The sequence below is a fragment of the Pinus tabuliformis genome, chromosome 4_1 (assembly GCF_031772625.1).
Source record: "Pinus tabuliformis cultivar Carrire ecotype Pingquan chromosome 4_1, CPIR1, whole genome shotgun sequence".
Classification (NCBI taxonomy): Eukaryota; Viridiplantae; Streptophyta; class Pinopsida; order Pinales; family Pinaceae; genus Pinus; species Pinus tabuliformis.
Genome location: NC_142303.1, coordinates 295958198 through 296102376, shown reverse-complemented (window position 1 = coordinate 296102376; position 144179 = coordinate 295958198). Strand labels below are relative to the sequence as shown.

General features: G+C 36.9%; 1 protein-coding gene and 1 pseudogene across 1 annotated transcript; one reads left to right on the top strand and one right to left on the bottom strand.

The window, feature by feature from the left end:
- Window positions 1-74815: 74815 nt before the first annotated feature.
- Window positions 74816-141380, bottom strand: LOC149175447 (uncharacterized). Its single transcript, XM_089422838.1, has 3 exons — window positions 141229-141380; window positions 74959-75070; window positions 74816-74924 (listed from the first exon to the last, which is right to left on the bottom strand). The coding sequence occupies exons 1-3, from the start codon at window positions 141296-141298 to the stop codon at window positions 74816-74818; spliced, it is 291 nt and encodes a 96-aa protein (XP_089278964.1). The 5' UTR covers window positions 141299-141380.
- On the top strand, window positions 87638-88204 carry LOC149175448 (phosphoglucan phosphatase LSF1, chloroplastic-like; annotated as a pseudogene).
- Window positions 141381-144179: the final 2799 nt, after the last annotated feature.

The following is a 144179-nucleotide window of genomic DNA, read 5'->3' as shown; positions in this document are numbered from 1 at the left end:
AATCTCAGCTAATGAAAGCCGAAAGGGAAACTTCTAGAGCCAGAGCTACAATGAATGTTGTAATCGAATTAGTAAATAACAGTTTATATATGTCTAATTTGATTTCCGATTGCTCTCCAGGAAAACTCCTAAAAGCAAAGGAACTGGAACATCAATGGAGACAAGAGCTGGCAAGCAGAGAAAAATAGATCGGAGAAGTTCAAAACTTGACATGGGATGCATTCAGGTTTCTTCTAGTCAAGCCTCATAACCAACAAATGGCCATCAAAAGCCTATCTGACGCGGTCAACTGCATGGTTATCAAACTCTCTGATGCCACCTACACAACCTAGTTACATTCTAGGATGAGCTAGCCTCCAGAAATCTAGCCAATGCTAGCAATCTGTGAGCTGCAAGCACAAAAGAGGTTGATTCAATGAATGAGGTCAACCGCCATCGCACTGCTGATTTTACACCAAATCCCTGATTTTCATGTCATAGTTTGAACACCTTATATTGATTTTTGTTAATAGTAGTTTTTATCTTTATTATTTAAGACCCTTTCATGTATTTAAAAAGGGTTCTCAATTTGTATAACATTTTGACTTGGGAAGTTGCACTACTATACTTCTAAATATATTTTTTTATCAAAAACTGCATCAAGGTTTCACATTTTTATCAAGAAGCTTTTTCAAGACTTGCACTTTTGCATCTTCTAGAGGTTTTTCTCAAATAGCAAAGTGGAATCGAAGTGTTGTTCACACTGGAAGGATTCAAATGCATGTGCTACTTCTATCACTGTTTTTGTCTTATTCCCTTATGTGAATGAACACTTGTTTAAAAATTGCTATTGTTGATATATGTATTTTTTCTCAAATAATTCTTTATCATATCATTTCTGAAGATTGAGAATTGTTATATTTCAGAGGATATATGTCAGTGATATATATATATTTTGATGAATGCGACAATGTTTTTATAACTACTTTGTTTAATTTCTTAAACAAAGTAACCATTATATGAATGCATCTTTCTATTTGATAAGTAAGCCATCTATATGCTTTACTTCTAAATAATTTTTTTATCAAAAAGTGCATCAAGGTTTCACATTTTTTATCAAGAAGCTTTTTCAAGACTTGCACTTTTGCATCTTCTGGAGGTTTTTCTCAAATAGCAAAGTGGAATCGAAGTGTTGTTCACACCAGAAGGATTCAAATGCACGCGGTACTTCTATCACTGTTTTTGTCTTATTTCCTTATGTGAATGAACACTTGTTTAAAAATTGTTATTGTTGATATATGTATTTTTCCTCAAATAATTCTTTATCATATTATTTCTGAAGATTGAGAATTGTTATACTTCAAAGGATATATGTGAGCGATATATATATATATATATATATATATATATATATATATAGATATATATATATATATATATATATATATATCTATATATATTGATGAATGTGATAATGTTTTTATAACTACTTTGTTTAATTTCTTAAATAAAGTAACAATTATATGAATGCATCTGTCTATTTGATAAGTAAGCCATCTATGCTTATTTCTCTTTTAGGAATAATCAAAGATTGCATTGTTTATAAATCACCTGGCTTAGATAAGAATATTTATATATTTTTCAGTTGTAGGATAAAGACATTGTCATAGACCCATTCCACATGCTTCAAATTTGCGAAGTGAATCTCATGTTCTTGAAAATGAACTAAATGTTACTCTGTTGTTTAAGATGCTTGTGCCAATATTAATATTTCGTACAGAAGAGTCAGAATATATTAGTTTGATAGTGATCTAAACCAAAACCAATATAAGAACCACATTGCAAACCAAGAAGCCTTTTCAAGACTTGCACTTTTGCATCTTCTGGAGGTTTTCTCAAATAGGAAAGTGGAATCGAAGTGTTGTCCACATCGGAAGGATTCAAATGCATGTGGTAATTCTATCATTTTTTTTGTCTTATTTCCTTATGTGAATGAACACTTCTTTAAGAATTGCTATTGTTGATATATGTATTTTTTCTCAAATAATTCTTTATCATATCATTTCTGAACATTCAAAATTGTTATATTTCAAACGATATATGTCAGCGATATATATATTTTTATGAATGCGATAATGATAAACCATGACTACACTAATAATAACACATTTATATCACTACATTGTAAACATTAAATAGAATTTAGGCCATAAATACATTGATATCAATACATGAATGTATTAATACTGTAAATGTCAAGAATATTGATATAAACACCTAGAACATGAAATTGCAACAACAATATTATAAATGTAAACAATATTTTCATTTATGGATCCTGGTGAACAAAATGAAGGGATCCACACAGAAGACCACAACAATCAGAAGTGCTAGAGAAAGATATAAAATAGTAACACTCCCATTGGAGCAAAGCAACATAAATGGAAAAAACACATCTAAATTGGACCCATTGGATTTAAAGAACAACAGCATAATAGGACACTCTAAGACCAGAGATATACAATTTTGCACATAAAAACAACACTAGTGTTTAAAATAATCACAATTTAATCAACATTGCAACCACAGAAACAACATTGAGTCTTAATATATATTTTTTGTTTTGTCTACATCAAATAATCCACTACAAAATTGAAGTTCATGTTGGCATTATGACACATATTTGGCACTATGACACAGGTGTTGTCCTTGATGGCAACTCTCTCAGATGACAGATCACAGTTTAGACTCTCAGAATGAAGAAAGAGAGGTATACACAGGTTCCTCATTGACCAAGGCATGTGTACACGCGGTTTAGCAAACCAAAATGTGCGTATGGCGTACACACACAGTTTCAGGAAGGAAAGGCGCGTACATGTTGGAAAACTTAGTTTTGGTCCGTGGTATTTGGTCCATGGTATTTTGATCCATGGTATTGGTCCAAGGTATCCTGTCTGAAGTGTTGACCCCAGGTATTTGGTCCAAGGTATTGGTTCTAAGTGGTTTTGGTCCATGGTATTGAGTAAGGCCTAAGACTATAAAAGGAGGAGAAGATCATTAGGCAAAGGCACTCATGTATTGAATATCTAATGAAGAGAAAGATCTAGAATATAGGTTATTGGGTTATGTTGCACAGCTGGATCTGAATCAAGGATGAACCTTAGCGCTTGAGGAAGGATAAGATCTAATGATGGGTCAAGATCTTAAAGCTTGAAGTGAAGTATCTTTGTGTGTTTTGATCTTTTATTTGAATAACTGGCACATGTTGTAGACTATAAATATGATGATCTGGGTATAACTGAAGTCTAGAATTGTTGTAAAGATTAAATCATCATTTATAGATCTGTATGTAGGTTCACCTTAGCAAAGGCACGTATACACGCTGGTTCTGCATATCAAAACAACATATACATCTTAAAGTTGATTTGCAGATCTGTACACAAGTTCGCCTTGAGAAAAGTGCGTATGCACACAAGTTCGACACATTGAAGTAGTGTATACCTCATAAAATATGCTTTAGCTACTTCTAGTTGTTGTTATAGTGTTCTAGATTCTGGTTACTGTTTTTGGTTAATGTATTCTGGTTACAACATTCTGAAAAGTGATTGAATGATTTAGTTGTGGTTGGTGCAAAGGATATTGATTGATGCAGATGTATTTGATGTCTGAATGATGTTATTGATGGATCTAGTTTGAAAATTTATGAAACATGGTCCCTGGAATAAAATAGAAGGTTTTAGCCTTCTGCAGGTAGAAGCCTACGTACTGGTATAAGATTGCACCAGTACAAAAATTGTAAAAATAAGTTTCTTATTAAAAGAAGATAGAGACAATTGCAGCAGGTGGTTTTCACCCACATTGGGTTTCCGACTTATATCTTGTGTTCATGTGTGTGTGATTGCCTGTTCTATTTTATTGCACCTGGTTACTGTTTATATGGTTTTGACACACTGAGTAAAGATCAGCATATGATAAATTAACTGAATCATAAGTTTGCAGGATATACGCTAGTTGCCTTAAATACAGTTGCGTATATGAATTTGATTATGGAAATGAAATATTATTGACTTGCTAATACTGATTCACCCCCCCTCACCAAGTATTATTTCCAACAATTGGTATCATAGCAGGTCCTTCAGAGGAAGCTTGATCGCTTGAAGGAAGATCTATCATCATGAGTAGTTACGAAAGAGAGGGATCCATTAGACCACCAATCTTTGATGGGAGCAACTTCATTTATTGGAAGGTAAGGACTATAGCCTATCTTCAATCTCTTGGAACAGATGTCTAGGAAATCGTGGAAGGAGGATATACTTTTCCATCAGCAATTCCTATAGATACGGCAAGTAAGAAGCAATATGAAACCAATTCCAAGGCTGTCAATACATTATTAGGGAGTCTATCACATCAGAATTTGTCAAAGTTATGCAGATCAAAACCGCCAAAGAAAGATGGGACAAGATCGTTCTAAGCTATGAAGAAGACAATCAGATGAGGTTGTTAATTGCATGAAGAACTTGGGTGAACAGATAAAAGAAGTTACTTTAGTTGAAAAGGTTTTAAGGTCCTTGTCTACTAAGTTTGAATCAAAAGTATCTACCATAGAAGAAAAGTAGGATCATGACATAAAAGGAGGTCCATCAGATATGAGAGAAGCCACATTCAAAGCTTCAAGAAGAGAATAATTCCATGAATCAGGACATATTTCAGAAGGAGAAGAAGAAGTAAACTTTGTGAAGAACCTTCAATGGGGTTCCAGAAGATTCAGAGGTAAACTACCTTTCAAATGTTTTGCTTGTGGAAGAGTCAGTCATTATGCTGCCAAATGTCCTCATAAAGATAAGATTGTTAAAGGTAAGGAATTAGCAAAATGGAATAGAAAACAATGTGTAAGTAAGAAGAGCTACTATACTTATGAAGATAGTGATGGTTTATCAAATAGTGATGAAGATGAAAATAGTAATGACTATATACTTCTAATGGCTTTTGAAGATGATGATTTCTTAGATGCTTTAGATGAAGATGACCTTTATGAAGAAATCTCTAAACTCAAAGTTTGTTTAGAAGAAAAGAATATGATTATAGATACTCTGACATTCCAACTTGCTGAAAGAGAAAAACACAATGAAAAACTAGAATGTGAAATTATGGGTCTAAGAAAGGATATTGAGAAAAGAAAAGCTCTCAATCTTAGATTTACTAAAGGATCAAAAACCTTGAATGAAATTATCTAAGTGTAGCATTATTCTCTGATAAAGACAGGTCTTGGATATACTAAAGAAGAATCCTAAGCACAGAAGCCGTCAACCTCCACTAAAAGCTATCTTAATGCAACAAAGAGCAGTGAACAGTTTGACAATCGAAAACAAAGGCATAAAGTAGATCACCAGGTAAATCAGGCTCAATTTACTTCAAGGATGAACAAAAGCTACAAACCTCAAATAAATCATACTCAATCTACTTCAAGAATGAATATCAATCGCAACTACAATCACCAGGTCAATAGATTTGATGATCGTGAGAACTTATTTAATGGCCAATGTTTTTCATGTCATAACTTTGGACACAAAGCTACTCAATGTGTTGCTTACAAGACCATCATGACTAGAGAAGCACGAAATCAAAGGAATGTGACAGGGATCATGAAATGGACCTACAATAACTTTTCTCTTCTTGAAAATGAAATAGAATGCCCTATCTGCAACAAATTTGGTCACGAAGAATCTGAATGCAGGAGTAAATTTTGGCAAACATCTCAGAAGGAGCAAACTGCATTAAATCCCAAAATATGGAGAAAGAAGGAACCACAAACAAAAAGATGTGATATCTAGCCCTGTATGCAGAAATACACGAAAATTAGTGGTACATCGATAGTGGATGCTTGAAACACATGATAGGTGATAAAGAAAAACTTCAGTCATATAATGCCTTAGAAAAGGAAAAGAAGGTCTCATTGGAAATGACACTCCTTCTATCATAAAAGGTAAAGGCTTTGTTCTTCTAAAAGAACAAGTTAAAGTTGGGAATGTTATGTATGTTGATGGTCTAAAGCGTAACATGTTGAGTGTCAGTCAAATGTGTGATCAAGGAAATGAAGTAGTATTTCGATCAAATGGATGTGTTGTTCGTGAGCTTGATATAGGAGAAACCGTGATTAAAGGTATAAGAACACCAAACAACTTATATATACTCAAGGGAGGACAACAACAATGCTATCTAAGCAAAAATGACGAACACTGGCTATGGCATAGAAGATTGGGGCATCTAAGCTTCTCTCAAATAAGAAAAGCAAGCAAATTCCAAGCTATTCGAGATCTTCCTGATATCAGCATTCCAGAAAATACAATATGCAAATCATGTCAATTTGATAAGCAAACCAAGTTGCAATTCCCTGAAAAGGAAGGATCAACTAGTAAGCCTCTTGAACTTGTTCATACTGATTTATGTGGTCCATCAAGGAAAAAGTCACCTCGTGGAGAGGAATACTTTATATTGTTCATTGATGATTTTTCCAAAATGTGTTGGATAGGGCTTCTAAAGCATAAAGATGAAGCACTTGAAAAATTCAAAGCCTTCAAAGCCCTGGTTGAAAATGAATCATATCGCAAAATAAAATGTCTCAGATTTGATTGAGGAGGGGAATTTACCTTGGATGAATTTTTTGATTTTTGTGAAGAAGATGGAATAAAAAGGCAATTCTCCACTGCAAGGACTCCTCAACAAAATGGAGTGGTAGAAAGGATGAACAGAACTATTCAACAAATGGCTTGTGCTATGCTAGATGAGTTTGGAACTCCTGCAACCTTCGGGGGTGAAGTTGCATTTGTTGCCATCACTATTCTCAACAAAGCAAATGTTTAGGTAAACAACACTCAAAATCCACATGAACTTTGGTATGGTAAGACTCCTACCGTAAAATAATTCAAAGATTTTGGAAGAAAATGTTACATCAAAAGGAATGATGAAAAACTTGGCAAGTTTGAACCCAGAGCAGATGAAGGCATTCTCCTTGGTTACTCTTCTCGAAGTAAAGGATATAAGTGTTATAATAAAAGACTTAGGAAAATTATTGAAAGTATTGATGTTGTGGTTGATGAAGCATGCAAAAATCCAAAGCAGGTAAAAACCGAAGATTGTGGAGAAGATGAGGATTATCCTTCCACATCAAATCAGACTAATTCTGAAGAAGAAACCAATGAAGCACCAGAAGAACAGATAATGGCAGAAGAAAAGACTCCATCCAAGTATGTTCAGAAAAATCATCCAGAGACTCAAATTTTGGGACAGAAAGAGGTAGGTGTGCAGACAAGAAGAACTATTACAGAAGCTTCAAGCTATCTAGCATTTCTTTCCTCCATCGAACCTAAAAATGTAAATGAAGCATGCAAAGATGAATGTTGGGTCAAGGCCATGAATGAAGAGCTTGAGAAGATTGAAAAGAATAATACTTGGGAATTAGTTCCTAGACCTCATGATAAGAATATCATAGGAACCAAATGGATATTCAAAAACAAGCTGAATGAAAATGGAGAAGTTATTAGAAACAAGGCCAGACTTGTTTGTAAAGGGTATTCTCAACAAGAAGGTATAGATTTTGAAGAAACTTTTGCACCTGTTGCAAGACTTGAAGCCATAAGAATGTTCCTTTCTCTTTCTAGTTTTCAGAAATTCAAAGTATACCAAATGGATGTAAAATCTGCTTTTCTTAATGGGGACTTAGAAGAAGAAGTATATATTGAGCAACCAAATGGATTCATTCTTGGAAATTATCCAAAACTTGTATGCAGACTTAGAAAGGCTCTCTACGGTTAAAACAAGCTCCAAGGTCCTGGTATTACCGTCTTGACAAATATCTCCATCAAAAAGGTTTTTCAAAAGGATCGGCCGATAGCAATCTATATACAAAGATTGACAATAATAAATTGCTAATACTTATTGTGTATGTTGATGATATCATTTTTGGTAGCAATGAAGAAGCCATGAGTAAAAAATTTGCTTTGGTAATGCAGCAAGAATTTGAAATGTCCCTGCTTGGTGAGCTCACATATTTTCTTGGTCTACAAGTTCAACAAAAGAAAGATTTTATTTTTCTATCACAAACCAAGTATCTCAAGTAGATCTTGAAAAAATACGGCATGGAAGATTCTAAACCAGTATGTACCCCTATGGTAACAGGATGCAGTCTCAGCTCAAATAATGAATCAGCACCAGTACATCAACCAACCTACAGATCCATGATTGGCAGTCTTCTTTATCTAACAGGTACCTGACTAGACATCATGCATGCAGTGGGAATAGTTGGAAGATTCCAAGCGATTTTCAAATATCTTCAAGGAACACAGAATTTTGGTTTATGGTATCCTACAAATACAGATCTTACACTTCATGCATATACAGATGCAGATTGGGCAGGAAGCGTTGATAACAAAAAAAGCACTAGTGGTGGTGCATTCTATATGGGTTCCAGATTAGTATCTTGGTTCAGCAAGAAGCAAAGTTCAATTGCATTATCTACAGCTAAAGCAGAATATGTGGCTGCTACATCTTGTTGCACACAACTCCTTTGGATGATGCAAACATTGCAAGACATTCAGATCACATGTACTCCACCCATCTCCATTCTATGTGATAATATAAGTGCAATCAGTATTTCAAAGAATCCAGTCATTCCAAGACCAAGCATATACCCATAAAGTATCATTTTCTACATGAACAAGTGCTTGAACAAACAGTTAAATTGGAGTATGTTCCCTCCAAAGAACATGTCACTGATATATCCACCAAACCACTGCCTAGAGACATTGGAATATCTCAGACAAAAGCTGGGAATAGTTGATGCATCATCTTACAGTTAAAACTTATCTGTTTCAGAGAAAAGTGGTTATACGCAAATTCCATGAAGCGTATCCGCGTACATACGCCGTTTTCTGTGGATATAGTCTTGTATATGTTGGTTTGAAGAAAAATAGTGGGCTAGACTCGAGATGAAAGGAGTCTGATATGGGTATGATAGTGATCATCTAGCACAAAAGGAGCATATACTTCTAATAATGCATTGTTGGCATTATCTTAGAAGATCTTGGTACAAATTCACAATTGTTTTTTGATGCAGGTGGAAAATGTTCAAGGGGAGATCATGGTTGTTGGTCTGGATGGTGATTAACAGATGCTGCTGATGATAGTTGTTGATAACTATCATGGTCTTGTTTAAGATATTTGGTCTCTATGTCATGTATATCTTTTAATGTCAAGGTCGTGACCTTGAAACGACCTATTTTGGTTCCCCACTATGCATGGGATGGATGATGTAATGTTCTTGTTTGGACATGTATAAACATTTGGTATATCCCCACTTAGTTGGGTGCATGAGTCAAAATTGGTATATCCCCACTTTGTTGGGAGATGGATGTATGTATGAGTCATTGGTGATAGGAAGGTCATTTATGATGTATAGAGTCATGTTCTTCTTTTAGAACATATTTTTGCAAACCTTGCTTATTTTCATGGGGAGCATGGACTCGAGCATGGAGCTCAATCAACACTCTTCAACATATCAGAGCATTCAACATGTACTCAGGGGGAGCATAACCCTTTTCCCTTGATGACAAAGGGGGAGAGTGACTTGGGGTTGCCATCAAGTCCAAAGGGGGAGTTGTTGGTATTATGACATAGATTTGGCACAATGACACAAGTGTTGTCCTTGATGGCAACTCTCTCAGATGACAAATCACAGTTTAGACTCTCAAAATGAAGAAAGAGAGGTATACGTAGGTTCCTCATTGACCAAGGCACGTGTACACGTGGGTTAGTAGAACAAAAGGCACATATGGCATACACACGCACTTTCACGGAAGGAAAGGCGCATACATGTTGGAAAACTTAGTTTTGGTCCGTGGTATTTGGTACATGGTATTCTGATCCATGGTATTGGTCCAATGTATCCTGTCCGAAGTGTTGACCCCAGGTATGTGGTCCAAGGTATTGGTTCTAAGTGGTTTTTGTCCATGGTATTGAGTAAGGCCTAAGACTATAAAAGGAGGAGAAGATCATTAGGCAAAGGCACTCATGTATTGAATATCTAATGAAGAGCAAGATCTAGAATACAGATTATTGGGTTATGTTGCACAACTGGATCTGAATCAAGGATGAACCTTAGCGCTGGAGGAAGGATAAGATCTAATGATGGGTCAAGATCTTAAAGCTTGAAGTGAAGTATCTTTGTGTGTTTTGATCTTTTGTCTAAATAACTGGGGCATGCTATAGACTATAAATATGATGATCTGGGTATAAATGAAGTCTGGAATAATTAAATCATCATTTATATATCTGTACGCAGGTTCACCTTAGCAAAGGTGTGTATACACGCTGGTTCTGCATATCAAAACATCATATACATCTTAAAGTTGGTTTGCAGATCTGTACGCAAGTTCGCCTTGAGAAAAGTGTGTATGCACGCAGTTTCGACACATTGAAGTAGTGTATACCTCATAAAATATGCTTTAGCTACTTCTGGTTGTTGTTACAGTGTTCTGGGTTCTGGTTACTGTATTCTGGTTACAACATTCTGAAAAGTGATTGATTGATTTAGTTGTGGTTGGTGCAAAGAAGATTGATTTATGAAGATGTATTTGATGTTTGAATGATGTTATTGATGGATCCAGTCTGAAAATTTATGAAACGTGGTCCCTGGAAGAAAATAGAAGGTTGTAGCCTTCTGTAGGCTGGCACCTACGTACTAGTAAACATATTAGCTAGTACAAGAGCTAGGGGGTTGTAGCTCCTGTTGAGCCTCGAACCTGCACCTTCCTATACACCCTCTCAGCCTTCTTTTTCCACTCATTTCATCCACCAAGTTGATTAAATCATTGTATTTTAGTTCGAAAAAGAGCTTTTGACATGGTTTTCTAACTACGCTGATGACTGTTGTTTGGTTTAGAATTTTGTTCAGACAGCTGCGGAAGCTTCTCAGTTTCCGCAGCCGACACAGGTTTCCGTAGCCGACCTAGGTTTCTATAGCCAGCACAGGATTCTACAGCCGTTTTGTCAAACACCATGCTACAGGTGTCCTCTGAAGAAACGAGCCACATGGGCAAGTTACAGGAGTCAAGGACATGGAACGTGTCCCTCCAGATCATCTAGCATGCCCATAAAAGCCCGCGGTCAAACAAGGGGCAAAGGATAGTCAACGGAAGTGTTCAGCGGTGGCACGGCTTTGCGTAGCTCTGTTTTTGAGCACGTGAAGCTACGTGGCACAGTCCTTAGCCACGAAGACATCCTGGTAGCGTGAATCCAACAGCCATACCTCTCAGATTTAATAAACATGATGACAGTTACCTAGATCCGGGCTGAAGAGGATTTACGTGTCTCTGGCAGCGTGGTTAATAGCGTAGATTTAGTTAATTTGTTTAGCTTTCCTTCCTTATAATTAACGCGTCCATGAACGCTGTAAAAGTTAATCTCTGGTAATGTAATTCGAAGTTGTTGTATTTCCCCACTGCACTTTTACATTGCTGTTTAATATATGAGAAGACTGGTTTAAACTTAAGCTTGTAGCTGTTCGTTGAATCGGCTGAAGTGGCAGAGGGCCCCTGCTCACTAAAGCCTTGTACAGTTGTCCTTTAACTCTTGCATTACTTTTTTTCCTGTTCATGTATATTAGCTGTACAGTTGTCATTTAAATGCTGCGTTTTATTTCATCATGTATATTAGCTGTACATAACAAAGCTTTTTGATTTCTATTGATTTACATTTTCATTGCTGCTCTTTTATGGTTACAACTGATCAGTGTTTTCTGCAGGTTTTCTTAGGCAGCCCGGGGCAATTTTTCACCTTTTCTTTTTTATAACTATTGGCATACAAGATCATCTTGTCTTTGTCGCTGACTCTTGTTTTCTAAAGTTTGATTTCTAGTACTGTCATTTCCTTAAGTTGTACATTTATTTTCTACTCTTAGATATCATGCTATTCATCTGTTAACGATTTCTTTCTATAATCGAATAACTTTATTAGGAACCAGAATATCACTCATTATAGCTTGATTTAGTTTGCTTTAGATCTCACATTGCTTGACTTGTTCATGATTGTTTCTCACAGGGTAAATTAAGCTGAAAGGCAAAAGGTCAAGAGAGTTAAAGTAGTGTGATTAGTTTCTTTTATGCAGTTTAACTTCTTTTAGATTTCACATTGCTTAACATTTCATGATATCTTTTCACAAGGAAGATTGAGTTGAAGAGTTGAAATAGTGTGGATTAGTTGTTCTTACTTTTAATTGAATTTAGTATAGATTTCACTTTTATTTTCATTCAGCAACAAAGATACTGGGCCGATGTCATTAGTTCATTGTTTGATGTCTTTATTTCTTTTTAAGAATTGATTTCATTGCAGTTATTTTAAAGCTTTATTTCTTTTAAGTTTTGAAAAACCACTTAGAGATCACCATAATCATCCATATTTCACTTGCTTTATCACCTTTTCATCATCTCACATTAGGGAAAGATAAATCCAAAAACAAACTTAGAAAACTAAAAACGACAAAAGACTAAGGAAATGGTTATCTAGTACATATAGTACACTTCCCTTCGTCAGTTTACGAACCCCGGGTTGACATTTTAAAGTAGCAATTTAGAACTCACTAAATTGACCAAACAGCTCCCTTCCAGAAGAAGCTCGAGAATGAGAGAAGGTTGTAGCCTTCTGTAGGTAGAAGCCTTCATAGTGGTAGAAGACTGCACCAGTACAAAGATTGTGAAAAGAAGTTTCTTATTAAAAGAAGATAGAGACGATTGCAGCAGGTGGTTTTCACCCACATTGAGTTTCCACTTTATATCTTGTGTTCATGTGTGTGATTGTCTATTCTATTTTACTGCACTTGGTTACTATTTATATGGTTCTGATGCACTGAGTAAAGATCAACATATGATAAATTAACTGAATCATAAGTTTGTAGGATATATGCTAGTTTCCTTAAATACAGTTGTGTATACGAATTTAATTATGGAAATGAAATATTATTGACTTGCTAACACTGATTCACCCCCCTCCCCCCACTCTTAGTATTATTTCCAACAGTTCAAAACTATAAAGAAGGCCATAATGTTATTAGTTGTATTTCACAGTGATATGGACTTCAATCGCTCCTCTTCCTTCTTCCTAATTGTAACATATGCACTATCTTTCATCTTGGCATAACGTTGGAATGTAAAAGGTAGTGCAATGCGTAAACCATCTATTGATTTCACTCTTGATATGGTTGTGAAGGTAAGGCCTTGCTACTCTTTATTCCCAATATCAATTGACACTTGTTCTAAAGTCAATCCATGTGACTTGTGGATTGTAAGAACCCATGCCATCTTTAAAGGATATTGTTTTTGATTTCCTCTCATCACTGGGGTGATAGGGACAATGTTTGGATTACTTGCATCAAATGGAACACCAACATACTTATAAAAAACAACAGTTGTGAACATTGGAAGTGCAGGTGGCTTAGAGGTAGGCGCATAGAATATATCCTTAACAAAACCAAGTGCACCATTCACCAAGCCAACTTCAACCCATAAATTACATGTCAACATAACATGCTGACCACGACACAACAAAACTTCATGGTCCAATTGATCATCATCAACACCACCGATTTCTGAATGCCTTGAATATTTAGCAACACATCGTGCAATTGGAGAATTTAATGATTTTAACATATGCCTATTATGCAAGGACACCAAATTATTTGTTGGAAACATGTGAACTGCTGCATTAAATAAATCTCTTTTTGTAGGATGCAACCTCATATCAGCCCGAGACATAAGAAAGTCCCAATCTTCAAGAACAGGTTCTACATTTCTTATATTATTGAGGACTCTTTCTGATTATTCCCTTGTTGGCGAAAGATTGTGTCAAGAGTGACAACAATGTTGAATTTGTTCCACAAGAATTTCCCTGCTGTATTACCTGCATACAAAGGCTTATCTCTCACAGGAGGTAGTTGGCCAAGGTCACCCACAAGGATGATGGATCTCCCACCAAAAGGACAATTATTTTTCTCTAGAAACGTTTCTTGTAGCCGAGCATCTATCTGCATAAACAACCTTGATTCCAGAAATCTCATTTCATCAATCAATATATATCTAACATGTCACATTTCTTCTTGGAATACTGCAAGTGACTGCCCCTGTAGTGGCTGCATATCTTTAATTGGGATTTTTAGAGCCGAGTGTATTGTTTTTGCATGTATATTAAAAGCAGCTATTCCTATTGGCACAAGAAGAAGCAAAGGGCTTCTTCCATCACTTGACGAATTAGAAAGAGCTTCAAAAATACAATGGATAAGGAAATACTTCCCAGTGCCCGCAGTGCCTTGAATAATCATAAGAAGAGCTTCACGAATTTCATATTCAGCAAAGTGCCTTAACACAATCTCAAAAGCAAGTCGTTGTTTTTCCGACAAAGAACCTGGAGATGCAAATGTTCTGTTTGAAAGGTCAACAATATCACCCGCTAATTTTGCAATCCTTATAAAATTAGTAGCTTCCTCTGCAACATCATCAGAAATAGTTGTACTTTCCCAATCAAAGGATATATCAAAGTCCCTTCGACCAAGGGTGTGAAGATCAAAAACATTCACACCATTTGGTGGAACCAAATGACAGAAAATCTGCCATTCTTGAAAATCATCTTCAATATTCATTTCGTGGTTAGAAAAATCACCATGTTCTTCATCTTCAATATTGTCTATAATTGATGGCTGTTGATCAACATGCCATGCTCGATATTGAAAATTCCTCCAACATTCAATAATAACTTCAGCTGAAAGGAAAATTTCTACATAAATGTCACGAAATGGCTTGTATAATAGCAATTTTGACCAACAAAAGGTTTCAAATTCCTCTGAAGCCTCACTGGGAATAGAATAAAACCATGGCCAAACCTGAACAATATCATGAACATATCTAGCCTTCCATTGATCTTGTTTACGCTTGCTATCAAATGTCCAAGATCTTGTTGTTTCTATCAAAGATAGATCTTAAAGGAAAAAAGGTCTCTTCTAATCATGTTGAACGAAAGTATTCTCAGATGAACATTGCAAGTCATCCCTTGATATTTTCCTAAAAACTTTTCTTCCAACATTTAACGAAACAGATTTCCGACTAAAAACAACAAGAGGCAGCTTAAGCAACATATGGCATGTTTCTTGTGCTCCAATGTCATGGTCAACAATATTTTCTGCAAGAAACTTTCTATATGCACATAAAGTAGGATCCTCAGGGCCAATAGAATTTGAAATTCTAGTTAACATATGATGATAATTTTCAGAACTTTTTTCTTCTTTTGATGCATACTTAGCAAGGTATTTCAGCACAGCATAGTGAGAAAGCACTGGCTAGCAACCAACATTTGCACACCACATTGTTAGAAGGTCAATTTTATGTACATTAAGCCTGTCATCATTCATTGTTGGCTCATATTTTTTTCTTCCCTGATCATCTATGAACAATCTTGATTCACCACAAAGATCCCATGGAGCATTGTATCGACATGTTAGAATAGCACCCTTTTTGGGAAAACAAGAACCCACAATACACTTTGTGTGCCTTTGGACACAGTTTAAAAATTCTTTGTAATCATTATGGGGATCACAATAGAAAACCTAACCAGTATTCAACAGGCCTTGTGGAACCATTATGTTGCGACGATAGATGTCACACAGATTCCATGTAGTTACATATTTGTTGAAGAACATCTTTGGAAGCTGTACATCGAAACTATTTGACCAATCAAGTATTTCCATGTTAGGAGCATCTTTTAACCATAGGAAACCGTGGATATGTGTTGACCCTCTGTGTTGCCACTCATATTTGAATAAATGAACATATAGTTACTTCAAACAACATAAATAGAACCACAATAAAAGTTGAAAATGTATAGAAGAAAAATTCAACAGAAGCTTGTACCAAAAGTCTTTACCTTTAAGGTATTTTTGGATAACTTCCTCTCATAAAATATTGAATTTGTGGTGCATAAATTCCACAACAATATGAGGGTACTAGATAACATTCTCAATTTCCATATGATGCTCATTTGAAGAACGAGAATGTGAATGCATGGGCATGAGGTTATGCAATTCTGCCCACTTTGTGTCAGCTGCACTCAAAGTAAAAAATAAAGATGGACATCCTAACTGAGTAATCATGTCGTCAATTCAGATCAACAGTTAGTCCAATATGCCCTTGTACCTCTCAAAGAAGAACCAAACCACATAAGATGCTCAACCAACTTATTATCTGGTAAATCAGATAATTGGTGATGAAAATCCTCAACTATTGTAGGTGAGTTACCATGTAAATGTTTCTTTGCAAAAACTGCAGCAGTTGCTTGGCTTCGATGCCGCATTATCATGTTTAATAGGTAATATTGAAACCAAGGATGGATTCCAAATCTCTGATCATAGTACCTAAGAAGATCCAATGCATACTCATGAAATTCAACACTACAAACACATGGTTGCAACCAATTAGCATCACCAGTTGGGAACAATGTTGGGAATGCCATATCGAACATCCCCTCTATATTATATTCATTCACAGGATAGGTTCCAATAGTGGGCCAATCCATGTCTTGAACATGTGAAGAATGAACATTATCAAGAAATGCTCTAATTTCTTCCACTTTTCTGTGTTCATTTAGTAGGTGAGCAACAAAGGAAGAAGGATGAGAGGGAAAATGTTCAGCATGAAACTCTTCATTATTAGTTTCATTGACCTCAGATTCTTCAATATGACAATCAACAAATTTAAGCCTGGAGGAGACATCTGTTGAACTTTCGGGCAGAGCATTCAATGAATCATAATCAATTACAACATCTTGATAGTATTGATCACGCTGGATTTTGAAAAGAAATGCATCCATCACTCGAGATCTTTTGACATAACATTCATAATATTTAGACTCAGCACCATGTCTCCTCATAATTAGAAAGTCAATATCTTCAACACGTCAGGGAAGGCTTCGTACCATTGTAGAAATATCTTTAGGAAGGCTAATTGTATGACCACTATACTTATATTTCCCACCTCGAGCATGTGTCACTTGCAAAATGGGATTCACACGTACTATTAACATTTCTTCAATTTGAGTAAGAATTCTTAAAATATGAGGTTGTTCACTAGGATCCATGTTATTATACCGACAAAAACCATGGGCTCCTCTTTCACTCTTACATCATCTGCAAAGAGGTCCTTCAGAGTGTATGACAGCAAGGATTCCAGGATATGATTCTTGGCAAATGTGGCACATCTAGACAACTAACAAGCTATCTCTCTTTGATCGAAACCTTTTATGCACTACAATCATGTTTTCATCAAAATGAATATGATCTCTACTCGCCGAACCATGTTGAAAACCATTTTGATGAGTAAAATCTCTTCTAACATTTACTTCATCTTCAAGAACATGAGATTCCCTTCGCAAATTTGAACCACGTGGAATGCATCTATGAGAATGTGTTTCCAAATTTATGGTGTGCATTTCATGAATCTGAGAGGATGTAAAGGTCTCTCTGTCATAAAAGACTTTAAAATTTAATTTGCAACTAACTATAAATGAAGAAAATGAAAAAGAATCAAATGCATTCAAAATTTACATTTCTGTCTTCACGTGGATGAGGGTTATCAGATGGTTGCTCTTGGATTCTAAGAACAGTGGACGAAACATTTTTGCATGTAGTTTCTTTGCCTCTATTCAAATGAGTTGTTTCCTGTTTCAAAGAAATAAAATACGTTATAAAACTAAATGTCCAAAAAATAAAGATTCAAAAATTGAAAATAAATCAAATACATCTACAATAGTTTTACAATTTGATCTTTTGGATTCCAATTGGCCAACCTAATGAGATGACATCATGGTTTCTCCATGAAATGTTAGAAAACACAATTTCAAGGCAATTGTAAATGAGAAAATGAGAAAAATATCAAATCCACTCAACATTTACATTTGTTTGGTGATGTGGATGAACACTATGAGATAGTTCCTCTTCACTTCTAACATCAATAGATGTAACATCTACGAAGTTAATTTCTATGCCTCTATTGGAATGACTTCTGTCCTGTTCAAAGAAAATAAAATTCATTGTCTAAGCAATTAGAAATATAAAAAATGAAAAGCAAATCAAAAAACACTGAAAATTTACATCAGTCTAGAATGTAGCTGAACAACCACTATTGCAGTGAAAACCAAAATATAATTGTGTTACCTCCATTGTGCCACGTGAAATGCTATTAGGGATGACTGATTCTCTTGGTGGGACCACATTATTTTGAGAAGTGGGATTTGAATGTATTTTGTTTCGAGCAGCTGAATCCAAATTATCAAACAAATGGCCAAGTAAACTATCATTCAAATCATCACAGAAAATGTCATCATTACCTCGACCATCACTTATTTGCAACCTTTGGCCATCAAAACATGCAATTAGACACACAAAAGGGTTAGGGTGGAAATTTGCATGCACAATATTGATATGGCATTCTTCTCGATTGCAAGATGTTTCCCCAATGTTATGAACATTTTTAGATGAGCATTGAACAACAAGGCTATGCTAAGGAGGAGCATATCCTGATAATGAACTATCAACAAGAAATGTTCTTTCCATTATATCATCCATACTATGATACTTACAAGGAACTATAGAATCATTTTGAAGAGTGGCTTCACTCGTTTTTCTCTTATATGCAACTCTCCTATGCTCATTTATCACATCCTTATTTTGTTGATACCACAAACGATGACTTTCATTAGACCTCTCACGTGACTGTGATGACAAAGTTCTTTTTCTTGCATGCATGCTTGTGCCTTCAGATGACATGTCTACAATGAATAATAAGTATTCATTATGCAATCATAAACATCAAACATAAAAAGTGTATATCTTTTTTTTTTTCCAAGCATATAAACTTATGAAAATGTATAAGGCTTTTTCCAAATGCCTAAAAACAAAAACAAATAATTTCAAAATGGCAAAAAAAACAAATGAATTCTTCCAAATGGCCCAAACAAAAAAAGAAGCCTAAATTTCCATGTATCATATTATAATCAAAATGGAACCCACACTATTGCGACACAAGAATCTAAAAATTTGGAACTATATATACTATCAAAATATAAATATAAATATTAAAATGAACATAAACATATAAAACTATTTGAGAATCAATGACAAAAACCATTACAAATATAATGTATAACATAAATCATAGAAATTATCATTATACAAACAAAGAAAAAAGCATAACATCGACAAACATCTACATGTAAATAAGAAAACTTTAGCGGAAACAATATTAAATATTTTACATCACAAAGATCGATACAAACATAATTTTAAAGTATTACCATAAAGACACATAGTATGTATAGAGGCAAAAATGGAAATATTTTCCACAACCATAGAGAGTATATAAAATGGAAATATTTATAAGAACCCCTAAGAATACTAATATCCTAAGAATCCATCACCATATCCAATGGTGGAATCTCATCAACAGAATCCATATGGGCAAAATTTGCAAAAACATCTCCATAGTCAATCAGATCATTGCAGTCCTCTTGTGTTGGGTACCAAAACCAAGACATCTACCCATTAGTTGAACTATCAATACCTGTTGGAAAACAGAGGTGAGTCACCATGTCATATAATAGGAAAGGAACTTCACTACTGTTGCACATAAGAACTAGACCATGGACTGTTCAGAACGAAAGATAGCCAGGACATTTGCTATTTATATGTGTAGAAATTTCTTCCAACAACTTCCATCTAAAACCCCAATCATCTTCAAAGTAGTCAATTCTTCGTTCAAAACACGGTTGACCAAATTGGAAATGATCTAATTCTTCAATTGACCATACAGAAGTGGACCCATCATTGACAAGGCATATCAACTGATTCATGTATATTTCTAATGACATACAATGTATGTCAGTGATTGCAACAAATGAAAAACCCCACTCATTGTTTATTACGTCAAACCAGTAGATTGTATACATGTACTGAGGATAATCTTCATACTCCTTGTCGAGATACAACCAAAACATTTTACTTTTATAAAACACTACATTCTTGGGGGGTGAAGTGCCACCAATTGGAACACCAGCCCTTTGCCATACCCTATCAAGACTACTACAAACATGAAATTTAGACTGTATTCCATCATAGATATGTTTTAGAACAACCCAATCATATTTTCTACTGCTTATGTTTTCCAATAATGAAAAGAACCCCGGGTCTCCAATTTGTACTGGCCCTATGTTTTTAAATGCCTTTGTAAATGGATTCTCTTCGAAATAGTTGTGTGTTTGGGAGCATTCTGTTGGTAAGGATAAAACCACCGTTGGTCCAACAACACACTCTACTATTTATCTTGAATCTATGAATCCCAAATGAAATTGATATATGTGGCCATTCTGATTAAGGTATTGCGCAGCAAAACAATTGTCTTCACTATTGAGAAAATGAACAAGAAATCCAAATTGGTTCGTGGAGACATTCTTGCAACGTAAAAAGAAAGAAGGGTCCTGCAAAGCATTCTTCCATTTTTTACACACAGTGCCAAACTTTATCACAACCGATAAAGGGAGCCACAACAACACAAGTTCAAGAACTTTGAATGGAAGAGAACTCCAAATAGCTGGATCCATGATGAAACAGTGAAACCACCTAACAGTAAAAAAAAAAGGCATTTGATATCAACAAAACAATTTAATGTTGAATAAAATTAAAAGTAACATAAATACATAATTTACCACACACAATTTTCCATTTTGCAAAGCAATTTTCCATTTTCTACTGAAAGATCTTAAGAAGGAAGGAACCTATGCAGACGATTTAACCTTGGGAGAACAAACACTAACAGAGGATGACCAATCTTTCGAAGCTGTCAAAAGTATGCAAAAGTATCTTTCAGAAGATAAAAAAACTCTGAAGTAAAGGAGGATGGAGAATGTATGTTAAATGAGACAAGCAGTGATTTATTGCAGTGAAAAAAATTTGATAATACATTGATATTTGAAAGTATAACAACACAGGAACAACGGGATGAAACCTTTAAAGAAGAGCAAAAATGAAGACTTTGCATAAATTCTAGGTTAAAGGAATGAGCGTAGGAGCGAAGATAGATGCTCAGGAACCCTTAGATCTGGGAAGATCAATGACTGAGATCGAATCGGGAAGGTGAAATATCACATTGGCAAGGCCATTATACAGTTTAACTCCCCCAAGCGAAAACCCAATTACACTAAGAAACGGTGAAAAACACAGTCGGAACCAAGTGTCGGACTTGAAATATTATAGGGAATGGTTTATGTCCCTATGGGGTCCATAAAGATATCGGATTGGCGTATGGAAGCGGAAGGAGTCTAGCATTGAGGTTAAGCGATATGCGATCGTGCAAGTTAATTTGAACCGTCGAATCGCAGATCGAATCGGGAAGGTGAAATATTGCATCGGCGGGCTCATTATATAGTTTAACTCTCGCAAGTGGAAAACCCAATTACACAAACAAACGATGAAAAACATAGTAGGAATCAACTGTCAGACTTGAAATATTATAGGGAATGGTTTATATCCCTATCGGGTCCATAAAGATATCAGATAAGCGTACGGAAGCAGAAGGAGTCTGTCACTAAGCTTGAGTGATATGCCATCGCGCGACTTAATCTCAAGCGTCGGATTGCGGATCAGATCGACGGTAAAGATCTGATCGCAAATCGCAATCGTAGGAAGCACAGATTGCAGTGCGCAATGCAAAGGCTTGGAGACCCAGAACCAATGAGCTTATAGTGGTGAATCTATGAAATTTGAGATCCGCTATATATATGATTCGTAGCGGGTTTCCTGTGTAATCCATATATTTCCATTAAAGTGGTTTAATGTTAAACATATGTTAACACTCTGATATCACATATCGGAGTAGAAGGGGAGATGAACACACATATATATACATATCATCGTGGAAGGACCGATGACCGATTGCGATGAGGTTAAACCTCAGGAAACATGACAAGGATGTACGGAAGGGCGGAAAGCTATGTTTATGCAGGCATTTTTCATTGTGAATCGTTTATAAGGAAATATATGCCGATAAGAGATTTATCTGTTAAAAACATATGTAACCAAAGGTTTTGTAAGGGGAAGCTTATATATTTGTGATTTAAGGTTTTATAAATGTTGTGAAGTGGTTTTAAGTCCCGATCTTTCGGGAGAAGATCAACGCCAGAGAAGTAATAAATTTTCGGAGAACGTTAAAAAAACAAAACCAAAACCTTGTTTTTTCTATGGGCCAGGATATCACGAAGGCATTGAAGTTGAGTGATATGCGATTTCACGAGTTAATCTGAACCGTCAGATTGCAGATCGAATCGGGAAGGCGAAATATCGCATCGGTGGGCTCATTATACAGTTTAACTCCCACAAGTGGAAAACCAAATTACACAAACAAATAGCGAAAAACATAGTAGGAATCAACTGCCAGACTTGAAATATTATAGGGAATGGTTTATATCCCTATCGGGTCTGTAAAGATATCGCATCAGCGTATGGAAGCGGAAGGAGTCTGGCATTGAGCTTGAGCGATATGCGATCACACGACTTAATCTCAATTGTCGGATCACGGATCAGATCGACAGTCAAGATCTGATCACAAATCGCAATCGGAGGAAGCGCAGATCGCAGTGCATAATGCAAAGCCTTGGAGACCCGAAACCGATGGGTGTATAGTGGCGAATCTATAAAATTTGATATCCGCTATATATATGATTCAGAGTGGGTTTCCTGTGTAATCCATATATTTTCATTAAAGTGGTTTAATGTTAAAACATACGTTAACGCTCCAATATCGCATATCAGAGCGGAAGGGGCGATGAAGATACATATATATACGTATGACTGTGGTAGGACCGATGGTCAATTGCGATGAGGTTAAACCTCGGGAAACGTGACAAGGTTGTACGGAAGGGTGGAAAGGTATGTTTATGCGGGCATTTTCCTTTGTAAATGGTTTATACACAATCGATTCCCTTCTTTTTTTGCATAGGCTAGTCATCTCATTTGAATTAAACTGGAAAAATATCACGGAAAGAAAAACTGTACATACCTGTAAGATCAATTTCTGAACGCCTTTGAAACCTGAAAAAATAGTAATTCCAACAACCTTAAGTGCTAAGAAAGAAATGCATGCATCCATGGAGCGTTTGAAAATCACTAAGAAAGTGTTTCTCCAATGCTAAAACCTAAAAAAATAGTAGGGAATAATTCAATCAGACACGAACTACACCAAATTATCAGAGACAACCGCGAGAGCTTGGAAACAATTAAAAATGCAATGAGATTTGCCACCTTTTTTACTAGATAGAAGCTGAGAGAAGCCAACATTCCAGTTATCCTTCAACAATTCCAACAACCTTAAGCGCTAACAAAGAAATGCATACATCCACGGAGTGTATGATTATAATATATCAAATGGGCCATAATATGAGGTTCGAACTTTTGTAATGTAACTAAAAACTCAAAATGCCTGGTCGAGGAGAACACGAATAGGCAGAACGTTTCACATTTTGACTGTACTTAACTGAATTAAAGAAATGTTTCATCGATTGATGCCTACGTACCTCATTGTCATGGTTATTGATGATTGTTGGGCATAAATGGTTCAACCCTGATTGTAATGCATGAAACGTCTCCTTATTACTCGAAGTCATGCCTACATATCTCATCTTAATGGTCTGGTTATAATATAACTAGATAACCTAGTAGTGGTCATGTTTAACTACCTCAACTCTTAAGCATAGTTATAATATAGACTCTTCTAGAGTCTTCTTCATTATAACCATGTGGCTAGCCCCTTTTTCATGAATAATGGGGGTTGATATGTTATCCTCTTAAATTACCGTGGTGAAACCAAGGCGGTCAATTTTTGAGGGACATAACTTTGACATGCAAACTCTTATTGATGCAATTCTTGCACTGTTGGAAAGGTATATGTTTTTAGGATATGAGAAAAAGGTATTATGAAGAAACAAATTTTACCCCCAAAAAATCATCATTTGATGCCTCAAAATGCTCTTGGAAGGTTTCATACCCCTATTGCCAAACTAGGTCCAATCCATAAAAACAGTCATGTGAACCGATTCCTCCACTTTTTCCACTCTAAAAGCATCGATATTGAAGACAATCAATATAATGATCCAATCTATCTTATCTCTGGATCTGCTAAGCTTTGAGAAGAAACAAATCTATTGAGGTGCAAACCTTCCCTCAAGTTTTGCATTCAAAAAAATGTTTACATCTTAAAATATTTGATGCTCTAGGTACTTCGTATCTGGAGTTAAGATGGATCTACGCTGGTATATAAGTTAAATATATATACATTTAAAAAAACATGGAACAAAATTATTTATGTGCACTTTACCATGGAGATTTTTAATCTATAAATACATTTTGTTACAATAGTATGAGCCAATACAATGGCTTATCAATACCACATGCCTAAGAAAACATAACTCACTTCATATAACACTTTTCCATATGACATATTTTTAATTAATCAATTTAATTAAAAGAGTTTAAAGAGAATAACTAATTTTGCAGATAAATCTCAACCATTGGTTTGTGCATACTACTATGAATATTACATGGAGTTAAATCCCTATGATCCACTAAAAAATTATAGATAATTTAAATTAAAATTATAGGTTCAAAATAGTCATACATATAAGCATAATTATTAATAATTAAATTAAAATTCTAGAAATCCTATACCAAACTAGTTATGCCTATTTTAAATTATTACTAATAATATTTATTATAATAAGAATTAAGCTATGGCTATAAATTATTATTAATAATATTTATTTGTTATCCTAATTAATAATATTTATTATAAATAAAACATTAGGAAAACCATGATTTTTTTAAATATAATATTAATAGATAATAATAAAAAAATCAAGTATAATATTAATAAATTACGATAACAAAATATATTTATAAATTAAAATTCATGATTAAGAAATATTTATTATAATAAGAACATATTTTTTAATCATGAATTTTAATTGCCTAACTCTAGTCAAAACCTCCACCTTCGACTCGTTAGGTTGGCATGAGGATGTCAAGTCTTGGCTTGATCATTGGGGGGTAATGGAGGAGACTGTCTTGGAGAATAAGGATAATATTAAAAGCACCATTACTTCTAAATTTAAGTATAAGTTGTGGAGTGATAAGGAGTTAGACGGGAAAAGGAAGCTAAAGTATTACAAGGAAGTGATCAACCCCACTCTTGCTAACCATAATTACTTTTCTGTTTTGACTAGTGCTAAGAAGAAAATGAACATTGCAAAGATAGGAACTAATTCTCATGAGTTTTGAAGTGAAACATGACGACCTCTACGACACTAAGAGATTCAAAGATGAAAAGCACTTTCTATTGGATTTCCTGGCCCTTACTCACATTCATTCTCCTTTTCAAAACAATTGCCACACTACCAACCTTCTTGACTTGTTAATTTAGCAAAACTATAGTGACCTCAGAACACTTTTCTCCCTTCTTTTTTATTACGGAAATAAAATATTAAATAATCTCAATTAATCGCTTCTTTCTTGAGGTCTAGTAGACCATATTGAGCTTAGTCATCATCATCATCAATCTATAAATAGATTTTGTTATCATAATTTATCAATATTATATTTCAAAAAAATCATCATTCATATATATATATATATATATATATATATATATAATTATAATTTAATTTTACAAGTCTTTTTAATTAAATTGAAAAGTTAGAAAAACACGAAATATTTTTTAGATAAATCTCTATGGCTTATTTTAATAGCTACTTAAATTATAACTTTATTTTAAAGTATTATTAGTTATAAAAATAATTAATACATAAGTTAAACCTATATACATTAAAAAAAATAAACAAGATTCTTAACCATGGAGATTTACACTCACACTTTAACAAGAAGATTAGAATACTATGGACCAATATCATACCTTATCAATATCATATGACCAAAAAGCCGTAACTCACTTCATAGACTTGTTCATGTGGTTTTTTAAAATCAATTTAATTAAAAAAATTGAAGGAAATAACTACTTTAGAGATGAATCTCAGCGATTGATTTGTGTATACTATTTTGAAACATTTTATAGAGATTAAATCTTTGTCATTCACCTAATAGTTATTGATAATTAAATTAAAATTCTAAAAACTTATTCGAAAAAAAAAATAAATTCTAAGAATATTATTTCAAAATAAATATGCTTATTAATGTAAATATTAAAAAAAATAGACAATAAACACATACACAAAAAAATGTTAAATGTCAAAGGGTATTTTTAATAGGAATTTTTTTTTGGTTAACCTTTGGAGTTGATTGGATTGAGACAACGGCTGACATCTAAATGCATAGAGTTAGAAAGAGATATTCTTCGTGGTGTTGCTTATTTTATGCACTTGAAAATTCAAACGTGTTAGGCACCATTGCTGGTAGACTTGAAGATGTGTTAGATATTGTAGATAGCATAGTTGAAGCGAGTGAGGAAATGAAAGATTTTATTTTTTTTGAACTTTTGGTGTCTAAGTACCGTGGGGGCAGACTGAGTATAGACATTGTTGGATGTAGAGACATTTTAGATCGAACTGTTTGTATAAGTTTTTAAGGGACATTTAATATTTTGCATACCTCAAAATAAACAGCTTAGCTACCTCTGCAGCTTAGTCAGTACAGTCAAATCGATGAAAAAATAAAGGCATTTCTATTGGAACTTTTAATAGTAAAGTAAAAATTATTGCATATTTTGAAATTTTTATTGTTATTAATAATTGAATTTTACTCTATATTTTATTAAATAAAAACAATCTGACATTAAAAATGCCATCGACACTTTTTCCATAACAAAAATTAAAAGCCTTTAAATTAGAGTATGACCATGTAACACCCTCGGTTACTTTAGTTTTAATTTTCATATTTTGCACATTGTTAAATAAATTTTTTTGATGAAGGTTAACATGTTATTTTGTTAGTTAAGAATCTAAGTGAGTTAGAAATTACTTTTAATTTTTATTTAAAAGAAATGATTAAGAATTTACCAGAATATGTGTTATTTGAGGAAAGTTGAGGGGGGCCACAAGAGTGGCTAACTCCCAAGAAACGTTTGGAGGAAATAGTTACTCCCTACTCCAAGGGAGTTTCTTTAAAGAAAGGATCCAAGGAAGAGGAGGGGGTTGGTGTTTTTCTTTACAGAAGGTTAAGTATGGAGAATTGGATTGAGGTTGTATGCTGCTCAAGAGCTCGGTTGTTGATCTGGTAAAGACCAAGGGAAAATCTCATACTCTACAAGAATATTAAGGTTGAGTCCAGGAAGACTCAACTGCCTAGATTAAGCTCGAAAGGAAGCTCTCGACTGTAACCATTGTTTTGGGAGTTGAGAGAGCTCGGGTGGGGCAAAGGGAAAACAGTGAACAAACCATTCTCGTTGGTAGGGAGTTGTGGCTGTAGCCCAGGAGTTTTCTTCAATAAAATTCAGATAAGTACTCTGAGAACACATTACAATTTTGTTGATTGATAATTTTAGAATAATGGAATCTGAGAAAAGGGAAAATCGCTATTGTAGAAAGTATTGGAAAAAGAGTTCTGAAGAGTTAAGAGATTAAGTAGTCTTTTTTTAGAGTTATCAGGTATGGTATAGGGAGATAATTGTCTAGGAATAATGTATGAGAACTCCTTATAATAAAATAGAATCTATCTTCTACTATGTGTACAGGGTTAATATTTTATGTGCAGATCAATGATTATGCAATATTATCTCTCTCTTGTGATAATTTATTTATTATATAACAAGATTGAATCTATTTCCTTGAAGTCGTGGCTAGTACTGGAAACAAGTAAACTAAACTCTGACAGTCTTTTTAATAAACATTGTAATTATGAAATGCCTTAAACAAGACTAATGGGTTTAGAAAACACATGCTTTACACCAATGAATAAAGAGTTACTTGTACAATATAGACAATATACAACAATATAATATAAATGTAATAATGACTTCTTACAGGAGGAAATATAACATAACTTTAGTAATTGTAAAATGCTAAGCAAAAGCGATAAACAGTAAGCATACCGTGTTAGAAAACAGGATAATGCATCCTCGATGGAATGAATAAATTAAAAACAAACATAGAAAACCTTAAGCAAACCTTAAGAAATAAATCTTAATAATAACGTTGTCATACATTGAACAGTCAGTCTATAAAAATGGAAATAAGATAACCATAGGGTTGTCCCGCTGAATTGCAGATGTGTTGCTTCACTATCAAAGATACAAAACAAGGAATGACATTGAAACAGACGGTCCCAACGTCATGAAGAAAATCAAGCGAATGCTTACGATTTTTAACAGAAGTTTAAACAGTACGCAAACCCTAGTTGACAGGAAGCCATAAAAACAGGGCTACATTTTAATTACTACCCAATTTGGGGAAAATTATAAATTCAATGACTTAAACATTTAAACCCATCCTCGACAAGCCATTAAGGGCTAAGCAGTGTAAACACAGAGATTGGAAGCAAGACCACCATTAACGGACCCTAGACTATAAACCACTATCACCCGAGTGTGTATATATACATAGATACATAAATTAATTTAACATCTGTCTCTAAGTGACCAGAACCAGAAACAATAGATAGAGTAACAAAACAATATAGTGTCGAGACACATACATGTCTATCATCAACCCTGAGGGTTATCATAACCAGCAATTAAGTGGAAAACAACAGTTTATACAAGGACCCTGTCTAGGGAAAAATATCTGAATGGGTAGGATTAAACCCTTAAGGGTTTCAGCCAACAAACTACCAAAATTCTCAGAAACTAAAAAGAGATTCGGCCAACCTGTGTAGTGGTGCGAAGACGAAGGTTGATACCCTGGAGGTTGCCCTCCAGAGAGCCGCATGGGAACCCGAATCCTCCCCTGCATCAAGCTATTTATTCTTAGACAATTTATATATATTCATAACAGATAAATAAATGTTAACCCAAGCTAAAAACTCTTTAGGAAAGAGCCTACCTGAACCAACCGCCTACGATGGTTGGTCCTTCCGCTGGGTATAACTTCTCCAGGGGAACCTTCAATAGGAATAAGGCCCAGACCCGGAGAACCATTCAAATGGCGGGAGAGGTATCTGGTTAGTGATGTGAGTTGCCTATGAGAAGAATAAAGAGTGGAAGTGGTGGCCATCATCGTTTGCAACAACAAAATCAGGCTATGAAGGAGAAATGAACCCGCACTGCAAAGAGAATACCCTTCACCTACGAACCTATGCAATCTATGATAGCTAAAATACTCCATTTTACCTTAGCATGACCGTAACAATGATATGGTAAGAATTGTAATGGATGGGTGAGCGGAGCCAGCCTCTCGGCAGAAGCAATGGATCAAATGACAACAAAAATCAAATACCTGGTGGGTAGGTACACTTATCTAGATTAAACAAATCCAAGTCGTTGAGAACCCCTTCCCCATATCGACGGTGGCAGGACTTCCAAGTGGACCGCCGAGATCTTGGATAGCTGGAAGTTGGTATCTCGGGACCGAGAACCATCCAAAAGCATAAGCGTGGGTTAGAACCATGGGGTAATAAAACTATAACTAGTGCAATTATGAACCTAACCTTCAAGTTGTAAACAAATTTTGAGGGAATCTTTGAATATAAAGATCATTAACATTAAGTGTGACGAGGAGGTAAGATTTGGTACGTAACAATTAATAACTCGTTAAATTGAATAAACAATATCCATAATAAAAAAAAAATATTTTGTTAATGCGGGTAGATGTGTTACAAGTGGTATGAGAGACCAAGTTTCAACTTTGTGGCCTTAAGGAAAATATCGTTAACAAAACATTTGTGTTTCACAGAGGTGAGCAGAGCATGCACAGAGGAGCATCATCTACACCGTCATGAAGAGTGGCCACCGGAATAGAATTTACATCACATGTGGGAACTAATCTAGAGGTATGGGTGCATTTAGGAGAAGGAACCTGCAATAATATAGATGCAATGCTACTAGAAACTGTGAAACAACTTTGAGCTAAAATGGGAAATATGAGGGAAGATAATGAAAGATTAATACTCGAACAAGAAATAATATTGAAGAGTCTTTCTGACAAACAAACCAAAGGAATCCAACTCCTAATCGAGAGGAGGAGAATAGAAACGAAGAACACCAATAACGAGCAAAATATTTCTGGTTAGAGAATGAAGAAGGGTCAGAAAATATATCATGTGGTAAAGGTAATAAGAGATAGAAGACTGAATTATTGGGAGAATTTAAAAATATCAAACCCTTGATGTATGAAGGAGAAAAAGAAGAAATTGTTGAAGCCTGGCTAATTAACATGAACAAGTACTTTCAGATCTATGAATACAAAGATAATCTGAAAGCCAGAGTCACCATTTTCCAGCTGTAAGGAAAAGCTACCTTGTGGTGGGAGGAAGTCAAAATGGTATGGGGAGTGGATGAACAAGAAGTCACATGGGAAAAATTTCAAAAGTATTTTAATGAAAGATACCTTACTGAATAATTTTATGACAACAAAGCCAAAGAATTCCTTGATCTTAGATTGGGGCAGCAAATTATGGATGCGTTTGTGACTAAATTCACATCACTATTAAGGTATGTACCTTAAATATGTCAGGAAAAAGATAAAGTGCAATGATTTGTTAGCAGTTTTCCAGCTTTTATGAAGGAGAGAATACAATTTGACATTCCAATAACCATGGATGAAGCTATATGAAAGGCCAGAATATGCTATCAGCAAATGAAGCAAAAAGGAGAAGGTAACAAAGTCTGGATGACAAAAAAGGGACAAAAGAATGCATTCAGTCCTACAAATGCAAAACCTAGAAATCCCAAAAATATTTGGAACATCGAGAAAAAATTAGGTGAAACCAAGACAACTGGTGGAGAGTCAAGCTACAGAAGCCTCCAGCAAACTTGAGGGCAGCCAACAGCAGAGGCCATCACTGTAATGGTAGGGTTATGGGGAACCCCATTATTACAAACACTGCCCCCATCGTACCAGAGCGAGACAAGTGGAAAACGTTCAGGAAGCTTCCATAGTTGGATATTTGGCCCACAACATTCCTCGAATAAACGCAGCCTTGGAGGATAACTAAGCCGAGTATCAACCTTCTATGGTGGAGTTTGAAGGTAAAATTATTAATCATCCTGTATCCATTCTAATTTACCCAGGAACAAGTTTGAGCTATGCTAGTCCTAAGATAGTTGAATTATGTCACTTAAACTCTACCAAGTTTAAAACCCCTTGGTTGGTCTAGCTAGCCACTGGGGCCAAGCGTAAGGCTTCTGTTAAAGTAGAAAATTGTCTGTTAGAAATAGCTGGGCAGCCAGTAAGGGTAAATTTAAATATGTTACCCTTAGGGTCCTATGATGTACTGATAGGAATGGACTGGTTAGAAAAACATTGGTCAGCTGTTAACTATAAGGATAAGTCGATAAACTACCTCTTCGAGGGAGGGGTTAGACAAGAAATTCAGGGAATTTGAAAAAATGTTAAATTACGTCCTATCACTGCGAACCAGTTAAGTAAATGTATTCGAAAATACTGTCAAGTGTATGTTGTACAAGTTGGTTACACCAATCCCAAAGTAAAAACAACCACCTTGAGAGATATTCCTGTTATTCAAGAATGCACAAACATTTTTCCTGAGGAGATACTAGGTATACCGCCAAAAAGAGATATTGACTTTACCATAGAATTGATACCAGGGGCTGCTCCAGTATCGAAAGATCCTTATCGAATGAGCACACCTGAGTTAACTGAACTCAAGATGAAATTGCAGGAATTGTTGGATAAAGGGTACATTCACCCAAGTGTGTCACCCTGGGGGCCGGCCCTGTTATTTGTAAGGAAAAAGGACGGCACCCTACAACTGTGTATTGACTATAGACAACTTAATAAGTTGACTATAAAAAATAAGTACCTGCTGCCAAGAATAGATGATTTGTTTGACCAAGTGGAGGGAGAGACTATCTTCTCCAAAATAGACCTATGGTCAGGTTATCATCAAATCAGAGTAAAATAAGAAGATGTCTACAAGACAACATTTAGGACGCGTTACGGGCATTATGAATTCATTATATTGCCTTTTGTACTCACCAATGCACCAACAACTTTTATGAGTCTGATGAATGACACTTTTCATCCTTATTTGGATAAATTTGTTCTAATATTCATTGATGATATACTGATTTACTCTAAAAACTTGAAAGAACACCTCCGAATAGTATTACAAATCCTAAGGGAAAATCAATTGTATGCCAAATATAGTAAATGTGATTTTTATAAAGATCAGAGTCAGTATTTAGGCCACATTATATCTTTTGAGGGTATAACAATAGATCTGGAGAAGATCAGAACCATCATGAATTAGACAGTCCCCAAAAATGTAACTAATATCAGATCTTTCATGGGCTTAGTTAGTTATTGCCGACAATTTATTAAAGGGTTTTCAAAAATTTCATATCCTATCACTTCTCTACAGAAAAAGGGAAAAGCCTTTCAATGGACAGAGGAATGTCAGTGCAGTTTTGAACTACTGAAACAATTATTAACCATGACCCATGTATTAGGAATAGCGGACCCAGAGAAGGAATTCATGGTATGCACAGATGCTTGTCAAGAAGGGGTTGGAGGTGTGTTGATGCAGGATGGGAGAGTGATAGCCTATGAATCTCGAAAGCTTAAAGATCACGAGAAAAGATATTCGACTTACGACCAAGAATTAAATGTTGTGGTCCACGCCTTGAAAATGTGGTGGCACTACCTATTGGGGAAGAAATTCCTTCTAATGACGGATCACAGTAGCTTGACATGTTTCTTAAAACAACCAAACTTAAATTCTCGGCAGGTAATATGGACAACCTTCCTAAGAAAAATCGATTTTGATATTAAGCACTTAAATGGGAAGGAGAACCCTGTGGCGGATGCTTTAAGCCGGAAGGTGCATCACATTTATGAGATCTCATTTAGTAAGGTGGAAAGTAAGATTTTAAGTCAAATTAAAGAAGCAACTATGAAGGATCCTGAATATGATTTTCTTCGGCAACAAGCTAAGAAAACAGTAAATTCGGGGAAGTAGAGTGACTATGGTATAAACGGTGATCAGATGTTGACTTTTAGAGGGAGAATATTTGTGGCAAACGAAAAAGCTATAAAACAATACCTACTTGACAAATTTCATAGAAGCTCGTATATGGCACATCCAAGCTATCAAAATTTGTTTTCAGAAATCAAAAATAATTATTTTTGGCCTGGGATGTGAAAATATATTGTAGACTATCTGGCTAAATGTTTAGAGTGTCAGCAAGTTAAAGCAGAACACCAGCACCTGACTGGTCTACTACACCCACTTCCTATTCCTGAATGGAAATGGGACACAATTACATTGGATTTCATAACTGGATTGCCTAGATCCAGAAAGCAAAATGATTCCATTATGGTGGTAGTGGACAAATTAAGCAAAACAACACATTTTATCCCTGTTAAGCCTACTTATAAAACTGCGGAAATTGTTGATATATTCATGAAGGAATTTTTTAAATTACATGGATTACCCAAAGTAGTAATATCTGATGGAGATTTTAATTTCACCTCTACTTTCTGGAAAGCTTTATTACCAGGTTTGGGAACTCAGATTCAGTTCAGCATTGCTTACCACCCCCAAATGGATGGGTAGACTGAATGAGTGAACCAAGTGTTAGAAGACATGCTTTGAATGTACACAATGCAACAACTTGCTAAATGGGAGGAATACCTCCACTTAGTAGAATTTTCCTATAATAACAACTACCATGAATCCCTCAAAATGAGTCCCTTCGAAGTACTGTATGGGAAGAAGTGTCGAACTCTGACAAACTGGAGTAATCCCGAAGATAAATTAATTTTAGGACCTAACATTGTTGGCTTAGTGGGTCCTGACCCAGGTTCAGAGTTAGTTGCACCAAACAAATCCCTACACTACTAGCCCTTTCGGCATCAATCCACGGAGCGCAGACTGAAGTCTCACCTGAAGCAGTATGGGGGGATGCTGAACCAAGTTTCCACACCTAGAGATCAGCGTGATGTCGTTTTATGCCCTAAATCTACCTTCACACAGATCGATAAGCCTTTAAGGCTTATCAATATAACTTCCTTGAATTGGCCTCTAGACCTTCGCGAAGGTCTACGACTGGCTTTTGCGGACCCTAAACAGGCTAATCAACCACTTACATGCATCCAAGACTATTCTTAACCCAACAATTATTCAGACCTGCTTAAGTGTTGGATAACTTTAACATGCAATAGTATAATCTTCACATAAACACTTAATGTCAATTGTGTTCATATAACAATATAAACCATGTAAAGTCGTGCATCAATACATCATTATTTCATACAAGCATTATTTATCACATCATAAAGTGCATTCATACATAACATAAGTAAATGGGTAAACACATGAATTTCAGTAATAATCCTCTTTATTGATAATCAATTCAACTCACAGACTCAAGACTTCCCTCCACACTCAATTGCAGGGGTCTGCGCACTCAGCTACAGACTCTACTCTAGGCTTCTGTGCACACAGTTGCAAAGCCTTCCTTCTTACTCTCCTGCCTAACCCTTTAGACTCTTTCCATAGACTACTTCCTTACTCCTCCTTTAGAAATCCCTAACACACCTCTATTTATAAAATCCAATGGTCCACGGACCATGGGTAGATCTTCAAAAGCCGACTCAACTTACATAAAAGAAGGGTAAAACCATTTTTGACTCCTTTACTATATACGTACTCCACGAACAAAATTTTCTAAGACTTTACATTGTATATAACAAAACTTTGGGGTTTTTGCCCCAAAATTGACCTAGGGACCCCATCCCAATAGGCCCCCAACACAAAGATCATGACTCACCCTCAAGTCACTCGGCTGGCACAGAGATCTTGTTGCGAAGATACCCTAGCTCCAGTTATGCAAGCGCTACTTTAGCCGTGCTCTACATGGCTACCTACTTGATCTGTTCCACCAGCTGCTCTATGGCTGGTCCTGGACTGTCCTGCTTGATCTTCTGTTGTGTACTCTACATGTTCACCAATTTTTCCTGAATATTTGTGGACAGGATGTAGGCCTTATCCAACCAAGGCCCCAATCCGGCCTTAAGGATGGACTCTTTCTTCTACGCTACTTCCACCTGTGTAAGCAGCTGCTTAGCCTCCTATAGCTTGGTGAGGCATTGGGTTGTAGCAACGGTGTGTGCCATCACCCTTACTTTGTCATATTGCTGATGTAACTCGCGGACTTTTGTATTCAAGACCTGCAAGGTGGAATCCTCCTGCAGGGTCGTGACTACCTCCATAGCCTGCTTAAATAGTGTGGTGCGGTCCACCACCGCAGCATCCACCCTTGCGAATCCATCTTTAATAATGGCTTCGTGTTGTTCCCTTACCTCTGGCGAGGTCGAAGGTTGCGACTTGAGCTCCAGTTCTGTTATCTTCATGTTCAACTCAAACTAGACTCTAGCCACTTCTACCTTGGCATCGCGCAAACCCGTAACAAGTTTTCTGATATTTTCCTCCAATGTTGCTTCCTCCGGGATATGTAGTCTCAGTACCATTCTACATGATTCTACTACTGCAGTCACGAGTTGGGCACTTTGCGCCTAAATTTTCTCCTTTGCCAGTAACACCTCTATCTTTTCGATGAACATCTACTCGTTGTTCACCCGATATTCACTGATTAGGCTTAGTGCGTGCTGCTCTTGAGCTCTGAACTCTGCTGTCACACCTACCTATAGTGTGTGAAGGAACTCATTGGGGAGCACAGCCAGGTTGAGGCCGATGTTCTTCAGAGAACTTACGATGACCTTGTCATCGACTGCCTCTACGCTCAAGGATCCATCTGGCAGCGTGACTGCCCAAAGATCCAGCGATTGAACCATCTCTGCTATCTAACTGGTTTCTCATGCCAAGCTTGTCTATGGAGCACTTACCTGCCCTGAGCTCACCTTGATCCTACTCGTCTGAATTTGCAATTCATGCAGATCCTTCTAGATGGTACTTAGTGCCTATTGTTGCTGTTGTTCAAACTGTTGTAGCAGTTCCAATGTGGTATCATGTACCTTGTCTCCAATTTCATCAAGGTCACCTTTTGTCAGAGTGATTGGATAGAGTGAAGGCTTTGTCACTTTTTACTTCTTTTGCGGCCCTTCCTTTCATTGATCCCTGTATCTCTTTATTCAGAAGGGAATGCTCAATTCCTCTTGACCGCCACCATTATGCTCTGACTGCTCCTCCTCCTCTGTTTGGGGCGAAGGAGACTTACCACTGCGCTCAGAGTTGCACTCTTCTTGTTCAGCCTGCTACTTCGCCACACTCTCATTTTCCACCCGGGCCTTCTCCTTAACATCTTTTTTGTGCTTCTCAGCCAACTGTTGGACCTTTTTCTTTGTTGCCTCCTCGTTTTTCTTCTCTGCGGATTTTTTGGTGCCCATGGCCAGATCGGATGGAGTATTTCAATCTATCGGCCAGTGCTTGATGACCTCCTGAATAGCATCATCTGTAGTAAGGTAAGGCAGGTCAAACCATTTTTGTTGCGGATCCTTCCATGCCCTGATGTATACGCAGTGGAAGTCAGATTTAAACTCTGTGTACTATGAAAGATGTTCAAATACCATTGGGGACAACCGTGACTTCTGGTTGATGGCTATGCGAATACTCACCTCCATCAATACCCAGAAGACTTTGGTCTTTGTGATGCGTGCGACATCCTTTGTTGCCTAGAGGGATACAAACTGTGCAGCCTCCGGAAAATCTTTCTCCATGAGAGGAAATTGACTGTCCTCCATAGATGCCAAGCCACTAATATGATGGAGAGTAACAACCATGCGTAGTGGAATGTTTTACTCTCATCTTGCACTTCTTGACAGTTTGTAAGGAACTCACTATAAAGGTAGCGCGACCAATTGAACTGCATGCCCTCCACGCACTGTGCAGCTAGTGAAATAACTGGAGCCTGAACCTCGTTTGTGCGACATTTTCTGATGACTTTGCTAGCAAGGATCTGCATAGAAATTTTTACCTCGGGGTCAATGATTGAGGTAATAGAGTACCTACAGAGCTTCTTCATGAGCTTGAATTTCTCCTTCATTTTCTATGCAAGGTTGCTCTCGCTTGTATTTCCACCAAACACCTTGGCCGGATTCAACCCTGAGTGCGGCAACAACATGATTTGATGAATCAGCATGTCAGTGATAGGGTTCGGCATTATCAGCCACAAGTATTCATCATTTACCAAGGTCAACAACTGCTTGATAACAATAAGGTTGATGTTGGAGCAGTGGTAGTGGGGCACCCACAACAGGTTCAACAATCCTGACTGATTCACTCCGCGAATCCACTCCACAGGCTCCAAGGCGATAACACCTAATTCTTTTCATGTAGTTCTCTATTGTAAGGTGGGGGAACCTCTCATGGTCCTCCAAATCCTAGTCCTCCAGCTTTAAATGGGGAATCCGTGCTAAGCACGGACCTTCAAAACTGATGGCCTATGGTAGTAGTGGTGTGTTTAGGAGGAATTTGCTTGCATTTGGGTCCTTGGGGACCTTCACTTTTCCATTACGTGGAGGGATATAATCTAGTAGTTTGGAGAAAGGCTCCAGCCCCTCGGCATCTATATCCTATGTGCTTTCTTTAGCTTCAAATTGACCACTTTCCCCTTATCCTTCACTGGTTGTTTTTCCTTCTTCTAAGCTTGGGTGGCAACATGCTTACATAGTGACTCGCGCATTGGCATTGGCTTCTTCTGTTTGTCTTTCTTGGGCTTGGGGGATTCCCTCACTGGTGGAGGCTTCGGCTGAGGTGACCTCAGCGCTGTAGGCACAACATTTGGAACCTCCATGCTCACAACCTCCAGAGTAGCTCTTTCATAGGTGACATCCCCAACAGTACTCATAGTTTTTGCAGGGCTTGGTCCTAACATATTTTCCAGGATGAATGTCTGATTTATCTCTGATAACTTGGAAAATGCAAGGCTCATGACTAAATCCTCCCAATATGAGCGATTCATACATAATCGACAACACAGCTCGATAAAAACTTTAAGGATGCAAAGTGCTTTTCACTGGATGACCACGCATAATTTATAGGTGAATTCAAATTCAAATTCAACTGTTCCCCCAAAAATCCGTCCATAAATGCTGATTTGGCGGCAAATTTCCAAATATTTTAGCCTTAATTGCCTTAAATGTCGCCTCCCTGCTCCTCTTAAATGTCTTATGGAAGTCAAACCATGAATAATAAATGTCATTTGAGAAACATCCCCATTCTGTCTTGAAGGTGGTCTTACTCCTGTCTTCTAGCGTGATCTTAATTTGATGGTATCCCGAGAACCCATCAGTGAATGAGTAGGCCACCTGTCCTCCAACATTATCTAATACTTCATCTGTGAACAGTGTTGGAAAAGGATCATGAACGTAGTCATCATTAAGCTTTGTAAGTTCTACACATATCCATATTTCATCCTTCTGCTTCTTTTCCTGAACTACCATTGGGCTCACCCAATCAGAATCCTTTACAGGTTCAATAATACCTGCTTCAAGCATCTTGTCCAACTCTAAGGGTACCTTTTCTTTATACTTGGGAATAAGGCGGTATGGGCTCTACTTGATTGGCTTTGCATCTGGATTCAATGTAATCTTCATTATGCCCAGGTCTCCTATGATACCTTTGAGGTCTAAAATTTTGTAGGGAACAAATCCTGATATTCGTGGAGAAACTCAACAACTTTATCTACTGTAGCATCATTCCAGTGATCCCCAACCTTTGCAAACTTTGGCTTTGCCTTAGTGCTAATGTTTACTTGCCTAGTTTTCAGTGTCGTGGTGATATTTGGATTCCCTATCTATGGTCCTTCAACTTCGCGGTGGTCTTCTGCCTCTAGAATCTTAATATTCCTTGGATCCCCATCATCTCCTTCAACAGTCACATTATAGAACTCTAGTGCATGGCGCAGCTGAGTGCTCCAACCTGGTTGAATCAATTTTAAAGGATCCTGTGGTATTCCGAATATTACTGCCTTAACCTCCTGCAATGCTTCATTGATGCTTTTGAACCCATCCTCAAAACTGAATGTCATAAAAAATCCTTCCCTTAAGATATCCCACTCTATGGTGCCATGGCGAAGTTTTGTTTCTAGGTACCAATTCATAGGAATGATGTCCAAAGTGTGACAGAATATATGCACCCGCTCTAGCTGCGCCTCCATTCCATAGACCTTAGTCCATTTTGCTAAATGATCCTGCGAATCATTTCTTCCATCGTATTTCTCAGTTAGCCGAATGTTTGGGCGACCAAACTGCAATCTTATCATTCTTCTGTAGTTGCACCACTCAGCAAAGTTGTCTTTGTGTGTACCCCACCATCGAGTGCGTGTAACGCGTAGTGCCCAGTCCAATGCTTGAAAGCAGTAATCCTCTAGAAATTCTCTTTCAAAAGCATCCAAAAATTTATCTACATCAGTTAGACCATCATAATAAGGTAAATTTCTTACCTCCGATGATACACATCGCAATGATTTAGTCATCATATTAGACCATAGCATAGATTCTTCATGCAATCTATTCTGCTAATGCTCCAACTCTTCATTTGAATCTGATGTAAAGGAACTTTCTTCGTCCCATGCAATTCGTCCATCGGCTATCGGATTAACCCAATCTTGATCTCGGGCTGTTATTTTGTAGATATGGTCCAAATCATCATCGCTTTCCTCATAATCACGGACCGATTCAGTATTGCACGGTCCTTCTGAATGACCCAGTGGTACTGCTACGCGAAGCGATTTTCTTTCAAACGACATAGTCTGCTTCTTCAAATTGACAACCCTGTTCATGTCGATAGCCCAATCAATTCCTAAGAGTGGGGGGTATGGACTGTTGTCATCAACAATATCTATCACTTTGAAATCGGCCAGCACACTCGCACCTTCTATATCTACAGTCACTCCATGAAAACACCCCATAGTGATAATCTTTTGTTGGTTTTCCGTCCTTAATTGAATCAAAGACCACTACAACATAGGTGCCCCCATTATTTCCCACGTCTGTTTAGGAAAAATGTTCACATCCGACCCTAGATCCAAAATAGCTTGGTCCATCTCATACTCTCCTATTTGCGCGGTAAGCCTGATTTTGCACCCTGTTCTTGTCTTGTGTTTGCCTTTTTTTCTGACTACGCAGTAAGCCTCATTTCATGCCCTAGTCTTGTCTTGTGTTTGCCTATTTTTCTAACTACGCGGTGTCCTTCAGGAGCACCTTCCTTAACATCACACTTATTTATCAATTCTTGTAGCCCTTTCATGACCTTGCTATTGTGCAACAGATTCATACAAGTCTCCAAGAAGGTAGTAAGCATGGAGGGGTCATCCTCTTTAGATAGCTTGTCTTGACTTCCTGAGGTAGAGGCCTTAGCGAAGATTTTCTTAACATCTTGTTGAAGCCCCGAAAATCGGGTCGACAACAAGGGGGATACCCACCCGGTCCGGACCTTGGTTGGCAGCTCCTTATCCGTTTGGTATAGCGGGTCCGATTGGGGATAATGGGACCAATTTCCCAATCTAACGGGTGTGTGTGTGTGTAGAGTTGGATGATGCTGATCTAGAAGTACTTAAAGCTAATTTAATTCAAACTTCTAAACTAACTCTATGCTATTGTAATCTAATAAGAAACAACACATCTAATCTACGCTAACCCGGGGTGTATTCCTTCTATTATGCGATCTAAAGAGATTTCGAACAATAACTGGTAATAAAGATCATTCAGCTATCATAAGAATAGAAATCAATTAAGATAAACCACTTTGCATAAAAAGTTAAGCAAAACAGTTGTGAACAGCATATCGCATAATAAGTTATTCATATATCAAACACAAATAAATGACTCCACCGTATAGAAGTGCCAAATGGTAACCCACACATTCATGCATTAACATATAAACAACTGAAAACAATATATCACTTTAAGAATATGAGCAGAAATGGTCAAGAGATAAACGTACCATTTATGACTGATCCTACTCACAAGCTTCATGCAAAAACGATTTATCTCTACTTGTTCTAACATATACTAAGAGTACAGAAGTGCAACATCAGTAGCAGACATCAAATGCAAACATTAATAAATCTCGATCCATCCATTCATCAAAACCTCCTCTGAGGGTGCAGAAGTGCATGTTCCGAGGACGAGTTTTTGAAAAATTTCTGGACCCTTCTCTAAATGCATGAGAAGGGTTAAAATACTACTTCCTAATTCTAATAACAATATTTTTACAAAATTTAGGATACGGTTTTGAAATGACCGTCCTTTTTCTAATCTAATAAAAAGAAAAAACAACATTCTAAAATAAGGCTACTTCTAAATTTGGTCCTTAAAGTTGCAAGTGTTCATCATGGGCTTGAGGAGAGTCGGTTGACTGACTTCTGCGCTGAGTTGGGCTGCGAAAACAACATCTACGAGAGCTGGCACTACTTTTTCGGCTACGTTTGTGATGCATTTCACCGTCATCCATTGACTGTGTGGTTTGACCAAGTATGTCCAGTAACATTCCCAATCCAACTTGTTTAATGCTTGGATTGCCTTTCCCTTTGCCAGCGCTTTTTGCTTCCATTCTGCTTTCAGTTGCAACTTATTCGGTAGGTACCACGGGGTGGTCTCTGCGATTATATTGGTCCTGTGTAAATTCTCATTTACACAATCGATAAGAATGCCTGCCTGTGGAGCCGCTGTCTCCGCTGCTCGCTCTGCCTGCCTGATTTGGTCATCCCATTTTTAAAGAGCATTTCTTTATGATTTTCATTTATCCTGGGTGCACCTGCTCTTTTCCCTGCATCTTCATCCTGCCAAGTTAAGTATTCCGTCACCCGCCTATCACTCTGATCATAGTCACTCTGCAAGTCTACCACTTGATTGGTAATTTTATCGCTCAGCTCGCAATAGTGACTCCACTGTGATATTTTACGTCCCAACTCTTCCTGTTGTTGCAGTAGTTGCTCATTTAAGCCAATCGATTCTGTAATAAATTCTGCCAGCTTAGGCTCATCTTTATGCATTTCCTGTAATGTCTGCAATTGTTTTCCTTTCTCGTCTAGACTTCTTTGATAGCCTATCTGCATCTACTGAAAGTCTTCCTGCAGCTTCTCGAGCTGTTTGGAAGCTTCAATATTAGCATTGGCTTGGTGCAACTGTCGTTGTAGCAGCTGTATTTGATCTTCTTGTTCTTTCAATAGTTGTTGAACTTCTGACACCTTGTCAATAGTTGCAGAAGCATATGCTCCTGTAATTTGAGACAGCTCAGTGAGATTTTCAGTCGGGTTATTGTTGGGGTCTTTCCATAAGACGTCCAAATGTTCAGCATCTTGTGACAGTGTACTTTCTAGTTTTCTTTTCTTCCTCTATCTCCTTACAACTGCTTTGTGTTGGGGACTATAGAATACATCCAGTGGGGGAATTTCTTCTACATTAAGTAGAAGCTCAGAAGGCGGAGCGATAGGAATGTGCTCCGTTTCTGTGACACTGCTGACTATGGTCGAAACCACTTCTTGCACTACCTGCGTATTGTTCACAGGTGTTTTGGGGGCTTGCCCTTCAAGATTGATCAGTTCATTGAAGGTTTCCCATTCTTTGTCTAGTTCTGTTGTGACGAGTGGTGCTTCGATGACAGGAGGGGGGACATCTCTTGGCGGGGAGGCGATAACTTGCTGTTGCGACATTGCACTTGACTGAGCTGTATCTTTAGTTGTTTCTTCGTTTTTTCCTTGGTCGCATCCAGACTCTTTAGGATGTTCTGGTACTCCTTGCGCAGCGTTGGATTTAGATCTGGAAGTGCTAGAGTTTCCACTGAGGCTAATGCTTGGAGTTGGTTCTCTGGCAGGCAGTCGCAGCTTCTCTAGAGGAACACTGGCCAGCCTTCTTTCCCTTTATAACATGAATCTTTGGAGGTCATCTGGAGACAACCTCGACTGAGCTTCCCGCAAAATTTCTTGGAGTGAGCTTCTACTCTGAAACAAATCATCAAACAAATCTTTCTTTCCAACGAATACTTTTATTTTGACGTTCGTTGTGAAATCTTGGGCAACATCATTTGGGTCAAATGGCCTTGCTGGGAATTTAAATAATTGTAGACACGTCACATTCTCTACTTCGGTGAAAGCGTGTCCTACATCGAACAATGAGAAGGCCCCACAAGTTACAGGAAATTGAGGCCATATGGCCTTCTTTTTTTCCTTTAGGTCTTTGGTCAGGCCGCCTTCTGAACAGGTTTGATAAGCAATTTCCCGAGCCAAAAGTTTATCAGGAATATATAGAGGTAGGACATGTGGAGGTACAGTGCTTCCAAACACTGTAATATAGGTAAACCATTCTTCCCCGAACCATCTTGCGATGGGAATGATGTCTATTTGTGCCTCGGGTGAGCACCTCGGGGGGTCTTCATCATACATTATTCTGTACAAGGGCAAAATAAGCCCGTGGCAAATCTGGTAGAAGTGAGGGACGAACTGAGAATCCCATAACACCTTGTGATAAACATGGATAGGTAATGGGTCCTGGGTAGTCCATTTCCAACCCATAATGGGAAATTTAGACACATAACAAATAGAATCCATAATATATGCAGACAGATAAAAAGGAGGATAGATCCTTTGAGACAAGGATCTTTTAGACCAGTAATTGATAACAGCCATGTATAGATTATCAGAAAGGATCTTGGCCCAATCCATAATATTGGCGTTTGTGGCAGCATCAATTAATGGTAGCCATTCAGACGAAAACTTATTGATATCTGGCATCCCAAATAACCTACAAAGCATGGCCGCAGCAAAACAATACGGAGAGGTGAGGGAACCAGTGCTGTACATACCGTTTTTGTCCCTTTTGAGTGGCTCCTCTTTTCTAGACCAATCCTTGGTGGTCTCTGATAGGTCTGGGTTCTCGGCCGCAAATTTCTTGACGAATTGTGCATTGTAAGTCGCCTGCGGTTCAGGAAGATGATACATAAGCTTCAAATCTTGCGCAACGAATGATCCGATAAGCCCGTGTCCTTGAACTTTGAATAGTTTGTTGTTCATATCTGTGTTATCAAGTATCCACTTGATCATATCCGTATATGGTAGAATTTTGGGTCTTGCTGCTATCCTGTGAAGAAATGAACATGCCAGCTCCTCTAAGGATGCCTCGGAAGAGCGTTGTGAGCCCGCGACAGTAGCAACCTTCATTATTCTAGGATTTTCCTCCTCAAGCAGCCTGTACATGCTTTCCCATGTCGATATCCCTGCGTCTCTGTTACAGGCTGTATCTGTATACAAAGGCGCCATCTCCTTCGTCTTTTCCTTCGCTTCAGAGCTTTGGGCTTTATTTTTCTTTCCCATTTCTTACTGTGTTTGGGTTTGAATCGTCTTGGCTCTTCGTTCCTGCAGATTACGAGTGAAATGGAAATGACTGATTCAGAAAGGTGATGGGAGAGTTTTAAATGCAACAGATGTATCAAATATGCCACCTTACGTGAAGTAATTCTCTATAAAGGCACGCGTCTTTACTTCCATTAATAACTGACAACTAATTCATTTACTATCATTAAAAGCGCATGATTTGGAGTCAGATTATGGTAAGTGGCTTTTTCCTTGAATGGCGTGCCCGAAGGATTCGTAATGAAGTGATTTATGATTTGCTTACGTAACCTCGCAGATCGCGCCATCGCAAATCGCACCATCGCAGATCGCGAGAACGCAATATCGCAGCGATCGCAATATCGCAGATCGCAGAAGTTTGATGTTTGCCAAGTCCTGCCGGCTCATTTCTGCGATATGCGATCTTGCGATCGGCGTTATCACAGATCGGTAAAATTTTTAAGTTTTTCCTTATGAGCATTACTTTGTTGCGACGCGATGTTATACTGAACACAAGGGTCTTGCGCATATTGGTATTAAAGGGAAATGGGGGCATTTCCTATCCTTTTTTGCAACGCGACTTTAAAGATTTTCTCCTTATCATAGACTTAGGTTTAAAATATTCTAAAGACCTACCTAAGCTTATGATGGTAACCTTATTTTGAGGAAAGGAAACTCTTGCTCTTCCTAAAAATTAACTAAGGGTCCCCATTCATTTAGTATTTTGGTCAACACTTAAATGAACAAAAAGAAAAAAGGGGGGGGGGGGGGGGGGGGGTTGTTGCCGGCCACAACAATTGGCGATTCACTTGGGAGAACCAGTTATCTCTGATTTTCTAATGAATTTTTAAAACTTCCGAAACAACAAAAAAAAATTTCAGGAAACTTGAACTTTATTATAAAAAGATAAAGCATGTCATACTTCAAACTGTCAATGATATTTCGTTTCAACCTCTTTCTATTTTAATTACTTGTATCCTCAGCTTGTCCTTGCATTTACATCAGCCATTACTTGGTCTTGTAAAAATAAAATAAAGTCTCCCCTGTGTAGCAGTCTTTTAAATATGCTCTTTTGCCGTAGGTAGAGCCTCTGCTGCCAGCAGGCGTCCATAGCCTCGACAGGGTTACCTATTATCCAGCAATGATCCTTTATCCTGCTTAAGGTTATTTACAACTTTTCAGAGAAAACCCCTTTTGACACTTTTTCCTTTTTTATTCTCTAAAGAACAATGTCTTGGTTTGGTGGCCAGATTATGACACAGTCATTCACTTGATTTACATTTTTTCTGAACAAGCTGACTCGTGATGAGACCCCTTGTCTTTTGATTGCAACAATCTTAAGTCGTTGCCCTGTTTTGGTGGACAGTATTGGCAAAGTCAGCAAGTTATAATATCTGTGATCATGATAAGCCGGCTCGTGATGAGACCTCTTATTCTTTGAGATACAGTGTTTTCTTGGATTGGTTCTCTGAACGCTGCGGTTTCCTTTAGCAGGGAGGAAGTCATTGTTTTTCCTTAAGAAAGCTCTGGACGACAATAATAGAGTTTGAAAACAGCAGTTTTACAGAGAATATTTATTTTATTATTGATACCTTTCATTGTACTGATATAAAACAATTTCTTTACTAAGATTACTTTTGTCAAGCTTTTGGAGGTTGAGACTAGTATCGTATCTGGTTTAAAGTTTATTAACTATATCTATAAATAATAAAGATCAAGTTTCTGAAAGATTTGCTATTTACTCAAGCAGAAGTTCAACACCTGACAGAGAAATGGTGTCTTTAGTAAATGTCAAATGCTGTTGACCATAGCAAATTTTATTATGGGAAAAATCTAACGAAATGAGAGGCAGACATTCTTTTAGGATTATGTACAGAATAGGGATAATCTCTTTTCTACCAACTATTAAAAGTGAACCTAAAACCTAATAAACTAGCTAAATTACTCCTACTCCTATTCTAATTATATACAGAACATTAACTAGGTGAAATGATATTTCCAGTGGAACCATCTCCTCATTTTCATCCCTAGCCGCATGTAACTTCCAAACATTAGTGTTGGGAAAAAAACTTTTCCTGAACTTTTAATGTTGGATGGGGAATAAGAATATGTAACCTCGGTTGGAATTCTGTCTGATATTTCTTTCTCATGAAAACTTCTTTCCAACTGGGAACCTATTGGATCATAAAAATTAGGATGAATTTCTGTTATGGATTGATGATCTCGTAATAGGAAAGATGACAAGCCAGGTTGTGAACATGATTTTTTAGTTTCAATGGCTTGTAACCTACTGTTCGTTAAAGTTGAGCTTTTAGCGATTTCGTATAAAAGGAAAGTTTCCATATATAAATCGCTAAATAAATCAATGCAGAATAGATAGAAATTCCTGGAAAGATTCTTATCAATTGGCGCGAATTGCCAACAAGTTTCGAAAGGTACTTTCTTTCGTTGATGATGTTTAGGATGCCAAAGAAGTTTTTTAAGAAAGTCTGATATTGATTGATCTTGAAATTGAAAAGGTTCTGTACTTTCTTGACACAGTTTGGCTCTCAAAAATAGTATCGCGTCTTTCGAATGTTCTTTGATAAGATGCTCAACATGCCATAGTAATCTATCAAAAATGTGAAAATTTAAAACACAATCTGATTTTGTACAAAATGAGTGCAAGTGAGAAAGAAAGAAAAGATTATCTGTACAAATAATGATACAGCACAACTGGGATTTACTTGTAATATCTCGCTTCTCACAAGAACTGGCCAGAATTATGGGATCCGAGTAATTTCGAATTCCGTCTTGTGAGTCAGCAGACAAGTTATGATTGTGGACAGGCATGGGGGTTTTCTCATGATATGAATCATAGATCGGGGTATTGTCTTGGATAGTAAAATCATGCAAATGATCTTTTACTTTGAAATGAGGATTGACTGATATGATTTCTGAATTAGGATATCTCTCATTATCTGAGTTTAGTTGAGTTACTTGGGATAAATCAACAACATCATCGTCGTCAAAGTAACTATCATAAATGATTTTACAGGTTTCCCTAGATTTCTCTTTTTCGTCATATATTTTCAGACAAGGAAGGTCAAGTGGTTCTTGTTTGAAAATGGTCAAAGGATGTTCTATAGCTGTCTTTTTATCTTGAAAACCTAATGATGACTCATTTGAATAATCCTCTGTGTTTTTTGAGATATCTTTAATATTGAGAGGGGAAAAATTATCATCACTAAAAATATCAGGATAAAGAGAAAAATGTGATTCTGGAACAATGCATTTGGAAATCTCATCATGGAAAAATCTTTGTTCATCAGATTCATCATAGACATCGGGCTTTAGATCATACCTTTGTGTACCGATACTTTTTGAAAGAGAAATAGTTTGCTGTTCTAACCTTGGCGTCTGCATTTGTTGATTTGCAATGACATTATCTGACCTTGTATCAAAGTCGTCTCCTGGTTCCAAGGTAGGCTTTCCTCTAGCATTCTCGCTTTTGTCTTCTTGCATTAGAGCACGCATGACTCCTAGGCTTTGGGGACTTTCTTCATCATGGCTGATTTGTATATTCAACTTGGAATCCTCATTCACATTAGAAGAAAATGAGACAAAGCTTGAACTAATTTCTGCTTGATCAGACATAGGAGGCAGGGAATACTCAGCATAATCTGAAGATTCTTCATCCATGAGTTCACTTTCAAGATCATACTTTAGACAATTAAGATGAAATCGCATATTAAAATCCCTAACAGATTCATCTTGTTTCCGTAGATAATCAATTTCATCATATACCTGGTCATAGTCATAACAGTCAAACTCAAAAATAAAAGTCTTGACGAATTGGTCCCAGCTGTGAATTGATGCAACTGGGAGGGTTCTGCACCATTTTCTAGCTTCCGCTGTGAATGTAAGAGTAAAAATTCTGCATAAAACGCCTTCATCAATTCTCTGAATATCAGAACTTGAAACTTTTTGAATAAATTGAAGAGCATGGTTAAAAGCAGAAGAATTATTCTTACCATTGAATTTTACCTGAGACAAGAGTCTTACCACTTCTGGTGGAGTGTTGGAAGAGGTAGGAACATGGATGCAACTCCAAATAGGAATTTTATGATCAGCCATCCTGATTCAAATTTCACAATTGAAAATAATTCCAACAGATGCTATGTTCAGGCCCTCCTTCTAGCGCCAAATATGTTGAAGCCCCGAAAATCGGGTCGACAACAAGGGGGATACCCACCCGGTCTGGACCTTGGTTGGCAGATCCTTATCCGTTTGGTATAGCGGGTCCGACTGGGGATAATGGGACCAGTTTCCCAATCTAAGGGGTGTGTGTGTGTGTAGAGTTGGATGATGCTGATCTAGAAGTACTTAAAGCTATTTTAATTCAAACTTCTAAACTAACTCTATGCTATTGTAATCTAATAAGAAACAACACATATAATCTACGCTAACCCAGGGTGTATTCCTTCTATTATGCGATCTAAAGAGATTTCGAACAATAACTGGTAATAAAGATCATTCAGCTATCATAAGAATAGAAATCAATTAAGATAAACCACTTTGCATAAAAAGTTAAGCAAAACAGTTGTGAACAGCATATCGCATAATAAGTTATTCATATATCAAACACAAATAAATGACTCCACCGTACAGAAGTGCCAAATGGTAACCCACACATTCATGCATTAACATATAAACAACTGAAAACAGTATATCACTTTAAGAATATGAGCAGAAATGGTCAAGAGATAAAAGTACCATTTATGACTAATCCTACTCACAAGCTTCAAGCAAAAACGATTTATCTCTACTTGTTCTAACATCTACTAAGAGTACAGAAGTGCAACATCAGTAGCAGACATCAAATGCAAACATTAATAAATCTCGATCCATCCATTCATCAAAACCTCCTCTGAGGGTGCAGAAGTGCATGTTCCGAGGACAAGTTTTTGACAAATTTCTGGACCCTTCTCTAAATGCATGAGAAGGGTTAAAATACTACTTCCTAATTCTAATAACAGTATTTTTACAAAATTTAGGATACGGTTTTCAAATGACCGTCCTTTTTCTAATCTAATAAAAAGAAAAAACAACATTCTAAAATAAGGCTACTTCTGAATTTGGTCCTTAAAGTTGCAAGTGTTCATCATGGGCTTGAGGAGAGTCGGCTGACTGACTTCTGCGCTGAGCTGGGCTGCGAAAACAGCATCTACGAGAGCTGGCACTACTTTTTCGGCTGCGTTTGTGATGCATTTCACCGTCATCCATTGACTGTGTGGTTTGACCAAGTATGTCCAGTAACATTCCCAATCCAACCTGTTTAATGCTTGGATTGCCTTTCCCTTTGCCAACGCTTTCTGCTTCCATTCTGCTTCCAGTTGTAACTTATTCGGTAGGTACCCCGGGGTGGTCTCTGCGATTAAATTGGTCCTGTGTAAATTCTCATTTACACAGTCGATAAGAATGCCTGCCTGTGTAGCCGCTGTCTCCGCTGCTCGCTCCGCCTGCCTGATTTGGTCATCCCATTTATTAAAGAGCATTTCTTTATGATTTTCGTTTATCCTGGGTGCACCTGCTCTTTTCCTTGCATCTTCATCCTGCCAAGTTAAGTATTTCGTCACCCGCCTGTCACTCTGATCATAGTCACTCCACAAGTCTACCACTTGATTGGTGATTTTATCGCTCAGCTCGCAATAGTGACTCCACTGTGATATTTTACGTCCCAACTCTTCCTGTTGTTGCAATAGTTGCTCATTTAAGCCAATCGATTCTGTAATAAATTCTGCCAGCTTAGGCTCATCTTTATGCATTTCCTGTAAAGTCTGAAATTATTTTCCTTTCTCGTCTAGACTTCTTTGATAGCCTATCTGCATCTGCTGAAAGTCTTCCTGCAGCTTCTCGAGCTGTTTGGAAGCTTCAATATTAGCATTGGCTTGGTGCAACTGTCGTTGTAGCAGTTGTATTTGATCTTCTTGTTTTTTCAATAGTTGCTGAACTTCTGACGCCTTGTCAATAGTTGCAGAAGCATATGCTCCTGCAATCTGAGACAGCTTAGTGAGATTTTCAGTCGGGTTATTGTTGGGGTCTTTCCATAAGACGTCCAAATATTAAACATCTTGTGACAGTGTACTTTCTAGTTTTCTTTTCTTCCTCTGTCTCCTTACAACTGCTTTGTGTTAGGGACTATAGAATAAATCCAGTGGGGGAATTTCTTCTACATTAAGTAGAAGCTCAGAAGGCGGAGCGATAGGAATGTGCTCCGTTTCTGTGACACTGCTGACTATGGTCGAAACCACTTCTTACACTACCTACGTATTGTTCACAGGTGTTTTGGGGGCTTGCCCTTCAAGATTGATCAGTTCATTGAAGGTTTCCCATTCTTTGTCCAGTTCTGTTGTGACGAGTGGTGCTTCGATGACAGGAGGGGGGACATCTCTTGGCGGGGAGGCGATAACTTGCTATTGTGACATTGCACTTGACTGAGCTGTATCTTTAGTTGTTTCTTCGTTTTTTCCTTGGTCGCATCCAGACTCTTTAGGATGTTTTGGTACTCCTTGCGCAGCGTTGGATTTAGATCTGGAAGTGCTAGAGTTTCCACTGAGGCTAATGCTTGGAGTTGGTTCTCTGGCAGGCAGTCGCAGCTTCTCTAGAGGAACACTGGCCAACCTTCTTTCCCTGTATAACATGAATCTTTGGAGGTCATCTGGAGACAACCTCAACTGAGCTTCCCGCAAAATTTCTTGGAGTGAGCTTCTACTCTGAAACAAATCATCAAACAAATCTTTCTTTCCAACGAATACTTTTATTTTGACGTTCGTTGTGAAATCTTGGGCAACATCATTTGGGTCAAATGGCCTTGCTGGGAATTTAAATAATTGTAGACACGTCACATTCTCTACTTCAGTGAAAGCGTGTCCTACATCGAACAATGAGAAGGCCCCACAAGCTACAGGAAATTGAGGCCATATGGCCTTCTTTTTGTCCTTCAGGTCTTTGGTCAGGCCGCCTTCTGAACAGGTTTGATAAGCAATTTCCCGAGCCAAAAGTTTATCAGGAATATATAGAGGTAGGACATGTGGAGGTACAGTGCTTCCAAACACTCTAATATAGGTAAACCATTCTTCCCCGAACCATCTTGCGATGGGAATGATGTCTATTTGTGCCTCGGGTGAGCACCTCGGGGGGTCTTCATCATACATTATTCTGTACAAGGGCAAAATAAGCCCGTGGCAAATCTGGTAGAAGTGAGGGACGAACTGAGAATCCCATAACACCTTGTGATAAACATGGATAGGTAATGGGTCCTGGGTAGTCCATTTCCAACCCATAATGGGAAATTTAGACACATAACAAATAGAATCCATAATATATGCAGACAGATAAAAAGGAGGATAGATCCTTTGAAACAAGGATCTTTTAGACCGGTAATTGATAACAACCATGTATAGATTATTAGAAAGGATCTTGGCCCAATCCATAATATCAGCGTTTGTGGTAGCATCAATTAATGGTAGCCATTCAGACAAAAACCTATTGATATCTGGCATCCCAAATAACCTACAAAGCATGGCTGCAGCAAAACAATACGGAGAGGTGAGGGAACCAGTGCTGTACATACCGTTTTTGTCCCTTTTGAGCGACTCCTCTTTTCTGGACCAATCCTTGGTGGTCTCTGATAGGTCTGGGTTCTCGGCCACAAATTTCTTGACGAATTGTGCATTGTAAGTCGCCTGCGGTTCAGGAAGATGATACATAAGCTTCAAATCTTGTGCAGCGAATGATCCGATGAGCCCGTGTCCTTGAACTTTGAATTGTCTGTTGTTCATGTCTGCATTATCAAGTATCCACTTGATCATATCCGTATATGGTAGAATTTTGGGTCTTGCTGCTATCTTGTGAAGAAATGAACATGCCAGCTCCTCTAAGGATGCCTCGGAAGAGCGTTGTGAGCCCGCGATAGCAGCAACCTTCATTATTCTAGGATTTTCCTCCTCAAGCAGCCTATACATGCTTTCCCATGTCGATATCCCTGCGTCTCTGTTACAGGCTGTATTTGTATACAAAGGCGCCATCTCCTTCGTCTTTTCATTCGCTTCAGAGCTTTGGGCTTTATTTTTCTTTCCCATTTCTTACTGCATTTGGGTTTGAATCGTCTTGGCTCTTCGTTCCTGCAGATTATGAGTGAAATGGAAATGACTGATTCAGAAAGGTGATGGGAGAGTTTTAAATGCAACAGATGTATCAAATATGCCACCTTACGTGAAGCAATTCTCTATAAAGGCACGCGTCTTTACTTCCATTAATAACTGACAACTAAGTCATTTACTATCATTAAAAGCGCATGATTTGGAGTCAGATTATGGTAAGTGGATTTTTCCTTGAATGGCGTGCCCGAAGGATTCGTAATGAAGTGATTTATGATTTGCTTACGTAACCTCGCATATCGCGCCATCGCAGATCGCGCCATCGCAAATCGCACCATCGCAGATCGTGAGAACGCAATATCGCAGCGATCGCAATATCGCAGATCGCAGAAGTTTGATGTTTGCCAAGTCCTGCCGGCTCATTTCTACGATATGCGATCTTGCGATCGGCGTTATCGCAGATCGGTAAAATTTTTAAGTTTTTCCTTATGAGCATTACTTTGTTGCGACGCGATGTTATACTAAACACAAGGGTCTTGTGCATATTGGTATTAAAGGGAAATGGGGGCATTTCCTATCCTTTTTTGCAACGCAATTTTAAAGATTTTCTCCTTATCATAGACTTAGGTTTAAAATATTCTAAATACCTACCTAAGCTTATGATGGTAACCTTATTTTGAGGAAAGGAAACTCTTGCTCTTCCTAAAAATTAACTAAGGGTCCCCATTCATTTAGTATTTTGGTTAACACTTAAATGAACAAAAAGAAAAAAGGGGGGGGGGTTTGTTGCCGGCCACAACACATCCATGAACGTTTCCTTCGCCCTCTCTAGGTCAAACCAAAATTCTTTTCTGGAGCCTTACAGACCCGTTCACTTTCTTCAGGTTGTTTCCCTTTATCATCACCAGTCATCATTCCACCTCATAGCACAATATTTACATTGGAATCCTCTTCACGGGGCTCGACCCTCATCATCTGTAAATTCAGGGTAGGTTGCTAAGGTTGTGTCTTCTTCTCCCACATCTTAGCTATCAATATAGGGCATTATTCTATTGTGTGGTCAAACTAACTACAATACCAGCATGACATTTGTGTCTGGTTCATACATTCCTGGGCATAGTGTCCTGGCACTCCGTAGTTATAGCAAATAACTTATCCTCGACCTCTACCAGGTCCTCCACCTCCTCGGCCTCGTCCGCGCCCCTGATATCCTCCGCATGCTCCCCAGTGCCTTGATCTAGAGGTCGAGTTTCTGTTTTCATTCAATACGCGGGCATTTTTTCCATCATCAATTCATAGCTACAGTGGCTATGCTCATCATGGCCCATCGATTTACAAAAATTGTAGAATAATTGTTGCGACGTCTATACAAATTTTTCCAGCAAGTGGCAATTGTTCGTTACATGTTTTCCAGCTACCTAACAGATAGAGCACCACATCGTGAGCCCTATACTTGGTCTTGAGGTAGCCTCCTGCCTCAGAGGCATTGGCCCTCCTCCTGTAATATAATTCATGAAAACAGGGCAGTGATCTTTATCATGCCCTTGGCTTTTACATTTCAGGCACTAAACTTCTTCGCGCACCTTCGTCCAAGCCACTTTTTCCTCTTTCAAGCTCTGTAATTCCAAGGAGAGATTCTGCAATTCTGCGTGAATCTGTTGAACTGCCAAAGCAGCGTCCTGAATAGGCATTCATGCAATCTCATCGCAATTTCCAAGGCTTCCACCTGGGTCCCTATCTATTGCTGTGATAAAGAAACCCTTAGGTGGGGTAGGAGTGAGGCTACAAACCATTCGCAGTGCTGATTATTCGTGAGATTAATGTTAGCTTCGCGGATCTGAAACTTCAATCTTTGATCCAATTTCCAGGGCATTTCGCTAGGCCTAATCATGATTTCCTTGAATCTAATGACTAATTGTGATTCAAACTTGGGCCTACCAAATTCCTTATTTATAGGAGTCTGAGTGTTTGTTAACGATGCCAATGGGTTATTGGTGCAGTACTTAATGTACCACATCAACGCGCGATCTTGTAGAGCAGTAACCAACTATGCCTTCTTTATATGATCATCCATAATATTCTGGGTTGTCCATACAGCCTTCGCAATGAACCAAAAATGATCCAGGTCCTCACTTCCCAAGCCCTTGAAAACGGGCAATTTCATGGTATTCAACATATTGAACGGTGGTGGAGGTAGTAGTGGTGTGGGTGAAGGTGTATGTTATGGAGGTGAATGTGGAGGTGGTGTGGGCGGATGAGGTATTCGTGAAAAGCCCTACTTTATCAATTGTAAAGTGCTTCGTAGTGAGGCATGTATCGCTCCCTTTTCATCACTCGAAGGAGGTTCTATCAATGGGTTGTATTCAGGACCTGCTCTCTTCTGATTTCTAAAGAATCATCCACTTCACGTAGATCCAAACATCAAGGTAGTGGCATAACCCACTTTTCACACAAGATCATTTTAATCCAAGTATTCAAAGATCTCAAATACTTACCTCACGGTCCCTTGAAAAAGCGTCGCTCTACTTCACTATAGCTGACTGAGGTATCGACTGTGAATTCTGTCACGAATCCTCCTATGACTCAATCGAGCTAGTGATCGACAGTGCATGTGATCTTATCTTCAAAAGCTTCCAACCTTCGCACTAGCTCTGGGGTCCACACTATTGGACCATCAAGCCTCCACCTTCCTTGGCCATCTGCCAATTTAGAAATCCACTCATATAGTTCAATCATGAAGGTACAAAATAAAATTTCATGTATTTCTATGTATAGATATTTTTCCAACCACTGTTATTTTGTTAGGTGTGGATTTATTTTCTTTTGCACTGTGAATTCATGGATATTTCTATCCAACCAATTCTCAATTTCTTTCTTTGTTGGATTCCAGTGATGTGACATAACACATCTCTTTATGCAGATCCTAGTCTTGACAATGGAACCATTTGTTGGCTTAGTGGGTCCTGACCCAGGTTCAGAGTTAGTTGCGCCAAACAGATCCCTACACTACTGGCCCTTTCGACATTAATCCATGGAGCATAGACTGAAGTCTCACCCGAAGCAGTATGGGGGGATTTTGAAACCAAGTTTCCACACCCAGAGATTAGCATGATGTCGTTTTATGCCCTAAATCTGCCTTCACACAGATCGATAAGCCTTTAAGGCTTATTGATATAACTTCCTTGAATCAGCCTCTAGACCTCCACGAAGGTCTACAATTGGATTTTGAGGACCTTGAGTAGGCTAATCAGCCACTTACATACATCCAAGACTATTCTTAACCCAACAATTATGCAGACCCACTTAAGTGTTGGATAAATTTAACATGCAATAGTATAATCTTCGCATAAACACATAATGTCAATTGTGTTCATATAAAAATATAAACCATGTAAATTCGCGCATCAATACATCATTATTTCATACAAGCATTATTTATCACATCATAAAGCACATTCATGCATAACATAAGTAAATGGGTAAAGACATGAATTTCAGTAATAATCCTCTTTATTGATAATTAGTTCAGCTTACAGATTCAAGACTTCCCTGTGCACTCAGTTGCGGACTCTACTCTAGGCCTCTGCGCACACAGTTGTAGAGCCTTCCTTCTTACTCTCTTGTGCTAACCCTTTAGACTCTTTCCATAGACTACTTCCTTACTCCTCCTTTAGACATCCCTAAGACACCTCTATTTATACAATCCCATGGTCCGCGGACCATGGGTAGATCTTCAAAAGCTGACTCAACTTACATAAAAGAAGGGTAAAACCATTTTTGACTCCTTTACTATCTACGTGCTCCGCGACCACAATTTGCAGAGACTTTACGTTGCATATAGCAAAACTTTGGGTCTTTTCCCCAAAATTGACCCAGGGGACCCCATCCCAATAGATATGCTGATAGAAATGGAGCATACAGTAAAGAAGGTGCGCTAGAATTTAAAAGCTTCCTAGGATAGCCAGAAAGCATACGTTGATAAAAGAAATAACTTATAGGGAGTTTGGACTGGGGGATCATGTATACGTAAGAATAAAGCCTAGGGAAAGCTCTTTAAAATGGGTGGGGTGTACAAACTTAACTCCCCGTTATTGTGGACCTTTTAAAACATTAGAAAGAGTTGGGCCTGTAGCATATCAACTTGCTCTTCCAAGTCACCTATGAATTCATAATGTGTTCCACGTGTCATTACTTAATATATATATATATATATATATATATAGATATCACCCCAGGCATGTCATTAATTAGAAAGAAGTATAGGTAAAGGAAGCAATGATAGTATTTTTTTTTTTCCTCTCTTTGGCTTATTGTTATTATTTTCTTTTACTTCTTCAATCATTGTAGTTAAATGATTCATTAAAAAATAAATTCTATGATGAATGCAGTTATAACTAGACAGAGAATTCCTGGTCGAACCCCTGCGTATTCTAGAATGGAGAGAAATAATGTTTCGGAAGCGAGCTATCATCCAAGTTAAAGTGTAATGGAAGCACTTTGGCCTAGATGAAGCTACTTGGGAAGATGAAGGCTTTATGCGACAAGCTTATTCAGATTTGATTCAGTACTTGGAGAACATCGAGGACGGTGTTGCACATAAGGGGGGGGGGGGGAGTTGTAACACCCCCGATTACTTCAGTTTTAATTTCTGTCTTTTACAAACATTTTAATTGTTAAATAAATACCTCTTATAAAGGTTAAGAGGTTATTTTGTTAGTTAAGAACCTAAGCTAGTTATAAATTACTTTTAATTCTTATCTAAATGAAGTGATTAAGAATTTACTAGAATATGTGCTATCTGAGGAAAGTTGAGGGGGACCACAAGAGTGCCTAACTCCCAAGAAATAGTTGGAGGAAATAGTTACCCCTTACTCCAAGGGACTTTCTTTAAAGAAAGGATCCAAGGAAGAGGAGGGGGTTGGTGTTTTTCTTTACAGAAGGTTAAGAATGGAGAATTGGGTTGAGGTTGTATGCTGCCCAAGAGCTCAGTTCCTGATCTGGTAAAGACCAGTGGAAAAGCTCATACTCTACAAGAATATTTAGGTTGAGTCTAGGAAGACTCTAAGTGCCTAGATTAAGCTTGAAAGGAAGCTCTTGACTGTAACCATTGTTTTGGGAGTTGGGAGAGCTCAGGGGGAGAACGGTGAACAGACCATTCTCGTTGGCAGGGAGGTGTGGTCGTAGCCCAGGAGTTTTCTTCAATAAAATGCAGATAAGTATTCTGAGCACACATTACAATTTTGTTGATTGATAATTTTAGAATAATGGAATCTAAGAAAAGGAAAAATCGCTATTGTAGAAATCACTGGAAAAAGAGTTCGGAAGAGTTAAGAGATTAACTAGTATTTTTTTAGATTTATTAGGTATGGTATAGGGAGATAATTGTATGGGAATAATATATGAGAAATCCTTATAATAAAATAGAACCTATCTTCTACTATGTGTATAGGGTTAATCCTTTTATGTGAATATCAATGATTATGCAATATCATCTGTCTCTTGTGATAATTTATTTATTATATAACAAGATTGAATCTATTTCCTTGAAGTCGTGGCCAGTAATGGAAACAAGTAAACTAAACCCTGACAGTCTTTTTAATAAACATTGTAATTATGAAAGCCTTAAACATGACTAATAGGTTTAGAATACACATGCTTTACACCAATGAATAAATAGTTACTGGTACAATACAGACAATATACAACAATATAATATAAATGTAACAATGACTTCTTAAAGGAGGAAATATAACAGAACTTTAGTAATTGAAAAATGCTAAGAAAAATTGATAAATAATAAGCATATCGTGTTAGAAAATAGGATAATGCATCCTCGATGGAATGAATCAATTAAAAACAGACAGAGCAAACCTTAACCAAAACATAAGAAATAAATCTTAATAACAACGTTGTCATACATTGAACAATCAGTCTATAAAAATGGAAACAAGATAACCATAGGGTCATCTCGCTAAATTGTGGATGTGCTGCTTCAATATTAAAGATACAGAAGCAAGGAATGGAATTGAAACAGATGGTTCTATATTCATGAAGAAAATGAAGCGAATGCCTACGATTTTTAACAAAATTTTAGATAGTACGAAAACCCTAGTTGACAGGAAGCCATAAAAACAGGGCTACAATTTAATTACTACCCAATTTGGGGAAAATTATAAATTCAACGATTGAAACATTTATACCCATCCTCGGCAAGCCATTAAGGGTTGAGCAACGTAAACACAATAATTGGAAGCAAGAACACCATTAACAAACCCTGGAGTGTAAACCACCATCACCCGGTTGTGTATATATACATAGATACATAAATTAATTTAACCTCGGCCTCTGAGTGACTAGAACCAGAAACGATAGATAGAGTAACAAAAAAATACAGTGCCGAGACACATACGTGTCTAGCATCAACCTTGAGGGTTATCATAACCAAAAATTAAGTGGGAAACAATAGTTTATACAATGACCCTGTCTGAATGGGTAGGAGTAAACCCTTAAGGGTTTCAGCTAGCAAACTATCAAACTTCCCAGAAACTAAAAAGAGATTTGACCAACCTGTGTAGTGGTGCAGAGACGAAGGTTGATACCTAGAGGTTGCCCTCCGAGGAGCCACATGGGAACCTGAATCCTCCCATGCATCAAGTTATTTATTCTTAGACAGTTTATATATATTCATAACAGATAAATAAATGTTAATGCAAGATAAAAATGCTTTAGGAAATAACCTACCTAAACCAGTCACTTGCGACGGAGGGTCCTTCCGCTGGCTCGGACTTCTCCAGGGGAAACTTTAACAGGAACAAGGCCCAGACCCAGAGAACCATCCAAATGGAAGGAGAGGTATCTGGTTGGCAACGTGAGCTGCCTCTGAGCAGAATAAAGAGTGGAAGTGGCGGCCATCATCTTTTGCAGCAGCAAAACTGGGCTATGAAGGAGAAACAAAGCTGCACTGCAAAGAGAATACCCTTCACCTATGAACCTGTGGAATATATGATAGCTAAAATACTCCATTTTAGCGGAGCATGACCGTAACAATGATTTGGTAAGAATTGCAATGGAGGGGTGAGCGAAACTAGCCTCTCGGCAGAAGAAATGGAGAAAATGACAACAAAAGTCGAATACCCTGTGTGTAGGTACACTTATCTAGAGTAAAAAAATCCAAGCCATTGAGAACCCCTTCCCTAGATCGACGATGGCAGGACTTCTAAGTGGACCGCTGAGATCATGGAGAGCTGGAGGTTGGTATCTCGGGATCAAGAACCATCCAAAAGCATAAGTGTGGGTTAGAACCATGGGGTAATAAAATGATAACCAGTGCAATTATGAACCCAACCTTCAGGTGGTAAACAAATTCCGAGGGAAGATTTGAATATAAAGATCATTAAAGTTAAATGTGATGAGGAGGTAAGATTAGGTAGGTAACAATTAATAACTCATGAAATTGAATAAACGATATTCATTATATATATATATATATATATATATATATTACTGTGTTAATGTGGGTAGATGTGTTATAGACCAACACTAACATTTTTGCAGAAACCTGAAAAGTGTTGATTAGCCAAGTAGAAACCATCACAGGTACATAGAACAATGTTCTGTACTTAACATGACGGTAAATTTTATATCAGTATATATGATATTTAATGCGGTGGAGTTGTATATATTTATTTTTAAATTTATACTTGTTTAAATTTAACAGTGAATGTGTATAACACTGCGACATTAAATATTTTATAGATGGATAAATATTATTGGCCTAACATGACTCTTGTGCGCACTGCTATTATAACGCAAGTGCTCAAGTTGATTGCAAATCAAGAACAATCTCTACAGAAATATAAGCTTGGATCCAAATACCCACTTCTAAGAAAGTACAAATCATTTTCAATGTCCCATAAAAGTTTTGAAAAAATTAACAGTGACATCTCATAAGAACAACTCATTTTTAAAGTCCCTCAAAATGTTTGAAAAAATTAGCAGTGTAGGTAAAAGTATTAAAACATTCCTCACTTTTTTCAAAAAAATAATATTTAGCATAATAATTTCCAAAATTAAAAATATCATAAAAGTTAACTAAATTAAAATTTTGTTTAAAATTAATAAAAATAATTATTATTGATAAAAAAATATTAATATATAAGTTAAACATATATATATTTAAAAAATATATAACAAGATGGTTAACTATGGAGATTGGCCTCCACATTATTATGGAGATTTTTAGTTTATATATAAGATTTATTACAATACGATAAGTTCTATAACTTATCGATACCGCATGCTCAAAAAGCTATAACTCATTTCATATGACATTTGTTCATATGCCATTTTTTTATTAATGAATTTAATTAAAAGCACAAAAAAACATAACTACTTTATAAATAAATCTCAGTTTTTATTTGTGCATACTACTAACAATACTCTAAAATATTTTATAGAACTTAGATACTTACAATCTACCTAATAATTATTGATAATTAAATTAAAATTTTGGAATCTCTATTCTAAAATACATATGTCTATTAACATAATAAAATAAAATAATTATCATATAAATATAACATGAATTAAGATTAACATTTGACAAAATAAATTAAATTATTATTTATGTTATTTTAATAAATTGAATATGAAAAATAAAAATGAACCTCTTTTCTCTATAATAAAATAAAAATAGAAAAATCATTTATTATAATAATAAAATTTACACTAAAAACAAAATTAATTAAAAAACATATTTTCCATAATATTAATATTAATAATGATAAAAATAAAATTACAATAAAAATAAAAACTACTTCATGATATAATCAAAATACAAATGCAACGAAATAAAGATAAAATAATTATAATGTAAATACAACATGAATCAACCTTAACTTTTCACAATTTTATTTTATTTTAATGGTTGAATATGAAAATTAAAATATATATATATATATTCAATTGAGAAGTCTAAATTTTCATTATTATCCTATGTAATTTTTTTTAAAGTTTTATATATCTTATTTAGGGGTTAAATTTCACTAATATTTATCTATATTTCCCCTATTTAATCCTCAAATATTTACCATTTTAAAATCTACACTTCAGGAGGGTTACCTATTTTTTCAAAGTATGAATTTGATGGTTGACTTAAAACTTTGCCCATATATATATGAAATTTCAAATAAACTTAGTGATTTTGTTGATTGAGACTTCGTGATAAGTATTGCACTATGCAACACCCACAATATTAAGGCTTTAAGATGAGCCTTCAAGATAAGCATAGACTCATTCATAGTGGATATTTGGACTTATTAGGAAAAACTTGTCTTTGTCTTTAGCCACACCATGTGATCCTACATTGTACACACTTAAGCATAAAGCATGAACATTGAAGAAGCTTAAAGGTTGTGACTTGCACAAACATGTCTACTCCTATGAACTGTTTGTATTCTACATAAAACACTAACTAAATTTTCTTGGTTTTTAGGGAAATAGTTGTTTTTTTTTAGAGAGAGTTTTATGTAGTTTTTTAATGTTGGTGTACTGATGATAGATATCACATTTTATGAAATGGGTTTATTTATTATTTTTATTAGAAAACAAATCTATTTTGTTGTTGGATATGGAAATGTCAAATGTGTGGTTACCAAGGCTATGATACTTTCCATACACTCACACTTGAAACTAAACATAATTGGGTTTGTGCCTTTTACATGTTAGCCTCAAAGCTCTATTCTTCTTCCTTGTTAGAAGATTATGAATTTCTTCAAAATATGTGTCTGCATATTATTATTGTTTGAAATATTAGAATCCTCCCAAATTCTTATTTCAAAGTGGCTTCAAACTTGTATTATTATTTATAATGTCCTCCTTAAGTCAAACTAGTCAGATTGAAAGCTAAGATTTGTGTCGAAATGCATTCTCCAAACCAATATGGTAGAGATGTTGTAATGTAATAGAAATTTTTTAACTCAGTTAAATAAAATAATAAAATTAAAATAACTCTATAAAATTAAAATAAAAATGACCCATGGTATTGAGAACCCATGATATTCATGTGGAATATAGCATATCTAAAAGTGGAAATTAAATAATCCTAGATCCATATTAAATCCAGATCTACCAAACTCCAAGAGGGAACAAATCCCTCGAGATGCACACATCTTTTAGAGTGAAAAGAAATTTGATCCCTCTCTACCCCAGAGTTAAGATGAATCTAGGTTGGTTACTTTTCAAAATACATTATAAATTATGATAAACCAAGCTACTTGAAAACTTTTCAAGAATGGTTTAGCATAATTTATAAAACCTTTGAAATTATGTAAATAGTGACTATACATAATTGCACCAAATCATTGGTTAGTTTGACATTAAGAATGAACATGGTTAAATATGTTTAATCATTTTAAAATAATATAAAACATATACATCTATAACATTATATTTAAATGATGGTAAAAATAAAAATAAAATGTAAAACAATTTTAAAAGGAAATTGTCATAGAAAAAAAACTTGACTAATAAAAATGTCTATCAAATTTATAACCTAATCGAAATAACCTTAAAATAACCCTAATAGAAAAACAGTTGGAAAAAACCATCATAAATCCATCCAACAATATAGTATCATAAATCCATTCACAAATCTATATATAGTATCATAAATCCGCTCATTAATGATGGGAATGGAAGTGCCATTCACCCATGGTATTCATCCATCCACCCATGGTATTGTAAGTAACATCTACCCATGGTATTCATTCAACCATGGTATTTACCCACCCATGGAATTTGCCCGTGGTATTGTAACTAAAAAAGGCTATAAGTAACAAGTCACATTTTGTAAAAGGACATATTGTCCAAGATAATGTAGCTTTTACAGTTATCTTTTGTTTTAATAAAATGTTTCTTTGTGGTTTTGTTTACTATGTGTTCTCCTTTTTTCTTCTAGAATTTCAATTTTTTAGATCTTGGGGGCCTCCCCACAAGATCTGGATAACCAAATCTATAGTAGGCTCAAGTCTCTTCTTTGAATCCTTGAAGACATGACAATAAACTAAAGCTCCAAAAAGTCTAAAATAAAACACATCAGGCTTTCTCCTAGAGAAATCTACATCTAGTGTAATCATACCAAGTATCCTATGTGGATTCCAGTTCTACAAGTAGACTGTGATGTTGCATGCTTCTACCCATAGATGTGATGGCAACCCCTAATCATGCATCATGGCCATTGTTGCTCCCACTATGCTCCTGTTATTCCTCTCAACTACCCCATTTGGTTGTGGGTTATGGGGTGTTTCCAACTCTCTCCGAATTCCTTCTTTCACACAGAAATATTTGAAGGAATGTGAAACAAACTCACCTCCATTATCACTCCTAAGGGCCTTGAATTTAAGAAATTTTGAGAAAACTTCATCCTTCTTCCACACGAATAAGATCTAGCATTTCTTAGAGAAATCATAAATAAAAATAGCATAACACTTATGTTTTTTTGTGGAGGTTGTAGAAAAGGGTCCACAAACATCATAGTGGAATTGCTCCAAGATTGCATCTACTCTATTATCTCGGCCATTGAAGGTGGATTTGACATATTTACCCAATGTGCAGCGCTTGTAGACAACTTGTTGGTCAAGAGAGCCTTTAGGGAGACCAGTGGTAATTTTCTACATGATTTTTAAGGCACCATGGTGTAGATGACCCAATGTCCTATGTCAGAGTTCTCCAACATCTCTACTTTGCACTTTTTCTTCCTTACTAGCCAATGCAACACAATCTCCCACCTCAAGTTTGTATAGATTCTTGACTCGAACTTCAATTTGTTCACTTGTCAAGTAGTTATCTGTCTTAGAAAGGATTTCCCTTTACTGAAATAACAACAGAGCCATAAAACACCAATACTTCTACAGAGATCAGGTTCTTCTTCAACCCATGTACAAGCATAACATCTTTGAGGTCAAGAAGAGAGGATTTGTCCCTCTCAAAGGTTAATGTGCCAATTATTGTAGCACTGTACCTCCCATCATCCCCCAATTTGATATGAATTTGGAGATCCTTCTCCTTCAAGCTACCGAAAAACTCCTTGAACTTTGTCATATGGAATGAGACACCAGAATCAAGGTACCACACACTCCCCATAACAGTGATGACCATGCATGCGATTAGGGTGAAGCCTAATTCAAATTGTGAAGCTAGTGCTTCACCTGTTTCTCCTCCTGAAGGCTTCTTGGTAGACTTTTTGTGCAGACATTTTGTTGCATAGTGCCTGAATTTGTGCCAGTGGAAGCATTTTATCTTTCTCAAGTCTTTTTTCTTGGCATTATTTTGGTTGGATTTAGGTTTTCTCTAGGTCTTCTTTCCTTTTTCCTTCTTTCCCTTTCCAACCAATGCAAAATTCTCTTCATCCTCAACTTGGATGATGTTCCATCTCTGTTATTTCTCCTGAACTCTTCTTGAACCAAATAGGACCACAACCTTTCCTAATTCGATAATGTTTCCCTTCCATTCACAGAGTCTTGGTAGCTGTGCCAGGATTTTGGAAGGCCTACACGAGCTAGGCTCACTAGGTCATCTTCTGCTACATTCACCCAGACCCCTCCAAGCTCATCTTGAACTTGTGTAAACCTGGGGAGTTACTACAGAATAGTGTCATTTTTCTGCATCCCAATGTTTCAAAGTTTGTCTTTCAGGGCCAATTTTCTATGGTCAATGCTATTTTCGAAGAACTTAGCTAGTGTCTTCCACATAGAAAATCGTGTCTCTTTGCCATATACATTTGAGACCACATGGTCCCTCACACCTTCCAAAATAATTCTTCTCACCTTTGCAACATCCTTCTTCCACTAGGCTAATTATTATGCATCCAACCGTTGGGGTTTTGTAATTCCAGTTTTAAAATATTCTAACACACCATTGCCATCATTCATTGTTTCCATTCGATCTTTCCAGGCTATGAAATTCGAGCTACCCTTTAGGTTATACTCCGATCTTAGACCATTGAAAGGCATTCTCCTGATCCTAAAGAAAACTACTGCTCTGAAGCTGCTACTTCGAAATTCTTAAGGGAAAAGTTCAAAATATTGGTTCTAATATGATTTCAGGGATCTGATACCATGTAGAAATTTGATAGAATTGCAACTGCTCAAGAAATTTAATCTAAAATCAAGAGACACAATTCTACTCTACTAATCTGCGGAATGAAATTCACAATTTAAAATAACATGCATAAACATGCAATAAGCAAAACCACAAATACATAGTGATTTCTAGAGGTCCAGGAACCCAACTAGGAAAAACCCCTCAAGCCTCTTTGCATTAATTAGATGAATAGAGAATCTATTACAATTGCTAGCTCCAACTCTGAGCTCAACTTGTAAAAGAATAATGGTTCTCATTGCTTAATGAATAACTCTTGCCAACACTTAGCTAATTCTATGGTCACTAAGGCCCTATTTCCTTTACACAAATCCTAAGGAAATTAGCCCATATTTATTAGGAATTTCCTCCAAAATGATATTGCAATTCCCAAGGATTGATCACTGATTTCATGAAACACGTGTACACTTAAGACTAGTCTACAACTGATGTTACACTGCCTTATCATCTCCACTTCAACTAAGGAATTCAAATTCCTTTCATGCACTAGCTCTTTTGGGTTGATTGATCAATTAACTAACAAATCTCTAAGTTAGACCGTTTTCCCACTAGAAAACTAACCTTCAACTGAATCCAACAATAGTTATAGGTCAGTTAACTAAATACAACTGAAAATAATTGAACTGGATTACTAAAATTTAGCAATCACACATGCATAACTGAACTTGAAGCCCTCTAACTCAGATTTACTAAGCTAACTTAGTGACAAGATCCATGTCACACTAATTAACTGCCTCCAAGTTGTCGTGTTGATGAGGAAATTCAATTTACTCAATTTGACTAAGGCTAAAGTCAAATTAAGCCTTTCTTGCTACATCTTTTAAACAGAAGGGATACCATCCCATCGTACCAACAACTCCAATAATCAAATCTTTGCATAGAAATGAGCATAATATCCCACAAATAACGAGCTCCCAGGTATCAATTTAGTGTTTAGGTTAGCTATGACTTTAAAATTAAATTTCTATTATTATTATAAGATAATATAATCCTATTGTTATAACTTTTGTCAACTTTCAAGCCATAATAATATGAGATATTTGTTTTTTATAAATACTATTAAGGTTGAAGTCACCTTTTAATCTTGGACTAAAACTTGAGTTAGTTTTCGATTTAATATTGAAATAAAACTAAATGATAATTAGTCAACATCAATCTATAATAAGGCACTCCATGTGATATGTCACCAGTTGAAATCTGCATGAGTAGTCCCACCTACCATATATCCACACACACACACACACACATATATATATATACATATACATATATATATATATACATATATATATATATATATATATATACATATATATATATATATATATATATACATATATATATATATATATATATATACATATATATATATATATATATATATATATATATATATATATATATATATATATATATATATATAATGATTGCACTGAAACACACATTCTACAACCCATATGAGGAAATGTGTAATTTCTTAAGGGCATTCAACTTTGAGTTGGCACATGTCTCTTTTAAAATAAAAATAAAATGTTCTCTAAACAAAAAAACAAATATGATCTCTAATGAAAAAAAAAAAATTATACATATTTGGTTAGTTTTAATTAAATGTCTTTTAAACATTAGTAATCTTAGTATCAGTTAACCCATAATAAAAATGATGTACTATCATTATTTCACTCTCATTGGGAGCCATAAATATTTGGATGTGAATGATAAGTGAGAAAAACTTATATCAACTTTAGAGACTAATAAAATAATTAAAAGTAAAACAACAAACTTGTATTTTAAGTTTCTAGCTAATGAGGAAGTATAATAATTATTATATTTTTTAAATATATTTTAACATAAATAATATTTGAAGATCCATATTAATTAATGTATTTTAATATCCATTACATAGAGAAGAAGGAAAAATTAAAAATTGATTGAAATTAAGACAATTAGATTAAATTATAATAAGAGGAAAATGTGTAATGCATTCAATTCTTAATATAAATTTGATGTGTCATTTAAAAATATAATATTGATAATAAAAAATCAATTTAGGTCATATATAAAATATTTTAATATGGTAATTCAATAATATTATTAATGTGTATATTAAAATATATTAATAAAAATACATTTTAATATTTACTATGTTGTCTATAAATAATATAGGCGTACTCTAACTTATTGACAAAATGGTCTGTTTCATGACATTTTTTCTGGTTAATTTTCATCAAAACCTGACAAGCTTTTTTAAAATCTTGAGTTTAAATTGGTTAATATGCATAATTCGAGGGTTGAATCCATTTATACAATCAAAAATGTATTTTAAACAACACAAAATCTTGAAATTGTATTGCACCATTTTAGTAAATTCCGGTGAAAAGGGCTATTTAGTCTATAAGTTAGACTATGCCAATAATATATTTTAATGTTACTATTATCTAAATTATTTAAATTTTAATTATGTATATATTATATATAGTTAAAAAAATAATGTATAAATTATATAAAGTAATTGAAAAAAATAGTCTTCCTAATATACATTTTGATTATATATTTTTAGATATCATTTTTTGATTGCATCGGGTGATACTCACAGGGGTGAAGAAGTGGGATTGAAACTAGTGAAATGAATCACATAGCTTCAATCATCACTTCAGGGGCTTACACCCAATAACCAGGACTTCCCAGGAGTTCACCCATCCCAGATCACCTCTCGCTCAAGCACCCTTAACTATGGAGTTTTCCCCACTCTTGCTACCCCATTTGCAAAATCTTAGCAAGTATTGTGCCTCATGAACCATTCAAGTAGAGTTCCCTTCATTCTTTTTGAATTGAGTATTGGGGTTCTATATCTTTTTGTAATCAATAAATATTTGATGGAATTGATTACTCTACATAATCCAAGTGTCATGGAGGATTTCCAAAGCTTTGAATCCATTTATGTATACAAAAATACAATTTAAACAAATAAGAAATCACACACATATATATATCTATATATATATATATATATATATATATATATATATATATATATAGATATAGATATAGATATAGATATAGATATAGATATAGCAAGCTCTTAGAGAGATCAAAATTTTGGAGGTACAAACATTTTTTCAAAATTTGTAATTTATAAGAGGTTTATACCTTAAGAGATTTATTTTTTTCCCAATATGGAACTAATGATATATGTTAATTGATCCAAACAAACTTTAATGGCCAAATAACTATAGGGAGACACATCTTTCTCTTGAAAAGAGAAGAATTTCAACAATCATTTTGATAATTGGCTTGACTATAACTTTAAATTTAAATAATAATAATAATAATATAATCCATAATAATATGGGATATTTATTTTTTATAAATATTATTGTGGTTGACATCACTTTTTAATTTTGTAATAAATTTGATTAAATTAATTTTTATTTAATAATAATAATAATAATAATGATGATGATGATGATAATGATAATGATAATAATAATACAATTTTTTTATATAATCAAAATATATATTAAATTATGTAAAATAAATATAATTATCAAGGAAAATTTTACCATAAAATTTTAACATAAATAATAATTTATTATAATAAAATTCATGAAGTTTTAAATTGAAGATGAATAATTACTTTGTTAAAGAACTAAAAATAATAGTTTTTTTCCTATAAATAAAACTTGAATTAATTGAATTAAATTACTCTATAATTTTAATATAAAAACAAAATAATATAACTTATTGTACATATAAATTTATTTTATAATCATTGAATAAGAAAACTAAAATAAATCTATAAAAAAAACTAATAAAAAATAATATATATCCGTTCACAAATTTGTGTATACATTCAGTTCATTTCCCTTCTCTTGAGGTGTGTGATAAAAATCTATTTTCAGAGAGGTGTGATAAAAATCTATATACACGAGCAGGCGAGATGAAAGTAGAGTGATAAAAATCTATTTTCAGAGAGGTGTGATAAAAATCTATATACACGAGCAGGCGAGATGAACATAGAGTGAGAAATTGTGTTTGCCTTCATCCCTCTTTTCAGCTTCAATCTTCGGCCATACCCACCGCCCATTAGTCAAAAGTAACATCATCGGATTGTGCTCACAATTATCGATTAATTTTTAAATTTTTATAATTTTCTTTTTAACTTTGTAATGATTATAACCTAAAGTTGTCACCAACTAATAATTTTATTCACATTTCCCCCAAAATGATTAAATATTTGACTACGTGGTGACTTCTCTGTATAAAGTCCAACTTAGATAACTATGAGGAAATAGTGTTAACCCCAATGTAAATGCACCTTCCTCGATACAAGGCATAAAACGGTGTGCCACATTGCCACGTCATTAACCCAAATCGTGTCCTCACACCATTGTAAATTGTCCGTACGTTATCCCCCAATTAAATAAGTGAATCATGGAGGTTTATTTTCTTATTGGTTAAAAATAAGGGTCACGCATACATGCATAATGTGTGGTCACATATATTTATATACATACACATATAAATAGATTGTTTATGTAATAGTATTTAAATACACCACATGTATCTAATAATATCTATGGTAGGGATTTAGCCCTAATATTAAACTCTAATATAAAATTCAATATTAAAAACTATGAAACTTTAATATAAACAAATCCATATATATATATATAACTTGATATTATAAATCTCAATATCAAACCCTAATATTATTAAACCATATATATTAAACACCTTACGTTAAAAACCCTAATATAAAAATCCCTATTTTCATAATCTAATCCTTGATGGGTAACCTAGTTTGTTGAATCCCCCTACCAAGACTTTGACCCTTTGTCATGAGGTATAGGTTCAATTCTCCTTAGGCCCATCAGGGTTAGGCTCTGACAAGTTAGTTGACTAGGTGTGCAACTCCTTTAGGAGGGCCTACCTAGGGGTGTGACTACGAAAAATAAAGATAAAAATAAAAGTTTACAAATCCTATATTATAAACCATGTATATTAAACCCTAATGTCATCAACCCTAATATTAAACGCTGATATTATAAACTCTACATATTAAACCTTATATCATAAACCCTAATATCAAACCCAATATTAAAAACCCTTAGTAAAACTCAATATTATAAACTAAATATTAAACCCAATACTATAAACCCTAATATTAAACATGATATTCTAAACCCTAATTATAAACCCTAATATTACAAACAATCAACCACATATAAACACTATATAAACCATAACTATAATAGTCAAACATAGTGAGCCACATTAGGTAAACATAGTTAAATATTGATAGTTAACCTTGATAGTCAATGTTTAAATAGTTGAACATGATTAAACTTAATCAACCATATGCCTACAATATTTAACAATAGTCAATGTGATGACATAGTGAAACATAGTCAAACTTTCTAGGGTGAACATGGACAACCATAGTCAACCATATTTGATTGTTGTCAAACAATGATTAACCATAATGAAAACATAGTTGGTGATGCTTAACAATAGTCACGTGTTGTCAACCATAGTCTAACCATGGTCAACCATTATCCACTATGATCAAACATTTTTGACTATGTTTAACACTCAACAGTCTTCAACTTTGGTCAAACAGAATCGCATATTAATATTATTGATTAATATTAATAGTCAAGCATAGTCAACCACATTAGTGCAACATAGTCAAACAAAGTTAACCTCTCTAGGCCATGTTTAAATTGTTGACCATGATCAAGCTTGGCCAACCCTATGTTTACCATATTTAACAAAAGTCAAAAGTTAGTTATAGTTATCCTTCGTCAATGTAACACGATTATATTCAATTATAGTCAACCATGGTTAATCAAAGTCAAACATTGTCAATATTAGTGAACTAAGGTCATCCTCCACCATTCACAATCAAGATTAAAAAATGTTTAATATTAAGGTTAAGTAAATTATTATTATTATATGATTGAATATAATATTAATAGTTAAAAATGATCTAGTCAATGTTTTAATACGATATTACAAAATTAATCAACCATATTTAGTAATGTGGTTGAGTATGCTCGATTATGTTTGACTATGTTTGATAGTCAACACTCTTAAACTTCGGTCAAACTTAATTACCTATGAATATTATTGATTAATATTAATAATTAAACATGTTGTGATGTCAGAATGGTACATAAATCTATCCAAGTTCGCAATATGACAAACATTGTGGAAATGTTACATTACATTACAATTTCTCTAACATCGTGATGCGACATTACAAAATTATTAAACCACACTTACTAATGACATTGTGCATGTGCTTCATATATGTGATCGGTGCATATCAACCACATTTACTAGTGTAGTCATGTAAGGGTTTATAAATTGGGGTTTATCATATTTGTGTTCAATAATTGGATTTTTAATATTTGGGTTTATAATATGGGGTTTTTAATATTGGGCTTTACAATATTGGTTTAATATTAGGGTTTATAATATAGGGTGTTTATTATATAGGGTTTAATATATTAGGGTTTATAATATTAGGTTTAATATTAGGGTTTGTAATATTGGATGTTTAATATATAGAGTTTAATAATATCATGGTCTAATAGGATTGATATGTATTAGGGTTTATGTTATGATTTATAATTAGGGTTTAATATAGGGTATATAATATAGGGTTTAATTTGTTTACCATGATCAAACTTGGTGAACCCTATGTTTACCATATTTAACATAACTCAAAATTCAGTAATAGTTGTCGTTTATCTGTGTAACTTGACTATATTCAATTATAGTCAACCATGGTTGACCAAAATAAAACATTGTCAACCTCAGTGAACTAAAGTCATCCTTGGTTGGTCACAATCTAGATTCAAAAATAATTATATTAAGGTTCAGTATATTATTATTATTATATGATTGAATATAATATTATTAGTTAACAATGATCAAATTTGGTGTGCGTCACAATGCGACATTACAGAATTATTCAACCATATTTAGTAATGCGGTTGACTATGTTTGATTATGTTTGGACACTCTTAAACTTCAGTCAAACTTAATTACCTATGAATATTATTGATTAATATTAATAATCAAACATGTTGTGATGTTGTAATGGTACATAAATCTATCCAATGTCGTAACGAGATATACATTTTGGCAATGTTAAGTTACATTACAATTTCTCCAATGTTGTGATGTGGCAATACAAAATTATTAAACTACACTTACTAATGACATTGTGCATGTGCTTAATATAATGTCTATCAACCACATTTACTAATGTGGACATGCTAAGGCTTACAACATTTGGGTTTATACTATTTCTGTTTAATATTTGGGTTTGTAATATATAAGTTTATAATATAGGGTTTTAAATATTGGGCTTTATAATATTAGGTTTAATATTAGCATTTATAATATAGGGTGTTTAGTGTAAGGATTTAATATATTAGGGTTTATAATATAAAATTTTATAATATTAGGGTTTTAATATTAGAGTTTATAGCACTGGGTTTAAAATATTGGGTTTAATATTAGGGTTTATAATAGGGTTTATAATATATGGTTTTTAATATTGGAGTTTATAATATTGGATTATAATATTAGGTTTAATATTATAATTTATAATATTGAATTTCTAATATTGGGTTTAATATTAGGGTTTATAATATAGGGTGTTTAATATATAATGTTTAATAATATTATAGTTTAATATAAAGATTTGTAATTAAGGTTTAATACAAGCTTTAATATAGGGTTTAAATAATTGACCATGATCAAACTTGGTCAACCCTATGTTTACCATATTTAATAAAAGTCAAAATCCAATGATAGTTGCCCCTTGTCAATGTAATTAGACTATATTAAATTCTAGTCAACCATGGTTGACCAAAGTCAACATGGTCAACTTTAGTGAATTGAGGTTATCTTTCATCCGTCACAATCAAGATTCAAAAATATTTAATATTAAGGTTGAGTATATTATTATTGTTGTATGATTGAATATAATATTAATAGTTAAAAATGATCAAATTTAGTCAACATCACAATGCAACATTACAAATTAGTCACCCATATTTGGTAATGGGGTTGACTATATTTGACTATATCTATCTATGTTTAATAGTCAAAATTAATTACCTATAAATGTTATTGATCAATATTAATGATCAAACATATAATGTGAGAATAATACATAAATATAACATCTCTCCTCCCTAAAATGATAAGTTACACAACTAAAAATTCATAAAATATGAAATAATAGAATATATATATATATATATATATATATAACTACTATTTCATTACATTTCTTTACTTACATTTTTTCTTTATCATGATGCCTTCTATTTTTTTCTCATATATATGTATAATCTTGGTAAATAAATGCAGTGTTATGTTATTTGGCTGTCTATTAGATGTATATGTTTAACCTAAATAAAACTTGAACTAATTTAATTTAATTAAATAAAATAAAATCTAATTATTCATGTATCTAATTCTCTCTGGAGATAAAGTATCATAGCTACTTATTCTTAAAAAAATCATAAATCCATTAAAAAATATAATATCATAAATCCGTTCACAAATTTGTATAGTTTCTCTTCATTTCTCTCTCAGGAGGTGTATGATTTTTTCATTTCTCCTCAAGTATGTGACAAAACAATACCAAGCTCAAAAAAAAGAACACCCTTTAGCTGTATTATCCATTAACTTGCTTAAGCGAACTGACCTTTGTTCAACCTTTCTTTCCCATTTTTACAAACTTCTCTTTCAACTCAGAAAACAAATCCATTTAGTATAGCACTGCAACATTTATTCCATTGCTTAAAATAATGGCAGTGTGCACAGCTCAAATCAAATATAAAAGTATATATTAATTAATCTGGAAACTGTCTACAGTCGCATAAACTGTGAAGAAGTGTAAGAAATATCAGAACGCTGATACTGAACTATTCTTATACTCTGATTATTGTAATATATATTTATCTACTTTCTAGAGAGAAACTTCTGCCTCAACTCTGCAATGTCCGTCTCTCCAAACTGATCCTCCGCAATCCAGTCCCCTGTGGTTGGGTCTCTCATCCACAACGCTGTTCTTTTATCATTCCCTCGGGTCTCTCATCCAGAACGCTGATCTTTTATCATTCCCTCCGCCTCCACCTGCCTTATTTAGCCCTGGAAATTCCCGTGCCGCCACTCCGCTTGATCTCATCGCTTCGGCCGCCGCTGACATATAGTGGCTGCATAAAAATCCAGTGAGTATTTTTATATTTCATAAAAATCCTTGCAACACGCAAAATATAATACGAATGAAGTTACTAATGTTTTCGCTCTTTCAATGTAAAACCCTCGGGTGCTGCTTCACTTTTAGTGTGGCCACCCTCTTTAACGGGTTTTCTCCTCTTGGAAATGGATCCAAGAGGGGAAATTGCCCTTTTTTCGCTGAGATTTTGTTCCAAGCTCTAGTTCCCTCTCTAGACAAATAACATCCCAAAGTTAGTGTCATTTAAGTTTATCAAGAAGGTTGATTTAACCTTTGTTGTGTCGATATGAAGCTTCGCATATTATGTTTTATTTCAATGTTTTAGCTTTAGTCGACCGTGATCTGATTGGTTCGTTCAGTCTATGGCTAGATTCATGGATGTACCAAAAAGTTGATGGTAATGAATCGATGTCTATTGACTTATTATTTTTGTGGGCGTTGGTATTTTGTGTTTTATGTCCAGCAAAAAGAATATATATATATATATATATATATATATATATATATATATTTATTTATTATGAGCTATATATTTTATAGAATTAAGATGATGTATTTTAATTATTGGAAATTAGAATTTAGAATTTGATTTTGAAATTGATGTAATTAATGTGGTTTATGTTTGGGTCTTTTTTCTTTATCTATTTCTTTATTTCTAAAACAATAACATTTTGGTGGTAATTGACAACATTTTGGGTAAATATATTGACAAAAATGTAACTAACCTCTTCATTTTTAAAGCAATAACATTTTGGTTGTAATTGACAACACTTTGGGTAAATACATTGACAAAAATGTACCTAAGGCTAGGATGCTTGCTTTTCCTATAATTTATGTGGAAGTATTCAAATCTCATTAGGGGACATCTTTAGCCCATTGTGATAAGGCTCAAGGAGTAGGCTCCCCCACCTTTTTAGAGTCTTAGCTATTATTGAGCCATAAATTCATGGTATATATGGATTATGGCTTGTTGGATATACTCTTGGTGTTATAATGGAAATTGCTAGTGTAACAAACCCTCCCACCCCCTTGGGTTATTCTTGGGGTGTGGGGGGTGTCACTTTAAAAATTAACCTGATCTTCAAGGTCTATTATGAAAATGGGGTCACAAAAATTCTTTTTTCCCAACCTCATTAAGATTCAAAACAAATGCCACCATCGCATTTGGCTCATTGATATCTTTCCGGTGATGTAATTTTTGTCTTAATCTTTTTTCCGGTTTGAAAGTTATGCCCATTTAAGGATTTACTCAATAAACATTGCCACATTAGCAAGCATGGCCATGTGGCAATGCCAAGTCGCATACATAACTTTGCCACATTCCTCAACATCCAGTGTGGCTCTCGCCATGTCATTTCCCCTTAACACCACTGCACCATTGTTCCATACCTCTGGAAATGTGTTGTTCAAACCTCTGTGACGTGACGATTAATTTCATGTTATCTGCTACAAGTTTCATGTCTAAGGCTCTTTGTCGGGTGCTAAAAGAAAGGTGCTAACAAGAGCCTTCTTGTAACACCCCTCTGTTGTATGTAACACCCCATTGCTATCACGCTGAACCAAAGCTAGATTAAGTGTATTAGAAAAGCTAAGGCTGAGGGGTAAAAATGGGAGTAAATATTTTATTACCAAATAAATAAAGATAAATTAAACGCTTGGAAAATGAGACACCAAGAGATGAGATTCTTGCCAAATGAAACCCCATTGGTGAATGGGAATGGATAATTCTTTCATGTAAGACTTCTAGATCAAATTCCAAATAAGCTTAATGGAATGGGAGATAAATATCCATTAAGTTGCTTAGTTGGAGAAACATGCTAAGTTTAGGAAAAACATAAAAGCCTCACAGGAGAGAAATGCGAGCTTTAACGGGAAAAGCCTCACGGGAGAGAAAGGTAAGCTTTTCTGATAAAAGCCTAGGCAAGTGGATAAAAAGATCCACAAAATCGGAACGTCGCTAAAGGAAACCATATCATGAAAGAGGGAATTAAATACCCATTGAAGAGATCAATAAGAGGCAGTTGATCAATGGGCAAGAACTCTCGGCTCGGGGGTGAACTGGAGGAAGTCAATTCTAGGTTGGGTGGTGGTGCTTGATTTTCCAAGTGACATTCTTTCAGCTAATCTAGTTTGATTCAATTACATAAGATGTTTTGTATGTTGGCTCCTTACTCTTTATGTTGTCGAATCTTTAAGCATATGAGTATAATTGCATGTGATATCCTTGTTTATAAGATGATTGAATACTTATGCATGTGACAACTACTGAATATAAATTTAATTGAAGTTAAATTTAGTGATTGGAGCATAGTAGGTGGTTGTTAGTATTGTGTCAAGGAGGTATGTGACAAACTGTATCGTAGAAAAAGTTCAAATATTGCGGCCTTTGGGCCAACCCACATCTGTAAAATATGAATGAGTTGTAGGTCCTATTCCAATGAGTTCTAGAGTAGTGCCCTAAGGCATTAGAATCCATAAAGGTTGAAACTAAATCTTAAAATGATTTATTGGAGGAGGACTTTGAAACCAAAGGTAATTTTGAATTGAGGTTATTTGATTTATGGATTTTGAAATAGCTAAAGTTTGATTTCTTTTAATGTGAAGAGTGGAATCTCCTATATTGCTTAACAATCATGTAACTATTCATGTTTCCATGATCTGATAATGAAGATCATAGACAATTATTAAGGTATTACAAACTCATGTGCATGGATTTGCCTATGTTACTTTGTGCAATGGATCGATAAGATTTTGAAATACATAGACAATGAAGCAGTTAAAGAACATAATAGACAAACACATATAAACACAACAATTTTAATAAGGAGTTCACCCAACACTCCTGGGCTATGTCTCTTGGTCCAGCCTTCAGTGGTGACCTCTATATTATGTCTTCAAAAATAGAGTTTTACAACAGTGAGCTCAAATTGAGCCTCACACAATAGATACAAAACAATAAGGCTTTACTTGGATCCCCCAAGTCTCCTTTGAGTACACAGACTCTCCTTACTGACTCTCTGTCTCTATTACTCTGTCTCATCACTACCTACCTATTTTCTATCAATCTGTGGCTTTAAAGCCAATTGGCGCTGCCTGTTCATTTCCTCTTCTCGGGCTCTCTGGCTTCCTGACCTCTGTTTGCTTAGATCCCCCTCTGAGCATTAGCAATCATTGTTGAACGCTTTCAGGGATGGTGGACACCTGTATTGTAACGGAATGGGTCATCGAGCCTTTGAAATCCTTCGAATTCGTCGTTTTCTATTTACATAGAAAAATACGTTCAAACACAGGAAAAGTCTACCAAACACTATTTATCGGACTTCAAATATCCATAAATCTGCCTTATACTCCTATTGGGTCCACTTGTATATCGACATCACATCTCCACTGTTGATCTGGAAGATCCAGATCCAACGGCTGTGGTTCATTTCGGGTGGCCCTTTCGTACGGGGGTTAACTACCTAATAAGGGTGGTTTTATCTCTCGTCAGCCTGGACACGTGGCAGCCAATGTATGGGCTCGGGTGGAGCCCGACCCAAACCACTTATTGCCTTTGGTCCTCCCGAAATCCTTCCTATTTTGTGATTTCCCTTTTATATTAAAAAAATACATTAAAACATATAATCCCACTCATATCGGACTTGAACAAGTATTCAACAACATTAATAAACCCTTTCTGGTCTGGCTATCGCATTGTGCATATATATATATATCTATATATATATATATATATATATATATATATATATATATATATATATATATATATATATATGTATATAGCCCCGCTCCTCTGTGGTTTGCCGATGCGATATTGCGATGCAATGTGGGTCGTCAATCTGCATGCTTGATCGACGGTCCTCGTTGACCCCGCTGATCGTTGTCGCGTATTCCTTGTGGTCTCCGCCGATAGCCTCCCTTTGCCACCACCGATTGCGATTCGCTGATCGAATCTGGACTGTTGATCGGCTAGATTTCACGGCTCTGATTCAAAGTTGCTTTGACAGCCGATAAGCCTATTTTTCAATGTTTTCTTCATGTTTTTGCCTCCCAATAGTGTAATCTAAATTTTTCAAAAGTTCTTATCATGCGATAGTTTCGAGTGTTTGAAGACTTAGAGGTTTTTCTAGGATCCATTTGGATCACGCCTTCCCATTGAAAAGGTTTTTGGACCACCAAAAGTTGGTTTTTAAGCATCAATCAAGTGAGGATACAACTTCCTCACTTTCGCAATCTCTATCCATCTTGCACTACTTGGTTTTGAACCTTTGAGTCCGTTTTTGAGGTACTCAACATCCCCTTTGCGCGTAGTTTTGACCTTCCTGTCCAAAACTGTATCTTCCTGCAACTCATTGAGATATTCAAGCAACAGATCATCAATAGAAGGAAACCGACTTTGCTCTTCAGGATCTTCAATCAATGAAGGTTCAAATAGTCTCAAGTTCTTTGCATTAACTACTAAATAGATGTGCATGTAAGCTGGAAAATCAAGGAAAAAAGCATTCTCACCAATTTTCTCAAGTATCTTGAAAGGCCCATACCTTATTAGCTTCAGCTTCTTACCTTCACCTTGCGTCCCATCTTTGATGATGTACAGCCAGACTTGATCACCAACTTGGAAGCTATGTTCAATTCGATGCTTATCATGCCTTGCCTTGTACTTGGCTTGGCTCTTTTCCAGCTGTTCCTGCACTGCCTGGTGAATTTCTTGGATCTGTTCAATGAACTTGGTTGCTTTGTCCACATCACTATGTCCATCAACTGCTATGTCTTTACTAAAGACAAAATCCAAGGGATACCTTGGTATAAAACCAAAACAAGTCTCAAAAGGAGATCTTCGTGTAGAAGAGTGTTTAGCACGATTGTAAGCATGTTGCACATAACACAAATGTTCATCCCAAAGCTTGGGATGCTTGCTACAATAGCCCCTGAGCAACTGGATCACTGTCCTGTTGACCACCTCTGTTTGGCCATCTATTTGTGGATGGAAGGTTGTGCTCTTCTTCAGTCTGGTGTCCATTAATTCCCATAGACTTGACCAAAACTTCCCAACAAAGCGGGAATCTTGATCAAATACAATGGAAGTGGGTAACCCAAAATGAATCCAGACATGCCGAAAGAATAACTTCGCTATTTGTTCAGCTGTAATCTGCTTGTTACAAGGTATTAAAATACACATTTTGTTGAACCTGTCCACAATAACATATAAATAGTCATGACCTTTTCTAGACTTTGGCAATCTCCCAACAAAGTCCACGGAAACACTTTCCCAAGGATGAGAAGGAACTGGAAGTGGAGTGTAAAAGCCTATTTTTCTATTGCTGGGCTTGCTTTTAGCACACATGGTACACCCTTTAATATATCTAGAAACCGTTTCATGCATTCTTGGCCAATAACAGAACCTTTGCAGTTGTGCAGCTGTTTTACTTACACCAAAATGACCTGATATTAGAGAAGTATGTGCTTCTCAAATTATGTTAACTCTTTTAGTTTGAGGAATGCATAACTTTCCCAAATGATACAAGAGTTGGTCCTTAACATGATAATCCAATTCCTCTACTTGTTTTCCATGACTTAAGGTCACATATACATCTTTAAAATCCATATCTTGAGCATATTGTTCAATGTAGCTTTCATGCAATACTGAGTTATGCTTAAGTATAGTAGATGCATTTATTATTGGTCTAGACAACATATCTGCAACCTTATTGTGTATGCCTTTCTTATATTTGATGACTAGATGAAACTGCTATAGAAGACCCATCCACCTATAGTGTCTTGATTGCTGCAATTTAGTTTGTGAGTGCAAATATTGAAGTGGCTGATGATCAGTATGTATAACTGTTTCTTTGCCTGTTAGGTAATGCTTCCACCTTTTCACACTTTGTACTAATGCATACAATTCTTTATCATATGTGGGATAATTAACTACTACAGAATTAAATGTCTCAGAATGATAACATATGGGTTTACCATGTTGCATCAACACTACTCCCATGGCATAGTCAATGGCATCTATTTCAATCTTGAATGGTCTTTGAAGATCTGGCAATGTTAGTACTACTGTTGTACTAATTTTTTCTTTCAAGGTGTCGAAGGCTTTCTGCTATTTGCCTCCCCACTGAAACACCTTATTCAATCCTGTTAAAGCATGTAAGGGATCTCCAATCAAGGAAAAGTTAGCAATAAAATTTCTCCAATATTGTGCTGCTCCTAGGAAGCTCCTAACTTCTGTAGCAGATTTGGGTTTAGGCCAGTTCACAATGACTTCAACCTTAGAGGGATCTATCTTCAATTCACCACCCCCTAAAATATGACCCAAATAATCAAAGATGTTTTGCTAAATTCACAATTTGATAACTTAACATAGAGATTTTCTTTTTTCAAAACATCTAGAGTTTGCTTTACATGCTTCAAATGTTCTTCCCATGTTTTACTGAAAACAAGAATGTCATCTAAATATACAATTACAAAATCATTAATAAAAGGATTGAGTACATCATTCATAACTCTCATTAAATTGGCAAGAGCATTAGTTAAGCCAAACGGCATAACCAACCATTCATATAGCCCTTGCTTTGTTTTGAAAGAAGTCTTCCATGCATCTTGTTCTGCAACTCTGACTTGATGGTAGCCACTACGCAAGTCCAACTTGGAAAAGTAAACAACTTCTTTCAGCTGATCTAATAGATCATCAATGCGAGGAAGGGGATAATGATTCTTGATCGTTATTTTATTCAGTGCTTTGTAGCACATCCTCCATGAACCATATTTCTTTCTCACCAACACGATTGGAGATCCGCATGGTGACGTGCTTGGTTTTTTGAACCCTTTCTCGAGCAGCTCCTGTACCTGCTTCTTGATCTCTACATTCTCTAAAGTGGATAACCTATACATTCCGATGTTACGCAATGGAGCATCTTGCTGCAAATGAATATCATGTACAATTTCCCTTTTGGGTGGCAGACCTTTAGGTTCTTGAAATAGGATATCATATTCTGAAACAACTGTTTCTAAATAATATTTTTGTTTAACATCACAACCTTCAAATATATTGGTTTTATCAGGGTTCTTTTCTTTTACAACCATCGGTAAAAATTGCTTGCATGAATTTACAATTCTTTTCATCTGCCCTGAATTTATGAGAGTGTACTTATTTTTGAGTTTATGAGCTCTTATAATATATTCTATTCCATCTTTGGTGAGTTGATACTTATTTTCAGATCTATAGAAAATGGCTTTTCTATCATATACAAGTAAGGACTTCCTAAAACAATTCCACATATATACAAGGGAACGATATCTAACTCAACCTCATCTACAAATGCTGACCCAAAAGAAAACCTAAGTTTACATTGTCTAGTCACTTGTAGCTTTGCTTTATCACATACCCAAGCTAATCGATATGGCTTATTGTGAGGTGTGGTTAGTAATCCCAACTTCTTTACAATTGCCTCAGAAACCAAGTTTACTTGTGAACCACTATCAAATAAAGTATCAATCTTTTGATGCTTGGAAATAACTCTAATATGAAAAAGCTCATGTCTTTTCCTCTCATTTTCTTCATTATCAATAGTTTGTGTAGAATTACTAGTAGATGCATTAGAATTTTTACCTTTTATACCTGTAGCTGTGATTGTTGTTTCATCACCTAAGTCTGACCCCAAATATTTCTGAATAACAACAATAGTCTTCTTCTTCTTGCCATCGAACTTCTTGGGTTTCAACTCTGGATGCAAAGACCAGAAATGTTCATCATCGTGTCCATCCTTCTTGCAGTGAGTGCATAAAGGTTTGTCTTTCTGTACAACATTTTCCTTCCTCTCTTTCCATTTCTTCTTCCTCTTTTCCTTGTTCTTTCTTGTAGTGGGTTTTGATGATCCCCCAATCTCTGGGTTCACATTCTTGCCTCTAGCCTCCAGATGTGTAGCCTGAATGGATACCTCATCTATGCTAGTGGGGTTAAACATGAGAATTGTGTGCCTAAAATAGCTATGTAGACCACCTATATACTTTAGCAAAGTTTCAGGTGAGTCTAAAGAAAAGCCTAGAATTAAAGCTCTTTTTCTAAATTCCTGGGTATAGCTTTGTACACTTTGCCCCTTTATTTGGTGAAGAGTTTGACAACTCATTATGGCTTGCTACATATAAGCTAGTGGATAGAATTGTTTTTTAATGGCAGAAAGAAATTCACTCCAGGTAGAAAGAATTTTACCATGCTTCTTCAAATCAACTTGTGTCCTGCCTTCCCACCACACTAGGGCAGTTCCTCCAAGGCGAAGGCTAGCCAGCTGAATCTTTCTCCTTTCTGAATCGATGTTCTGCACCCTACAATATACATCAATCTGTCTAATCTAGTTATCTAGCTTTTCTGCATTTAATTCTCCATCATATATTGGCAATTCAAACTTTACATCTAATTTAATCAAAGGGCTAGAAGGAGGTGTTGATAGAGGAGGCTCTTTCCCTTTCCCTTTGCCTTTTGAATGGCCATCTAGAAGAGTTTCCTCTATTCCTTTGTCTTTTTTGGAGGTTGAAGTATCTTCACCTCGACGTTTCTTAAATTCTTGATACATCTCTTCTACCATGGCTCTCATGGTCATGAAACTGTCCATGAATTGAGAGTCTAATTCCAAGGGAATTTCTTCTGCCATTTTCCTCCTAGGATAGAATATTCCAATTTCTGGGTTAGTCTCAACCAATTCTCCTTCTCCTAATTTGGGCTTTGACCTAGTTAGCATTCAACAATCCACCACAACCTTGTCTAACCTTAGCAAACCTAAAGCTCTAATACCACTTGATCTGATAATGAAGATCTTAGACAATTATTAAGGTATTACAGACTCATGTGCATGGATTTGCCTATGTTACTTTCTGCAATGGATCGATAAGATTGCGAAATACATAGACAATGAAGCAGTTAAATAACATAATAGACAAACACATATAAACAAAGCAAGTTTAATAAGGAGTTCACCCAACACTCCTGGGCTACATCTCCTGGTCCAGCCTTCAGTGGTGACCTCTCTATTATGTCTTCAAAAACAGAGTTTTACAATAGTGAGCTCAAATTGAGCCTCACACAATAGATACAAAACAATAAGGCTTTACTTGGATCCCCCAAGTCTCCTTTGAGTACACAGACTCTCCTTACTGACTCTCTATCTCTATTGCTCTGTCTCAGCACTGTCTGCCTGTTTTCTGTCAATCTGTGGCTTTAAAGCCAATCAGTGCTGCTTGTTTGTTTCCTCTTCTCGGGATCTCTGGCTTCCCGACCTCTATCCGCTTAGATCCCCCCTCTAAGCGTTAGTAATCATTGTTGAACGCTTTCAGGGACGACAGCCACCTGTACTATAACGGAATGGGTCATCGGGGCTTTAAAATCCTTCGAAATCGTCGTTCTCTATTTACACAGAGAAATACATTCAAATACAGGAAAAATCTGCTAAACATTATTTATCAGACTTCAAATATCCATAAATCCGCCTTATACTCCTATTGGGTCCACTTGTATATCGACATCGCATCTCCACCATTGATCTAGAAGATCTAGATCCAACGACTGTGGTTCATTTCGGGTGGCCCTTTCGTATGGGGGTTAACTGCCCGATAAGGGTGGTTTTCTCTCTCCTCAACCTAGACACATGGCAGCCAATGTATGGGCTCGGGCGGAGCTTGGTCCAAACCACTTATCGCCTTTGGTCCTCCCGAAATCCTACCTGTTTTCTGATTTCCCTTTTATATTAAAAAAATACATTAAAATATGAAATCCCACTCATATCGGACTTGAACTAGTATTCAATAGCATTAATAAACCCTTTCAGGTCCGGCTATCGCATCGCGCATCTATATATATATATATATATATATATATAGATATAGATATAGATATAGATATAGATATAGATATAGATATAGATATAGATATAGATATAGATATAGATATATATATACATGTATATAGCCCCCTCCTTTGTGGTTTGCTGACGTGATATTACGATACAACGTGGGCCGTTGATCTGCACACTTGATCGATGGTCCTCGTTGACCCCACTGATCATTGTCGCGTATTCCTTGTGGTCTCCGCTAATAGCCTCCCTTTGCCACTGCCGATTGCGATTTGCTAATCAAATTTGGACCGTTGATCGGCCAGATCTAACGGCTCTAATTCAAAGTTGCTTTGACTGCCAATAAGCCTATTTTTCAATGTTTTCTTCATGTTTTTGCCTCCCAATAGTGTAATCTGACTTTTTGAAAAGTTCTTCTTATTCGATAGTTTCGAGTGTTTGAAGACTTAGAGGTTTTTCTAGGATCCATTTGGATCATTTGAATTGCACAAAAGGATCACTTAAAAACAGAACGAGTCTGAAACCCTGATTCAGATCACTAGATATTGAAGAAATAAGGGTAGAATCAGTTTCGAAGGTTACATGCCTATATTGAGTTTTTTTCAAGCAATATTTATATATTCCGATGAAAATTTTGTTCTTATAATTGCTAATGATTTTGTAGGTTGTAAAGAATGCATGGTGATAAAATAGATTGTGGATGTATTTTCTATAGTTGTAGGTAAGTATTACAGCTCTGTTTTGACGATCTAATTATTTAATTAGATATGTCGTTATTGTGAAGTATGTATGAAGAAATAAACACGTAAGAGCCAAGGTATGGGATATCTATCATTTATCTCAAATTAGAATGTCCACATTTACATATAATCAGAGAAGTTTTTTCACTTTAAGTTTGGAGTATTCAACGTTTTCTTATTATCTCTCTAAAGTATTAGAAAATGTCAACGAAGAAGAGAGACAATGATTGATGAGGAAGTATAATTGTGCATGCGAAAGAAATTTTTTTTATCACCAACAAAATCTTTATGTGTTATCGATACAATTTTATAGCTATGATATGAAGAACACATAGGAGATTATATATATAGAAACAAATCGAGGGTTCGTGGACCCAAGTCGAAATCTTAAAAAAAACAAAACAAGGAGCAACGCCCAATGGATTATGTCACTACGGTGAAGCTCGATTGGGCAACGGTTTCTTGGTTCAAGAAATCATCTAGAACTGCATTCAACAATAGCCTAGCTGTGGAATTCTCTATAGCTCCTTGAATTAAGATTGTTAACAAGTAAAAAGTGATTTACAATTTGAATGGCTCATGCATGCCATTGGTATATTTTCTTGTGTCTGCAAAGCCTTAAACATAATTGGTAAATGAAGCCTTTGAATATCGAAATTTGCTGCAAGTGATTTTCTTATGAAGATCATACTTGCAAATGCTGTTGAAGTAGGCTATAGTCAAACTGTTAAATTTCACGCATAAAGAATTGCTCACGTATGTATACCTTATATTTATGAGCAGGCATGTTTAGATAATTCATATTTGGAAAGCTTGAAATAATGTATTTATAATACATATAGGATGAAATTATATTCCGCTATACCAACGATGACAAGTTTCTAGCTCCCTGCAATGTGGTTTGAAATATAACGAAGAATTGACGAATTTAAAGTATTATTCGTCTGCAACGCTTGTTACTCTCTCAATGGTAGTTTGACTCTGAGTGGTGTCAATCAACACTAGCCCAAATAGTCAGAGGCCATGATACTCTAGAGAGACATCCAAGGCACTGGTATTACCAACCTATTGTCTATTTGATAAATATTTATGCCTTCTGTTCAAATTGAGTTACTGCTTCTGAACCTTTACAAAACCCGTGCCATTGAGCTCTGTGGCATGCCCGGTTATGGAAACTTTAGGAAGCGTGTTGTTTTGGTAGATTTAAAGCACAACAACACCTTCCCAATTGGATTGTTGGAGAAAATATCCTTGTCAACTATTTTGTTTCCTTTTCTTGTTCGTGCACTAGTGTTGATTGAGTTGCGCACATGTAAAAATAATGAGCATACGCATTCCAAGAAACCACTAAATCATTGCGTAATATTATACGCTCACAAGAGCATTCAGTTTGGATAATGGTTATTCTTATGGGCACACCCATAAAAGCATTCAGCTGGATGATGGCTATACGTATTGTCATGCCCATAAAATCATTTAAATTGGATAGTGTTTATCCTTACTTTCATGTGGACATTTCAAATTGACAAAGTCTCGTTAACCTCATTTTCTCCTTGCACAGAGGTTACGCGTACATGATGTATGCCTGATAATTTTGATCAATTGGTAGTTTCTTCGATATAAATATTACCCTTGATCAATTGGTAGTTTCTTTGATATAAATACTACCCATACCCATTCTTTGGTATTGAGTTTCATCTTCTTCTGTATTGGGGGTCTTTTGCTTCTAAATTCTTCAACGGGTGGCTCATTTGCACCAAATCCAAAGCTGGCTATTAGTCCAGAGTTTTCTGGATAGGTAGCCTTATATACACATCCTATCATGTAAGCTTCCTTCCTACACACAAAAAATTGCATTTGCAGGGCAGAGACAAGTAATAAGAAATTTTGTTTCATGACATTTGACCAAGGTCACTCGTCAACCTTCTATCGGTCACTCGTAAGCTTATTTCCGATCATGTTGGCTGTCATAGCCTCACTACTTTCTCATGCCCTCTCAATTCATAGAGATGGTCGCATATTCAATTCCCCTCCCCTTCTTTCATTCTCATCGACGTCCACTAGAACAAAAAATTCAAAGGCATTTGTAGCCATGAGTAGGGCCACGACTGACCGCACTTCTCCTGTGAGGCAAATTCTCTGGCACGCCACTACCACCACCAGCAAAACCAACAACACTGTGGCATCCAGCGAGGAGGGAGTGGGATAGGGAGAGGAATCGGGATCGAACCCCATTGATATGCAAGTAGATGAGTATGAGGTGGTGCTGGAGAAGCCCATCGGCCTCAAGTTTTACAAAGGTTCTGACTGTGGCACTTACATTGATGTTATTGCTCCTTGAAGCAATGATGATAAGACCAAAATGTTTACAGTTGGTGACAAAGTTATTGCTACGAGTGTTGTATTTGGGATAGAAATATGGCCTGCGGCTCAATATGGCCACACAATGTACATTATCCACCAATGAATTGGACCTTTACTAATGAAAATGCAGAAACATTATGATTGGTTTCCAAACCACTAGGTAGCAATAAATAAATATTGTATTTGGGTATCCACACACCAATGAAATTATTACATCTATATTTTTTTTCATAAAGCATCCCATAAGAATATGAATACCTTCTGCTATTTTCTCCTCGGAGTTGTTTGATTTACATTAAGCTTTGAAGGTTGTATGTTCATCCTTTCTAGTTTGCATAAGAAGAGTGTTTTGGAGGAACGAGGATAATTTCCAAACTCATTTGTGTGCTTACATGCATGGATAGCTCATATTTTCACTAAATACCATGATTTAAAATTAGTTACCTAGTTTTAGATGTTTAGAGTTGAGTTGGATGAATGAGCAAATTTGTATTATTTGTAAAGTATGCTTATTGTATTGAAAGTTTGGATGGTGGATTTTGGTGGTGTGGTCATCATGTCTTATAAATATGAATGAAAGTGTTGAAAGGAGTAATGGTGGATAAAAAAAGTTTGAATCCTAGGTTTAATTGTGTGCTAATAGGTCTCTTCTTCCATATTGTCATCATATTGCTTGCTCATATTAAAATTAAACTATGAGTTGTATGATTGCTATGCATATTCCATCCAAGGAAATGGCTTGATAAAATACAACTAATGTCGATAAAAATAATCTATCCAAGGACATAGCTTAGTGGGATGAAGGTTATGTTTGGCCAATTTAATGTCTTTAAATTGTCAATCATAAATTGTCAACCAGGGTGCATAGGTTGTTGAAGTACAGGTGCACAATATATGCTAGAAGTTATTTGATATGTCGTTATGTATTTGTTAGGATCTAAACTTAAGATGAATATGGAGGTGTCTTTTGTTAATTATATTAGAGTTGCAATCCTCAGAGTTGTTAGCTAATTTCTTGGGAGTTATTCTCTATCTAATTAGTTTATGGATGATATGAGAGTGATCCTATTTGTATTAGATTGTTTTCAGATTTTTGGTCTTGAATCTTTATGCTGCAACTTCTAATTCACTAAGTGCAAAAATAAATATATTCTATCAATTGTGAAGAAATATTGTCTAAACTCAATTGTTCAGGAGAAAACTCTCACACTTTTACTTATTCAATTTTCATTCAAACAAGATATTTCAAACAACATCTATACTATGAAGTAAACACACTTGAACTATGCTAGATAATAAGAAAATGAAGTAACCATGTTGTACCAGGTATAAAGCAATTCAAATGACATGCTAAACTAGGTATGAAGTAGATGAAAGTACTTATGCAAATAACGATTCATTGGCGAATTCATTATGCTACATTTTCACACAAAACAGAGTATTCAAGGAATGAAAAGGAATCAAATTGCAATTGATTAAGACTTGTCACTGGTCGTAGGGGCCCTCCACAGATCAGTTCACAATCTTCAATCAACGCAACGCATACACACAAAACCAATTCTATTGTTGGCAAACGAAATTCACAAACTGTTTCAAAATTACATCATCCGGCATGCACCAAATCACAGTGTGGCCATAAGTTTTATAATAGGTCTCTGGCATAACAACATGAGTAATTTAAGCCTAATATATTTATCTTAGCTAAACTATATCGCTAAATCTTTGATTTTCTATTCCGAAAGCAAATCGATAAGATTTTGATTGAACTTGGATTTCGTTTTGGCAACAATCCTGCAGTTGACTTGGGGTTTGACCGTGATCTCCTGCGCTTATCTTAATGAACAGTTTCAAGGGGATAGGAAGGGATCCATGAGGAAACCATTCCCTATCCATCTGCATCCTTCGCTGCTGACTTGGAGCTTCTGAACCTTGCAAACAATGGAGACAACTACAGAAATCTGGATTAGCTGTGGAAACAGACCGATTCGGTAGCCAATTGCATTCTTTAACAAAAAAATAGGGTATAAATTCAAACATGAATAAGAAGACATATTATTGCATACCTTCATCAAAACCTGGTGGATATGGCTTTATTTAGGTGGTAAATATATAGGAAAAGAGAGGAATATTAGGCAAAAAGGGATGTCATGGTAAGACAATCTTCAGACTCTACATTCCCCCAGACTGGAGATTTTGTATGTCCTCATACACTTCTTCCTTGTCAGTCACTTGTGCCTCCTGCTTATCACCTCCAAGTTTCACTGTTTTCTTCTTTTTGGTAGTTATTGGCATTCTAGGTTTTCTCATAAGAATTTTGTATTTTAGGCTGATAATATCCCTTTGCATAATTCTGTTTTCCTTCTTCAGCTTTTTGTTTTTCTTATACCACAAGCTCAGATGAAGGATGAGATTGTCACTTTTTGCAATCTGGATCTCACTTTGTGTCTTCAATGCTTGATTCTCATTCTTGAGATACCGGTTCAATGTTTCTATTTCAAAGATCTCTTGCTTTAAGATGTTTGAGGTTGATTGTTCATTTACTTGGTTGCTCCCTTCTCCAGGACTCTGAATTGTTTCTTTGGTTGTTGTCTCTTTCCTTTCCAATGACTCTATATAGTCATATATTTCCTATTGAACAGGGTCAATACCCGGACTATGCATTGGGCTTATTAGAGGTGAGCTATAAGGGTGTGGTGATACTCTCGATGATGATCTTGGTGACCCTTTTGGAGAACTTCCAGGGTTTTCAATCGGCTCATCCTATGTTAGTTCGTTCTCTATTGGATCATTCTCTGTTGGCTCATTTCCCTCAAGTTCAATGTACTCTGTAATTTTTTAGATTGTTTGTGGGACTGTGCTCAGCCTTGTACTCCTCCTCAATCCCGAGGTTTGTATTTCTTATACTTTCCTTCTTTTAGTCTCTTATTTTTCTTCTTGAGGAGGGGGTCTAGTTTGTGAGAATTTTTCTTTACTTTTGCTAGCTTTCTTCCTTCTAGGGTTTCCCCTCTTCATTCTCTGCAAAATCTTCACTATAGGCAACTCTTCTTATGATACTTCTGTCTGATTCTGAGGTGCCCACTCCTATATGATTTCTATGGTTCTCTTTCTTCCTCTGGGGGTCCTGTTGTTGCTTTCTTTTCTAGGGAGTTTTCTTCAAAGTGGTTCCTTACCAGGTGTTATAGACATTTTTGGGCACTGCAACCCCAATCATAAATGTCCATAAACCAAGGGCTCTTAAGTCCCTAAAAGTGTTGTACCAACCCCTAAAAGAACAAGGTCAGCTGATTACATCACCTCCCAGAAGTTCTCCATGAAAAACTACTCAGAACTGGTCAAAATTGGACCATCTCACCTGCTCCATGGTTAAAGTGCGCTGCATCCCACCTAAATGCACACGGGAGGTGCGATGGATACTGAAAAGACCTTCTATGGGGTGCGATGGGCGAGAGTGGACAAATGGCAGGGTCAATCTGTGAGGTGGAGGATCATGGAATCTTCCAGAAACTTCTCCTGTGACACTTGCCTCTCTGAATTCGCCCAGGGATGAGTAAGAGATCATCAATCTCCAAGTGGAATCAAGAACTATCAGAGAGAGGACACTAATCAAATCTCAAAAGCTGACTCACCCCCCTTGCAAACATCTATATATGGATCCCTCATCCCAGAGATCCAAAGGCTGGAATTTTGTATCTTGTAAGGAAGTGCTGCTGGTTTCTTGGTGTAACATCATAGTGTTGGGTGATCTAAGCTTTTCATGAGGTGAAGAAGGGATTTCTTGCTGAGAGGATGACGCTGGGTCAGAACAATTGGTTGTAATCCTCTTTGCTATTCTTGATTATTAATAAATCTATTCGAGTTTTCCTCCACATTCTTGTATGATTGATGATATATGCATTTGTGTGGTCAATATATATCTGGTCCTATATTGTTTATGATAGTAGATCTCTGTTCTTGGATAGTGTTATGCTACTTTGATTCTAGAGGTACTCTTTGAAGCTAGGTAAACGAGGAAGCAAGTTGCAAAGGTCTTTCAGAAGGGAGAGGAATCAAGCAAGGAACCAAGCGCAAGATAGAGGTTGGTCTCCTTCTTTCCCCTCTTATCTATCTCTCATAAAGGAAAATGAAAGTGGTTTTAGTTTGTTTGTTTCTAAGGTAGCTACCAACCTTAGTGGGACTAGCACCTCTGCATAGACACTAGATTTCCCGATAACAAAATGGCGACTCCGCTTGGGAGCTAGTAGATTGTTTGTGTGTCTATATTTGTTTGCTTTATAAACTTACAGATGGAGCCTGAAGTCAAGCCAGCTAGCCTTCGAACTGCATTTGCTATGCAAGTGCAAAGTAGATCAATGTTGCTTCAGTCTATCTCCGGGTTTTGTTTATGAACTGAACAATCGATTTACAAGCTCTCTAATTGCCCTTGTGGTGGCTCTAGTAACCTCCTTAGATCTACCCCTGTGATTTATTTACTGATTACCACTTGCTCGGCCAAAATCCCTGAACTGTGCTGCAAACTGTCATGAAGAACTAGATCAAAAGTCTTGCACTGTACCATCGCACCCTCCCTTCAAGGATATCAATATGCATCACACTTCCCATGTGCTGTAGGTGGGATGCATATCGGAATCCCTGTGTAACAGGTGCGTTGATCAGAAAGGGCTAATTTTGCCTTCAGACTTTGGTTTTTTTCACTCTTTTCAGCTCTATTCAGGAGTTTTGTTGTCTGTAGTCAGTATACCTCTGTCGGAAACCCCCCTTCCTTGCCATTATTCCGCCTCCATTGTGCAAAGAACTGTGAATGTTTTTATGTATTGTGATCCATTTTCAGTTCTCTTTTACAAAGAAGTAGCGTAATTGAACTGTCGTTTCTTGATTTGGAAGTGTCGCAAGTGTCGTTTTCAGTCATAGAAGAGAATCCGATTGTTCTTGATAGTCGATTACACTATTACTCTTGTATTTGATTTGAATTAGTAGTTTTTCAAGTGTCAAAAGCAAGTTTTCAATTCCAAATCACAAAGTGTCGTCATTGTCTTCATTTTGTCTTGAAAAGGAACTTGTTAGTAATGTTGCTTTGAAAAATAATTCAGATTTGCGCTTAGCTTTCTTTTTATCAGTCGCACATTAAGAAGGCTGAAAACAAATGCATGCATGTGCATTTGCATTTAGACTGTTTGTTGGTTTGATTTAGGACAATGCATATAGTGTATGCTCTCTGCTCTATGTTGAAAGAATATCGTCTCTCTTTCCTTAGTAGCTAGGATTTTCATTGCAAAAAGAAGATTAAACGATTGTTTATCATCTTAGATTGCATTTTAGGAATTGTATATCTACATCATGCGGTGAACCTGAAAGGAAAATTTCTTAAGCAAGATCAACTGTAAAATAAATTTAATGAATCTAAAAATGCTTTGGAACCTAACGCACAACATTTAGAAGTCTAGGGTAGAGACGTATTCCGGCGTTGTAAAGCCTGGTAACTGTTGTTTTCATTGCTGGTTGGGTGATTCCTCCACTTTGAGACGATAAGTGCCAGTACGGACTTGTGCTCCCACGTATCGTCGAGTATATATTAGGAGACCACAATGGGCTTTATCCTGTATCCATAGGAAGCCATGTCTGCCACCCTATCGATCGCAATGCACTGAACACAACATTCGGGAAGATTGACTGCCGTACCGTAAAAAGTATTCTGCAGTTTTGCGATTGGTTTGGTAATCCCTCTATCTAGATTTCCAGAGTAGTCTCTTTCATTCCTTTTCAGACTCCTTAAAGGAAAAGGTCCATCTGAGCACTTGTCACTTCAAGCTCATTAAAAATCGAAGGCGACTAGAGTCATCTTTTGTTTTTTCTCGACTCTTAAAAATTGAAAAAACAAGTTGTGTCAAAGCGTCTAAAATTTATTTTAATTGGAATAAACATCACCTTTCCTACGTTGGTCGTAGGTTGAGAAAAATGGAGTCCACCAACCAAGGATTCCCCCTTGGAGGAAATCCTAGTCCTTTCTCCTCTTGGGGAGATGTTGGTGCACCCGATATGGCCATATTGTCGCTTCCAGGATTGACAATCGGCTTGCCCGTATGGCTCTTCTTGACCTCTGTCGTTCAGAACACCATGATTCCTGAACAATCAAATTAGCAACTAAATGATACTAGAGTTACCCCCCAACCTTCTACTTCGTCCAATTCTTCATCTCCTCCTTCCTCTTCGCTTGATGAAGCTGGTAAAGCCAAAAATCAAGTAACTGAGAAGAAGAAGGAAAAGAAGAAGAAAGAGAAGAAGAAGGAGCCAAAGGCAAAAAGGGGCAACCAGGCATCGTCTAGTGAAAATCCACACACTGCACCGTCCAGGCCTAAATTTCCATGTGTCATTTGCAAAGGAGGCCACTATCATCGAGATTGTCCTTGTATCCCTTGGATCTTAAGGGACTGGTCTCCTCGTTTGCACAATCCGGTGTCATCAACCTCTGATGATCATGTTGAAAATACACCGTCAACTAGTGAAAGTGAAGCCCCTAGACAAAAAGGAAAATGTAAATTTCCTTGTAAACTGTGTGAAGGTGATCATGCCATCCACCATTGTCCCTTCTTAGACGAGGCTAAAAGAGTTTTGGACGACCGTCCAGTTTCACTGTTACGGCTTCCTCCTAGATATAAGAAGCTCTTGCCGAGTCTGTCACTGGTTGAAAATCCGGCTGACACGCCATTGTGGTCGGCCGAAGCGTTTATCATTGAAGATAAACCATCTGAATCCACACCAGACAAAAGTCAAAAGGTCGAGGTGGCATTTGACCCGGTCTTGCCTTCAGAGGATCCATCTTCAGATGATACAGTCACCGGAGAGAACAAGAACGACACCATCCAAATTCTCTTCGTAAGCACAGACTCCGATGAACATGGGGGTAGTCTACCCATTCCTTTGCTGTAGGAAGGAAGTTCGTCAGAGTCGTATCAGGCCGTCTATTCAGTCCCGCCTCCAAGCAACCTAGTTGTTTCCTTCGATTGGAATCTACTAGGCAGACCCCGCTTATCGGCTAGTGTACCATTCTGAATCATTGCTCAAATATATAGAATGGTCATGGCTGGTACCATCATAGATGAAGGGACTTCTGTGAGTATCCTTTCCTCAACTGCTTGGAAAGCGCTTGGTTCGCCATCACTTTTGCCTGAAATGAGAAATATAACAGGCTTTGACAAAGGAACCAGTCGACCGTTAGGGATCCTTCCCAATGTACTGATAACATTGAGAAGGAAAATTGTTCACATGAACGTAATGTCCATCCAAGGACCCCTGGATTATAATCTACTCCTTGGATGTGACTATATTTATTGCATGGGAGCCATTGTCTCCTCGCTCTTTAGAGTAATGTGTTTTCCGCATGAAGGAAGAGTGGTCAAGCTCGTAGACCAGCTTTCATTCCCCGGTTCACACATAGAAAATAGTCAAATACCATCCCTGAATGGTCTTTTCACGCAAGGAATATCTCATCAATCCCCAATCCATCCACCTGATGAGCGCGAGTGATTCAGAGGACATGACTGAAACCCAGGGGGGCATGCACCTTGGCCTGTTTCGACAGGAAAACCTTGGGTATAGAGTAGGTTTCCGTGAAGGATATATGACTAGTTTATGAGATTAAATTGGAATAAGATTCCTTCGTCAAAGTTATGTGAGTGGAGCTAGTTGTGCCATTCACCTTTGTTTATTTCGGTAGACATCGCCGAGGAAGTTTTTTGTCTAAAGTGGATAGAACAATCTTTGGTAACCTGGAAATTTTTCGCTATACTTGGGGGCATGCAAACCTTTCAGCGTGCAAGTGAAGAGTGACCATTTCTTTTTTTAATTTGTAGGTCCTCTAACACTTTAAACTTGTAGGATTGGTCGTTTCCTAACTTGCATAAAGAAAGGATGCGGGGCAAAGCTTTGAAAAAATGCCATTTTAAATGAGACACCGTTATTTTACGACTGGATCGAGCAGTTTTAACGCGGAATTGAAGCTCGTTAAAAATAAACATAAGCAATGAGCAAATGTTCCCCCAGAGTTTAAGCTCATTAAAAAATGAACCAATTTCTAGTAAATAACCATCATGAATGTATTATCATCAGCCTTTGAAGCCTTGGTCGTGTTCTCATCATCACCTCCACTTTATATTGGTCGATCATTCACCTCCATTTGATTGTTTACCCTTTTTGAGGAATAGCTGCGAAGAGTGATCCTGTTAGCCATCCTTGTGACACTGTCGTGATTGGAAAATTCCAAACCTTACCTGGAATTAGCTGCTACCCAAATTTATCACTCGTTCCTCAAAAGACGAGTCTCCTTTAAGCTCTTTTCAACTGACTCATAAAATATGAAAAGATTGACGAGCAATTGGCCTCTCCAGCTCGTTAAAGTGACCGGAAGTGCTATCCCTCCTTTAGATTTTAATCGTTTTGGACCTGAGGGATTATTACACAAAAGATCGAGCGCTTGTTTTGTTCGGCTCGTTAAAATTACCGAAAATTCATCCCTTTTGTATTATTTTATACTTTTTCAGACTCAAGGGATTATATGACAAAAAAGGGTTATTTGAGTTTTCTTTACGTCCCTTTTCAGACTCTCTAAAATTGAAAAGGACCGAGTTATCTTTGTCATTAAACTCGTTAAAACCGAATAGCGACAAACTTGTCCATACAGACAAGAACGAGTTTCACTATCGCTAGGCTCGTTAAAACATAGCGATGGGTTTGCCCGAAGGGAAAATTATAGAACAAGCATATGTTATCCTCCTCAATCTTGACAAAAATAAAGAGGTACTAGTCAGCAATGACTGGGGAAAAATTGGGAAGAAAACTTGAAGAAACTTTATTGGTAGCAAGTCGCTCTTGAACATGACACTTTCACTCCGCATCCGAGTCGGGTTGGGTTGTTCCGTTCACTGGTCATATCACCATTGGTCCATCACTCCATCCATATTTGGGGTTAACACTACCAGTGTCGCCGATATGTTCAAGAGAAGTCGCTCAGAGAATTCACCTGTGTCTCATCCACTCCAACACATTTACGCTCCATTCTTTCATGACCGCCACCCTGAACCTTATGTCATCAGATTGTTTTCACCTCCATTAAAATCATTTGCTCCATTCCGTGTCATTGATGTGGGATTCACTAAGGCCCTCCTATGACGAATCGCTTCTTGTCGACATCAGCTCATTATCCAAGAAGTCAATCTAGGAACAACCCTTTCAGTACTTTGAAGCTTGCATGCCTCAATGGAAAGTTTCTCACTTTCGGCGACATGTTTACATCAATGGCCTTCAACCGAAAGATTTTACGTGGTATTCGACGCCAAGTCCCTTATTCACACCACGTGAATTGTACTGTAGTACCTTGAGGGTCATCATCATTATCGATGATTCCTCTCACGTCTGTTAACAACTTACATCATTGGCTGGTAATCAGGCGATGTCTTTCCATGTTCGACTCTAGAACATCTCTCACATGAATCAACTTGTACTTTGAGTGAAGATTGAACGAGATTGAAGACCCCGGATCTAGTTTCATCCATCCGGGCTGCGTTATATATTCAGGAAAATGAAGATATCGAATGTAGATCATTACTGCACAGATAATCATCCAATCCAAGGGATGATGGCTCTACTAGAATCATCAGTCTGCACTCAGATGATTGTCTGTCTTATGTACATGAAAATGAATTTATAAAGTTGAGCATGGGAATGCCCGCCTCAACTAGATCATGAAAATATTATGAATATAATGTATTGTATTGTATCTTGTTACAGGTCGCCTTCCAGCTCGAAAAAAATTTGGATCCTCATGATAAAGCATTTCACCCGACATCAAAAAAGATTAACGACCTCATGCTTTAGGGGGCAACTGTTATAGACATTTTTGGGCACTGCAACCCCAATCATAAATGTCCATAAACCAAGGGCTCTTAAGTCCCTAAAAGTGTTGTACCAACCCCTAAAAGAACAAGGTCAGCTGATTACATCATCTCCCAGAAGTTCTCCATGAAAAACTACTTAGAACTGGTCAAAATTGGACCATCTCACCTGCTCCAAGTTCAAAGTGCACTGCATCCCACCTAAATGCACACGGGAGGTGCGATGCATACTGAAAATCCCTTCTATGGGGTGCAATGGGCGAGAGTGGACAAATGGCAGGGTCAATCTGTGAGGTGGAGGATCATGGAATCTTCCAGAAACTTCTCGTGTGACACTTGCCTCTCTGCATTCGCCCAGGGATGAGTAAGAGATCATCAATCTCCAAGTGGAATCAAGAACTATAAGAGAGAGGACACTAATCTAATCTCAAAAGCTGATTCACCCCCCTTGCAAACATCTATATATAGATCCCTCATCCCAGAGATCCAGAGGCTGGAATTTTGTATCTTGTAAGGAAGTGCTGCTGGTTTCTTGGTGTAACATCATAGTGTTGGGTGATATAAGCTTTTCATGAGGTGAAGAAGGGATTTCTTGCTGAGAGGATGACGCTGGGTCAGAACAATTGGTTGTAATCCTCTTTGCTATTCTTGATTATTAATAAAGCTATTCGAGTTTTCCTCCACATTCTTGTATGATTGATGATATATGCATTTGTGTGGTCAATATATATCTGTTGGGTCCCTATAATACTAGTGATTACCCCATTAATATTGTAGTTATACCCCTTATTTGTATTGTTGTGCCCCTATTACCCCCCATATTGTTATTTCTGTGCCCCATAGAATCCCCCTATTGTTATTTGTGTGGCTTTATATTATTATTGTTAGGTCGGCTGGATTATATTGTGACTCCTTAGACTCCTATATATAGAAAGGAGGTTTTGTCATTTGTATCATCCAAGAATTGTTCATTTATGTAATGTAAAGGAGGTTGCCCCCTCGAAGAGGCTGAATTCTAAGGCGTGGATCTCTCTTTTCTATCTTTTTGTGAGCTGGTTTCATAACATTTGGTATCAGAGCTTTGGATTCTAGGGTTTCGCTGCTCCAAACAGGTCATCGTGGCATTTTCGCTATAACTTTTTTTTTGTGACGTTTCAGAAGTCGCAAAAAAAACCCATTTGAGAAGAATTGGCGCTGAACCTTGGGTTCGAATTTCAGATCTTTTCGCACGATATTTTCGGAGATATGATCTGAGGAAGTTGGTCTTTTTGCAGACTCCTGAATTACATTCAAAACAGGTGACCTGGGGAAAATCGTCATAACTCTCTCTCTGAGGATCGGATTGAAATTTCGTAAAAAGGTACAGAAAGAGGACTGACTGTAGTTTCGTGTATGTGTGTTTCAGATTCAAAGGTTGAAACAGTGACTCGTGGCACGTCGTACAAGTTCGCTCTACTGAACCAGTCTAAAAGCAAGTCACTGTGGGAGATTTCACATAACTCTTACTTGGAGAATCCAATTTGGCTCAGACTTGTGGCATTGGAAAGAGGACACAGAAGGCTACTACAGAAAGCAATTTCAGAACTAGATGATCCGAAATTACAGAGATACATCAGATTCAATATCAGGCTTCTATAAAGTGAAAAAAGGTGTGTAGTTTTTTTTAAAATTTTTATGTAAACTTGGTTTAACGGAATTCAAAGGGCATAGTAAAGCATTATTATCGGTAACTGATGCCCCGAGGAAAGAAAATGCAAACACCTAGTAAGGAACCTGAAAGCTCTAGCATGACTCATGAAGAAGAGGAAGAAATGCTACATGATATATCAAAATTACAAGAACAAGTGCAACAAATGTCACGCTCACAAAAGCTAACAGAAGCTAAGATAAGTGGCGTGGAATCTAAGATAAATGGCGTGGAATCTAAGATAAAGGGCATGGAAACTAAGGTGGAGGATTCGATGGTAAATTTGAAGATAGATTTGAAGACAGACATGGAAGAATTGAAGAACTTGCTACAAGAAAGGGTCACTAATGGTGAAAAGGTAGTAAAGGAAACTCATGATGAGAACAAAAGAAATGTTAATCATGATTCCATAGACTCTAATGTTGGATCGAAGACTCACCATGTTCCAAAAATCGATATGAGGAAGTTTGATGGCAAGGATCCCGCCACATGGATATTACAGATGGAGCAATTCTTCGATCTCAATAATGTGCAAAACACACAAAAGGTACGTATGGCAACTTTATATTTGGAACCAAATCAGTTTGTATGGTATCAATGGCTTTGTTCTCGTAAACAATTTATCACTTGGGCAATTTTTACGGAAGAATTGATAGCACATTATGAGGATACAAAAAGCAACACTTTTTTTAGCCAATTGATAAGTCTCAAACAAAAGGGTTCAATAATGGAGCACATTGAGGAGTTCCAAAAATTGAACATAAGGGTAAAAGATATTCCAGAGGAGCATAGGATTGATGTGTTCATAGGGTCTTTAAAGGATAATATCCAACATGATGTGCGCCTTTGGGAACCTGATTCATTAGAGAAGGCATTCAGGTTAGCAAGAAAAATGGAAAGCAAAATTATGGCAACTAGGAAGCATACCATTCACAACTATAAAGATGGAAGTGTTGTTGCCCATAGTCTTCCACAACCTACAAGGTTGACACCACAACAATTGGAAGAAAAAAGAGCAAAAGGGCTTTGTTACAATTGTGATAGCAAATACACAAAAGGTCATAAGTGTGCTGAGAAGAAATTATTCTACATAGATTGTGAAGAGGAAGAAGAAAAGGAGCAAGAAAGGTCAAAAGAAGAGGATATATTCCAGGAACAAAGCCTAGATGAAGAACAAATAAATCCGACCATATCTTGTAATGCATTGGCGGGAATTACCACTCCTCAAACCATCAAGATAGAAGGACAAATCAAGAAGAAAAAGGTAATAGTGTTGATTGATTCAGGAAGCACCCACAATTTTATTCATTGTAGGGTAGCAAAAGAATTGAATTGCTTCCTATATCCAGCACCAGAGTGTCAAGTGATGATTGCAAATGGAGGAACAATAAATTGCTCTGGAAAGTGCCATAATATCAAGCTATCCATGGGAGAATATGTATTGACTAGCCCAATGCTTTCCATTCCAATGGGAGGTGCTGATGTTGTACTAGGAGTCCAATGGCTACAATCCTTGGGTACAATAGCTTTTAATTTTCAAGAACTTTTCATCAAATTTTCTTGGAAGGAAAGGAAGTTGAATTAAGGGGTATTGCAGGGAAACCAGGAAAGATAATCAGCTCTAATGGTATGACAAAGCTTCTAAAAAAGGAGCAAAGAGGTGTAATTGCACAATTATGTTCGCTAGATGTTTCCACATTGGAATCATCTATTTCTCCAGATCTCCAAAAAGTCTTGGACAATCATTCCAAGGTATTTGAGACTCCCAAAGGTCTCCCACCTATGCGTGATCATGATCATGCTATTCATCTGATTCCAGGAAGTGTTCCTCCAAACATCAGGCCGTACAGATATCCCTATGTCCAAAAAAGTGAAATTGAACGTATGGTTGCAGAAATGCTAGAGGCTGGTATAATTCAACCGAGTCAAAGTTCTTTCTCAGCTCCAGTAGTATTGGTGCACAAGAAGGATGGATCATGGCGCATGTGTCCAGATTATAGGGAGCTCAACAAGCTCACTATTAAAGATAAGTTCCCCATTCCTGTTATTGATGAATTACTGGATGAATTGCATGGATCAATTTACTTCACCAAGTTGGATCTTCGTTCGGGATATCATCAAATCAGAATGAAGATTGAAGACATTCCAAAAACGGCATTTAGAACTCATGAGGGTCATTATGAATTTTTGGTCATGCCTTTTGGCCTTACCAATGCACCTTCAACATTTCAAGGTTTGATGAATTCAATTTTCAAACCATTCCTTAGAAAATTTGTGTTAGTATTTTTTGATGATATACTAATCTACAGCAAGTCTTGGAAGGATCATGTTGAACATGTTGACAGGGTGCTACAACTATTGGAGGAGAAACAATTATATGCAAAAAGATCCAAATGTTTCTTTGGAGTCCAGGAGGTGGAATATTTGGGTCATATTGTATCTCATGAAGGAGTTAAGGTAGACCCTAGCAAAATTAAAGCCATTAAGGAATGGAAAATCCCCACATCCATAAAGCATCTGCGAGGATTTCTTGGGTTGACAGGGTATTATCGCAAGTTTGTTAAGAATTATGGGAGAATAGCAGCACCTCTAACAACATTATTGAAGAAAGATTCATTTTCATGGACTCCGGAAGCAACAAAGGCCTTTGAACATCTTAAAGAGGCAATGTGCCAAGCACCGGTCTTAGCTACACCGGACTTCACAAAAACCTTTATTGTGGAATGTGATGCTTCAGGAAATGGAATTGGTGCTGTTCTAATGCAAGATGAAAGACCCATTGCTTTTGAAAGTCGTCCAATCAAGGGAAAGTTTTTAAGCAAAGCTATTTATGAGAAGGAAATGTTGGCAATACTCCATGCACTTAAGAAATGGCGACCCTACCTAATGGGAAGACACTTCAAGGTAAAAACGGATCATGATAGCCTTAAATACTTTTTAGAACAAAGATTATCCTCTGAAGAGCAACAAAAGTGGGTCACAAAGATGTTGGGTTATGACTTTGAAATCATCTACAAAAAAGGGAAGCAAAATGTGGTGGCAGATGCACTCTCAAGAAAGGATGAGGATGTGGAAGCATTGTTGTGTGCCATTTCTATTATCCAACCAGATTGGATAAACGAAGCAAGGGAGGAATGGAAGAATGACGAAGAAGTGTGGGCACTTATTCGAAAGCTACAACAAGATTCCAGTACTTCTGATACATTTAGCTGGAAAAATGATTCGTTATGGTACAAAGATCGCTTATACCTCTGTAAGAATTCCCAGCTAAAACAAAAGATTCTTATGGAATTGCACACTTCTCCCTTAGGAGGGCACTCAGGATTTTTAAAAACTTACCACAGGGTTAAGAAGGAATTTTTTTGGGATGGCCTTAAATCAGATATTCAAAAGTTTGTGGCGGAATGTTTGGTTTGCCAGCAAAATAAAGTTGAAACAATTAAGACACCGGGTCTATTACAACCTTTATCCATTCCAAGCCAACGTTGGGAGGAGGTTTCAATGGATTTTATCACAGGTTTACCCAAGTCTGAGGGAAAGAGTGTCATCATGGTGGTAGTTGACAGACTTACCAAGTATGCACACTTTTGTGCATTATCACATCCATTTAAAGCCAGTACAGTTTCTACTGCATTTATGGAAACAGTTCAAAAGCTACATGGAAACCCAAAGATTATTGTAAGTGACAGAGATCCCATTTTCACTGGAAATTTTTGGACAGAATTATTTTCTTGTCTTGGTACTCAGTTAGCTCATAGCTCATCTTATCATCCTCAATCTGATGGGCAAACTGAGATAGTAAACAAATGTTTGGAAGGATATCTTCGTTGCTTTGTATCTGATAAACAGACACAATGGGTCAAATGGTTGCCTCTGGCTGAATGGTGGTATAACACTTCCTTCCATACAGCAACAAAAATGACCCCATTTATGGCACTTTATGGGTATCAACCACCATCCATCACATCATATTTAAGAGAAAATTCTAAGGTTCAGGCAGTGGAACATCACATCGAACATCAACAACAAGTCCTCCAACTCTTAAAGGATAACCTCGTGTTGGCACAAAATAGAATGAAACAACAGGCAGATCAACATCGCAGTGAAAGAAGTTTTGATGTAGGTGATTGGGTATTCCTACGGCTACAACCATATAAGCAAATGTCCCTAAAGCAAGCTAAGAAGGATAATAAATTATCACCAAAGTATTATGGTCCGTACAAGGTGTTGCAAAAGATTGGTACTATGGCATACAAATTGGAGCTTCCTGCAGCTTCTCGATTGCACCCAGTTTTCCATGTTTCATGTTTAAAGAAGGTTATAGGTGACAAGCTCCCAATTCAAACAATATTGCCAGAACTTGATGAGGAAGGAAAAATTATATTGGAACCGGAAGCAGTCATAGAAACAAGAACTCGACAGCTACGAAATCGATCAATTTCAGAGTATCTTATCAAATGGAAGAACTTATCCGCTGAAGATTCCACATGGGAGGATGAGAATTTTATGCAGAAGTATCCAAAACTACTCAAGCGTTGAGGACAACACTTTTTTGAAGGAGAGGGGCATGTTGGGTCCCTATAATACTAGTGATTACCCCATTAATATTGTAGTTATACCCCTTATTTGTATTGTTGTGCCCCTATTACCCCCCATATTGTTATTTCTGTGCCCCATAGAAGCCCCCTATTGTTATTTGTGTGGCTTTATATTATTATTGTTAGGTCGGCTGGATTATATTGTGACTCCTTAGACTCCTATATATAGAAAGGAGGTTTTGTCATTTGTATCATCCAAGAATTGTTCATTTATGTAATGTAAAGGAGGTTGCCCCCTCGAAGAGGCTGAATTCTAAGGCGTGGATCTCTCTTTTCTATCTTTTTGTGAGCTGGTTTCATAACATATCTGGTCCTATATTGTTTATGATAGTAGATCTCTGTTCTTGGATAGTGTTATGCTGCTTTGATTCTACAGGTACTCTTTGAAGCTGGGTAAATGAGGAAGCAAGTGGCAAAGGTCTATCAGAAGGGAGAGGAATCAAGCAAGGAACCAAGCACAAGACAGAGGTTGGTCTCCTTCTTTCCCCTCTTATCTATCTCTCATAAAGGAAAACGAAAGTGGTTTTAGTTTGTTTGTTTCTAAGGTAGCTACCAGCCTTAGTGGGACTAGCAGCTCTGCATAGACACTAGATTTCCCGATAACACCAGGAAACTCTCCCAATTATCCCCTATACTTTGGAGATGAAATTTGACCAATATTTTTATCAGGCCATGATGATACATGGTGTTCTCTAGACACTGAATTTTCTTTTGAAAGTTTTTAGACATTTTCTTGAGACTATTTAAGAGGAAGTAGGGTTGATTGGTCCAACAAAATCCAGTGCCCATTTTTCAAATTGTTCGATGAGTACCTATGGTTACTACGAAATTTCATTTGAAAGAGTAGGTTTTCCCATTCTCTGACAACTGTCGCATATTTTAACATATTCCTTGGTGTCCCTGATAATGGAAGGCCAATAATATCCTAAAAGCAATATTTTATAAGCAGTTCTCTTGTCAGAAAAAATGTCCTCCACATGGCTCATCATGACAATCTTTAAGTATCTCTGGTATTTCGTCCTCCCGAACACATCTTCTAATGATGAGATCTAGTCCTGTGTTGTATAATTCTTCATTTATCCATGAATAGGATGTGTTATTATGGACTATTCTTCTCTTTTCTTAGGGGATAAATGAAATGGCATTTTTCTTGTGGCTAAATAGTTAGCAATATCTACATACCAAGGTGATTTAGTAGATACTGCAAAAAGATATTCATCATGAAATTTATCTTCTATGGGTTGATCATTATTTTCATTTTGTATTCTAGATAGACAATCGGAAATTGTGTTCTGTTTTCCTAGCCTATCTAGAATGTTTATGTTGAATTCTTGTAAAAGTAGGAGCCATCTAGTTATTCTTCCATTATTGACTGGTTTATTCATTAAGTATCTAATGGCAGAATGGTTTGTGAACAAAGGTTTCATAGCTAGTTATATAATGTCTGAATTTGTTAATGGCGTGAACTACAGCTAAAATCTCCTTTTCAATTATAGTATAATTTAACTCTGCAGGAGTTAGATTTTTACTGGTATAATAGATTGCATAAGGAGTAAGATATTTTTGTCCTAACACAGCCCGTAAGGCTGAATCTGAAGCATCCGTTGAGATATGGAAAGGAAAATTCCAGTTAGGTCCTTTTAAGATGGGTGCTTCAGAAATTCTCATTGTTCAAAGTTTCAAAGGCAGCTTGACATTCAGAATACCAACTGAATTCACAGTCTTTGGTGAGTAGTTTAAAGAGTGGGGATGAAATTTTGTGAAGTTTTCTATAAATCTTCTATAGTATCCAATAAAACCGAGAAAACTTCTAACATCCTTTTGACAAGTTGGCACTGATAACTTAGAATGCCTTCAACTTTAGATGAGTCTGTTTTGATTCCATCTCCTGAAATATGATGACCTAAAACAATTCCTTCATTAAACATCATGAAGCATTTTTCATGGCTTAATGAGAGATTTGTTTCTTTACATCTTATTAATACTTTTTCTAAATTTTCTAGTGCTTCATTGAAACAATCCCCATAGACTATGAAATCATCCATGTACACCTCCACACAATCATGAATAAGGTCAGAGAAAATGCCAAGGACTGCCCTTTGGAATGTTGTTGGAGCATTACATAACCCAAAGGGCAGTACTTGGTAAGCATAAGTTCCCCATGGGCAAGTGAATTGGTTTTATCTTGATCTTCAAGGGCTACCTAAATCTAGTTATATCCACTAAACCCGTCCAAGAAGGAAAACTATTTTTTTCTTGCTAATGTGTCCAAGACCTGGTCTATGAAAGGTAACAAAAAGTGGTCTTTTAATTTTTATTTGTTTAATTCCTTGTAATTGATGCATCCTCTCCATTTTCCATTCTTCTTAGGAACGATTACTAATGGTGAAACCCACTAACTGTCGGATATTGGATAGATGAAATTTACATTTAATAGTTTATGCAACTCTTCCTTAACAATTATTTTAGGTTTGGGTTCATTCTTCACTGAGGTTGTCTAATTGGTCTGGCATTTTGTTCAATGTAGATATGATGTATGCAAATTTTAGGATCAATCCCTCTCATTTCAGTGTATTCCCATGCAAAAGCAGAAGAATGTTTCTGTAAAATTTCTATCAATTGATTCTTTTACATTTCTTCTAGGTTTTCATTGACATTCAAGGTTTTTCTTGGAAAGATTTCTATCGAGGAATTCCCAAATTTTTCCATGGAGAGCAATGATACTTGTTTAGATGAGAGATACTCATTTCGATTACGATCATAATGTGAGGAAGATTCATTATTTTCCAGTAAATTTAAAAGTTGGTCTTCCTCTTTTACTTGTTCAGTAATGAAAATAGGTTGTATATCTTCTTCATCTTCTATCCATTCTTCAGTTTCTATATCTATTGTTGTTCTTGCAGGGGGATATAACGTAAATTTCTTTGTAGAATTTCCATTTGAGATAAACATATCGCTTGATCTATAGCCGATGAAAGCATCAGCTGTAGCCAACCAAGTGTTGTGGGGAAAAGTATCCGACTCGGAATGACCCTATCCCTACTCTAAGGGTGATAGTTCCTTAGCAACAACTGAAAGTAAAGCTTTGATATTTTTCCTTTATGAAAGTACAGAGAAGGAAGAAAAGATTGACCAACCGATGTCTTTCGCTTTTGTCGATCCTGTCTTCTCTCTTTGCCTCTTGTTCCCAGCTCCTTGCTCCCTTTGCCGGCCCAGCTACACAAAGATCCTGCAAAAACAAGAGAGGGAAACTACAAGAAACATGTACTCATAACTGATGCATGGATTAGAATGAATCAAATATACAGATAAAAACAATACATCATTGCAATACAAGTATATAGGAGAACATCAAAGCTTTATTGATAGAAGAAAAAGGTTCTGAGAAGGTTACAACCATAAATGGCTCCAATCCAGCAGCACCTCCCCAGCAGCAAGAAATCTCCTCTTCCCCTCTATAAAAGCAATCACCCAATTGCTCTAACAGCAAACCACAGCACTTCCTATCAGTTCTCCACCTGAAATCACTCAAAAACATGCTATTTTTGGATCATGTCAGCTGCTCCACTGAGCATCTGCGCTGAATGTCAACTGCTCCTCCTTGTACCTGCGCTGAAAGTCAAAACCAATGAAGGCTACCTGCGCTGGGCGAGATTGGCCAAGTGGCACAGTCATTCTGCAAGGTGTCAACTGCCCAGGAAGCTTCCAAACTGACACTTGGTTCAAGGAATTCGCCCTATGATGAGTAAGAGGTACTTGATCTCCATGTGGAAGCAAGGATCTCCAAGTGGACTCAAGAACTGAAGTTTAACTGAAGAGGGAGAGGACACAAGGCAGCTTTAGGTCAGTCTCAAGCTGACTCATCCTTTCTCCAAATCTCCTATATATAGAGCTCTTCTATGAGGTCTAGGGAGGCTGGAATTTTGTGCAAAGCAAGGAAGTGCTGTTGGTTTACAGTTAGAGCAATTGGGTGATTGCTTTTATAGAGGGGAAGAGGAGATTTCTTGCTGCTGGGGAGGTGCTGCTGGATTGGAGCCATTTATGGTTGTAACCTTCTCAGAACCAGTTTGTTGTGGGGAAAAGTATCCGACTCGGAATGACCCTATCCCTACTCTAAGGGTGATAGTTCCTTAGCAACAACTGAAAGTAAAGCTTTGATATTTTTCCTTTATGAAAGTACAGAGAAGGAAGAAAAGATTGACCAACCGATGTCTTTCGCTTTTGTCGATCCTGTCTTCTCTCTTTGCCTCTTGTTCCCAGCTCCTTGCTCCCTTTGCCGGCCCAGCTACACAAAGATCCTGCAAAAACAAGAGAGGGAAACTACAAGAAACATGTACTCATAACTGATGCATGGATTAGAATGAATCAAATATACAGATAAAAACAATACATCATTGCAATACAAGTATATAGGAGAACATCAAAGCTTTATTGATAGAAGAAAAAGGTTCTGAGAAGGTTACAACCATAAATGGCTCCAATCCAGCAGCACCTCCCCAGCAGCAAGAAATCTCCTCTTCCCCTCTATAAAAGCAATCACCCAATTGCTCTAACAGCAAACCACAGCACTTCCTATCAGTTCTCCACCTGAAATCACTCAAAAACATGCTATTTTTGGATCATGTCAGCTGCTCCACTGAGCATCTGCGCTGAATGTCAACTGCTCCTCCTTGTACCTGCGCTGAAAGTCAAAACCAATGAAGGCTACCTGCGCTGGGCGAGATTGGCCAAGTGGCACAGTCATTCTGCAAGGTGTCAACTGCCCAGGAAGCTTCCAAACTGACACTTGGTTCAAGGAATTCGCCCTATGATGAGTAAGAGGTACTTGATCTCCATGTGGAAGCAAGGATCTCCAAGTGGACTCAAGAACTGAAGTTTAACTGAAGAGGGAGAGGACACAAGGCAGCTTTAGGTCAGTCTCAAGCTGACTCATCCTTTCTCCAAATCTCCTATATATAGAGCTCTTCTATGAGGTCTAGGGAGGCTGGAATTTTGTGCAAAGCAAGGAAGTGCTGTTGGTTTACAGTTAGAGCAATTGGGTGATTGCTTTTATAGAGGGGAAGAGGAGATTTCTTGCTGCTGGGGAGGTGCTGCTGGATTGGAGCCATTTATGGTTGTAACCTTCTCAGAACCAGTTTGTTGTGGGGAAAAGTATCCGACTCGGAATGACCCTATCCCTACTCTAAGGGTGATAGTTCCTTAGCAACAACTGAAAGTAAAGCTTTGATATTTTTCCTTTATGAAAGTACAGAGAAGGAAGAAAAGATTGACCAACCGATGTCTTTCGCTTTTGTCGATCCTGTCTTCTCTCTTTGCCTCTTGTTCCCAGCTCCTTGCTCCCTTTGCCGGCCCAGCTACACAAAGATCCTGCAAAAACAAGAGAGGGAAACTACAAGAAACATGTACTCATAACTGATGCATGGATTAGAATGAATCAAATATACAGATAAAAACAATACATCATTGCAATACAAGTATATAGGAGAACATCAAAGCTTTATTGATAGAAGAAAAAGGTTCTGAGAAGGTTACAACCATAAATGGCTCCAATCCAGCAGCACCTCCCCAGCAGCAAGAAATCTCCTCTTCCCCTCTATAAAAGCAATCACCCAATTGCTCTAACTGTAAACCAACAGCACTTCCTTGCTTTGCACAAAATTCCAGCCTCCCTAGACCTCATAGAAGAGCTCTATATATAGGAGATTTGGAGAAAGGATGAGTCAGCTTGAGACTGACCTAAAGCTGCCTTGTGTCCTCTCCCTCTTCAATTAAACTTCAGTTCTTGAGTCCACTTGGAGATCCTTGCTTCCACATGGAGATCAAGTACCTCTTACTCATCATAGGGCGAATTCCTTGAACCAAGTGTCAGTTTGGAAGCTTCCTGGGCAGTTGACACCTTGCAGAATGACTGTGCCACTTGGCCAATCTCGCCCAGCGCAGGTAGCGTTCATTGGTTTTGACTTTCAGCGCAGGTACAAGGAGGAGCAGTTGACATTCAGCGCAGATGCTCAGTGGAGCAGCTGACATGATCCAAAAATAGCCTGTTTTTGAGTGATTTCAGGTGAAGAACTGATAGGAAGTGCTGTGGTTTGCTGACCTTGTTCCTCTAGGGGTAAGAACAACATGTTTAGGGACTGAGGATCCCTGTAATTATTGACATTTCATGCTCCATGCTGCGAGGCACAAAAATGTCTATAACAGTTGCCCCCTAAAGTATGAGGCCGTTTATCGGGTGAAATGCTTTATCCAGAGGGTCCGAAGTTCATTCAAGTGCTGAGAGGTGCTCTGTAATACAATACAATACAATACATTATTTTTCATTCTGTTTTCATGATCTAGCTGAGGCGGGCATTCCCATGCTCAGCTTTATAAATACATTTTGGCACATAGAACAGACGATCGTCTGATGGTAGACTGATAATTCTCTGCTGAAATTATCATCCTTGAGTAGGATGATCATCTGCTGCAATGATGTACATGACAAATGCTTTTATATTTCCTGAATATGTATCGCAGCCCGGATGGATGAAACTAGATCCGGGGTCTTCAAACTCGTTCGATCTTCACTCTAAGTACAAGTCGATCCATGTGAGAATTTCGCTGAAGTCGAACATGGAAAGACATCGCTTGATTACCGGTCAATGATGAAAACCGTTAACAAGCGCGAGAGGAATCACCGATAATGATAATGACCCTCAAGGTACTGCAGTACAATTCACGTGGCGTGAATAAAGGACTTGGCGTCGAACGCCACGCAAAATCGTCTGGTCGAAGGTCATTGATGTATACCTGTCGCCGGAAGTGAGAAACTTTCCATTGAGGTATGCAAGCTTCAAAGTACTGATGGGGTTGTTCCTAGATCAACTTCTTGGATAATGAGCTGAAGTCGACAAGAAGCGATCCGTCAAAGGAGGGCCTTAATGAATCCCACATCAATGACACGGAACGGAGCTAATGATTTTAGTGGAGGTGAAAACAAACTGTGACATATGATTCAGGGTGGCGATCATGAATGGATGAAGGATAATGTATGGCAGTGGATGGGACACGGTTGACACTTTCAGAATGACCTCTCTTGAACATATAACGACACTGATGCGATGGATCGGTAGCATTACCCCAAAATGTGGATGGTTTGGCAAAGACCATGGTGATGAGACCGGTGAATGAAACAACCCAACCCGATGTGGTACGGAAGAAAAGTGTCATGTTCAAGAGCGACTTGCTACCATTAAGCTTTGATGTTCTCCCAATTTTTCCCCAGTCATTTCTGACCAGTACCTCTTTATTTTTGTCAAGCTTGAGGAGGATAACATATGCTTGTTCTATAACCTGCCCTTCGGGCAAGCCCATCGCTATGATTTAACGAGCTTAGCGATAGGGAAACTCGTTCTCGTCTAAAGACAAGTTTGTCGCTATTTAATCATTTTAACGAGTCTAACGACAAGGAAAACTCGGTCCTTTTCATTTTTAAAGAGTCTGAAAAGGTACAGAAAGTTAACTCCATAATTCCTTTTTCGTCATCTAATCCCTTAAGTCCGAAAAAGTATAAAACAATACAGAAGGGATGGGTGTTCGGTACTTTTAACAAGCCGAACAAGACAAGCGCTCGATCTTTTTGTGTAATAATCCCTCAGGTCCAAAAAGATTAAAGTCTAAAAGAGGGATAGCTCTTCCGGTCCCTTTAACGAGCTGGAAGGCCAGAACTCGGCAAACTTTTCATATTTTACGAGTCAGAAAAGAGCTCAAAGATGACTCGTCTTTTGAGGAACGAGTGATAAACAGGGATAGCAACTGATTCCAGGTACAAATTGGAATTTCCCAATCACGGCAGTGTCACAAGGATGGCTAGGTGAAATCACTCTTCGCAGATGTTCCTCAAAATGGGTAAACACACAAATGGAAGTGAATGATCGGCCAAATGACGGTGGAGGTGACGGTGCACAAACACGACCAAGGCTTTTATGGCTGATGAATTTACGATCTCAGAAGGTTATTTACCGGGATAGGTTCTTTTTTTTAGATAAAAATGAGCTTAAACTCTGGAGGGAACATTGCTCACTGCTTTTATTTATTTTTTAACGAGCATGAAGACCGCGTTAAAACTACTCGGATCTTGCGTTTATTTTTTAACGAGCATGAACCATGTGCTAAAACTGCTTGAAATACCAGTCATAAAATAAGAATGCCTCCTCTAAGGTTCCATTTTTTATAGAGCTTGCACCTTACCAAAGCTATGCTCCAACTCATCCTTCCTTTGTGTAAGTTCGGAAAACGGTTAATCTTAAAACCAGATAAATAACCGCCCCTAGCTTACACTCCAAAAGGTTTGCATGCCCCCAGGTATAGGGTAGGATTTCGTGGCTGCCCCTCCTCTCCCCCACCTCTGCTTTTCTTTGGGTGTTCACAGCTACTTGTCATCTTGCCAATCTAATGTTAACGATACTAGTCTTCTCGTTATTTTAAGGGGTCTTACGTGGTACTTGTCTTCCCGTCGGCCCAACTTTTAATGAACAGCGGTTTGTGACAAGAGAAGAACACTTCTCAAAGACAAAACATTGGTGTTATTGAAGGAGGCTTGCCTCTTTCTTATTATCCAAAGACGGTTCTATTTGCTGCCGCAAATCAATCTCTTTCTTTGGCGATGTCTATCATTAGGTTACTCAAAGATGGTTACCCTATGTCACAACAATAGAATCTCTTTCTTTGGAGGCTGCCCCTACTTATCCTTCAAAACATTTGTTTTAATGGGTGAGGCTTGCTTTTCCCCAAAGATGGTTACTGCTTGTCGCAATAAGGGAATTCCTACTTGGGCATTGCCCACTTCTTTAGACAAAGGTGAATGATTCTTTTGCCAAACACATAACTTTAACAAAAGAATACTATTCCAGAACAACCCCTCTTCCATCCATGGACGGGGTACGGACTAGTCATATTCTTTTGCGGAAATTCTACCTTATACCCAGGGTTTCTTCTGCCCGAAGCAGACCAGGGTGCATGCCCCCTGGGTTCCAGTCTTTCTTTCCGAATCACTCGCACTCATCGGGAAGGAGGACTGGGGGTGGAGGCATATCTTGAGTGAACAGACCATTTAGGATTGGTATTTGACTATTTGTGATGCGAGATCCCGGAAATGAAAGTTGGTCTACGAGCTTGACCATCCTTCCTTCGTGTGGAAAACACATTACTCTAAAGAGTGAGGAGACTATCGCTCCCATGCAATAAATATAGTCACGTCCAAGGAGTAGGTTATAATCCAAGGGTCCTTGGACGACCATCACGTTCAAATTAACGGTCTTCCCTTTCAATGTAACAGGCACATTGGGGAGGATTCCTAATGGTCGACTGGTTCCTTTATCAAAACCTGAGAGATTTCTTAACTCAGGTAAAAGCACCGGGGAACCCAGTGCTTTCCAAGCAACAGAGGAAAGGATACTCACAGACGCCCCTTCATCAATGATAGTACCAGCCATAATCATTCTATAGATCTGGACAATGATTCTGAATGGTATACTGGCTGGTAACCGGGGTCTGCCTAGTTGATTCCAATCAAAGGATACAACCAGGTTGCTTGGTGGTGGGACCGAATATACGGCCGGGTATGACCCTGATGATGTTCCTTCCTGTGATAAAGGAATGGGCGCATTGCCCTGACGCTCATCAGAGTCGGTGCTAATGAAAAGAACCTGGATGGTGTCATCCTTATTCTCTTCAGTGAGGGTGTCGCATGAAGATGACTCTTCGGCGACGGTGTCATTTGAAGATGAAACTTCTGAAGGTAGAACCGGGTCAACTGCCGTATCGACCTTTGGACTTTCGTCCGGTCTGGATTCAGTAGGTTCATTTTCAGTGACTGACGCTTCAGCCGACCACTTGAGCGGGCCAGCTGTATTTTCAACCAACGAAGGACTTGGCACGAGTTTTTTGTATCCAGGAGGAAGTTTTACCGGTGAAACCGGACGATCTTCCAAAACTCTCTTCGCTTCGTCTAAGAAGGGACAACGGTGGATGGCATGACTGCCTTCACACAACTTACAGGGGAATCTTACTCCCCCTTTTTGTCTTGATCCTTCACTTTCGCTGGTTGACGGAAAGCAATCAACCTGATTGTCAGAGGTTGATGCCCCCGAATTGTGCAAACGAGGGGACCAGTCCCTTAGTATCCGGGGAATACAGGGACAATCTCTGTGGAAATGGTCTCCTCTACATATGACACATGGCGATTTAGGCCCGGTCTGTGCAGTGGGTGGGTTTTTGTCAGATGTCTTTTGCTTGCCCCCAGTCGCCTTAGGCTCCTTCTTCTTCTTTTCTTCCTTCTTCTTTTCCTTCTTCTCCTTGGGAGGCTGACTTTTGCCGACTCTACCTTGCGAAGATGAAGGATTGGAGGAAGAGTTATCAGAAGTAGAAGGCTGGTGGGCAGCTCTAGACTGATCTAACAGTTGACTCGATTGATCAGGAACCATGGTGGCCTGAACTACATTGGTCGAGAACAGCCAAACTGGCAGGCCTATTGTCAGTCCTGGAAGCGACAATGTGGCCATATGGGGCGCACCAACTTCTCCCCAAGAGGAGAAAGGACTAGGACTTCCATCTTGTGGACTTCCTTGGTTGGGGCGTTCCATGTTCTCAACTTACAGATCAACGCGGGAATAAGAGGTGATTATGTTCCGTTTAAAATGAATTTTATAACGACGCTTTATTAGACACAACTTTGCTTTTTCATGTTTTAAGAGTCGAGAAAAAGCTAAAGATGACTCTAGTCGCCTTCGATGTATTAACGAGCCCGAAGTGACAAATGCTCGGTTGGACTTTTTCAGTTATAGAGTTTGAAAAAGGCCAAAAGAAACTGCTCTGGAGATCTAGGCAGAGGGTGTGCCAAACCTTACGCGAAACCACATAATACGTTTTACGGTACGGGTGGTCGATCTTCGTGAATGCTGTGTTCACTGCATCGCGATCAGTAGGGCGGCCGACACGGCTTCCTAAGGATAAAGGCTTTATTCCTATAGGGGTCTCCCAATATACTCGACGGTACGCGGGAGCACAAGTCCGTATTGATACTTATCGCTTCACCGTGGAGGAATCACCCAACCACTCAACGCTAAGATATCACGTTTAACGACGCCGGAACACGTCTCTAGCTTAGACCTCTATGTGTTTGCGTTATGTTTCAATGCGTTGTTATGTAAATTCAATTCATTTTAATGTTGATCTTGCTTAGCAGTTTGCCTTTAAGGATCACCACGAGATGTATATATACAACTTCCTAAATGCAATCTAAGATGAGAAGCAAAACTTTTCAATCTTTCAACTTTGAAAACCTTAATCTACTGAGGGAAAAGAAAGACATCAACTTTTCACACAGATCATAGAACACACACTAAATGCACTTTTTCCTAAATCAACATGCAAACTGTCAATAATGCACATGCACAATGCAGATATTTCTTTTCTTTATTCTTAATGTTGATGTAAGACAAAAAGGAAACTGTTGTATAACTTTGAATCTAATTTCAAGCGAAAGTAAACAAGCTTGTCCAAAATCAAAAGACACCTTAAGATCGACTTGTTTAGACACTGGAAATGTATAGATTCAAACCACAAAATGAAAAACAAATAAACTCAAACAGCCATGAACAGTAATAAAACTAGCTCTTAAGATCACAAAGACACCTTTACAGTTAAGGATCTAAGAGGCCACAGCTATACTGGTTTGCTTTTCACAATGGGAAACTGTAACTGAAACAAGAAATACTAAAAGAACAATCACAGTTTCATCACACAACTGAGGCGGAATAATGTCAAGGAAAGTTGGTTTACAACAAGTACAAATGACAAGCAATCAGCAGCAAAACAACAGTGAAAATAGGGCCAAGACTCAGTAGGAAACCTCAGGAAGACATAGCCTAACTGGTTCAGCGCAGGCTCTGGTCTGTCAAACTGACTCTCAGCGTAGTTCCCGAAGGGAATACCTGCGCTGAAATGCAGACTGCCTTTGGACAGCCTGCACTGAGACACGAGAGTTGCGTTTACAAGGATTTCCGGGTCATAAAAAGCTCAAAAATTCACTGTTTTTGCTGAAATAAAAAGCTATAGGTCAAGTACAAGCTAAGGGATGATCAAGAGGATGAAAAGCTATCACAAAGAGCACAAGAGTCCTTGTGGATCAGCTCTTCAAATCATAAACTTGCTCAGAAACTGAGCCAGAGCAGCTGCCCTCTACTTTGCAATTGAAGGACTCAATTGCAGTTCGATTTGGTGCTCTCCTTGTTTATGAGATGAATAGCAAGAAACACAATAAACCAACAAGATACTAGTTTCCCCAGCGGAGTCGCCAGTTTGTTGTGGGGAAAAGTATCCGACTCGGAATGACCCTATCCCTACTCTAAGGGTGATAGTTCCTTAGCAACAACTGAAAGTAAAGCTTTGATATTTTTCCTTTATGAAAGTACAGAGAAGGAAGAAAAGATTGACCAACCGATGTCTTTCGCTTTTGTCGATCCTGTCTTCTCTCTTTGCCTCTTGTTCCCAGCTCCTTGCTCCCTTTGCCGGCCCAGCTACACAAAGATCCTGCAAAAACAAGAGAGGGAAACTACAAGAAACATGTACTCATAACTGATGCATGGATTAGAATGAATCAAATATACAGATAAAAACAATACATCATTGCAATACAAGTATATAGGAGAACATCAAAGCTTTATTGATAGAAGAAAAAGGTTCTGAGAAGGTTACAACCATAAATGGCTCCAATCCAGCAGCACCTCCCCAGCAGCAAGAAATCTCCTCTTCCCCTCTATAAAAGCAATCACCCAATTGCTCTAACTGTAAACCAACAGCACTTCCTTGCTTTGCACAAAATTCTAGCCTCCCTAAACCTCATAGAAGAGCTCTATATATAGGAGATTTGGAGAAAGGATGAGTCAGCTTGAGACTGACCTAAAGCTGCCTTGTGTCCTCTCCCTCTTCAGTTAAACTTCAGTTCTTGAGTCCACTTGGAGATCCTTGCTTCCACATGGAGATCAAGTACCTCTTACTCATCATAGGGCGAATTCCTTGAACCAAGTGTCAGTTTGGAAGCTTCCTGGGCAGTTGACACCTTGCAGAATGACTGTGCCACTTGGCCAATCTCGCCCAGCGCAGGTAGCCTTCATTGGTTTTGACTTTCAGCGCAGGTACAAGGAGGAGCAGTTGACATTCAGCGCAGATGCTCAGTGGAGCAGCTGACATGATCCAAAAATAGCCTGTTTTTGAGTGATTTCAGGTGGAGAATTGATAGGAAGTGCTGTGGTTTGCTGACCTTGTTCCTCTAGGGGTAAGAACAACATGTTTAGGGACTGAGGATCCCTGTAATTATTGACATTTCATGCTCCATGCTGCGAGGCACAAAAATGTCTATAACACCAAGGCCTTCCTAGAATTAATGGATGTCCTCCTAAATTATTCTTGGGTGTTAAGACCATGAAATCAACAAGATATTCCCAAGAATCTAAGGATACACACCATTCGGTTTAATAATAGACCTATCTGCTAATTGCAACAAGGTTGGTGTGTACTGAAGGTTAGGAAGCCTAAGTGTGTCCATAACTTGTTTACTCATTATGTTTATGGCTACTCCTAGATCAATTAATGTGTTTGGTATTTCAGTTCCAGTGATGTGAATTTTTACGATGGGGCTTCCTGGATCTAAATATTTTTGAATTTTCATCTTCCCCATCATAATGGCTGCAATTTTTCTGACTAACTGAATTCTTTTTATATCTTTTCTCCTTCTCCCTAATCTTTGTGTACTTAATTCCTTAATTGTTTTTGAAAAAATCGGTATTTCTTTTATGGCTTGTAATAAAGGAATCTTAATGCAAACATTTTTCAATTCATCCATCATATTGTAATCAGGAAAGACAATTTGTTTCTCTACTCCTTCATCGATTTTCAACCTTTCCAGGAAAGGTGATATAACTGATATGGAGGGTTGTTCTATGATAGGAGTATTTATTGGAACTTCTTCTATTTGTTTATTTTCTTTTTGAGGGAGAGAAGTCTCCCCTTCTTTTGATTGATTTTTGTGTTTTTGAAGATCAGATCTTGTTTCTTGAATGAAAATAGGAGGTTTTCTTGGTAATACTCTTCCAGACCTTAATTGGACATTGTTTAGATCTAGTGGAGTTATTACATAAGTTTGAGGATTCTGACCCTCCATGTTGTACACTGGTTGTTGTGGTATTTTATTATTAGGATTCAGAAGTGGTTGAACGAGTAGTTGATTTGAATTTTGTGGAAATGGTAGGGAAAGTTGGGCATTTTGATTCTAAACTAGAACTTGTGGTAATTGATTAGCTTGAGGAATTTGATTAGATGGGGGTAAAAATTGTGGTGGAAGGTAATATGGCGAGTATTGTTGATATTGAGCATAGGCTCCATAAGGATTTTTCCATCCTTGATTCCAAGGTTGTGACTGTGGCAGAGCCCAAGGCTGCCAGGCTAAATTCCAATTATTTTGTGAAGACTGGGTGAATTGTTGTGGTCTAAATCCTTGTGATTGATTTGGTTGGGGGTTTTGCCATGGTCTTTTGGAAATAAAGTAGAGAGGGTCTACTAGTTCTGAGATTCCTTCATCATTGAATATAGCCTTAAGACTTGGTAATGATGGACATTGCTTCGTATTATGATTATTTGCACATATGACACATGTTTCTATGGATTTTGAGTCTAAGGGACACTCTCTTAGAGCATGTTTCTTCTGACATTTGGGGCAGAAGATAGATAATGCAGAATTTTTGGAATTTTGATTGTTTTGTATTTTAAGGGTGTCTATCTACTCACTTAAGCTCCCTAAGATATCTGTTTTGAAGGTGTCAAGACAATTTCCTATTTCTGCCCTGCTGATTGTCCCAGCTACGGATTTGTTAATTCTTGATAAGAGAGGGTCTCTAGGACTCCTTCCAACTCGTGCTTTACCCCTTGAGATATGTACACATAAATCACAAATATCTACAAATGGTAGTTGGGAAATATCTCCTTTCCCAGTTAGGTTAAGGAGATCGATCCATTCATCTTTAATAGCTCTAAGTAAGAGAGCCTTTAAATTTTCTTCATCCAAATTATCCATTTTTTCTCTTTTAACATTATAAACAAACCTTTCTACCAAGTCTTCAAAATTTTCATCTTCTTTTTGTGTCATTTTGAAGACATCATCTTTAAGGTTACTAGGCATACAATAATCTATATATTTTCCTAATAAAGCCTCTTTCATTTGTCCCCATGTTGTTATAGAATGCACTCCTAGACTCATGAACCATTTTAATTTTGAGTCTTTTAATGTGGCAGGGAACAATTTTAACTTTTGAGCATCATGCAGATAGTCATATGATCTGCATAATACTTCAAATTCGAAGAGAAATGTCTCTGGATGTTCATTTCTTTTACCATGGAAATTAGGAAGAATTGAGGGTGATATATTTTTCATTGTGAGGGTTGTATTTTCATTAAGAATAGGGAATCCAAAAGGATCCTGGTTTCCTTTGCCTCTACCCCCTCCTCTACCTCTACCTCTTCCTCTTCCTCCAATCCTATCTTCTTCACCATGGACATTGTGTACTTCTCCTTCCCCTTCTTCAGCCATGATAGACTCTTTGGAACTAATATAGTGCTCTTCTAATCTTTCTGGTTCCTCTATCAATGGTTGCTCAGAATAAGTTTCCAATTCCTCTTCTTCACTAGGAACTTCTAATTTTTCTCCCAAAATTTTCTCACCAGTGGAGGATAGAAATATTACTCCTGTAGTTGGGGATGTAGGATTTTCTTCAATTATAGCTTCAGTAGAAGAAGTGGGTGAAGTTCTGGATTGGATTTCTGATCTTGAGATTTCAGGAAGCCTTTGTCGACCTCTAAAAGGAATTCGGGTATGAGTAGGTGGTGTGGATTCTCGAAGTCTAGGTGAAGTGAGTAGATTTTTGGGAATTAAACTTCTTCCTCTCCCTACAAATCTACCTCTAGAGTCTCTATCCCTACGCATATCATGTTTCTATTTTTATTTTTTTTTAACTTCTATTCGTACTTCCCCGACAATGACACCAAAATGTTTGGCCAATTTAATGTCTTTAAATTGTCAATCATAAATTGTCAACCAGGGTGTGTAGACTGTTGAAGTACAGGTGCACAATATGTGCTAGAAGTTATTCGATATGTCATTATGTATTTGTTAGGATCTAAACTTAAGATGAATATGGAGGTGGTGTTTGTTAATTATGTTAGAGTTGCAATCCTTAGTTGTTAATTTCTTGGGAGTTATTCTCTATCTAATTAGTTTATGGATGATATGAGAGTGATCCTATTTGTATTAGATTGTTTTGAGTTTTTTGTTCTTGAATCTTTATGCTGCAACTTCTAATTCACTAAGTGCAAAAATAAATCTATTCTATTAGTTGTGAAGAAATATTGTCTGAACTCAATTGTTTAGGAGAAAACTCTCACACTTTTACTTATTCAATTTTCATTCAAACAAGATATTTCAAACAACATCTATACTATGAAGTAAACACACTTGAATTAAGCTAGATAATAAGGAAATGAAGTAACCATGTTGTACCAGGTATAAATCAATTCAAATGACAGGCTAAACTAGGTATGAAGCAGATGAAAGTACTTGTACAAATAACGATTCACTGGTGAATTCATTATGCTGCATTTTCACACAAAACAGAGTATTCAAGGAATGAAAAGGAATCGAATTACAATTGATTAAGACCTGTCACTGGTCATAGGGGCCCTCCACATATCAGTTCACAATCTTCAATTGATGCAATGCATACACACAAAACCAATTCTATTGCTGGCAAACAAAATTCACAAATTGTTTCAAAATTACATCATCCGACACGCACCAAATCATAGTGTGGCCATAAGTTTTATAACAGGTCTCTAGAATAAAAGAATGAGTAATTTAAGCCTAATATCTTTATGTTAGCTAAACTATGTCCTAAATCTTCGATTTGCTATTCCAAAAGCAAATTGTTAAGATTTGGATTGAACTCGGATTTCATTTCGGCAATAATCCTATAGTTCACTTGGGGTTTGACTATGATCTCTTGCGCTTATCTTAATGAACAATTTCAAGAGGATAGGAAGGGATCCATGAGGAAACCATTCCCTATCCATCCACATCCTTTGTTGCTGACCTGGAGCTTCTAAACCTTGCAAACAATGGAGACAACTAAAGAAACCTGGATTAGTTGCGGAAACAGACCGATTTGGTAGTGAATTGCATTATTTAACAAAAAAATAGGGTATAAAGTCAAAAATGAATAAGAAGCCATATTATTGCATACCTTCATCAAAACCTGGTGGATATGGCTTTATTTAGGTGGTAAATATATAGGAAAAGAGAGGAATATTAGGCAAAAAGGGATGTCATGGTAAGACAATCTTCAAACTCTACAGGTTATACTCATAGAGATCTTAAGAAAGGATGAAAGATGAAGGGAAGAAATTTTGAACTCTTATGAGATAACTGGAAAACAAAAATAGATAAAATGACAAGTGCCCTTTCCATAGATCATGGCCAACACGAGGAAAGATCAAAATAAAAGTATATAGATGGAATCTATATAAATCATAGGAAATAAGTTCATGACATTCTATCAACATTAGTAGAAATTGATGGTTAATTAATTTGTTTCCATCCTAGAACAAATTCTGAAGGTTTTCCTTATTTGTATATATTCATGAAGTTTCTCATGAAATATCGTTAAGCTCATGAAAGACAGGTCTCTGTACGTGGTATTAGACTATGTATTTTGATTATTTATACTTGTCTTTCAATTTAATATTTTTGCGTTGATTGGTGCATCTACATGTAATGATGCAATTCATTTTGGATGTGGTTTTTCCACTGGTTGAACCGTTTAATTCACCCTTATTGGGAAAATGCTCCAAATATACACTATTGAAGGGAACTAAATTTTACCAGGTCATTATTCAAATATTCAGTAGCAACATGCATATTTAATTAGATATGCATAGTTTGGAACCTACAAGTTTCTTTTTGAATAAATCAATATCCCAATAATTGTAACTGAGATATGTAAGAGGCACAAATTATATTTCCAACCTAGACTGAACTAGGGTCATAGTTGTGAAGTGTATGCACACATGCAATACAACTCACTGTACACAGGTTGGAGAAGATACGTATATTAATAAATTTATGACTCTAATAAGTAGGTCAATGGGACTGGCACCCAAAAGTACATCTAGTGTAAATACATAATGGGAGTGTAAAAGCAGCTCCTAGTGCTTCTCGATTAATAACAGAAAGACAATATTAAATACAAGCTTAAGGGCACATTCTCAAGTTCACTCAAATTCCAATGTGTCAATTATTGCAACTCAAAGTATGCAACCTCAAACTCCACAACCTTGATGTGCATATCAATCCAAATATAGATGGGTTTCTGTTAGTAATAGGAACCTTTCAAATCCAATAGAAAGATTGTAGGTCTTATGAATGTACTTCTTTTGGGAAGTGATAAGATTGAAGTGATGTGTATACTTCTACTATATATATATATATATATATATATATATATATATAGTAGAAGTATACATGTGTTATGAGAACAGAAATAACAAACAGATTAGATATGGTGGTGCTTGATGCATTTGAAGTAGAAATAGAGAAATTCAGAGTAGCCTAATGACTAACAAGAATTGTACACTAGATTCAGAACATGACTTGTCCGAATTAATTAACATTTTTTTGGTAAAACAAAAGACTTCGCATTAATACAACTTATGATGGTGGAATAATTAAATGTACGCCAAAATTTTAAAGGGGTGGTGCTAGTTTCTTAACACCCTATCGTTATAATTGGTAAACTAATTAAAGACAATTATAATGATTTGCAATGAGGATAGAATACATAATGCATTTTGAACGACTCACAACTGAAAATATATCGATGCTTCAATGATTCTTATACATTACAGTGTCTCCCTTAATGATTAAAAGTAGTCTAAATGCCATTCTTCTATTTTGATTTATGCTTTATGTGGTAATTCTATGCCACCACCATGCCTAAACTAGAGGAAAATGAATATATAATAGAATCTTGTATGAAATGCCCTACAGGTATGGTTAAACCATAATACGTGAATGAGATTGATGTTATGAATGAAGGCATTGACCATGAGAAAAACCCAACAATTTAAAAGAATGAGCTCATGATAGTCTAAGGATCTTATGCTAGTAGTAAAATAATGCATGCATCAAGTAAGGTGTGACATATAAAATGTTCTAGGCGATGAAGAGAGAGGATAACAAACCATGCAACAACTTGTTGTTAAATCAATAGGATGCTTCAACCATATTGAATGGCTAAGTGGTACTGGTAATCAAGATCGTTGTGCACAGAGATAATTGGTTTCGATAAAATGATATCTAGCAATCTATTCAAATTAATTCACAATTGTAAAATCTGAGATGTATATTTTGTACCACTATGGTAGAAGTCTACCTGTCATATTACATTGATAGTGGTGTCTCGTTTTGAATATGGAAACATAATGATTGTTGCATAAACAACATGAGAATTCATGTTAATGAATTTGATAAGTGATCTTGTTTCCAATAAATGAGTTATATTCTCTTGTCTTCCAGGGGTGATTTAATGTTTAAGGTGAGGTGTCAACATGTTGGTAACCTACGTATAAACCCTAGTACACATAGTACTCTAGAAATTATGAGATTGGGGAGGGGGAGAACATGGTAACCATTGTTCATGACTCATGTATAGGAGGTGTATGTACTTGCATACTGATTGTTCAATTGGTTTTGGATATACACTAAATTATTCATGGTCAATAAGGTGTTGGGAGTAGTGTTAAAAAGAGCAAACAGGAAATCATATAACATAACTAGATTATGTGTGGGGTAATTTTGAGTACCAAACAATTATTTTCTTGGCTAAAGACAAGGTTAAGGATATTATTAAACTTAAAATATAACATTCAAGTCCATACTAGATTAAAAATCATAGTCAATAGCCTACTTTATGAGTGGGCGGAGGTCATATTTCTGGTGCTATTAAGACCTTGTTTGGTGACAGAGTCAATCCCAAAACCAAATTTATTGGTATTGTAAAGTTGTATTATGCAGGAGTATCTCTTTGTTATCATTTTCTCTCCTTGTTGAAATTTTCCTGCAACCCCAAGATAGATGAACAAGATTATCTCAATAGAAGCATTTAAACACTTTGACATGAATTTATTTAGTTATGCTCTTGTTGCAGAAGTTGACCAGTGTAGGAATTTACAGGGTAAGTTCCTCAGAAAGAACACCAAAAGGACACTGCTCACAACCAGATCACAGATCAATACACCAGTATTTTTGACGTGGTTAAAACCCTCAAAGAGGGAAACAGTCCACGGCCTGTCCCAACGTGGGTACTACAGGCAATTTATTAATCAAAGAATGAAAATTTACATAAGCTTCTCTCATGCACGGATTACCCGAACAATGACCCTCCATGCGCTTTAAATAGAACTCATGGACCAATCGGGTGTCAAGCCACGGATCAAGTGTCGGTAATACCGAGGAGAGAGTGAACCGTCGGATCACTACATATCATGACCGTCGGATTGTAAGTTACAAAATGTACAACGGTAAAGAAACACACTTTACCTAACTCTATACCTAACTCTAAACTAGACCAAGTTGAACTTAACTATTTCCTATGTGTCGGAATATCCTAACATCCCCCCTTAAGAACAACTCGGGATAGGATTGAAGGATTTACAAATATGACACAATAGGAGAAGGAAGGAGGCACTAGAGCCTATCCCCCCTTAGTGACAACTTCCTGAACTCCAAGCATATATCGAAGTTTAGTGAACTTCGCCTCTGTGAGAGCCTTTGTGAAGATGTCTGCAACCTGATCATCTGTTGAACAATATTGCACTTCAAGAACATGGTCATGAATGAGCTTTCTGATGAAGTGCATGTGTAGTTCAATGTGTTTGCTGCGCTGATGCTGGACTGGATCTTTGCATAGCTGAATGGCACTTTGATTATCACACCAAAGTGTGGTTGGATGCTGCTGCTCAAAGCCAAACTCTGATAGGATCTGACGAAGCCACAAGGCTTCCTTACTAGCTTCCACGGCACCACGATACTCTGCTTCTGCTGACGAAAGAGAAATGGCAGCCTGTTTCTTACAAGCCCATGTAATAGGTCCTGAACCAAGAGTGAAGACATAACCGGCAGTAGACTTCCGATCATCAGGGTCACCAGCCCAATCAGAATCAGTGAAACCAACTAATAGAGGAGCTGCTTTGGCACTGTAATGAATCCCAAACTGTACTGTACCTCGAACATAACGAAGTATTCTTTTAGCTGCTTTCCAATGACTTTCACGGGGGTTTTGCATAAAACGAGCAACAAGGCCAACAGCAAAGGAAAGATCAGGACGAGTATGGGTTAAGTAAAAGAGTTTTCCTACAAGTTGACGATATAAGGTAGCATCAACTTCAGGAGAAGTACAAGAGACTGAAAGTTTGACTCCAGACTGAAAGGGAGAAGGGGCTGGCTTACAGTCTTCCATGTGAAAATGACGAAGAATATCACAAGCATACTTGGACTGGGAAAGGGAAATACCCTCCTTGGATTGCAAGACTTGAAGACCGAGAAAATAGTGTAAGTGTCCTAAGTCTGTCATTTCAAATTTCCTTTTGAGGCTAGACTTCACATGGTTTATAAGGTTGGGATCACTACCAGTAAGGATAAGATCATCAACATAAAGAACAAGGATGATAAGAGAGTTGCCCACTTTCTTGGTGTAGACAGTATTGTCAGAATGACACCTAGAAAAGCCAGATTCTAAAAGAAAGCTATCCATTTTGGCATACCAAGCCCGAGGAGCTTGCTTGAGACCATAAAGGGATTTCTTAAGTCGACAAACAAGGCTGGAGTCTGTTTGTATGAAGCCAATGGGTTGTTCCATATAGATTTCTTCCTGCAAGTCCCCATGCAAGAAGGCAGATTTAACATCCATCTGATGGACTTCCCATTTTAAAGAGGCAGCAAGGGAAAGAACAAGGCGGATAGAGTTCATTTTGGCAACAAGGGAGAAGGTTTCAGTGTAGTCAATGCCTTCAACCTGTGAAAAACCCTTAGCAACAAGACGAGCTTTATGTTTATCAACTTTCCCATCTGGTCCATACTTGGTTCTGTAAACCCATTTACATCTAACAAGTTTGTGTCCCTTTGGTAGAGGAACAAGATCCCATGTATCATTTGCCAACAATGAATGATATTCTTCATTCATAGCTGCTTCCCAATGTGGATGGCCTGAAGCTTCTGCAAAAGTGTCAGGTTCATGATTTACTGGAGCTTGAGCCAGTAAAGAAGAGGCTCTTTCAAACTGAGAACGTGTACGTCGCTGATCTGTAGGATCACCGGCAAGATCACCTGCTGCATCCCGAGTAGCACGGACCCATCTTGGAAGTTGAGGATCCTGAGAAGGTGGGGGAGGATTGTCATCCTCACTTTCATCATCTGAAGAAGAAATGTTTTCAAAAGTAGAAGAGATAGGAAGAGGTGGCACATCCGCCGGACTAGGCTCGCAGGCCGATTTATTTTCATCAAATTTTACATCTCTTCTAATGATAACATTTTTGGACTTAAATGGAATAAGTCTATAACCTTTTACATCTTCAGAATATCCAAAAAAAGTACATTTCTCACTCTTAGGTTCTAAAGCTTTATGCTTTTCATCTGGAATATGGGCCCATGCTTCACTTCCAAAAACACGAAAGTGACTTACATCTGGTTTAATGGAACTCCAAGCTTCTTCTGGAGTGATATTCTTTAGAACCTTAGTAGGAGTGCGATTGATTATATAATTTGCACAATTAATTGCTTCGGCCCAAAAACTAAGACTGAGTCCTTTAGATTGTAGCATACAATTAGCCATTTCCTTTAAGGTGCGATTTTTCCTTTCAGCTACACCATTTTGTTGTGGAGTGTATGGAACAGTATGTTGCATTTGAATTCCATTTTCTGTGCAAAAGTTGATGAAGCTGTTTTTAACATATTCTCCACCATTATCAGTTCTTAGCTTAAGAATTTGATGTCCAGATTGTTTTTCAACAAAGGCTTTGAAGGCCAAAAATGTGTTAAATACTTCGCTCTTGAGTTTTAAGAAGTATACCCAAGTGCGTCTGGAGAAATCATCAATGAAAGTTAAGAAATACTTGCAGCCAGAGAATGAAGCAACAGGAAGTGGACCACATAAATCACTGTGCACAAGCTGTAAAGGGGCTGAGGCGTGCCAAGAGGCACGTTTGTCAAAACTGTCCCGATGATGTTTTCCGAGTACACATCTGGAACAAACACCATCTCTGCAAGATACCATAGGAAGACCTGTCACCATATTTTCTTTACATAGATGCTGAAGGGAGCGATAGTTTAAGTGACCAAATCGCTCATGCCAAAGTTTGCTCACTTCATCATTATGAGCAACAAATACTGAGGGAAGATTTGATGACCCAAAGTTGTGAAACTTATACAACCTTGTGGAATCATCAGCAATACCAGTAGCTAGAATCTGTTTAGGATCTCTTAGATCCTTGATTACAACATCATGAGGTGAAAATTCAACAATTTTACCTTCACCTGAATGAGTTATCTGATATACAGATAGAAGGTTGCAGGATAAGGTTGGAACACATAATACATCATTAAACTGACCATTGTCTAGATGAACAGTTCCAGTCCCTACAACATTAAGAGATCTATCATCACCAACATATATATTTTTGGTGTTACAATCATTTAAAGAAGAAAACATGGCTTGGTTTTTGGCCATGTGATAAGAGGCTCCAGAATCAATGAGCCACTCATGAGAAGGAGAAGAAGAAGATACATTTAATGCATAACCAGAATGAGATGATTGACAATGACATGCAGAAAGTGCCATTCCGGAAGTTGAAGTTGAAGTATGCTCCACATGGATGTTATGTTTCTTCATTGCGGCTTCCAAGGCTTCCATCTTCTTAAAGCATTTAGATTCTAAGTGGCCATCTCGATTACAAAAGTTACAATGTCTATCAGTCTTCTTCCATTTGTTTTTATTGGTCTTATCATTTTGCTGAAATGATCTTTCATTTTGAGGCTGAGTTTGCTTAGGACCCTTGTTTGGTTTAGGACCATTCTTTTTAGGATATGACTTCTTGGGATTCTTTGAATTTGGTTGCTGCTGGGCGGCTAACGCTTTCTTGGAAGAGTTTCCAAGATTAAGAAGACCAAGGTGTAAGAGTTTTTCTTGTTCTCTTATTAAGGAATCACAAAAGGAGTCAAAGGAAGGGGCCTTGTAGTCTTTTCCTTGACAAATGAAAGCTTCCCTTGTAGAATGGAAGGTGGAAACAAATACAGAGTAGGTTGGTCCCAACTTAGTAAGGATGGAATAAATAAGATTACTATCTTCTTTCTTAACCTTAACACCTTCCAAGAGATATCTAAGGGTCTTGAATTTGGACAAGAAATCTTCAATGCAAGAAAAATTATTAGGATCCAAAGTAAGCAACTCATTTTCAAGTTGATGGGCTCTAATTTCATTTTTAATCCCAAAACTTTAGTGATTTTTTCCAATGCTTCATGAGGAGTCTCAAGTTCTGCAATATGGAATCTAAGATCAGGAGAAATAGACATCCCTATCAAACCACGTGCTTGATCTTGTCTATTTTCCCATTTTGTAGCCTTGTCTTCATCTTTTGGTTTCTTCTCTTGGTCTGTGGCTATTCTGTAGAGACCTTTACTTCTAAGTAAATCTTCCATGTAGGCTATCCATTGGAAGTAGTTAGTGCTGTCAAGAATGACTTGGCATGGACTTTCCATTTTTTAAAAAACTGAAGCTGAGGATGCTGAAAGTAAGTTTTCCAATGGATAGATCTCAAAAAATTAGGCTGTTTTAAAAAAAAACGGCTCTGAAAAAGGCTTCCGGATGAAGAAGTTATGGCTTTTTGAAAAACATTGTTGAAGTTGCCGGCAAAGTGCGCGAATGAAAAAATCTGCCCCCACAAAATGGAGACTTGAACCCAAGACCTCTACTCTCTTAAAATAGCTTTGAACCAATTGATCTATACAAAAAATTTGAGAGAGAGAGAGGAGGGGGGGGGGGGGGGGGGGGGCCTTGGTTTGCGTGCTTGCCTTGAGAAAGCTCTTTTTCCCTACAAAACACAAAACACAAAACCCAACACGAATATGCAAAGAAAAACGAACCTTGCGGCTCGAAGTTAGCTTTAGCAAAAAAACTAGATATTTTTTAAAAAATGAACCTTGCGGCTCAAAGTTAGCTTTAGCCGAAAAACTAAATATTTTTCTCAATGTTTCTGATTTTCCGAGATCACACTAAGGTGCAGGGAAAAGAGCATACGCATGAGAAAAATCCTTCCTTTCTGTTTCTGATTTGCCCAGATCGCACAGAGTCGCAGGGCAAAGAGCATACGCATAAATGAAAGGTATAGATCCGGTTAAAAAAAAGGGCTAAATAAACCGAAACCGAAATAAGCAGAGAGAAAATAACAGTACACTGCAAAAACACTGTATACCTCCCGATCTGAAAAATGACGCAGCTAGGGCTACCGGAAACCTTTTCGCGTGAAACAAAAGGGGTTCCTTACTGGAACAGATGCTCCGAACGCAACAGAGTAGTCCTCTCGGCCCGAAAGCAGTCAGAAACAGCAGATCTAGGAAATGACAGCTGCATGCAGTTCTACCGGCTTCAGATTTGGATCACCAACGGACGCGGCCCTCAAATAGCTCTGATACCATGTAGGAATTTACAGGGTAAGTTCCTCAGAAAGAACACCAAAAGGACACCGCTCACAATCAGATCACAGATCAATACACCAGTATTTTTGACGTGGTTAAAACCCTCAAAGAGGGAAACAGTCCACGGCCTGTCCCAACGTGGGTACTACATGCAATTTATTAATCAAAGAATGAAAATTTACATAAGCTTCTCTCATGCACGGATTACCCGAACAATGACCCTCCATGCGCTTTAAATAGAACTCATGGACCAATCGGGTGTCAAGCCACGGATCAAGTGTCGGTAATACCGAGGAGAGAGTGAACCGTTGGATCACTACATATCGTGACCGTCGGATTGTAAGTTACAAAATGTACAACGGTAAAGAAACACACTTTACCTAACTCTATACCTAACTCTAAACTAGACCAAGTTGAACTTAACTATTTCCTATGTGTCGGCATATCCTAACAACCAGGTACATTAAATCTCTATTATCTAATTAACAAACCAAGCATGGTTTGATTAGACTTACCCAAAAGTAGTCATGAATAAATAATCAAGGGAATTTTTGGCATTAACTGGATGTTATGTTTGTTTGAAAACATGTGGATAATGTACATGTCATGCATGTGATTCCATGGATGTTTGGTATGGTGTACATATGGTACGTATGGTATAGGTGTGGATGCATGTATTTCATGGTGTTTTATGACATGTATAGTTATATGTGTGTTATGCACACTATGTGTATGCACACATGGTTGAGGAGAAGGCACTTGGTGTTTGTCTGGTGTGGAAACCAATCCGGGGTGCATAAAGAATAAAGGAAAAGGGGGAAGCTAAGGATTTATTAAAGGATAAGTATCAATATTTTAGTTTAGTTTTTGTATGCATGTGATTTATGATTCTGGTCTATGATGATTACATGTGATCTATGATTGGGTTTATGATGGTTACATGTGATTTATGATTTTGATGGTTATGTTTTGAGCTAACCTGATGTGATATTTTTATACATGTTAATTGGTCAAATGTGCTAGTTTGACTTGTTGTGACTAATGCAGGGAGACTGCAGGAAGCAAGTATTCGGCAAGAACACAAATTCATTGGAAGAACATTCATTTATTCCTATTATTTAAATACAATGAAATTGAAAATGAGGAATCATAGTTAAATGGCGGGAAACATTAACCCGTAGTTACTCAAATAGTTGTACCATGATATTAAGTTATGACATTAACTGTGGTAAAAGAAATTGAGCTTTTTAAGGCATCTGAAGTCTCTCACAAAATTGATTGAAACAAATGTTACAGGTAGTAATTGAAGGAAATTTGTTGGTAGAACTCCTTTTTAACCTGTATATATCGAAACATTTGACTCAGGTGGCAAGGCCATGGGAACCTGTAATTTTAGAAACAACTACCTGAGAATGAGGAAATAAATTATAAGATGCATAAATACACCAAGGATTGTGTGAATTTAAGGGGGGAGTATGTAACACCCCTCCGTTGTATGTAACACCCTGTTGCTATCATGCCAGACCAAAGCTAGACTAAGTTGTAACAGAAAAGCTAAGGTTGAGGGGTAAAAATGGGAGTAAATATTTTATTACCAAATAAATAAAGATAATTTAAACGCTTGGAAAATGAGACACCAAGAGATGATATTCTTTCCAAATGAAATCCCATTGGTGAATGGGAATGGATAATTCTTTCATGATAAGACTTCTAGATCAAATTCTAGATAAGCTTAATGGAATGGGAGATAAATATCCATTAAGTTGCTTAGCTGGAGAAAGATGCTAAGTTTAGGAAAAAAATAAAAGTCTTGCAGGAGAGAAAGGCGAGATTTTATGGGAAAAGCCTCACGGGAGAGAAAGGCGAGATTTTCTGAGAAAATCCTAGGCAAGTGGATAAAAAGATCCACAAAAGTGAGACGCCACTAAAGGAAACCATATCATGAAAGAGGGAATTAAATACCCATTGAAGAGATCAACAAGAGGCAGTTGATCAATGGGCAAGAACTCTTGGCTCAGGGGTGAACTGGAGGAAGTCAATTCTAGGTTGGGTGGTGGTGCTCGATTTTCCAAGTGACATTCTTTCAGTTAATCTGGTTTGATTCAATTGCATAGGATGTTTTGTATGTTGGCTCCTTACTCTTTATGTTGTTGAATCTTTAAGCATATGAGTATAATTGCATGTGATATCCTTGTTTATAAGATGATTGAATACTTATGCATGTGACAACTACTGAATATAAATTTAATTGAAGTTAAATTTAGTGATTGGAGCATAGTAGGTGGTTGTTAGTATTGTGTCAAGGAGGTATGTGACACTTATCATCCCTTAAAGCCAATAGTTTGACATCATACCTTATGTTACCTCTGACGTCGCATGACCCGTGGCGCCACCTAGCATCCATGTCATCTAACTCCACATCACTTATCTACTATGCTTATTGCTAACATCATGCAAGCATTAGGGTGATGTCACCTTGCCACATGGCATCCTTTGGTGGTGCGACATGTCATCCAAAAATTGACTCTTTGGCCATTAAACAACATTGATTCTACCTTCCACATGTCACTCCACATAGATGCCACATCAGTGTATGTCAACACCACATTCCCTTGTGGCATCCACACAACCCTACCCGGCCTATATGGGGTCTGCCACCTCAACATGCACCAAGGGGAGTCACAAAGTGCCAAGCCTCTTTATGCAAAACTTAATTTCTACATTATATCCATTCATAGTGCTTAAGACACGATTTCTTCGTTACGCCCCCCTTTAACATTTCCATTCCCAGGGATGGAAAGATTCTTGTCCCTCCATCGCACCACACCACCACCACATAGTAGGGGTTTGTGCCAACTTTGGGCATGGTGAAAAGTGAAATTCCACGTTGGGTAATAGGGTTTTTTTCCCATCCCACATGCTCCGTCAATAGCGCCTATTCCCTAAATGATCCATACCTACTACCTATTGATGGAGGCACGACATGATGTGAATTCTTCTCAATGAGTAACAGGGAAATCTCCATTCACACCCTTTGTCAACAACGTTCATCCCCAAAGTGATTAATGCATACCGCTTGGCGACGGATGTGCAGTGCAACATGAAATTTCACATCAGAAAACAGGGATATTCCCATCCTGCGTGATCTGTAGACAACACCCAATTCATAAGTTCTTTCATTTATATATCTATATCTATATCTATATCTATATCTATATCTATATCTATATATATATATATATATATATATATATATATATATATATATATATATATAAGTTCAATGGCTTATTCAGCCTAAACACAAGCCCATTGTAGGAAATATACAAACTTAGAAACTCAAAGGATTCCCGAGGATTCCTAAGTTTGGCTTGGAGCATACCAACAATAGGAATGAAACCTTCATACAAATCAACAATATTAAAAACATCATATAAATGGCCACAATGATAACAATCACTACAACAAAACCCTACGATTAGCATCCCTTTTTGCTTCCTTTTTTGTATATAAATCCCATTTTTTGTGTTATTTGCATCCATTTATCAAATATGGTGCAAAACTTGATGCAAAATTTGTACCGATTTTTGCACCAAGCCTTGCATCAAGTTTAGCACCAAGTGTTGCACCAGGGTTTGCTTGAGGTTTTGCACTGGGTTTTGCACCATCCTTTGCACCAATTTTTGTGCCAGGTTTTGCGTCAAGCTTTCACCTAATTTTGTTTCACCTACTTTTGAATCCCCTATTGCATCCACCTTTTTGTACCTACACTTGCATCTAGTTTTGAATCATTTGTTGAATCTTGTTTTGCATAATTTTTTGCATCCTTTTTTGCATCCTGTTTTGCATAATTTTTTGCATCCTTTTTTGCACGCCCCTTTGTGCCAAGTTTTGCGTCAAGGTTTGTGCCTAGTTTTGCATCTATTTTTGCATCTGCTTTTGTGGCTTCCACTTTTGCATCTTATTTTTCATCCACATTTGCATCCTCTATTGCATCCACTTTTGTTGTGCCAGAATTTGCACCTACCTCTGCACTCACTTCTTCTTCTAATTTTGTATCTACGTTTGCATCCTCATTTGCATCTAAGTTTTCATTTACTTTTGCATCTATTTTTGTATCCTTTTTTGTATCCAATTTCGCGTCAGGTTTTGCATCTCGTTTTGCATCTAATTTTGCATCAACTTTTGTTGCATCCAATTTTGCATCCACTATTGCACCCATGTTTACATCCACTTTTGCATCCCTTTTGGCATCTTCTTTTGCATCAAAATTTTCTTCTTTTTTTCCTTCTATCATTGCATCCACTTTTGTTGTGCCACAATTTGTGACATGTTTTGCACCTACTATTGTACCCACGTTTGCTGCCACTTTTACATCCACTTTTGTGACGGGTTTATGCATCAAGTTTTGCATCTTGTTTTGTATCTACTTTTGCATCTACTTCCGTTGTGTCAATTTTTGCATCCAATTTTGTGTCCACAGTTGCACCCATGTTTGCATCCACTTTTGATTCCTTTTTTTGCATCTTGTTTTGCATCCAAGTTTACATCCTTTCTTTCGTCTACTATTGCATCTAATTTTGCATCCACATTTGCATCCTCTTTTGTGTCCAAGTTTGCATCAAATATTGTGTATGTTTTTGCATCCCATCTTGCATCCACTTTTATGTCAAGTTTTGCATCAGATTTTGCGTCTAATTTTACATCTACTTTTTCACCTACTTCTATTGCATCCACTTTTGCATCTAATTTTGTGTCCATCTTTGCACCCATGTTTGCATCCATATTTACATCATTTTTTGCATCTTATTTTGCATCCAAGTTTGCCTCCTTTTTGCATCCAATTTTGTGTCCTTTTTTGCGTTCGCTGTTGCATCCACTTTTGTTTCCCCACAATTTGCACCAAGTTTTGCACCTACTATTGCACCCATGTTTGCTTCCACTTTTGCATCAGTGGTTGCATCGTAATTTCTGTCCAGCTTTCTATTGGCTATTGCATATATTTTTGCATCCACTTTTGTAGCCAATTTTATGTCCATTATTGCACCCATTTTTGTGTTTTCTTTTGCATACATTTTCCCAACACTCGTAATTTTTTTTGATTGATGATATTTCTTATGACATTGACATTTATGAACAACTTATGACAATGCCAATAATCATGATGAAGATTATAGTGAAGATGATGATGACGATGACATGAATGGTGATTATGATGATAAAGATGATGGTGGTTACAATGACAATGATGATGATGATGACGACGACAACTATTATGATGATGACAAGCTAATTACCATGGAAAATATTCCCAATTTTTAAATGTTTTCATTGTCATAATCGTAATCATTATCATCCAAGTCATCATCGTATGATCATCATTATTATCAATCATCTATGTCATCATCAACAACAATAATGGCATGAATGATGATGAAAATGCCAATGATGATGATGTCCATGACGACGATGACAACAATGATGATAAAAATTACATTAATGATGATGATGGGGATGATGACAATGATAATGACGATGATAAAGGTGGTGATCATTATTATCATCATCTCTAAAAAATAGAGTTGTTTATTCTCATGCATATATAACATGTGTCCTAAAAAACCATTTTCTAACACTCATCACATTTTTTAGGTTGATGATATTTCTTACGACACCGATAATTATGAAAAATTTATGGCAATGTTGATAATCATGACGATGAAAATGATGATGATGACATGAATGTCAATTATGATGAGAATGTTAATGATAACAATAGTGATAAAAATTATGGCGATGTTGATGATGATAATGAAGATGATGACAATGATTATGATGATGCCAATGACCTTACAATATTATGGATTAATGAACTTACTAGTTTTAAGACCATCTTCTGCATCGTACTACACACAATTTTCATGTACCTCAATTTACGTAAAAAAATATATTTTGTAATACAATAGACAATAATCACTCCCTAGTTGGGGAATACATGGCTTATTTCTTGTCTTTTCCTATTCCCCTGCATATTTCATGGTCCTCAACATCTATTTCTAACAATTTTTCCTTTTGCTTCATGCTACGACCTATACATCTCCTCTTGTTAGAAGAAAGGTGATTCTCCATTTTAATTTTTGATGTTTAACCAAAACACGTTAGTTTATTTATGTTAGGCATGTATGGTTTGACAACTTATACTATATAATAGAAATGGGCATGATGCATCCACATGCAAGCTCTCTTGGGATAGAATCAAGCAAGAAGGAAATGAAGAGAAAGGTAAAACACCAGATCCAGGGAAAGGTAAAACACCTGAATCTGCTCATTATATTGTGGAACATTGCAATATTAGAGTAACTGAAGACATGTTTAATAATTCATTTGCTTCGTGGAAAGATGCATGATTGTTTGATATAGTTGCAACGTACCACATGAACTTTCACAAAAAATCCTTTGAATAATTTCAGTGAAAATGTAGATGGAGCAGTCTACTTTGTGAACAAGTCAAAACTCAAGCCATTCGGAATTGGTACCATCAGGTTCAAACTTCCTAGACTCCCTGGATTTCTTCTGCATCATGTTCTCTACCTCCCATATCTGCAAAGAAACTTGTTGTCCTTGGTTCATATCCACCAGCAACGACACTCCATTCACATGTTTGATAGTAAAGTTGAAATGAGAAAACCATCAGACAACTCATTTGTCACGACGAGAATAGAAGAAGGAAGACTCTTGAAGCTGCAAGGAATGTCTTCTTGTGCAGAGAACTATGCATACAACTCTCAGTATAATGAAGGTAAATTTCCATCTAGTCTTTTATGGCATGCAATATTTGGATGTCTGAACTATGACAATCTTCATTTATTGAAGAGAAATAGTGTTAATGGCTTGCTAACCATTCCTAGGAAACTCAAGCAATGTGATGCTTATATCCTATGAAAACATAACAAACAACCATTTCATGATTATGTTTCTAGAGCACATAAACAATTTGAACTAATTCATTATGACTTGTGTGGCCCTAGGCCTGCTCCTTCTGCAAATGGAAATAAATATATGATGACTTTTATTGATGACTACACCAGAATGTGTTGGGTATATTTGTTGAAGAATAAATCTGAATCTTTTGAAACTTTAAAAATCTTTCATGCATGGATTGAAAATGATACATAATATCATATTGGCTCTATTTGTATTGATAATGGAAAATAATATACTTCAAATGAATTTGAAAACTATCTTCACTAGCATGGTATTCAACATCAAACCACTATGCCTTATAATCCTCAATAAATTGGTGTAGTTGAAAGAATGAACATGATAATCTTAAATATGGTTTGTTCAATGATGTTTTTCAAAAATGTAAAGTTGATGTTCTGGGTTGATGCATTTCTATGTGTATTGTATATTAAAAACAAATGTCCATCTCATGCTCTAAAAAAAAGACTCCTTATGAAATGTTGTATGGACACATTCCTTCAGTGAGGCATCTTAGGATATTTGGTTCCACCTACTATACCTTGATTCCTAAGGAAAGGAGAAACAAACTAGGTGCAAGGAGTCGAGATTGTATCTTCTCGGGGTACGCAAATACCTCCAAATAATATTGTCTCTATGACAAATTAAATAAGAAGTTTATACTAAATTTCCTATCCTCCTAACCCCCAAGCCATAACCCTTTAACCCCTACACTCATAACACACAACTCATCAAGCCCTTTACCCATTAAATCTTAAGCCACTAACTCCTAACCTAGAGTCCATGACCCCCTAAAGCCTTTACCCCTTGTCCTCTTAATCTGCAACCTTAAACCTTAACCCTAACTCTTAAGCCCTTAACCCCTAAATCCCCTGACCCCCAAGCCCTTGGTACTTAACCCTTAATCCCCGAAGCCCTTACCCACTTAGCGTCCAAGGCTAAAACCAACACCTCAGACCAACAAACTAACCTCCTAGGAGAATCCTTCAACTCTAACTAAGAATATTGGCACCATTTGATTTTTAGAGAACTAGGTATTGATCTTGAGGGTATGTGTTTGTGGGTAATACCCTTATTACCATGTATACTAAATGTAGAACATTTGGATACTTTGCAAAACCTCAATCAGAATTTCTCACAATATCTACACTTCCTGTTGAGATGGAGTTTGTAGTACTCTCCCACACAAGGAGTTGGTAATGAATAGATCAATCATAATGACAAGGCCTCTTTAGTTCTTATGCATAAGGAGTTAACCCTCGATACGAATATTTTGTTTGTTAAAAAAACTCAATTGTGTCAAAGTAGAATACTATACATTAGAGAAAATAAAATGATATTATTCACATCAATGCTTTAAATAGCTTCACATTTTCCATGAGTGGTGAGCCAGGGGGTGAATCTGGGGCACTATTAAAGTTACATAATGTTTAAATTCCTTTTACTTCATGAGATTGTTCTCCATTATGGTTGATGCATCATCACAAGGGAGCATGACACATTTTTGTGGGGAAGCGATTAAAGTTGTAACACAATTCAAGTGACATACACCTCAAGTATAAATGACATCATTATATGTTTTTGTTAGGTTGTCAAAGAGGTTATTTATAGATGATAAATTCAATGTACTTGGAGTTCATCTTTTCATGGCTTCGAGTCTAAGATGGATTTTTACTGGCAACACTTCATGCAAATGAGAGGGGGCCTTATTTTTTAATCCACATACACATAAGATCACTAGATGTTTCCCTTCAGATCCCCCTTGGTGGGTTCAAAGTGGGTTTACATTAGTGTCAAGTTGAAACTAATCATCATGATGTTCTGCTTCTCAATAACATCATCTAGCTTTGCCATATACATGAAATAGAGCTAGAGGATCACCTTATCTGTAGATGCCCAATTTATTATAGGATTCAAGGGATGTTCTATTTTCTTTATCAAGATTTAGATGGGTCATTGTCTACATTCTTTCAATACATGCCTAGCTATTTTTATGAGGGAGGTCCTTGGATTTAGATCTTTATATAAAGCCTTATGTGGCCTTCCCCTTTTGAACTCTTCCAAGGGGGTCACCTGCTTCCATGTTGCCTTGCCTACTTAGGGCCAAAATTGACAAACCAAGATTCAAAATTCTTCAACTATCAAATTGGTGGGGCCTCATACCTCTTCTTGACCTCCTAAATGGGACATCTTTCTTCAGAGATGCTTTTGAGGATTTCCCATTACAAATGGTAGGTTGGATGTCATAGGACCTGTTACCCCACTTTCTATATGAGTTTTTAGAGGATAGTTTTAAATTTTGATTATCATTTCAACCCTTGTGATTCTTGTGACATTCATCATTTTCCAACTAAGATATATAGATCTATATTATGTAATTTATGGAAGTATCATTGGTTTGATGACACCTTGCCTTGGCCATCTAGGACACTAGGTGTAGAAAGAGGTTGCTTTAGCTACCACATTTAGCTTGATATATATGATCCATGTGTATATAATATCTCCAATGTGTATTATTTTTATTGTGATCACCTAATCACTCTATTCCAACTCTTATATGCCTTGGAAATAAGTTTTAAAGTCATTCCATAGTGTTTCATAATTTAATATGTCATCTTCTTGATTTGAATATATACTTGTGTAGGTGCTATACATCGAATCTCATTGTACCCCTTAATCAAATTTTATCCATGGTAATTCCATATCATATTCATTCATTTTCATCACCATGTCCCGCCCTATGATTCCCGCCAACAAGAAATCAATTATTTTATCCAGAAAACTGACTCGTAAACTACTCCATTTTCAGTTGTATCACCATGCTTTCATGTCAGGGTTTTGATCTCAATGATATCAGTTGTGCAAGTTTATTGAACGAGCTTCATTATATTAATCTCTTTGCAGGTGGATATACCTAGGGTATTTGGTCAAATATTCAGTAACAATGATGGCCAAGAGGTCTTCCAGGCTTAACCCAACTAGCACAAGCTCAACTTGACCCTGACATCGAATGGCAAGAAATTACATGTATGATGAATCACTTGGAAAGCAGAGTCATTACATGGTCATTATATAGTGGTCGACTATTGATGGTGCCCTTAGAGTCACCTAGCTGGACAATTGTGTGAAGAAGGCTCACAATTTCTTCTATGGGGATTTTTTCTTCTTCCATGGCTCTAGTTCCTCAATTGCCTTTACTTTTGGTCTGTCCTAGGACATCGCTCTTGTTACCTTAAAGTTCGACCATGTATGGACACACCTTCTCTAAATCCTCAACAATGAAAATGTAATTCTAGTTATTAGGGTATATGAAATTACAATTATTTCTCTTTGTTTCTATTCGAAAATGAATCTTAATCACTGTGGGATTGAATCAAGCTTTCGATCTTTACTATTAAGGAAGAACCAAATCAATGCAATACGCCCCAAACGAAATGAAGTAGTTACCTACTGGTCTTAATGTCTTTTATTGTTGATGTGACCAATTTTGGGGAGAAACACCTCATTGTGCCCTTGTTTATCTGCTTTTTCAAATAGCTGGCTGAGATTAATGGAAACCGATCTTTATAAATTATGGGAATGATATTACACCGGATCTTTGTCCTTTACAAACTACTCTATGACCACTCATTTCATAGATTCAATACTTCCTTCCTTGCATGATCAACTCTTTGATGAATCATATGCATTCTTAGAGTTTTGATTTGAAGGAAATATGCATGTTAGCCAATCTTCTCAATATGAGAAACATCATTGTGCAGATATGGAAGATAATTGTTTCTAAAGAGTTATCATCATGAAATTTAGGTATTCAACTCCATGTATATTAATAAGATTTATACGTCTACAATTAAATATGTGAAAACAAGTTTGGATACTTATTCTGTCCACACCACTATATGCTTTGCAAATCAGAACATGTTGCAAATGCCCATGTTTCCATAATAAAAACACATACATTTTGTTAACTATTCTATTTGCTTGGCATGCATTTCATTTATTTATGGTCGTTTGCCTGTTTTCAAGGTTTTCTTTTCATGTCTCTGGGCCACAAAGAACAAACAACATCTAAAGCTCATTTTTCTGTGGCAGTGTACAGTACAAAACCCTAAAGCTACCGGCCCTAATCCCACCCAACAAATTTTTTATTGGAAAAATGATACGATAGAGACTTCATTTTTGTTCTCCCAGAAAGAGAATATGGAAGTGCATGAGAAATTTTGATGTCAATCAGCAGAGAAGATAATGTGTGCGCAGATAGAAGCCGCCTCGCCATGATGAAAATGGGACTGAAACAGTGAATATGAAGGAGAAACAAACAGCGGAGACAAGAGAGACAATGGAGAATCGGAGGGAGTGGGGATCGAACACGAGCAGGTGAGATGAAGCACAGCGAGATGAATGGGCCGCGCTTCGTCTTCGCCGAATAGAGTGAGAAATTGTGTTCGCCTTCACCCGTCTTTTAAGCTTGAATCTTTGGCCATACCCCCGTCCATTAGGTCAAAAGTAACATCGTCATATTATGCCCACAATTATCGATTAATTTTTAAATTTTTATAATTTTCCTTTTAACTTCGTAATGATTATAACCTAAAGTTGTCACCAACTAATAATTTTATTCACATTTCCCCCAAAATGATTAAATATTTGACTACGTGGCGACTTCTATGTATAAAGTCCAACTTAGATAAGTATGAGGAAATAGTGTTAACCCCAAGGTACATGCACCTTCCTCCATCAGAAGGCATCAAACGGTGTGCCACATTGCCACGTCATTAACCCAAATCCTGACACCATTGTAAATTGTCCGTACGTTATCCCCCAATTAAATATGTGTATGTTATGCATTTAAGTGAATCATGGAGGTTTATTTTCTTGATAAACTACGCGAAGGTTTTTTAAATTAATAAATTTTGGAAAGGTCTTTATAAATGGGAGTAACATCTATCATCAATGTCGCATAGGCGTTACATCCAACATCAACTTTGTCTACTCCGTACCAATCGAATGAGTATTTTATATTTTATAAAAATCCTTCCCACACTCTAAAAAATATAATTACGCCAATAGTGTATCTTTTCTTAAGAAAGAGATCATTTTTCTATTAAGGAAAAAAATAAACTCAAATGGATCATACTTATATCTTCATCCAGAAATTCGATAGTGAAGAAAGGAGCAAATGTAGATTTTGTTAAAAAAACTAAGACATAAACCCTAAACTATTAACTAACTGAAACAACAACGACAGAATAGATACAATTAGAATATTAAGACTATGCTAAGGGCAAGAACTTCTATGCAGAATATAGAGCACCCGCATAGAATATTAAGACTATGCTAAGGGCAAGAACTTCTATGCAGAATATAGAGCACCCGCATACAAAATTAATTGACCAAGAGAAGCCACAGACTAGATCGAAGAGATCTGAACATGAATTCAGAAGAAAGATGATAGCTTTAAAGAGATAGAAGCTGAAGGTTGGGAGGGACCGGGACGCACCCTCTCCACTTAAATTATTATCTTGAAATTTTTCCACTATGGTTATACCTTTATTTTCCATAAGGCCTTTCTTGGAAAGGACATTTTCCTTCCAATTCAACTTTCTATGAACATGTTGGAAGTAGAGATGTTGAAAGTAACCTTGCAAGGATTTGATTCTATCCTTTCGACATAGGAGATCTATAGCTTTAAGTTGATATCTTCCTTGAAGCTATCCAACCACACACTGGGAGTCACCTTGAACCTAAATTGATCCCACATTCATTGAAGCAGTGACCACCAGAAGAGGCCAACAAGCTAGCAACTCTTCTTTTGTGTTTGAAATCGATCCCATATTCAAATGAATATGCAATGTGATTTTCCCAAGGATGTTTATAACAACACCCCCACTGCAGACTCCATTTTTTCGAGCTCCATCAAAGAATCCAGAGCCATCCTCAGAAAACACCAATGGAGGAGCTATCATACGCCGAATTCTGGTAGTGAAAAAAATCCAAAATCAATTGTGGAAGGATTCTCTGAACACTAGCCGAATGATTTTCAAAAATCAATTTATTACGAGTTTTCTAATTCTTCCCCAAGCCACGTAAACTGGAAGGAATTTGTACATCCCCATATTTTTGTCCCACCAAGATAAACAAGTCTCCAAATAGTTCAAAGGACATGTAACCCTAAGATTAAGGATGATGATGACCTCCTACCAAAAGGCTTCTACAAAAACACACTGAAAAAATAAGTGCTCAGTTGATTCAAGCCCTTTCTTACATAGGATACAAACATTCAGCCCCTAAAATCCATGCTTGGTCAGGTTCTCCCAAGTTAAAATTTTGTTTTCCATCGCCACCTAGGAGAAGCACTTCAGCTTGGGAGGAATTTCTCATAACTGAAATTTTTTATTCCACCATTTAACCTGTGATACCATATTTTTTGTTGAGATTGTTGCATTGGCTAGCTTGGCCATGATTTGGCTAGTTTTTGGATTCTTTTACCAAGCAATAATATCCTTCCTATCATTAAGAATGAGGCCACTCTGATACATTTTAAGGATGAAACTCTACCACTCCAAAGTCAAGATACCTTGCAGACCCAAATCCATTGAGTTCTTCCATCTTCCATTTAGATTGACTTTAGAGCTTGACATATAAGCATGACTCAACCTTGTAATGTTAGTTGCGCTAAGTAGATTAATTAATTCCACTAACAATTTGAAGAAAGTTGTTCCTCCGATCAAAGGTTCCCTTCCTATTTTGATACTATTCCCATCCTCGAGGTTCCACATCATCCATATTTTTACCTAAGGCATAAACACCACCAGACCTTTCCACATGTTTGATCCTCCTTTGAAGGTTGAAGATTGTGCCATCCAAATCCATTCTAAAAAGGGTTTGTGCTTGAGGTATTTGTCTATAATTACCGTGCTCCATATACCTTCATCGATGATCACAAGCAACAGGTTTTTCATTTCTAGGGTTGTGCCAATCTAGTGAAGGTTCTTAAAGCCCCAACCTCCACTAGCTTTAGGTTTGGACAACACTTGCAAGGTGAAAACCAAATTACTACTTCTTACCATCCAATAGAAAATTGAAAAAAGTTTCCCTAATTTTGTTTATTACTACTTTTGGAACCTTTGATAGCGAGAGCCAATAGACTAGTATAA

Bases quoted from the DNA above. Each gene is read 5' to 3' on its own strand.
- LOC149175447 (XM_089422838.1), bottom strand. From the start codon at position 141,298: ATGGCGAGGCGGCTTCTATCTGCGCACACATTATCTTCTCTGCTGATT. The intron at 75,071-141,228 runs TTCCATATTCTC...GATTTTTATGCA, and splicing joins CATCAAAATTTCTCATGCAC to GCCACTATATGTCAGCGGCG. The intron at 74,925-74,958 runs GTTCTGGATGAG...GAATGATAAAAG, and splicing joins GGGAATGATAAAAGATCAGC to AACAGCGTTGTGGATGAGAG.